At 40.3% G+C, this 126,756-nt stretch overlaps 2 protein-coding genes across 5 annotated transcripts; one reads left to right on the forward strand and one right to left on the reverse strand.

The window, feature by feature from the left end:
• Positions 1-1,361: 1,361 nt before the first annotated feature.
• LOC140714463 (solute carrier family 25 member 44-like) lies at positions 1,362-42,430 on the reverse strand. Of its 4 annotated transcripts, XM_073025758.1 has the most exons (4): positions 12,291-12,384; positions 10,199-10,564; positions 7,495-7,622; positions 1,362-2,206 (listed from the first exon to the last, which is right to left on the reverse strand). In XM_073025758.1, exons 2-4 carry the CDS (start codon positions 10,467-10,469, stop codon positions 2,015-2,017), a joined length of 591 nt encoding a protein of 196 aa, XP_072881859.1. In that variant the 5' UTR covers positions 10,470-10,564; positions 12,291-12,384; the 3' UTR covers positions 1,362-2,014. The 4 variants fall into 4 exon arrangements, with proteins under 4 accessions (XP_072881859.1, XP_072881860.1, XP_072881858.1 ...); XM_073025759.1 differs by lacking the exon at positions 10,199-10,564 and having other exon boundaries at positions 12,170-12,812; XM_073025757.1 differs by lacking the exon at positions 12,291-12,384 and having other exon boundaries at positions 10,199-11,066.
• An 84-nt stretch (positions 42,431-42,514) lies between these two features.
• ireb2 (iron-responsive element binding protein 2) lies at positions 42,515-114,557 on the forward strand. Its single transcript, XM_073024888.1, has 22 exons — positions 42,515-42,590; positions 73,092-73,184; positions 74,908-75,073; positions 82,016-82,153; positions 82,787-83,008; positions 84,573-84,642; positions 86,302-86,485; positions 88,068-88,207; positions 88,316-88,487; positions 88,575-88,675; positions 89,857-89,973; positions 91,396-91,555; positions 93,473-93,608; positions 95,721-95,805; positions 96,256-96,412; positions 96,515-96,639; positions 97,582-97,686; positions 106,564-106,706; positions 107,278-107,425; positions 107,524-107,646; positions 107,731-107,916; positions 113,663-114,557. Exons 1-22 carry the CDS (start codon positions 42,545-42,547, stop codon positions 113,771-113,773), a joined length of 2,928 nt encoding a protein of 975 aa, XP_072880989.1. The 5' UTR covers positions 42,515-42,544; the 3' UTR covers positions 113,774-114,557.
• Positions 114,558-126,756: the final 12,199 nt, after the last annotated feature.

Here is a 126,756-nt window from a genome sequence, read left to right on the forward strand (position 1 = left end):
TGGAAAGGGAATATGAGGGCATTAATTGACTGCGGCAGAGGAGTGGAGATGAGGATGTTGGTTTCAGATGAGGGAGATGTGGTAGTGCTGGTCTGGGGCTTTAGGACATGAGGGTGTTGGTTCATCAGCAGTCTGGGCAACGTGAGGGTGCTGGTCTATGGGGAGTGACCTAATGTAACAATTTTAGAACCAAATTGCAGGTAGACTAAATAGAATCATGAAAACTGGTTATATTAATGATTAAAAGATATCAGCTTAGGTGCACACACATGGTGGGGAATACATTTTCTATGTAAAAGATTCACAGGAAAATTACAAGAATGACTTGTAGATTCAAAGAATTTTCCTTAGATAAGTAAGCTAAAAGATATGAGTTGTTGGCAGTGGTTGGTAAATTAATTACCTCAATAGCCAAGAATGGATGAGTTTGAAAGAGTGATGAGGATAAAGGAACAAACAGACAAACAAATTTATTACAACTCACACAAAATGCTGGTGGAACACAGCAGGCCAGGCAGCATCTATAAGGAGAAGCACTGTTGACGTTTCGGGCCGAGATAAACACAAAATGCTGGTGGAACACAGCAGACCAGGCAGCATCTATAAGGAGAAGCACTGTCGACGTTTTGGGCTGAGATGAAGGGTCTCGGCCTGAAACGTCCACAGTGCTTCTCTTTATAGATGCTGCCTGGCCTGCTGTGTTCTACCAGCATTTTGTGTGTTGTTTGAATTTCCAGCATCTGCAGATTTCCTCGTGTTTGCACTATACAAATTTATTAGATGTTAGCCTGCTCTTTCCCCAGAGCAAGGAACATCTGGAATACATTTGAGCAGTTCCCAGTGTCACAGGCTTTTTTCTCTCAGTGATTGCACAGTAATAGGGTGGCATGCAGCTGCTGTTACCACAAATTTTACTCATAGATTTCCCCTTCTTCCTGGACCTATTAATACAGTTTGTCCCTATTCCACATTTAATCTTCGTGACAACAGCAAAAGGTAATTAGTTCATGAAAACGTGCCTATATTTGTAGATTAATTGTATGGATTTCTCAATATGCTGGTTATAATTATACTACCACCAAGTGGCTGTTGAATCTGTATTTGCATTACAACACATGGACAGCAGAATTTACAATGAAAATTTAAAAAATGACAAAATATCTCATTTTAAAATGGGAACTGAATTATATTCTGTGTTCTGATCTAATTATCCGCTGCTATCTGAGATTTCCAGTACCAGAATGTAAATCTTTATGAAATTTATGCACCCTTTGTTTCGATATCCATTATTAATCAATTGATGAAGTGCAAACAGGTATCCACTTAATGTGTAGAACTTAATATATGGTAGCTTTATTGAAAGAAGGATCAACAGTGTCATACTCGAGAAGTACATTTACTTCCCATTTTTACCTCATTAAACAGTCACATGAACTAAAAGATTAGACCAAATCTGAGTGGCTATTACAAAACTAGAACTCCAGGTTTGAAGTTTCTCTGATATTATTCACTTAGTTCACATGCTAGATAGTAAATGCAGAATTACAGATTTACATTAATACATTGGCAGGGCAACATGTAAAGGAATTTAACAAACCGAATGCTTGCATGAGGTAGCATTAAACTTTTTAAATTCACTAAATAATAGATTAATAAATATTAATGCTGTAGTCTTTAGTTAAAGAGCTTAATATTTTTTCAAACTCAACCCAACTTTTGAAGGTGAAAAACTGAAGCTGATCAAGCATTTCACCATTAGCTGAACAAAACATTCATAATGCTTTGATATCCTGCTTCTGCACACATTAAGCACCACATTTGAAATTAAGCTTACAACATACCTGAATGTATATAAATCTACACAGGTATAGCAATCCTGTAGAACTCCATTGCTGAAGTTTAGTTCTTCAATACAATGGAAGTGCATATAAAATATTCAAAGTTTTGCACATTGCAGGAAAAACACAATGGATTTTTGTGCAGTTCATTCCAATGAAATACTGGTACACATCGTCTACCAGTGTCTAATTGCCACTAATTCTTGCCGTAGACTGATCTTCTTCAATGTTTCATAACCAATGACTAGGACAAAAGCTGTTGGAGCTGCAGATAGGATGCGAGCAGACAGCCCCTTGGTGAAACCCCATGCACCTTCTTCTCTCAAAAGCTGACTGGAAGTTTCAATTATCGAGGATTTGCCCTCCAACTGAAAGAGAAAACATTAAATAAGTCTCAGTAAATTATAAAGATCAAGAAATTCCAGTACATTTCCAATTGATTGGGTGCCTCATCAATACCTTCTTTCCCACTCAACATCAAATATATACTATTCTATTCTTCAAATTTGGATAAGAACATCTTTGCAATGACATAGAGAAAACTGAGTTTTATCTTCTTCCTCAAAGACAGAAGAAAGATGTTGTTAAGCCAACATATAAAGACAGGAATCAAAAGGTTGAGAATTGTGGGAATAATGATCTGACGTGTTTACTTCAATGCAATGAGTATTCTGGGTAAAGCAGGTGAGCTTAGATTATCAATCAGCATGTGGAATTATGACATTGTAGCCATTTATAAGACTTGGTTGTAGGACTCAACTTGAGCCATGGGCGAGCTGTTGGATGATTAGAGGTAAGCTAATGTAGTTCCATTGTTTAAGAGAAGCTCTAAGAATAAGTCAGGAAATTATAGGCTGGTGAAGCTGATGTCAGTAGTGTACAAGTTATTGGAAGGTATTCTAAGGGACTGGATATATATGTATTTCGATAGACAGGCACTGATTAGAGATAGTCAACATGGCTTTGTGTGTGGTAGGGCATGTCTAACCAATCTCAGAGTTTTTTGAGGAGGTTACCAGAAAAGTTGATGAAGTATTGTTGTCTTCATGGATGCTAGCAAGGTCCTTGACAAGGTTCTGCACGGGAGGCTGGTCAAAAAGTTTAATTTGCTTCGTCATTCAGGATGAGGTCGTAAATTGGATTCAACTTTGTCTTCATAGGAGAAGCCAGAAAGTGGTAGTAGATGGATGTTTCTCTGATTGGAGGCCTTTGGTGGGCCACAGGGATTGGTGCTAGGTCATTGTTATTAGTCATCTATATCAATGATCTAGATGATAATGTGATAAACTGGATCAGCAAATTTATGTATAACACCAAGATTAGGGGGCATAGCAGACAGCAAGGAAAGCAATCAAAGCTTGCAGCAGAATTTGGACCAGTTAGCAAAATAGGCTGGGAAAAAAACCAATTTAATTTCAGGCAGACAAGTGTGAGGTATTGCACTTTAGGAGGACAAACCAGGGTATGACTTACACAATGAGTGGTAGAGCACTGAGCAATATGGTAGAATAGAGGGCTCTGGGGACACAGATCCATAATGGTTAGGACTTTATTCCCTGGAGTGTAGGAGAATGAGGGGAGATTTGATAAAGATGTACAAAATCATGAGGTTTGTAGCTAAGGTAAATGTCATAGGTTAAGGGTGAAAGGTGAAATGTTTAAAGGTGAGTTTGTAAAATGTGGTTTCAGGATACTTGGAGGCACATGATAAAGCAGGCTATATACAACATGGTTACCTCAAGGGAAAATCTTGCCTGACCTATCTGTTGGAATTCTTTGAAGAAATAACAAGCAGAATAGACAAAAGAGAATGGTTGATGTATATTTGGATTTTCAGAAGGCCTTTGACAAGGTACAAACTGCAAGCCCATGGTATGAAAAAGAAGATTCTAGCATGGATAAAACAGTGGCTGGCTAGCAAGAGGCAAAGAGTGGGAATAAAGGGAGCCTTTTCTGGTTGGCTGCCAGTGACTAGTAGTGTTTCACAGGGGGTCTGTGTTAGGACCAATTCTTTTTATGTTAAATGTTAATGATTTGTATGGTGGGATTAATGGCTTTGTTGCAAAGTTTGCAGACGATACAAGCATAGGTAGAGGGGCATGTAGTTTTGAGGAAGCAGAGAGGCTACAGAAGAACCTAGACAGATTAGGAGAATGGGCAAAGAATTGGCAGATGGAATACAATGTCAGGAAGTGTATGGCCATACACTTTGGTAGAAGAAATAAAAGTATTTACTATTTTCTAAATGGAGAAAAAATATTTTTTAAAAACTGAGACGCAATGGGACTTGGGAGTCTTTGTGCAGGATTCCATAAAGGTTAATTTGCAGGTTGAGCCTGCAGTGAGGAAATGCAATGTTAGCAGTAGGAGTGTAATATTGAGGCTTAAAAGGCACTAGTGAGGCCTCGGTTGGGGAGGAGTTTTGGGCCCTTATCTTAGGAAGGATGTGTTGAAACTGGAGAAACTTCACGAAAATGATTCCAGGTTTGAATAGCTTGTCATATGAAGAGCATTTAATGGCACAGGGCCTGTATTCACTGGATTTCAGAAGAATGAGGGGTGACCTCATAGAAACCAATCAATGGTGAAAGGCCTTGATAGAGTGGATGTGGAGAAAATGTTTTCTATGGTGTGAAAGTCTAAGACCAGAGGACACAGCCTCAGAATAGAGGGGCATTCTTTTAGAATGGAGATGTGGAGGCATTTCATTAGCTAGAGTGTGGTGAATCTGTGGAATTTGTTGCCACAAGCAGCTGTAGAGGACAAGTCTGCATGTATATTTAAGGCAGAGGTTGATAGATTTTTGGTTGGTCAGGACATGAAGGGATACAGGTCGAAGGTAGGACATTAGGTCTCATGATCATATGGAATTTGAAGGGAACTCCTTCACTCAGAATGTGGAACAGTTGCCAGTGGAAGGGGTGGGTGAGGGATTGATTTCAACTTTTAAGAGAAGTTTGAATAAATACATGAATGGGAGGGGTAAGGAAGTCTATGTTCAGCTGCAGGTCATTAGAACTAGGCAGAATAATAGTTCGACATGGACTAAATGGGCTGAAGAACTTTTTCCTGTGCTATAGTGCTCTATGACTCGATGACAGATGCTGAGTAATTGCTGTTAGAATATTGTGCCTTAAAGACTTTTTTTGCACTCTCCTTCCATGTTTTCATGTTTTCTTTGTTTAGATTTAATATCCAAATTTTACATTACTTCATTTACAAACCTGATATCAAATTTTATCATATGTTCATTCCTTCCCACAGACATCTTGACAACAAGGTTACCAAAATGACATCGAAAATAGCTTTGTCCCTAGTTGGTTTCTCAAACGTTGATCTTACAAGGGATCTATTTTATAATTTACAAATTCATCTTCCGTTATATCTAGGAAAATTTGTATCATCTAGGCTATATTTAAGTTAAATTCTCCCAAGATTACTACCTTTTCTCTGTCAGAAACACTCCTCTAATTTCCTGGTTTATTGCAACAATGTTTTTGACCTATAAATAGATCCTTTCACTGTTTCTTGCCATTTTCTATCTCTTAGCTTCATCTAAATTAATTCAAGTTTTGCATCGTGATTTGTCAAGCCTTTATCAGGTACAAAAGCCTGAAAGCACGTACCACCAAACACAAGAACAGCTTCTATTCCACTGTTATCAGACTCTTGAATGGACTGTAGGCGAATTTTAGATCCCTCAGTATACCTCTTCATGACACTTGCACTTTGTTTACCTGTACTGTAGTTTCTCTGCAGCAGAAACACTATATTTTACATTCTGTATTCTGCTTTCTATCTACTACGTTGATGTAGTTACTGTATGTACGGCATTATCTTCCAGGATGGCAAGCTGACTGAAGGTTTTCACTGTATCAGTACAAGTGATAAAAACAAAAATGATACCAATACCAGATCTCCTTTCTTACTAAGAGTATCTCGCCAACTCCTTTTCCTATTCATCTGTTCTTTCCAAATGTGGACCACCCTGGAATAGTCAGTGCAATGCACAAAAAGCTGGAGGGACTCAGCAGGTCAGGTCTATAGAGGGAAGTGGACAACTGATGCTTTGGGTCGAGACCCTTCATCTCAGACTCAGAATGTCACTTCAGAAGTTCCTGAGAGCAGTGCCCTATGAATTCTTATCACAGAACATTTCAGCCTATCAATGGCCCTCTTTCAAACAGTCTGACCCAGCATATTATCTGACTGCTCACAATTTGCAAAAAAAAACACTGAACAGCCCCTGCCTGATTCTTTGCATCAAATTTCAGATATAGGCTTATAAGTGGGAAGGAGCATTCATGTCATACAAGTACCAGAAAGTAGATGTCTCCAACAGAAAGCGAATTGAGTTACTTACCCTTGATGTACAGTACAATGGCATTACCGTCAGCAAGTCCAACGTCATCAACATCTTGGGGTCACCACTGACTGAAACCGCAAGTGGTACAACTACAGATATATATGGTTGCAAGAGCAAGAGGCTGGAAGTCCCAAGGGAGCCAAAGACTTTCCCCCATCTACAAGACACAGTTCAATAGTGTGATGGAATACTCTATATGTTTGAATGTGTGTAGCTCCAGCTATACTCAAGAAGCTTAACATCATCTGGTCAAAACAACCCACTTGAATGGTACGCCAACCTAAATCACAACATCACTAAGTTGTAGTGTGTATCACAGTGTATCAGCCATAAAAATGCTGCAGTTATTATCCTAGGCAGCTTCAAAAGCACCTTTAAAACCTGTGACCACCGCCACCATGCCAAAGGGCAGTAAACACATGGGACCACCATCAATGGGTCCCTTCTAAGCTCCCATACAATTGCACGCTCATTCCAACTTGGAAGTAGATCACCTTTTATCACCACAGGTCTAAATTCTAGAATGAATAATAGCTGGTGATCTTGTAAATAGTACCGACATCCTGAAAAATGAATACAAACAACTTTTCCCAAATTTGTCTCACAAGAACATACTCAAGATATCTGTTTGATAGCAAAGTACCATAGCAATAAACATGATGCACTGAAAATGTTATCTGAACATGCTGCTGCTACAGTAGGGAGACTATTTGAAGGAATTTTTAAAACTGATAAAACAGCTAAACTGCCTGGCGTTCTCTCACTCACACTAGACTGGTGACTCAGAAATATATAAAAGTATTATCCTCTGAACCTTAAGATAACAGCGTACCTGCTTTCACTTTGCTAGTGTTGTTTTATCTAACATTTTTTGTAGGCTTGGTTTAGTCATATTATAGGTCAAAGGATGAACTCGAGCAATCAGTCCCAGCGAGCTAATAACTATGAAGGACATTTCAATTAAAGATGATTCAGAACATGAAATGAAATCATCAATGAACTACAGAATATCCAATAATATCGCCAAACTCTACCGAATTCTTGGCCACCTAGAATGACAGAGAGACCAGACACATAGGAATGCTCTCATCTCCAAGTTCTCTTTGAAGTCTCACCTCCTTGACTTGGACTTAAATTGCAGAGTAAAAGTCCTGGTACCTTAAACGGGCAGCACCAGCAGTTTATGGATGGTAATGGGTTAAAGAGATTACTCAGTACATCTGGAATGGACATTAAATGTGCTGATATCTGCAAGTTAAGAATTAACTTTTTGAAAAAGGGAATCCTCACCTGAACCCTAGCTCTGATCACATCCATTGGGTTGATGAGTGTAGATGCTGTGACTGCTGCCATCGGTCCTGCTATTCCTTGAAGGACCAGATGAGGGCATTCACTAGGAGCCCATTTTGAAAGTTGCTCTGTATTATAGACAGAAATATAGGGTGTAAATTCATTCAACACACACAAAATACAGGAGGAGCTCAGCAAGTCAGGCAGCATGTATAGAAATGAATAAACAGTTGACATTTTGGGTGGAGAACCTTCTTCAGGACTGGAAAGGAAGGGGCGAAGAAGCCAGAATAAAATGGTGGGGGGAGGGAAAGGTGGTAGGTGAAGCTGGGTGGGTGGGAAAGGTGAAGGGCTGGAGAGGAAGGAATCTAATAGGAGAGGAGTGTGAACTATGCAAGGAAGGGAAAAAGGAGGAGCACCAGGAGGAAGTGATTGGCAGGTGAGAAAAGGTAAAAGGCCAGAGAGGGGAATAGAAAAGGAGGGAAGGGGGAGGGGAAAAAAAACGAGAAATTAATGTTCATGCTATCAAATTGGAGGCTACCCAGACGGAATATGAGGTGTTGCTTCTCCACCCAGAGTAGCCTCATCATGGGGGGCCATGGACTGACATGTCAGAACAGGAATGGGAATAGGAATTACAATGGTTAGCCACCAGGAAATTCCATTTTTGGTGAATGGAGTGGAGGTGCTTTACAAAGCGGCTCCCCAATTTACGACGGGTCTCGCCAATGGAGAGCACCAGATACAATAGACAACCCCAACAGATTCACAGGTGAAATATTGCCTCACTTAGGAGGACTGTTTAGGGCCCTGAATGGGGGTGAGGGAGGAGGTGAATGGGCAGGAGTAGCACTTTGGTCGCTTTCAGGAGAGAGATTAGTTGGAAAGCATGAATGGAAAGGGGAATCACGGAGGAAACAATCCCTCTAGAAAGCAGAGAGTGGGGGTGGGGGTGGAGGTAGAGATGTGTTTGGTGGCAAATTCATTCAACAGGATTTTTCTTCACCCATATACTTTTACCAATCTTGCAAACATGTGAGACTTGTCAACTGATAAATTGTTTCATTATCAGCTGTTTTACAAAATAAATGGTAACCTAGTATGACTGTACATCATTATTATGTTACTTACGTATTTCATTATCTTTTTGTAGGAACAATTATATCCAGAGATGGGGGTGATTATTTCTTCACAAGGTTATAGATTTTTGTACACTTTTATAATCCACATTTAGTGTACATATTTGGATATGGGTGAATAAGTATGTGGAATTCTGTAGCAACAGAAGTAAGTATGATAGGCTTTTGAGCTGCACCACACTAATTCAAACTTTGGTCTCAATACCATTTTCTAATTCTCAATTTCCCTACAGTACAAAAAAATCTCAGCATCCTTATTATTATTCAACATCCTTAATAGTTGAGACAGAAAATTCCAAAGATTCATATGCTCCAAAAACAGAAAACCTTCCTCATCACTTTGTTAAATGAACAACCCTTTACCCAATTGACCTGGTTGGTATTGTATTAATTTGCTATAGTTGGATGCATCAGCAAGGGAGATGAGGCGGAGTACAGGGCTATGGTGGGAAACTTTGTCACATGGTGCGAGCAGAATCATCTGCAGCTTAATGTGAAAAAGACTAAGGAGCTGGTGGTGGACCTGAGGAGGGCTAAGGCACCCATGACCCCTGTTTCCATCCAAGGGGTCAGTGTGGACATAGTGGAGGATTACAAATACCTGGGGATACGAATGGACAATAAACTGGACTGATCAAAGAACACTGAGGCTGTCTACAAGAAGGGTCAGAGCTGTCTGTATTTCCTGAGGAGACTGAGGTCCTTTAACATCTGCCGGACGATGCTGAGAATGCTCTATGAGGCTGGTGGTGGCCAGTGCTATCATGTTTGCTGTTGTGTTCTGGGGCAGCAGGCTGAGGGTAGCAGACACCAACAGAATCAACAAACTCATTCGTAAGGCCAGTGATGTTGTGGGGGTGGAACTGGACTCTCTGACGGTGGTGTCTGAAAAGAGGATGCTGTCCAAGTTGCATGCCATCTTGGACAATGACTTCCATCCACTCCATAATGTACTGGTTAGGCACAGGAGTACATTCAGCCAGAGACTCATTCCACCGAGATGTAACACTGAGCGTCATAGGAAGTCATTCCTACCTGTGGCCATCAAACTTTACAACTCCTCCCTAGGAGTGTCAGACACCCTGAGCCAATAGGTTGGTCCTGGACTTATTTCCACTGGGCATGATTAACTTATCATTATTTAATTATTTATGGTTTTATATTGCTATATTTCTTCTCTATTCTTGGTTGGTGCGGCTATAACAAAACCCAGTTTCCCTCGGGATCAATAAAGTATGTCTGTCTGTCTGTCTTAAAATCAACCCTAACCCAATCTGCCATTTATAATCCAAACCTTATCCAAGCCCAAGGAGATATGATCTTTTGAATCCTCAACCATGCTGTGTCCCTGGAATGGATGGATATCTCATCAATGTAGGCTGGACAGGCTAGATTTGTGTCTGCTTGAGTTTAGAAGAATGAATTGTCTTTAGCACTTGTAGGCTGGGGATACCTTCCTTCAGCACAGTGACATTCAGCTCGATCAGTGGTGGTGTACCAATCCATTCTTGCTGGTGGATACTGAAATCCCCACACAGAGAACATTCTGTGCCCTTGATACTTACCGTGCTTCTTCCAAGGATATTCCAATGCATCAGCTGAAGGAGAATAGTAGGTGGCAATTAGGAGGAGGCTTCTTTGGCAAAGTTTGGCTTGGTATAATGAGACTTCATAGAGCTTGGAATGAAAGTTGATATTTCCAAGGGCCACCCCCTCCTTCTCCTCTTCCACTATGATGAAGAAGTCTGGCACATTGTCAGTAGTGTATGATTCTGTTTTTGATTGTTGTTTAACTGGTCTGTGGGAGAGCTCTCCCAGTTTAAACACCAGTACCATCTGTTTGTGAGGAGGATTTTAAAGTTTGGTTAGGCTGGATGTGACTTTGGTGGTCCATCTGATTTCTCTATTTGCACTGGAAGACGGTGAAGTATCTGAAAGGAAATAATTTTTCAGGGCTTTGAAGAGCAAACATAAAATGGGACAAGATGGATTGTTCTTCTAAAGCCAATACAGATTGGTGGTCCAAATGGTCTTAATCCAAACTGTAACCATTCTGTGAATCTATTTGGCTGTAGTGATAATAGCACAATTGGGTGGATTGCTAGGTCAGAGTCAACCATGAGGTGGACCCATCGACATTTATGGGCCAGAAGAGTGATCCAACAACCCCGCAATTTCTGTAGTCGTCACTACTAACTTAAATTGTTGCTTTTCCAAATTCTAGGTTATCCACCAATTTTAATTCACAGCTACAATAATGGGATTTGAACTTGGGTCTCTGAATTTTTAGTCCAGTGGCCTAGAAAGATTTTCAGGTGTTTGGCAAAGTCCTACATATAGGCTGGTTAGCAAAATCGAAACCCTAAAAATAATAGGGTCAGTGGCAGCATAGATAACGGACTATTCAATAATTGTAAGGAAAGAGTTGACACCTCCTGTGAGAGTTTTTAAGAGAGTGAAGTTCCCCAAAAAAATCACTGTTTGGGCTATTTTTATTTTTGATATTTATTGATGTTTTCTTATGGTGTGTGGGATAAAAAATTTTAAAAAGTCAGAAAATATGCGGTAAATAATGAAAATGTAGTAAAAATCCAAAAGGATAAAGATAGAATAAACTGACAAGTAGCCGATGAAATTTAGTACAAAGAATAAAATGATACATTTTGTCAGCAAGAACAATAGTGAGAAAAAGACACAGCTCTAAAGGGTATGTAAGGACAGAGGGCCATGGAGGGAAATAGACAGTTGACATTTTGGGTCTCATCCTGATACGTTGATTGTTCATTTTCCTCTATAGAAGCCACCTGATTCACTAAATACCTCCAGGTTTTTGTTTATTGTTTTAGGTTTCCAATATCTGCAATTGTTTGTGTTTCCATGTCAATAAGATTAGTTATATGAGATTAAGTGCTTTACAAATGAGTTACAAAATACAAAAAAGAAAGGTTTTGCTGGACGTTGATACAATAGTGGTTAGACCACAATAGGATTCTAGTTTCTTTGCTTCAAAAAGGATGTGAAGATCTTAGAGAGAGTACAGAAAAGATTCACATGAATAATTCCAAGGATGAGGGATTTGAAGCTACAAGATTATAGGTGATAAAAATATGGGGCTGTTCTCCTCGGAGAAAATGTTTAAAGGAAATTTAACAGAGGTGAATAGGTCAAGATTCATTTAGACAGAGTAAATATCTCCGTTAGAATTTGGTTAAGGATCAGATAACATATATTTAATTTATAGGTCTAAAATACCTGGAAGATGTGAGGGAAACCTTTCTGGCTACACAGAGTGGTAATGATGTGGAACTGCAAAATCAGGAACTTATACCTTTAACAGTATCAAAAACAGAATTAATCAAGGCTTTCAAATGGCCATGGATTTGAAGACTGAATTGGCTCCTCAGCTCCAAGAATGGTGATTGTATGCAGCAGTTAAACATCCACTTATTTCAAAATTATTTGATTCCACGATCATTAATAAAAGGTTTATAATGTGAACTCATGATGATAAAGAGAATAACTGTAATGTTACATGCCTGCAAAGAAGAGATAAGAAGGCCACCATACTGCACTGTTAGGAACATACGTCAACAAGGCAGGCAAATATCCTCTGTAAAATCCTCTTGGGCCATCAATCCTAAAAATATGAATAATAACCTTCTTTGCTTGGCCAAAGCTTTGACTGATACCTCCTGTAGTTTGGGAGAGTTGTAATCGACCTCTGTAGCCTTTCTGGCCCATGATCATCAGGTGCTGAGAAATGACATCAAAGGGTACTATAAAGCTCTGCGCCACAAGTGATGCTGATCCTCCTGCTATAAACGACTTAACTGTATTATTGTTGCTATACTCTGATACATACATGCGTACTAGTTCATAAGTTGTAATATAACTTTGGCCTGTGATTAGGCCAAATGCATTCACAAGAAACCCCCTGTACAGTCCTCGTACACCCTCAGATTTTAAAATTTTACTGAATGCATCAAAAGTGCCGTTGTAGTGACTCCAGCCTCTTTGGACCTGAAGTCTTGTTCTAATCAGTATGACAGGATAAACTGCAAGGCGGATTGACAGAGTCATGAATATGCCAACAGAGAAGAACTTTCTCTTGTCCAGGTCCTCCCATTCTATTATCCGGATGTTTGGTTTCTCTTGCATTTTTATCACTCTTGTTTCTGATGTTCAGAAAGATCTGTAAAAAGTCAGGAAAGACGCAGAGTTTCAGAACCACTGTTATAAAGTGGAAAACAACTACTTAAAAAGTTGTAAGGTCCTTATTTTCACAAGATAAACATTAAATTATTGCAGCTGTATAACTTATGGCAGACTGAAGCTTCTCCCTCCAGTTCATGAAATTCTCCAATTCATGCTTATAATTTGAATGACTTCAGAAATTAATAAAAAGAATGTTACACCACGTTCATGAATCTCAGTCATATTATATTTTCTAATTTCCAGTCTATTTCTAGAGACTGCTGGAAAAAAAATTGCAAATTTCTTGGGTATCATTTGGTAGGAGAGAACATCTCTCAGTATTTCAGGTAAACCAGAGGCAAACGCAACATCTAGGTTGTGTGCATCTACTACAGGTACCGTAGGCAGAAATTTCATGTGAGAAAAGTGAGGGAATATGTTAGCTTGACATCAGAAGTTGGAAAAGGCTGAAATCTATTATAATGGGTGTGATATCAAATCACCTTGAAATATTATAATTGAGCTTATCATTAATCAAAGGGAAATCATGTTTGACTAACCCATTGAAGTTCTTGTCTTGCAGTTTTTAATCCAGCAGTTGTCTATAAGGAGTTTGCATGTTCTCCCTGTTTCCTCCGGGTGCTCTGGTTTCCTCCCACAGTCCAAAGTCATACCGGTTAATGGGTTGATTGGTCATTGTAATTGTCCCGTGATTAGGCTAGGGTTAAATCAGGAGTTGCTGGTCAGCGCGGCTTGAAGGGTCTACCCTGCACTGTATCTCAATATATAAATAAATGAAAAGGAACCAGCGAATATGGTATAGTGGGATTTCTAGGTTTTTGATAAGGGCCCACAGAGTAAGTTGGTGAAAGAGGTTAGGCCAATGGAATGTGGATAAAATATGTGGTGAATTATTAGTTGCTTAACAAATTGAAAATAAAGAGTAGGAATACACCGGTCTTTCTCAAGTTGGCAGCGGTGACCAGCATAGACTTATGCATCAATGATTAGGCTAAGGGGTCAAATGTAACATTTCCAAGTTAGCTGTTGACAAAAATTAAATGTGACTGTGATTAGTGATGAGGATACAAAGAGGTTGCCAGGGGTTATACACAAGCTTACTGAGTAGGCAACAACAGGCAAATGAAGAACAACGTGGATGGATGTTAAGGTTAGTTGCCTTGGTTAAAAAAGGTAGAAATGATGAGAGCAGGAAATTCTGGTGTTTAGTGGTACCTGCATATCCTTATTCACAAGTTACAGAAAGCTAACTTTGAGTTAGAAATATAAATACTATGTTGGCCTTTATTGCAAAAGGATTTGCATACCAGGATAACTCGCTACAATTTTATGGGATCTTAGTTAGACCACAGCAGGACCTTTATTGGTACCTCCTGTTCCTAATAAAGTGGTCACTGAATGTATGTTCTTGGTCTTCTGCTGCTATAGCCCATCCACTTCAAGGTTCAACATATTGTGCATTCTGAGATGCTCTTCTGCACACCACTGTTGTAATGTGTACTTATTTGAGCTACTGTTGTATTCCTGTCAAATTGAACTACTCTGGCCATTCTCCCCAGACCTCTCTTACTAACAATGCATTTTTGCCCACAGGACTGCTGCTCACAGGATTTATTTTGTTTGCTGCAGCATTCTCTGTGAACTAGTCTAGAGGATGTTATGTATTAAAATCATCAGCAGTTTCTGAGATATTCCAACTACCCTGTATGGCACCAACAACATTCCACAGTCAAAGTCACTTAGTTATTTCTTTTTATTCCAGACTTCCAGCATCTGCTTGTTTTTGATATTCATAGATTCAATACCATAAACTATAATAGCATTTTGTAACAATCACTAGTACTAAAAAAACACTCCTGAAACATTTGGTCCTTCTCTTAACATCAAAATAAATTTAATAATGACTACAGACATGAGGTTACAAAGGGACTATAGCCAGGTACTAATAACTTAGATAAAGAGGCAAAGAGAATATGAAATAATTCTGATAGTAAATGATGACACTTGGACAACCCGTAAAATCAAAGTTCAGAATCATTCTACATTTTCACAAACAGACAGACAGACATACTTTATTGATCCCGAGGGAAATTGGGTTTCGTTACAGCTGCACCAACCAAGAATAGTGAAGAAATATAGCAATATAAAACCATAAATAATTAAATAATAAGTTAATCATGCCCAGTGGAAATAAGTCCAGGACCAATCTATTGGCTCAGGGTGTCTGACACTCTGAGGGAGTAGTTGTAAAGTTTGATGGCCACAGGTAGGAATGATTTCCTATGACGCTCAGTGTTACATCTCGGTGGAATGAGTCTCTGGCTGAATGTACTCCTGTGCCTAACCAGTACATTATGGAGTGGATGGGAGTCATTGTCCAAGATGGCATGCAACTTGGACAGCATCCTCTTTTCAGACACCACCGTCAGAGAGTCCAGTTCCACCCCCACAACATCACTGGTCTTACGAATGAGTTTGTTGATTCTGTTGGTGTCTGCTACCCTCAGCCTGCTGCCCCAGCACACAACAGCAAACATGATAGCACTGGCCACCACAGCCTCGTAGAACATCCTCAGCATTGTCCGGCAGATGTTAAAGGACCTCAGTCTCCTCAGGAAATAGAGACGGCTCTGATCCTTCTTGTAGTGAGAAAGTTCTCTCTCATGTTCCTCTTAAATATTTCACCTTTTTTGATTGGCCTATGATCTCTAATTCTAGTCTCACGCAACCTCAGCGGGAAAAAGCCTGCTTGCATTTACCCTATTTATACCCGTTATCATCTTGTATACCTCTATCAAATCTCTTCTTATTCTTCTATGTTTCAGGGAATAAAGTCCTAATCTATTCAACCTACCCCTATAACTCAGGTACCTTGTTTGTATATCTTTCAGTTTGAATGCACATTCACAGCATGGATAATCACAGAATGATTTTTAATGTCTACATTTTACCACCATTCCTGAATTAACACTTTTCATCAAATTTGATAAATACAACATGCCAAAATTCTTGTCCAATATATACCTATTGACCTACTGAATAGTGCTAGTTTACTCTCATAATCTATTCTCGGTATGCAATTATTCCCGTCCTCTGGCATTGCACTAATTTTTGTGGCAGTATGTAACTTTTCTTTTAATTTGAAATCATTGTAAGCTTCCTCAGCTTTACTTCCCAGTCAAAGTTAGATTAGAACAGCCAACATATCGAAATGAACGTTGGAGGATAAATAACTAAATTAAGGGAAGAAGCCCATAAACATCCTTACTAATAGGAAGCATGAGTGCAAAGGACAAAATGAAGTTTGCAACCTTTGTCGACAATGTTTTTAAAATTTAATATAATGCAGTTTACTTTCCGGGTCCTCAGTATCATAGAAACCAGTACTGCTCACACCATACTTAATCAAGAACTGACTGAGCATTAAACAAAGTCTGTGGGATGAAGTCACATGTCCCAGAATACCCATCACCCTAGGACTGTACAGCTGCAATACTGATATCTACTTAACAATATAAAAACACAGCCCAGGTATGTCCTGACTACGAACAGCAGAAAAAAACCACAAATTCAATACAGCTAACTAATGCTAAGTTTGAATTCTGACAGAATGAGATGAGACACGAAGGTGGCATTTGACTAACCATGGCATCAAAAGCACTCATAAAAATGAAGTTAATTGGAATTGGGAGGAAGCTCTCCATTGGCTAAGGAAAACAGATTAACAAAAGAGACATTTTAGCAAATATTTAACAATTACCAACAAAAATACCAATAAGATATAACCATTCTACAGAATGGAGCTCCATTCCTCCTTATCTAAAGAAATTCAAATGTCATTGGACTGAATAAAGAGACCAATATCATTGTAAAGACTTATCAAAGGCCTGAATACTTGGAGGATCATTAGAAGCTGTAAAGAATTGATAGAAATGTAAAAATTAGAACATGAGAGTAATCCATCAAAGAACAGAAAAAGCATATTGGAAGAGCTTCTACAACTGTAAAGATTATGAGAAAAACTAATTGTTTCCTTCAATAGTTAAAACAAATGCAGAATTAATTATGATGATATGAAATGGCACCAACGGCGTACAAAAATAGTATGTAACATTTTTGCTACATAAGTGCTGGACAAGGACAATGTCCAACAAAGAGAATCCAGATGATATTAGTGGATATTCAGTAGCATTACAATCACTGCATCCCACAGTTCAATATCCTGAAGGTTACCATTACCAAAACAGGGAGTAGCTATATACATAGAGTGGCAACAAGGGCAGGAATCCCTTGGTATCTCACCAAATTCCCCAAAACCAGTCCGCCATCTACAAAGCATGATGGAATACTCTCCATCTGTCTGGATGACTGCAGCTCAGATTCAATTAGTTTATTTTCATATACACGTAGGTGCAATGAAAATCCTTGCTCACAGAGTAAACAGTGATAATAAATACAACAAAAAATCCAGCAGTGAGCACAAAAAGAACGAGATGGTGCAAAATGTCACAATGCAAGCTGAGGTAGTGCAAAAAAAACCTCAAGTGACAATAACAAAAGTAGTAGAATTAAGACTATGGGGAAAAGGCAGGTAGGTGGAGCTGAGTCCATAGCCAGATCAGCCATGATCTTATTGAATGGTGGAGCAGTCTCAACACACCAAATTTCTGAACCAAAATTATGTTCTTCTTGTTCTTAGATCTCTGAAGCAATCACCTGATTCACATCCCTTTCCTGGTGGTGCTGCTACAAGGAAGGGTCTGTGGAACAGGTGACTGGTTCAAATATCTAAGAACAGTAAGAACACAAGAAATAGGAGCAGAGTAGGCCATCTGGTCCATTGAGTCTGCTCCGCCATTCAATAAGATCATGGCTGGTCTTGCTATGTACTCAATTCCACTTACCTGCTATTTCCCCTTAACCCATAATTCTTCTCTACTATGCAAAAACTTAACTCTCTTAAATGTATATTTAATGAGGTAGCCTCCACTGCTTCCCTGGGTAGAAAATGGGTGGCATGGTAGCGTAGTAGTTAGTACAACAGTTTACATTATCAGCAACCCGGGTTCAACTTCCGCTGCTGTCCGTAAGGGGTTTGTACGTTCTCTCCATGATGGCATGGGTTTCTTCCTACAGTCCAAAGACATAGCGGTTAGTAGGTTAACTGATTACTGTAAATTGCCCAATGATTACGTTAGTGTTAAATCAGTGATTGCTGGGCAGTACACCACAAAGAATAAGAATTCCATCAATTCACTACTTCCTGGGAAAAGTAGTTTATCCTCATTTCCATCCTAAATATTCTTCCCCAAGTCTTGAGGCTATGTCACTAGTCTTAGTCTCATCTACCAGTGGATAACCTTCCTGCCTCTATCTTATCTATCCCCTTCATAATTTTAAGATCCTCCTTCATTCTTTTGAATTCCAGCAAGATGATTCAGTCTCTATCAGGATACTTCCTATAATGTATCCATAGAAGTTCAAGAGAATCCTCAGGGACATGCCAAATCCTCTCAGATGCCTGAGAAAGTACATAGGTTAATATGCCTTCTTGAATACCGTATCAGTATAGATGGACCAGGAGAGGTTGCTGGTGGTATGGATGCCTTGAAATTTGAAGATGTCAACCAGCTCTGAAGTTACTAGATTGATTCTTGGGATGAAATGTTGAATCTTAAAGAATGGTGGGACTGTATCTTTTCTTTTTGGTTTAAGAATCAGAAGATTTCAAAGTTGAAGTTGAGTTTACTGTCATTTGCACAAACCTACATATGCACAGGTGCAATGAAAAACTTGCAGTAGCATCACAGGTACATTGCATCATATAAGCAGCATTCAAAAGAAAAATATAATTGACATAATATTTACAAGAAAGAACATAAATAGAACAAAAAAAACTCAGTTTTAGTGCAAAGAGCTTACAGTGTTGCTGAGGTAGAGATTAGGGTTGTGCAGATTGGTTAAAGGGAAGTAGCTGTTCTTGAACCCGGTCGTGTAGGACTTTAGGCTCTTGTATCTCCTGCCTGATGGTAGCTGTGAGAAGATCGAGTACGCCAGATGGTGGGGATCCTTGATGATGGATGCTGCCTTCTTGAGGCAATGCCTCATAAATGTAACTGATTTAAACGGAGTTTGACAGGAGATGGTAGGAATTTGTTTCTCCCAAAAGGGAATCCAAAATAAGGGGTATAGGTGCAGCCAGTTAGGAAAGTGAAGGAGCGGTCAGAAGTCAGAGTAGCAATAATCTGTTTGAAGTACAGTGCACAATTAAGGCCTGTGGGCCTATTCCTACTTCCTATACATGTATTCCTAAATGAGCTAATACATAGATCATGCACTCATGGAGATGCATCAGATCAGATTCCCGTTATTCAGGGCACTTATCATGAGAATGCTGTGACAGGAACAACTCTGCTATTTCTTTACATCATAAAAATTGAGTATCCAGATCCTGCTGTTTACAGCATCTGAGGCAGCTTTCATATGAAACACTAATACAAGTAGACTAATAACATTTAGGTGTATCACATGATAAAATTTTTGCACAGTGCTGTACCACATGTTTTTGCCCTGTTACAATTAAGAAAAAGAATGCTCTGCCTAACTGCTCTTGCAAGCAGCATCACAGGAATCTAAAGATATTACACTGTTGATGGAGGTAGGATTTTGCTACTCAAAACCTTTTTAAATCAAGCAAGTGTGTGATCACAGTGAACAGATTGACAGACATGAGAACTCAGGAGAGAGGTTTTAGTACAGTCGACTTAATGTTTAAAGGAACATGTAGACCAGGGGTGTCAAACTCATTTTAGGTCACAGGCCGGATTGAGCAAAATGCAGCTTCATGCGGGCCAGATCAGTCGGACGCGTGCGAACGCAGCTTTCGTTGCCTCCGTTTTTTCAGCCTGCTCTCATGTGTCTCAGTCTCTGCTATAACTACAAAGTGTTTCACTTTACAAATTCCGTTTCTTATGAAGAAGACTGCCGAATAAACACTAAAAACCCTGAAAACCTGGTACCTGAATAAACTCAGCATTAGCCATATCATACGCCATAGGCGCTTCGATTACTGGGGCCAGCTTTAATAGTAATTAGATATTATCTCGCAGGCAAAAGATAATTCCACCGCGGGCCGGATTTGGCCCGTGGGCCTTGAGTTTGACATATATGATGTAGACCAACCACCACTTTGATAAGTTGGTGCATATTGGAGTTTAAGAAAAATAGATGCGCACATACGCAGGCAGAATACTTAGAATATATAAAAAGAACATGATCTTTGGCCCATGATGTTGTGTCAAACTAATTATGCCAATTACATCTAATTAAACTAATCCCTTCTGCCTGCATGTAAACTATGTCCCTTCAATACACAGAACTGTAAGAGGCTGCAGAGGGTTGTCCATCACAGGCACAACCCTTGCCATCATAGAGGACATTTTCAAGAGTCATGACCCAAGAAGGTGGTATCCTTCATTAAAGACCCTTACCATCCCGTATATGCCTTCTTCATGTTACTACTGTTGGAGAAGAATTACAGGAGTCTGAAGACCCACATTCAACAGCCTCTTTCCCTCAGCCATCATATTTATGAACTGTCTCTGAACCATGAACGCTACCTCATTATTCGTCTTTTTCACTATATTCATTTTTGTAGTAATTTTTACGCCTTGCACTCTACTGCCGCTGCCAAATAACACATTTTGCTGACATGTCGGTGGTAATGAACCCGATTCTTATTCATTCTCTTCATATTCACGCACCTATCTAAAAGCAGCTTAAGCACCTCTATCATATCTGCATCCACCACCACCATGACAGTGTGTTCCAGGAACCCATTACTATCTGTAAAAAAAAAAATGCCCAGTGCATCTCCTTTGAACTTCCCACCCCATTCCCCAATTGTAGGACATGCCCTGTAGTATTAGATATTTCTACCCTGGGAGAAAGACACTGGCTCTCTACTCTTTCAATGCCTCTCAGAAGTTTATAAAGTTCTATTAAGTCTCCCCAGCCTCGGTTACTCCTAAGAAAATAACCCTAGTTTGTGCCCTCAAATCCAGGCAGTATCCTGGCATACCTCTTCTGCACCCTCTCCAAAGGCTCCACAACTTTCCTAAAATGGGTGACCACAACTAAATGCAATATGCCATTTGTGGCCTAATCAGTGTTTTATAAACTGGCAACATAACTTCTAGACTTCTGACTCCTGAACTCAGTGCCTTGACCAATATAAGCAAGCATGCCATACAGGATGCTCTTCTTGGAGACTGGGGAAGATTGATATCCTTATTAAGTATGTGGGAACCTCAATCTGCAGCAGTGGACATTGCAGATGTCCTTGAACACTCCAGCTAGTTACTCTGCAGAGATTTTTACTACCTTGCCAGGTGTAATGTTGAGGCATGATACCTTGGCAGGATTCACCCTCTAGAAAGCTATTCTAACATCATTCTCCAAGACAAAGAGCACAGGGTTGCCAGATGCCATGGGGATTAACAGGTGTAGAGTTATTCTCATTTTCAAAGTTTGCATGAAAGGCATTGAGCTCTTTAGAGAATGAAGCATCACTGGCATTTATAGGTTTTGCCTTATAGGAAGTAAAGGTATGCAAAACCTGCCACAGCAGTCATGCACCTGATTTTGTCTTAAGTAGAATTGCCATTTCACTCTCACAATGACATTCCATAGGTCATACCTGGATTTCTTGAAGGGTTCTGGATCACTGGTCTTGAATGCCACAGATCGAGCCCTCAGTAGACTGTGAATCTTGTGGTTCATCCTGGAATTCTGGTCTGGATCTGTTCAGAGTGTTCTCAGAAGCACACACTCATCATTCAGGTCTTGATGAAGTCACATGATGAATGTCATATTCATTCAGATCAAAAGAACAATCCCTGAATATGGTCCATTCCACCAACTCAGAACATTCCTATATGTGTTCTTCCACCTCCATTGACCATAATTATGTGGCTCTCACCACAGGTGCTGTGGCCCTCAGTCTCTGTCTGCATGCCAGGAGTACAAGAACAGTCAGGATATTGGACTTGCCAAAGTGTAGTGTGGAATGGTACAGTAAGCTTTCTTGATGGTGTTGTAACAGTGATCAAGTGTGTTGGCTCCACTGGTTCTAGACGTGACAAATTGGTGGCAGTTTGTCAGACCTCAAACTGACCTGGTTAGAGTCGCCTGCAATGATCCAGAAGGCAGCAAAGCACACTGTCTCATGACTGTTGGTCACAGTGCTCAGCTTCTCCAGTACCAATTTGAAGTTTGCCAGTGCTGGAACAGACACTGCAACCAGAATAACGCAGAGAACTCCCTTGGCAGATAGAATATACAGTACTTAATTGCCAGGTATCCCACTTTGAGAAAGTATGACTGAGACAATCATCATGCCATCTGCAAAATTATGGGCCCATCCATCCACATTTTCATCTAAGTTATTTATTTATATCACAAGCAGCAGAGATACCAGTAAGGATCCCTGTGGAACACCATTTATCGAGCACCCCCAACCAGAATAAGTTCCATTAACCACTATCCTCTGTCTTCTATGGGCAAGCCAATTCTGGATTTCATTATCTTAATCTTCTGGGTGAACATTTTAAAATACCTTACTAAATGTAAGTAGGCAGCATCCTCTGCTCTAGCAATCACCTTAGTCACTTCCTCAAAACACTCAAACAAATATGTAAGACAGAACCTGCCCCGCACAAATCCATGCTGACTATGCCTAATAGGCCACACTTTTCCAAATGCCAATAAATACTATCCCTATAAATGTTCTCCATTAGATTCCCATCACTGGTGTGAGACTTGTTAGTCTGTAGTTCCCAGGATTGCTCTATTTCCTTCTTTGAATAATGGAACAACCTTAGCTACTCACCAGTCTTCTTGGACTTCACCAGTGGCTAAAGACACAAAGATCTTGGCCAAGGCCTTAACAATCTCATCTTTTGCCCTTCTCAATATCCTGTATATATCCCAACAGGCTCTAGGGATTTATCCACCTTAAAGTTCAATAAGATGTCCCAATCCACTTTATCTCCAATATCTTAACATATTATCATGCTTCATACCAATCAAACAATTCTCCTTGTCCTTCTCTACAGTAAAAACCAATGTAAAGTATTCATTTAGGACCTCACCTGCATCCTTAGTCTCCAAGTACATATTCCCTCCTTTACCCTTGAGTGGTTCTACCCTATCCCCTAGGTATCCTCTTGTTCAAAATATGTATCGAACGTCTGGGATCCTTTTTAATCTTACTTGCCAAGGACTTTTTATTGCTCTTGGTTTTCCTAATTCCCTTCCATTCTTGAGTTCTTTTCTGAACTGTTTATATTCCTCAAGGACCCTGTTCAACTTTGGTTTCCTCAACCTTGCCATCCTTGTCCTTCCTCATTACTGGAACTCAGTTAAAGGAAAGTGAATTATTAGAACATTAGAAGATACACATGGACTATTTGCTCATCATTGTAATGGGCTTGCAGTATGCACCAGCAATCACGGGAACAGACTTGGTCAAGTCTATCAGATTAAGGAATTATTTTTAAAAGGATCATAGCATTGAGCAGTAGGGAGTCACCCATACTAGAATGCCTCAGCTGTACCGAAGCAGAACCCAAAGGTGAATGATTCTGGGAACGAAAGGGTTAATGTATGAGGAGTGTTTGATGGCTCTGGGCCTGTACTCACTGGAGCTATGAAGAATGGGGAGGGGTGAATCTCATTGAAACCTATCAAATATGGAAAGGTCTTGAAAGAGTGGACTTGGACAGGATGTTTCCTATAGTGGGGGGGGGGGGGGGGGGGGTCCTCAGACCAGAAGGCACAGTTTTAGAACAGAGGATGCCCATTTAGAACAGAGATGAGGAGGAATTTCTTTAGTCAGAGGGTATAGAATCTATGGAATTCATTGCCACAGACGGCTGTGGAGGCCAAGTCATTGGGTATATTTAAAGAGGAATTTTATAGGTTCTTGATTAGTCAGGGTGTCAAAGGTTATGGGGAGAAGGCAGAAGAATAGGGTTGAGAGGATTAATAAATCTGACATGTTGGAATGGCAGAGCAGACTTGATGGGTTAAATGGCTTAATTTGCTCCTATGTTTTATGGGGGGGGGGGGGTGCCAAATAGTCTTTGATAGGTACAACCTGGTTAAGGATCTGTAGATTCAATCTGTAGATTGAATAAAAGTTACATAAATGGTAGATTACTCTCTAATGTGCAACTACTTATGCAGCAAAACTATAACCCAGGACAAGAGAGTAGTGATGCACCAACACAGGTGAAATTCCGTAATGCTCCTGCTGATGAGGAAAATAAAGCTTGGGCTGTAAGGTAAGCAGTTAAATATGAGGAGGTAAGACAGCAGTTTGGCTGAAGTATGTAGGTGCTGCTTCGTAATGAATGACAAAGAAAAGTATACACGGCAACTAAGCTGCATGTCGATGACTGGAATGTGTTATTTCCAGAGTGAATAATATCAAAGAGATAAAGAGCATACTGAGGCAATTTACATTGCTGACCTTACATGGGTCAATTGGTTAAAGAATGAATTTATTTTGTTGTAGCCCAATAAGTTAAGCAGGTGCTGCAACTCGAAGGCAATAAAATACTAGGACAGGAAATGCCAATTATTGAACATGCAGAGGCAACCATGAAACTGAGAAACAAACCTACAATTCAATAGGATAAGCTGGTCAGAGAATTACACCAGGGTGAGATATTGCAGAAGAATAAAATGCTCCAGGTCCAGGAGATGACAGTTCATTATGAGTAATTTATCACTTGGATGGTAACTTGCCAAATTTACAAACCTCAGTGGCAGAGTGTTCAGGGGAATAGTTGATTGAGTATGACCATATGAATAGCTGGTTCCTAGAAGTTTCAGGACAAAAGCTACATCACTGCAGTATGAAACAAAGCTTGAACAACAGTCTCAGTTGGTTTGGCTAAATTTTTTTAAAAAGCTAGACAAGTAGAAATTCTTCAAGTTCTGGTGAAAAGCTTAATGTCTACAAGACTCTTGACATACACAGGATTGCTGAATGATATGAAGCAAGCTAAATTTGAGTTGCAGTTTCAAATCTCTAAAAGTCCATTGAAAGGTAGAACAGCACCTATTGATTTAATATTGTCAGCCCAAAATAGTCAAGCAAAATACAGCAAGACAGACCAAAAACTGTTAAGTTAGATTTGAAATCCTCAGAACTGGTCCAAACACAAAAGGTCAGAGGTAACCTTGTGTCTCTGAAAGTGACAGTAAGGAACATCTGATGTTGTGGTGTTTGCCGAGCTTAGCAATTAGCTTGCAGACATTTCATCACCGTTTGAGGTGACATCCTCAGTGCACAGTTGTTGGTGTTTCTTTCTGGGACTGCTCGTGTTTATATATATATAGCCCCCCCCCCCCCCCCATTTGCATGCCTTGGTCCTGATTGACTACCCTTTCAGGTGACTTTTGAATTCTATCGGCTCATGTTTCTTCGGCTCTTATGGGTCCGTAGATGGCGTCTATTTCGATATGTTTGTTTACGGAGTCATCAGATGAGAACTATGCTTCTAAATATTCTTATGCCTGCTTCGTGTCACCTGCGCCAGAGCCTCTGTGGTGTCCCAGTTAAAGTGGTGTCCTTCTTGGTCTTCATGTACCAAGATCAGCGAAAGTGAATCATGTCTCCATACTGCTAGTTTGTGCTCCTGTAAACGAGTTGAGAGTCTGGCCAATTTAGTTCTTGTTGCAGTCTCCACAGGTGATCCTGTACACCACATTGCTTTTGGCGCTTGTCTTTAATGGTAAAGGAAGTAAGGAAAGTGGCTGTCAACAGTAGGTTATTATGGGAGTCAGGGTGGAAAGTTGTGTGAAGGCAGAAAAACAAAGAAAACTTTAACAAAAAAATCTAAGTAGAGTCTACTGAGTTTTTGGTATCTACTAATGCACCAAATAGAATGGATAATTTTAACTACAAGAGTTACTAGTTGGGGTTATTAGCTTTTGTTTTATGTGGATAATTTAGTGAATGCAGATGACACCAAGATCGAAAATATGCTTCAGAATTTATTACCTGTTATAAGGACAATTATGTTGAAGGCAGAACTGTAGAGCAGGATACAAGACCAGATATGTAAGAAACCTGGAAGCACAAGAGATTGCAAGTGTTTAAATAAAATAAACTGCTGGGAAAAACTCAATGGGTTAAGCAGCATCTGTGGAGGTGAAAGCAAAGGGATGTATTGATGTTTTAGGTTGAGACCCTGTTTCAGGACTCACAGATGTGTGTGTGTATGTGGGGATGTGGAGGGAGAGGAGTTGTTGTTGTGGGGGTTGAATTGGAAGAGTGTGGAGAAGAAAGATATAAGTGCAGTAGAAGAAAGCTGAGAAGGAGGACCTCCAGGGTAGTAATTTCTGGATTGCTGCCTTTGTCATGCACCAGTGAGGGTAGAAAAGGATGGTTTGGCAGATAAATGCATGGCTGAGAAGCTATTGCAGGGGACAGGGCTTCAGGCTCTTAGATCATTGGGATCTCTTCTGGGGGAGGTATTACCTGTATAAAAGTGCACACCTTTTCTACTTCCTGTTGTAATCCGTGGTCCACATCCCAGCTACTGTTGGGAGGCCTTTATATAACTGTCATCAGGGTCCTTTTATCCTTGCAGTTTTTAATGCAACCCTCAAGGATTCAACATCTTTCAATCTTATGTCACATCTTTCTTCTGATAGAACCACAGGCATGGTGGCAGAGGACAGGGAAATGGAAAATGTCACTCCATTCTTTAAGAAAGGAAGAAGGCAGCAGAAAGGAAATTATAGACCAGTTAGCCTGACCTCAGTGGTTGGGAAGATATTGGAGTCAATTGTTAAGGATGAGGTTATGGAGTACCTGGTGACACAGGACAAGATAGGACAAAGTCAGGATGGTTTCCTTAAGGGAAAATCTTGCCTGACAAACCTGTTGGAATTCTTTTAGGAGATTACAAATAGGTTAGATAAAGGGGATGCAGTGGAAGTTGTATATTTAGACTTTCAGAAGGCCTTTGACAAGGTGCCACATGAGGCTGTTTACCAAGTTAAGAGCCAATGGTATTACAGGAAAGATACTGGCATGGTTAGAGCATTGGCTGATTGGTAGGAGGCAGCGAGTGGGAATACAAGGATCCTTTACTGGTTGGCTGCCAGTGACTAGTGGTGTTCCACAGGGGTCAGTGTTGAGACCACTACTTTTTATGCTGTATATCAATGATTTAGATGATGGAATAGGTGGCTTTGTTGCCAAATTTGCAGATGATACAAAGATTGTTGGAGGGGCAGGTAGTGTTGAGGAAACAGCTAGATGCAGAAGGACTTAGATTTGGAGAATGGGCAAGAAAGTGGCAAATGAAATACAATGTTGAAAAATGCATGGTCATGCACTTTGGTAGAAGAATTATATGTGGAGAAAATCCAAAAATCTGAGATGCTAAGGGACTTGGGAGTCCTTGTGCAGAACACCTTAAAAGTTAACTTGCAGGTAGAGTTGTGGTGAGGAATGCATATACAATGTTAGCATTCATTTCAAGAGATCTTGCATACTAGAGCAGGGGTATGGTGCTGAGGCTTTAAGGCACTGGTGAGGCCTCACCTTGAGTAGTTTGAACAGTTCTAGGCTCCTTATCTAAGAAAAGATGTGCTGACATTGGAGAGGGTTCACAGGGATGATTCCGGGAACGAAAGGGCTATTATACGAGAAATGTTTGATGGCTCTTTGTCTGTACTCACTAGAATTTAGAAGGATGAAGGGTGGATCTCATGGAAACTTTTTGAATGTTGAAAGGCCTAGACAGAATAGGATGTTTCCCATGGTGGGGGAGTCTAGGACAAGAGGCCACAGCCTCAGAATAGAGGGGTGTCCATTTAAAACAGAGATGTGGAGTAATTTCTTTAGTCAAAGGGTGGTGAATTTGTGGAATTGTTGCCACGTGCAGCTGTGGAGGCCAGGTCGTTGGGTGCACTAAGGCAGAGATTGATAGGCTCTTGATTGGACATGGCATCAAAGGTTACGGGGAGAAGCCGGGAACTAGGGTTGAGGAGGAGAAAAAAAGGATCAGCCATGATTGAATGGCAGAGTAGACTCGATGCGCGAAATAGCCTAATTCTGCTCCTGTGTCTTATGGTTTCAGTAATAACTAGAAGATAGATTGAATCTGATGTTGAAGGCAGTAATGGGAAGTTGGGAGTCATTTTTTTTTAGGGGGCTGACATAAAGGAGAGGGATGGAAATGATGAGCAAAAAGGAGAGGGAACCTAGGTAGACAGAAGGAATGGAAAACAACTACAGGGAGTGTGGGTCACCTGAAGGTGGAAAATTCAATGTTCAATCCATTGGGCTGTAAGCTATCCTAGCAGATTATGAGATAGTACTCTGCCTGATTCAGAAAACTGTACCTCAGAAAACACTAACTACATGAAAGAAGTATGATGAAAAAGATTCAAATCAGAAATCCAATATTAATATTCTAAATGGTTAATATTATAAATAGAATATTTCCATTTTCTTTGAAGAAAATAATTTTAAATTATTATCCTGATGAGACGAATTATCTGAGAAGAATATATTTTCAGCTTATTATACATCAAAAAGATGAATAAAATTGACAATGTTGAAAAGGAGCATTAACTATAAATTAAACTAGCATATGGATTTTCTACTTCTAACATTGCACGTATACTCAAACTGACTGCATTCTAGTTGCCCTTTTAAAATTATATTATTATAATGATTTTGTTAATTTGAAAATATAATCCTGCAGCATTAAACCTTATTGACATAATCCAACCAAGAATTCTATATTGGTGCTTCTCAAAGTATTCTTGAATATTATCAGCCTCTCGTACGATCTACTCCCTTTGCTGACTTAAGTTTAAAACAGCAATTTCTCATTCAAATTAAGTAATTATTCAGTTACAAAAGTGAGCTAATTAATGAGCCAGTTGGAAGTTGCCATTAGCCTTGACATCACAAGTGTGAGGAAGGCCAGTCACATGACCTCCCTGGTGACTGGCAAATAGGGTAGAGTTGTCCATGACGTCAGTCTGCTACTAGCTGCACATTTAACAATTGATCTATCCAGTATAGCCCATTACAGGCCTTTCTGCCCACGATGTTTTGCCGGCCTTTTAACCTACCGGAATCATCAGCCCAGTGCAAGGTAAATGTTCTGTCCTTTCTATAGCTAAGAAGTAGTTTGAACTTGCCAAGCAGGTCCTTCAGGTCATATGGATATCTCTTCTGATATAAACTGCTTCTTCATCTATTCCAGATAAAGCCAATACAATTTTAAATATAATCAAAGCACGATCACACTAGCGTTATATTTTACCCTCCTATCCCTATCAAAGAATCCTGCAGTTCCTAATTTTGCTGATTCAGGCAATAGTTTGGCCACATTATGGATGAGCCAAGAAAGAATACTAAATTTAATGATTATAAATAGTTACTCATTTAATGAAAAATGAATGTATGGGTTTCTGCTGAGACAGTAGATCTTTACTGTTCAGCTTTCACAATGAATAAAAGAAAATCATTCAGAATTTCCTCCCACTTTACCCAAACAGAGAAAGAATTGTATTCTATTCACGTTTGGCCACCAACATTCTGTTGCTCTTTGACCTTATTAAATCTAACATAACGATAAAAAACAGTTTAAGGCAGTTCAAGGGAAGACTCTTCTTCATTATCATCCAAATAATTTATCTGATTCACTCTCCATTGAATTGTTCTCATTTTTATTCTAGTATTCACATGACACTCCAGTATATTTTATTTATTGCTCTTGTCAGGTTATTTTGAAAACAATCAAATTGCAGGAGTTGCCAGAAACTAGCTACCAAAAGAATGGATTAGTTTAAGTTGTCTACGAACTGCTGGAACTATAACAAATTTAAAGTCACACTTTAAAGAAAACATTTGACTGATGTATGATAGAGCAAAAGAAAGATGATAATTTTCTCATCTGTAAAACCCTGGCATTGAAGCTAATGGTAGCTGAAATATTCAGTAGACATTTCAGTCTTCTGTTCTATATGATTCTAACAGAATCTGTTGAACTTTCAAAGCTCATCTACTATTATAGACAAATACAAGAAAAACTTGTGGGAGCACTGACCATAATCTTTAACTTTTCTTGGGTACAGTTGTGGTGGAAAACCCTGGAGAGAGGTGAATATAAGTATAAGCCTAGAAACTACAGATTTATCAGTTTAGGATTATAGTTACACCATGGAAGAGGATCCTTCAGCTCTGTGCCAACCATCAACCACTGATCATTCTACATCAAACCCCCATTTCAATCAATTGTCGACAGATTCTACTCACCTACACAGCAGGGGCAAATTAACCTACCAACCCAGATGGCTTTGGGATGTAGGAGGAAACCAGAGTACCTTGAAGAAACAGGAACCTTGTCACAGGTTAAACATGCAAACTCCACAGAAACAACACTGAGAGCAAGACTGAACCTGGGTCTCTGGCACCACCATATCCATCATCATATCAGCCTCAAAGAACTGGCCCACGTGGGGTTTGAACCCATGTCCTTGTTATTAATACCACACTCTAACCAACTGAGCTAACCAGACATGTAGCTTCAAAAATTTTTAAAACATTAACCAAGTACAAAACAAACAGTCTGTTGAAAGAAAGTGGTTTAAGTAAGGCAAGCTAGCACAGATTTGTTAATGGCAAATCTTGTTAAAAGACCATAGCATTTTTGATGAGATAATGGGCAGAGATGATGAAGGCAGTTTATTGTGGACTTCAGATTTATATAAATGCTACATACCAGGCTTATCAATAAAGCTGAAACACATGGCACAAAAGGGATATTGATAGTATGGATATGGTTGGCTAGTAGTAGGTAACAGAGGGCCGTGATAAATTGTGTTTCTTAGACAGCAAGAATGGGAATGGTGGTATTTGTTTTGAGAGATCAGGGCTTATTTTATTTTTAAAATATTTTAGTGAGTTAGATTTGGGATGCAAGCCACAAGTTCTACATTTGTGAATAGCACACTACTTGGGAGAGTATTGTGAACAGCAAAGAGGATTTTGATGTATTGCACAATTATACAGTATAAATAGGTTGGTGGAAAGGGCAGGTAAAATTTAACATGGCAACATTTGGTAGGTAGAAAGAATAAGGATGGGCAATATAGAGTACACGATTCTGTTTTAGCAGGGGTGCAGGATCAAAAGGATCTAGAAGTATGAGTGTATATGTCATTGAAAGTGGTTGATAAGGCATACACAATTCTTGGCTATATCAAGAGATGTGCAGAGTATAGAAACAGGAGAATCTTTGGTGAAGATGAGACTGTTTTCTTTGGAGAGAAGGCTGAGGAGAGAATTGATAGAAGTGTATTGAATAATGAGGGTTCTGGATAGAGTGTATAATGAGAGGCTGTTGCTGTTGATCAAAGACTAGAGATCATGGATATAAAATAAAAGGAAAGAGAATTAATGGTGTAAGAAAATGTGTTTTACACAGTGTGTGGTTAGAATCTGAATTGCATTGATGACAGATGTGGCAGAAGCAGCTTCTATTGAGGCCTTCGAGAGTAAATTCATAAATATGCAGTGAGGAAAAGTTTGCAAAGTTACTGAGAAGAGAATACCGGAGAGTTGGCATGTATATAATGGGCCAAACAGCCTCCTTTTGTGTTATCTCTATTCTATTATCCTATAATAAATTTACAGTACAGAGGTGTAGCAAAGTGGGGGATAAAGAATCAGAGCTTGATATTTATACTGTGGATCACCAAAACATTAAAATATACAGATGGAGAAGCTTTTTCACTTAACTACTGGCACTGGGTTTGTAATGTAGAGAATTTCACATGTTGTAAAACAGTCTACTTTAATAATAAAGACTAACATTGCAAAATAACAGTGCCAGAATCTGTTAATGAATTATTTCAGCATCACCCTCATTCTAGTCCTCTGGGATATGATAACCTTTTCAAACTCATCAGACAAGATTTACCAATTAACAGCACTGGTGACCTGGGTTCTCTTCTGATGCTGTCTGTAAGGAGCTTTCACATTCTCTCCATGACTGGGTGGGCTTCCTCCAGGTATCGGCAACATTCAAAAGACATAGGGGTTAAGAGGTTAATTTATCACATGGGTTTAGGTTAGTGTATAAAGGTGGGTTGTTGAGCAGTCCAGGCTTATTGGGCAGGAAGGGTGTATTGCTGTATTGTTAAATAAAAATAACTAAAGCCATTTCTAAGAAATGCCTCAACCTTGTCAAGCACTTCCTCAGTAATTAGTCTTTATAAATCCAAATGCTTGCCCAGCCTTCCATACCCAAAAAGTTTCTTCCAATTTTTTTTCTAACATGGTCCTATATATAAATTTAGTTTCTAGCAACTTGCCCTCACCATCTCCTCTACAAGTCCCTTTCTAACCTCTCTGCTTTGTACTGCTGCAATAACACATTGACTTTTCACTCCACCCACAAATTTTGAATCCTAGGTTTTGTATATATTGGATAATTCAGGAGGGGACATGTGTTAACCACTGATTTCATGTTGGGTGGTATCACAAACCAGGAACCATAACATCAGCTACTTGCTATATTCCTGCAATATTCAGCTTACCAAAGCAGAACTAAATAGCATAATCCATGCAGCTAAACAATAATAACCTTGTTTTATATCTGGAGAATCCAATCCAAAGATGCAGTTATTATGATTTAGTTCTATATTCCCCTTTAGTTTTATTGAAGTCAGACAAAATTTCACTTCTTTTAGAACACTCACATGTAACCAGTGATGTATAATATATGGTGTTGATAGAGATTTCTACCTTTAGTTGAATATAATCTTGGAGATCCAAGTGCATTTATCCTCATTGCCCAACCAAATAACATCATCAACATAGAAAAGCTTGTAAACAAAACTTTGCTGTTATTCCTTCATCAATAATTCTCAGTGTAACAGTAATCAAAGAATTAATCTTCAATTCCTGAGGAGTCTCTTCCTCAGACTTAAGCAGATAATCCCAGAAGTCTCCAATGCAGGACTGATGAAGCATTGCAGTTTTTCCAATTTAAAGTGAACTTAAGGAATCCTCACAATAGAAGTAAAATAACAAATAATAATTCAAAAATAGCAAGGGTGGGGGAATAAACATCCATAATGTGCTGGACAATAAATGAGAAGAGAGCAATCACACTATTGGGAATACATATTCTAGAGACTACTCCAATAGCAGCAGAGACACCAAGGAGCAGGGTGGGAGGCAGGTTTTGAAAAGGTGCAAAAATTATAGGGTTGTTGTCAACTTCTCTAATATCAATCGGTATCTCCTTTGTGCAAAAGGTTTAGATGGGGCAAAATTTGTTAGGTGTGTCTAACAATTTTTTTTGACTTATGATATATATCTTCTTGTACTCTGTATTTTCTATGTAGAAATCAATAAAAATATTGAAAGAGAAAGAGGGTTCCAGACACAATATGTGGACAGGCTGACTAGAGCGAGGCCATACTGGATTTGATACTAGGCAATGAACCGGGCTACATGACACATCTCTCAGTAGGTGAGCATTTCAGAGACAGTGAACACAACTCCCTAACTTCTACCATAGCCTTGGACAGGGGAAGACCATATGGAAAAATATTTAATTGGCGGAGGGAAAATTATGATGCACTAAGCAGGAACTTGAGAGCATAAATTGGGAAAAGATGCACTCAGGAAAATGCACAGTGGAAATGTGGAGGTTGTTTAGGGTGCACTAGTATGGGTTCTGGATAGGTTTGTCCTATTGAGGCAGGGAAAGAATGATAGGGTAAGGGAACAGCGGTTTACAAGAGATGTGTACCATCTAGTTGAGAAAGAAGTATTGTGAACGTTTAGGAAGCAAGGATCGGAAGGCTATTGAGGGTTATAAGGTATCCAGGAAGGAGTTTAAGAAGGGACTTAAAAGAGCTAGAAGGAAACATGAGAAGGCCTTAGTGAGTAAGATTAAGGAAAACCAAGGTGTTTTACATGCACTTGAAGACCAGGAGTTTGAGTAGAGTGAGGGTAGGACCAATCAGGGATAAAAGAGGAAAACATGCCAATAGTCAGAGGAGTAGGGGAAGACCTTAATGAATACTTTGCTTTGATATTCACCAGTAAGAAGGACCTTGATGACTGTGAGGTCAGTGTAGAACAGGCTAATATGCTGAAATATCTTCATATTAAGAAAGAGGATTTGCTGGAACTTTCAAAGAACATTAGGATAGATAAGGCTATAAGACCATAAGATACAAGAGCAAAATTCAGCCATTCAGCCCATTGAGTCTGCTCTCCCATTCCATCATGGCTAATCACTATCCCTTGCAACATCATTCACCTGGCTTTTCCCCATAGCCTTTGACACCCTTACTAATCAAGAATTCATTTTAAATACCGCATACTCAGTTACTAAGCCTCCACAGTTGTCTGTGACAATGAGTTCCACATATTCACCACCCTCTGGCTAAAGAAATTCTTTCTCACTTCTGTTCTAAAGGGACATCCATCCCTCTTATCTAAGGCTGTGCCCTCTGGTCCTAGACTCCTACACTATCGGAAACATCCCCTCCACATCCATTCTATCTAGGCTTTTCAATATTTGGTAGGTTTCAATGAGATATCCCTTCATTCTTCTAAACTCCAGCGCATACAGGGCCAGCATCATCAAAATTTCCTCATAAGTTAATTCTTTCATTCCTGGAATCATTCTCGTGGACCTCTGCTGGACTCTCTCCAATGCCACCACATCTTTTCTTAGATAAGGGGCCCAAAACATGCTCACAATACAAGTGCAGTCTGACCAACGCCTTATAAAGCCTCAGTGTTACATACTTGTTTTTATATTCTAGTCCTTGGGAAATGAATGCTAACATTGCATTTGCCTTCCTTACCTCCGACTAAATGTGCAATTTACCTTTCAGAGAATTCTGCACAGACTCCCAAGGCCCTTTGCACCTCTGATTCCTGAATTTTCTCTCCATTTTGAAAAAAGTCTACATCTTTATTCTTTCTAGATAAACAGATATTATTGATCCCAAAGGAAATTACAGTGTCACAGTAGCATTATAAGTGCACAGATATACAAATATTAGAAGAGAAGTAAGAAAGAATAAAAAAAGTAAAGTTACCTCAAACAGTCTAACAGGAGCAGGTCATCACTTCCCTGGCTATAGGTTGACACATTCTCGAGCCAAAGTAGTCTCTACCAAAGTGCCTGACACCTCCCTACACTATATTCCATTGGCCACTTCTTTGCCCGTTCTTCCTCTGTAAATCCTTGCAGCATCTGGTGACCCTGTAAACTCTGTTTTGGAGGCTGATGTTGAAAATCTTTCAAGAGGGTGAACCCCCGCAAGTCATCAGGCCCTGTTGGTGTAGCTGGTAGGTCCCTGCCTAAACAAGGATCTGGACCTACAGCAATTTGCCTACAGCAAATACACTCTCACTAGCTATCCACTTAGCCATGGATCACCTGGACAATAGCATTACCTATGTACAGCTGCTGTTTATAGATTACAGCTCAGCGTTCAACACAATCATGCACTCAGTACTTAATCAACAACCTTCAAAACCTGTGCCTCTGTTCCTCCCTCTGCATCTGCATCCTTCACTTCCTCACTCATTGGGTGACCAGTCAGTGCGGATTGAAAATAACATCTTCTCTTCACCGACAATCAACACTGGTGCACCTCAAAGATGTACGCTTCACCCACTGCTTTTCTTTCTCTACACTCATTACTGTGTGGCTAGGCACAGCTCAAACACCATCTATAAATTTGCCGATGACACAGCTATTGTTGGCAGTTTCTCAAATGGTGATGAGGAGGCATACATGATCAGCTGGTTGAGTGGTGTTGCAACAACAACCTTGCAATCAATGTCAGTAAGACCAAGGAATTGATTGTGGACTACAGTAAGGGAAGTTGAGGGATCACACACCAGTTGTCATCAAGGGATCAGCAGGGGAAAGGGTGAATATTTTCAAGCTCCTAGGTGTCAACATCTCTGAAGATCTATCCTGGGCCCAACATATTGATGTAATTACAAAGAAGACACAACAGTGACTATATTTCATTATGAGTTTGAGGAGATTTGATATATCACCAAATACACTAGCAAATTTCTACAAGTGTTCCATGGACAGCATTCAAACTGGTTGCATCACCACCAGTATGGAGGGGCACAGGATCTGAAAAATCTGCAGGAAGTTATAAACTCGGGCAGCTACATCATGAGCACTTGCCTCCCCAGCTTCAAGAATATATTCAAAAAGGCGGCATCCAAATTAACGACCCACGTCACCCAGGACATGCCCTCTTTTCATTGCTACCATCAAGGAGGAGGTAATGTTTTAGGGAAAAGCCTCTTCCCCTCCAACATCAGATTTCAGAATAGATAATGAACCCATGTACACTGCCTCACAATTTTTTCATCTTTTGCTCTCTTTTTCCATTATTTAATATATATATATTTCTTACTGTAATTCATAGACATATTTTATTATTATGTATTGCGGTTTACTACTGCTCCAAAATATTGAATTTCATGACATATACCAATGATATTAAACCTGATTCTAATTCTGATTCTCCTAATCTGTCTAAGTGCCTAGGGCCGGATAGGATATACCCCAGGTTACTATGGCAAGCGAGGGAAGAGACTGCTGCATCTTTGCATCCTCACTGGCCAAAGGGGTAGTTATGTAAGATTGGATGGTAGCAAATATTATTCCCTTGTGTAGTGTTTACTTGAAAAAAAAGCAAAACCACTCAGAGACTAAGCATGGGATTTGAGACTATATAACGTGCTCCAAAATAACAAAGTTCCAAAGTTCAAAGTTCAAAAGAGTATGTTTGATCCTTTATTAAGAAGTCAGCAAAGATGAACAATCTTGAAATGATAAAAAACTTTTGAAACTAAAATTAGTGATATAACCATACAGGTGGTCTAAACATTAGTATTAGTGATCTTAGCATATTTATGTATATTTAAATGGTCAACGAAAAAAAATCACACAGCTGCCTCCTTGCTCTACCTAGACTAAATTGAACATAGACAAAGCGTGAGTATGTAACTATACTCATTCTCTTCTACCACACCCAATGCACATAACAGATTACCCATAATAAATGCATAACACAAAATACAATATAGAGAGACAAAAATCAATTCATAGTGTTTACATTTTATTTGAGAAAGGTAATAGGGATAATTCTGGGAATTATAGACCTGTGAATCTTAACTCATGATGGTGGGCAAACTATTGGAAAAGACTCTTAAAGAAAGGACTTACAAGCATAGTCTGACTAGGGACAGTCAGTATAGCTTAATGAGGGAAAGACCATGCCTCACAAGCCTGATTGCATTCTTTGAGGACATGAAATACAAATTGATTTGTGGTGGATGCAGTGATTATGGTTTTTAGTAAGGCATTTGACAATATTCCCCATGATAGACTCATTCAGAAAGTCAGGGTGCATGGTAACTTGGCTGTATGGATTCAGAATTGCCTTGCCCACAGAAGATGGAGTGTATTTTGTCTGGGATTCTGTGACCAGTGGTGTTCCGCAGGAATCTTTTTGAGGATCCCTGCTCTTAGTGATTTATATAAATGTGTTGTAATGTAAGTATTATTAAAAGTAAGTTAATACTAATCGGGAAGCTGTGGTAGCAAGAGGCGGGATCCGGGGTTGGCGGGGTTTTTACTTCCGCTCTTTTTACTCCCAGAATGCTTTGTATATAGTTCCTCCACCCATGCCATACAAGGTACCTGGAAGCCTCTGTATTGTAAATATCATTTGCCATCCCAGATAAAGATGCTCTTTTGGCCACCAAGTTGTCGAGTGGTCTTTTTGTAAAGTAGAAGTTACCACAAAATGACAAATAAATGGAAGAGTGAGTCAGTAAGTTTGCAGATGACATGAAGATTGGTGGTGTTGTGGATAGTGTAGAAGTTTGTCATAGGTTACAATGGGACATTGATTGGATGCAGAATTGGCCTCAGAAGTAGCAGATACGTAGAGTTTTACCCTTTATAAGGTTGAACATAAAGGCAGAGTACAAGGTTAATGGCAGCATTCTTAGCAGTGTGGAGGAACAGAGGGATCTTGGAGTCCATTTTCACAGATACTTCAAGATTGCCACAGATGTTGATAGGGTGGTTAAGAAGGTGTTTGGTGTATTGGCCTTCAGTAGTTGAGGAACTGAGTTTAAGAGCCATGAGGTAATGTTGCAGCTCTACAAAACTCTGGTTTCTCAGAAAGGGCTAATATCAAAACTTTACAATATAATTATGAAGATACGTTCAGAGCCCTTCTATAAGATTAAAAATGATTGGGAAAGAGAACTTAACCTTACTATCCCTATTGAGAATTGGGATAAAATTCTTCAATTAGTTAATACATCATCTATATATGCTAAACATTCATTAATACAGTTTAAGGTTGTGCATAGGGCTCATATGTCCAAGGATAAATTGGCTCATTTTTATTCCTATATAAATCCTATTTGTGACAGATGTCATTCTGAGATAGCGTCTTTAACACATATGTTCTGGTCGTGTCCGCTTTTGAAAAGATATTGGAAAGACATTTTTGATATTATTTCTACGGTATTGAACATTGATTTACAACCTCATCCTATTACTGCAATTTTTGGTTTACCAATGATGGACTCACTCCATTTATCCTCTTCTGCTTGTTGAATGATTGCATTTCTTACATTAATGGCTAGAAGATCTATTTTGTTGAATTGGAAAGAAATTAATCCTCCTACCGTATTTCATTGGTTTTCTCAAACTATGTTATGTCTAAATTTAGAAAAAATTATAAGTGTTGTATTTGATACTTCTATTAAATTTGAAAAGATATGGAGACCATTTATTCAATATTTTCATATGATGTAATATGACCCTGTTCCAAGCCTATTTGTTTTTCCAGTTTCAATTTTATATATGTTGAGAGGATCGGAGTTGATGACACTGATGATTTTGTATTTTTGTGAGATATTATAAACAGCCCTTTTTTTTCCATTTTTCTTTTTCTCTTTTTTGTTTTTTTTTCTCCTTATTAGATTATTAGTTTTTTTTTTGCATAATTTTTTTTTCTTTTTCTTTTTTCTGTTTTTTTAAAATATATATTATGATATACCTAGGTTTGCCTTGTTTATTTGTTACTTGTATCGTCCATGATTTGGGAAGACTCATTTATACTGTAACTATTGCTTATGTATTCTTTCATGTTCAGTTGAAATGTGTATGTTTGTAATCCCATTATCTATGTATCAATTTTATTTTGTTGATATTAATAATAATAATAACAAAAAGATTGAAAAAGAAAAAAAAAACTCTGGTTAGACCACACTTGAAGTATTGAGTTCAGTCTGGTCACCTCATTACAGGAAGGACGTGGACACTTCAGAGTGGGTGCAGAGGAGATTTATCAGGATGCTACCTTGATTAGAGAACAAGTCTTATAAGGAAAGGTTGAGTGTGCTACAGCTTTTCTCTTTGGAGAGAAGGAGGAGGAGAGATGACTTGATAGAGGTGTATAGATGATAAGAGGAAACGATAGAATGGAGAGCCAGCGCCTTTTATCCAGAAATGGCTAATACAAGACGGCATAATTTTAAGGTGCTTGGCGGAATGTATAGGGGGTGTGACAGAGGTAGGTGTTTTTACACCAGGGTGGTGGTCATGGAACACCCTGCTGGGGTGGTGGTAGCAGCAGATACATTAGGGACATTAAACAGACATGGATCAAAGAAAAATGAAAAGCTATGCAGAAGGGAAGGGTTAGATTGATCTTGGAGCAGGCTAAAAGGTCGGCACAATATTGTAGGCCGAGGAGCCTGTCCCGTACTGTTCTGTACTCTACGTTTTAATACTAATGAAACAAATTATTTTGTTAATATTATGTTGCTTAATGTGAAATCTTGCTGTGTGTAAACAGACCCTTCATTTCCAATATTAGTCAATGGGTGTAAGTCACCAACAAATACAGAAATGTAAACTATGACAAATAAACTGAAGTGCTTCCTTCAGATAACATACAGCGGCAGATGGAATACAATGTAAGGAAGTGTATGGTCATACATTTTGGAAGAAGAAATGAAAGCATAGACTGTTTTCCAAACAGGGAATGAATTCGCAAATTGGAGGAGCAAAGGAAATTGGGAGTCCTCATGCAGGTTTCCCTAAAGGTTAACTTACAGGTTGAGACACTAGTAAGGAAGGCAAATGCAACATTAGCATTCATTTCCCAAGAACTACAATATAAAAGCAAGGATGTAATGCTGAGGCTTTATAAGGCAATGGTCAAGTACATTTGAGGTACTGTGAGCAGTTTTAGGCTCCATATCTAAGAAAGGGTGTGCCAGAATTGGAGAAGATCCAAAGAAATTTTGCAAGACTGATCCCAGAATTGAAAGGATTAACACGAGGTGCATTTGAAGCTTCTGTGCTGGTGCTTACTGGAGTTTAAAAGAATGAGGGGAAATAATTGAAACCTATCAAATATTGTAAGGCCTAGATAGAGTGAACATGGGAAGAGTGTTCCAGAGAGTGAAACTAGAAAGCACAGCCTTAGAATAGAAGGATGCCCCTTTAGAACAGGGATGAGGAGGAATTTCTTTCACCAGAGCGTAGTGAATCTGTGGAACCAATTGCCACATGATTGAATGGCACAGCAGATTCAATGGGCTGAATGACCTAATTCTTATCGATTTCTGTTGAAGAGCTTCTAGGGCAACCTTTGACAATACCAACCCTATTTATGCCTGATGATGCTGGTGCATATCACGGCCATATCTAGAGGAGGCATGATATAGTATTGAACATTATCTGCTGTCTTGAGGACTCCCTGATTTCTCACAAGGTCAGCAATGGAGGGGCACAAGTCAGGATTGTAATGGAATAGTCTCCACTTACTTGGATGAACACAGATGAAACAACAATTGGAGTAGTTCAACTAAATTTAGGAACAAACAGTTATCTTGGTTGGTATTCCACCCACTAGAAAAAAAATGAATTGTCCCACCACCACAGTGAGACAATGAGCAAGTTGTGAGGACATAAAGTGTCAGCAAAGGGATAGGCTAATTGAATGAGACAGAAGTTGTCAGATAGAGTACAATTTGCCACTTTAAGAGGAAGAATGGGAAACAATTAAGTGGAATGAGACTGCAAAGCATTGCTATACAAAAGGATCTGGAGATCCTAGTACATGAAACACAAGAAGTTAGTATTCAGGTACAGCATGGCATGAGGAAGGTAATAAATTGTTGGCCTTTGTGGAGTATAAAATGGAATATTTTTAATGCGCTTTTACAGGGCACTGGTAGTGAAACTGCACTTGGAGTCCTGCATACCATTTTAGACCACAAGAGCAGAATTTGGACATTCGGCCCATCGAGGGAAAAGGCATTTCTAGATTGGGTGTAATGTAATGAATCTGATTTGATTAAGAAGTCTATGGTGAAGGAACCCTGAGGAGATGGTAATCACAATATGATAGAATTCACCCTGCAGCTTGAGAGAGAGAAGCTAAAATCAGATGCATCAGTATATAAAGGGAATTGCCAATCCGATCTACACATTTAAGGTTCACTTGGTTAATTCTTAGAATGTTTGGATTGACATTTGAAGAATCTATGAGCAGATTGGGTCTATACTCTTGGAACTTAGGAAAATAAACAGTGATCTTACAGAAAGATAAAATTCTTAAGGGGACTTAAGGGGTAGATATTGAGATGATTCCCCCCCCCCCCCCCCCCCAATGGAGTTATCTAGTGGTCACAGGTTTAAAATAAGAAATCTCCTATTTCAGAAAATCTTTGAAAGTCTGTCCCAGAGTATGGGAACCAAAAGAGCAGTGCAGAGACCTGAAAGTACCTGCCCTGGTAGATAAGTTGGTTATGATGGCACATGGGATACTTGCTTTTATTAGACAGGGTACAGAGTACATGAACAGGGTTACTTCAGAGTGCAAATCGTTTCACCACATTATAGGCTGAGAACAGAAAAGTGGAATCGAGGCCAAGACAGGTCAGTCACATCACCTGAAGCAGCAGGTTCATGGAGCCGACTGGCCTACTCCTACTTCTCGTGTACTGTAATATGGTTGTACTACCTACCAAATACAACGCCGAAATTGTTGCACTCCTCTAGTAGCCTGGGAGGCGTATCTTGCAGATAGGAGGACAGTCGGACTAGAGAATTTCGCCAACAGGCTCCCTCTCCAAATCGGGCACCATCTTGATCGAATTCCTTTCTCGTCGCTGGATCTAAGTCCCGGAATTCCCTTCCCAACAGCACAGGGACTGAAACAGTTGAAGGTGACGAGAGCAGACGGCTGCTGAGAAGGGCGAAGATACACCAAGCCTCACCAGGCTTGTCACCACCAGCCTCCTTACCTATAGGACGAGTATCAGACGTCAAAATCCTGTCAGACGAAAGTTCCTCCACTCAGAGCATTTTAAAAAAAAGTCATACCAGAGATTTTCTCCAGCAGACATTTCCATGTTTAAAGCCCGTGGCGTCCGTTCATTACGCTGAATATTTGACGCTCGGCGGGTTGCTAGGCGGGCTCGGATATCACACTGCGATTGGCTGGTGCTGAGCTCCAATGGGAATGCTGGGTGTTGGGAGGTGCGGATGTCCGTGCTTTGCTTGGATGGAACGATGGCGGCTGCTACGGCAGGTAGGGACTGCTGCTGGTGGTAGGGGTCGGGTTGGGGGTGATGGTGGTATCGTCAACGTACTCCACCTCACCTCGAGTGCCTCAGAGCTTGGGAATTGATCGCGAGGGCGCGGGGGTGTCGCGCTCTTCCCTTCGGGTGCCGTTTGACCGGACGGTGCTTTGGGCTGAATTGAATGCAGGCGGTGATGTCGGGACGGGGCGAGCCAAGGGCAGGGGCAGCGGGGCAGGAACAGGAGCAGGGCCGGTGCCGGGCCCGTGGGAGGGGGACCGACGGTCAGTGCGATCTGATGGACTTAAGAGGCCGACGGTAGTCTAATCCGGCCACACTCTGTTCATTCTCACAACATCCGCTGAGCTGCAATGTGCAGGCTTGCCTACTTGAATAAGACAGGCCTTTTCTTCTCTGTTCTAATCGAAGTTAAATCCACTTTATGTAATCCCAAATGCGACCATTTTCCACCTGCATTGGCGATTGTTTGTGGATCTTTGACAGTCCCCTAACTGAACCAGATAAGACATTATGGACATTACCAAGGCTAGGACTTGGAAATGACCATGATAATGTCCCACAAGTACATAGGGCACAAAAATCAAGATAACATTTGAAAGGGCACAGGAGCTGGGGCTGGAAGGTGCTTCACCGAGAACTGGCATGATGTACCTTCTGTGATATGCTGAAAAATAATACATTTAAAATGCTTTACTTGGAGCAAGAAATGCTGCTCTTACCATTATTTTTTATAACCATCATAGCTAATTTCTCTCTTGTGCTGATCCTGAATTGTTTTTAATAAGTTGCTTGGTTTTCTGAATAGAATTACTCACTGAGGATAGCAGCTACCATTGTGGTAGAGTTAATTCTGCACTATGAGCAATGTGGCATGAAATCACAAAAGTATGAAAGAAATCCAACTGAGGTCTTTTATTCTTTATGTTCTTGAATGAAAGCACAGAAATCATATTTATAATTCATATCTAACCTATTAAAAAATTGGGAAGGTACAACTCTTCTGTACAAATGATGGACATTTTGTCTTTTCTGGATGCTTGAACATCGAGGTAGATTGCTTTAAACTTTCTGACTGTTATTGTGTAGAAGAACACAGATCAATGTAAAATTGAGACCCAGTCCAGCAACTATTGCTTCTCTTGGTTTTAGGTAGAATGTCTCTAAAGCTTGGAATTTGTAAACCTTTTGGCTAGATCTTTACAACTTACTAACGGCCAGTTACACAGCTGGCACTTAGGGGAGAAATGAAGGTCCTCCATCTCTGGCATTGTTAAGGATTTCCTTCATCATGAGCTTCTCTCTCTTTTCACTACTGGCAGTCATGCAAATCCTGGGTGAAGCTTCAGGAATACCAACACACTCAGGTGTAGATGGATTCTTTATTGCTGTTATTGTAACAATTTTGTTTTACCATTCAGTGTTGTTAGCCCTGATCTGAAACACTCTTAGGACCAGTGGACCACTCTTAGTCTGGCCTCTCTCTTTTGATACAATTTTCACTTTAATAGTCAAATATCAGTATTTTATAATTCATAATTTTTTTTTTAAGGACCTGGGTGTTTCTGGTAAATGAGCATTCATTGCGTTTCACTAACTGCTGCTGTAAAGGTGGTGCTGAGTTGCTTTTTAGAATTTTCTGTTCGATGAAGATTCAACCACAGTGTTGGCAGCTTATTCCAAAATTTATATACAGTGACAGTGAAAGAATGGCACTATATTTCCAAATGACGTGTTATTTGGTGGGGAACCTTGTGTTTTCTTTGTGTGTCTAAGCCTGTGCTCCTTGATGTTGGAGGTCACAGGTTGGGAGGTGCTGTTAAAGTAGCGTAGGAAGGTAATTACTTTGCACTTTATAGATGTTCAAAGATCAAAGTAAATTTATTATCAAAATGCATATATATCACCCTGTACAATCCTGAGATTCATTTTCTTGCAGGTATACTCAATAAATCCATAATAGATCCATAATAAATCCATAATGAATATCTGCACCAATTTGGGCGTTCAACCAGCGTGCAAAAGACCACAAACTGAAAATATAAAAAGAAAGAAACAACAACAATAAATAAATAAATAAACAACAAGTATTGAGAATGTGAGATAAAGAGTCCTTGTAATTGAGTCCATAGGTTGTGGGAGTATTTCAGTAACAGGGCAAGTGAAGTTATGCCCTCTGACCCAAGAGCCTGATGTTTAAGGGAAAATAACTGTTCCTGAGAGTGGTGGTGTGAGTCCTGAGGCTTCTATACCTTTTGATGGGAACGGCGAGAAGAGAGCATGTCCTGGGTGGTGGCGGTCCCTGATGATGGATGCCGTCTTCCTGCAACAACGTTTCAGTGGTGGGGAGGGCTTTACCATGATGGACTGGGCCGTATCCACCACTTTTTGTAGGATTTTCCATTCAAGGGCATTGGTATTTCCATACCAGTCAATATAATCTCCACCACACATCTATAGAAGTTTGTCAAAATTTTAGATGACATGCAGAATCTTCGCAAACTCCTATGATGTTGCCTTGCAACCACTGTGTGTTGGTGGAAGAAATGAATATTTTGGATCTGGGCTACAAAAGCAGGTATTCTGTCCTGGATGGTTTCAAGGTTCTGGAGAGCTGCTGGATCTGAGCTCAAACAGGGAGTTGGGGCGAATTCCAATGCAATCCTGACTTAGAAACATAGAAAACCTACAGTACAATACAGGTCTGAACATGTCCTTACCTTGGAAATTACCTAGGATTACCCATAGCCCTCTATTTTTCTAAGCTCCAGGAGTTTCTTAAAAGATCCTATTGTATCCTCCTCCACCACCATCACCGGCAGCCCATTCCACGCACTCACCACTCTCTGCGTAAAAAAAAAAACTTACCCCTGACATCTCCTCTGTACCTACTTCCAAGCACCTTAAACCTGTGTCCTCTGGTGATAGCCATTTCAGCCCTGGGAAATCGCTTCTGACTATCCACACGATCAATGCCTCTCATCATCTTATACACCTTCATCAGGTCACCTCTCATCCTCCGTTGCTCCAAGGAGAAAAAAGCCGACCGAGTTCACTCAACCTATTCTCGTAAGGCATGCCCCCCAATCCAGGCAACATCCTTATAAATCTCTTCTGCACCCTTATCTATGGTTTCCACATCCTTCCTGTAGTGAGGTGACCTGTGCCTTGTAGATACCTGCTGGAACAATTCTGGGGTATCAGAAGGTGAATCAGTGGCTATAGGATACCTAGCCTCTTATCTGCTTTCATATCCACTAGTGTTGCTGGTACAGTTGAGTTTCTTTCAGTACTGACACCCCCACTTCCTCCCAAGATGATGGTGAGCGATACTCGAGTGGTAATACCATTGAACGCTGAGGTCAGTGTTTGACTCTGAAGATTAAAAAAGGTTTAGTTAAAGTAGATAAACCTTTTCCTTGATTGAAGAGTTAAGATCAAGGGGAGGTGGAGGCACAATAAAAGGAAAATTTATTTGACACAATGCACTGTCTTTAAGTCCAGTACTGGTTTAGTCATGCCTTTCAAAAAGGAACTGGAGAAATTGAAAATCTGAGTGTTTTTAGAGAACAGAAGCACAAGACTAATGCACTAGATTTCAAACAGATTCTTATGGGTATTGTGTGTGTCAGAGGAGGAAGTATAGTAGATTCCATTTAATTGGGCCATCAATTAATTAGGACAGCCACTTATTTGGGACAACTCATAAAAACAGAAACTAATCAAGCAAACTGCTGAGAATCCCTTTGTTTATTTGGGACACTATGCTGTTTTATTGGGACAGGAGACTGACTAAACGGTTTCTAACTAGCATCAGTTGCATGCATTTCTGTGTTCATTAAGCACTAGGCAAACAGATTTTAAACAGCGTCAGTTGCATGAGTTTGTGTTCAAAAGCAATGAGTTTTGTCAGTAATAATTGGCAAGAAATAAGAAGTAAGACAATTCAGAATTGTTTTCCTCACTGCGGTTTCAATCCTTCAGGCTGGAGATGCCAGAAATAGCCAGGAGTGGAAATGGAATTATTTAATTACTTCCAACAAGTTAGGAACTACGAAGGATTTGAAAGTACCAGCAATCAGCTTGAATGTTACAATGAAAATTCAGATTTGGAGGACGCAGTGGTTGAAAACATTGTATGAAGGCAGTCCATTATCTGCACTTGGTGGCTACGCTGATTTTGTACATTTACAGTCAATTAAAAGAGCACGACAGTGTACACTGAATGAATTCCTCCATCAATCACTAATGCACAATTTTATAGTACCATACTAGTATTTGCAGTTTTATAATTTGTTCTGTATTTCATTTAAATGCATAATTTGTTACTCAGTTAAATGGTAGTTTGCCTTCTTTTTAATACCTTTTTAACTACTTCCATGGAGCTTTGGCTAATTGGGTCAGTTGCTTAATTGAGCCAAAATATACTGATCCCAATGTCTTGCAAATTGCAAATCCATTGTATTTGAATAAATATATTTGAATATAATGGAAATTGTTTCATCAAGCATCCTAGTAATGTTGCAAAAGCAAAACAAATAGATTTGTAATGACAAATAAAAAGGAGAAAAGAAAAGTTGAAACAATTGTAGAAGTATTTAAAAATTATATTGGGTATTTTGACTACTGAGTGCTTGTTAGTAGAATTATATAGACCATTCTACACCACTAAATCATCTATCAAAATCATCCTAACAGTTTGCACATTTCTCTGTTTTATTTTCTGTTGACTATGAAGTGCATAAGCAGTCCACTAGAGCCAGCAGTTTAATGTAAATGCAGTTGATTCTAGTTATTTGGGCCATCGGTTGATCGGGGTGGACGCTTATTAGGGACAACTCTTAAAGAACAAAAACTAACCAAGAAAACTTCAGAATTCCCTTTGTTTATTTGGGACACTGCTGCTTAATTGAGGCAGGAGACTGTTTCAGAACAGGTTCTAACTAGCATCAGTTGTGCATACTTGTGTAGCCGTTAGATGCTACACTGTGCTTAGAGCGATCAGTTTTAAACAGTATCAGTTGTGTTTGCATTCAAAGCAGTGATTTTTGTCAGTGACATTTGGGAGGAATAAGCAGTAAGACAATTCAGAATTGTTTTCCTCACTGTAGTTTCATGCATTCAGGTTTGAATTTGCCAGAAATGGCTAGAACTGAAAGTAAAATGTTTTCATTACTTTAAGTTAGGAACTTCAAAGAATTTGAAGGTATCAGCAATCATCTTAAATGTTATAATGAAAATGAAGATTTGGAGGATGCAATCATTGATAACATTGTATGAAGGCATGCAATTACCTACACTGGACGTCCACACTAATTTTGTTCATTGTGTACAGTGGATAAATTCCTCTGCCCATAACTATTAGGAACTAATACAGTTTTATAGTACTGTAGTACTATTGTTAGTGTCTAATTTGTTCTTTCATTTAAATATATAATTTATTAACCAGTATGTGTTAATATACTTGAGCTAATTGGGGCAGCCACTTGATTGGGCCAAAATGTACTGGTCCCAGTATGTCCCACTGCATTCATAAAAGGAGTGGTTATAGAGTAGTGGTTGCCAACACGTCGATCTCGATCAACTGGTTGATCTTTGAGACTTTCCCAGTAGATCCTGAAAAAAGGTGAAAAATAAATACACAAATACTGTTGAGAGATTGTTTCCGGGTTGTGAGGTTTTCGTTCCGTTCTTTCTGCCCAGTGCGCATGCGCGTAGGTCCCCCGCACTACACAGTGTACTTCAGTGGTCCCCAACCACCGGGCCGTGAGGAAAAAATATGAGTCAGTTGAACCTTTCCTCATTCCCTGTCACAGCCACTGTTGAACTTGAACTCATGTGAGGTCATCAGATGCCTAAACGCGCGGCTGACAGGAAGACCCGATGCTACAGGGCCGGAGCGCGGACAGATGGGCGCCGCCTCTGAACCTGTTTAGCACACTGAATGTTCGTGGGGAATCTGGTGCTAAAATATTCGCAGACGACCTAATTCGGGCTCAAAGTTTCGTAAGTAGCAGAGCAGCTACCTCGCTGCGATCTACTGAAACAAACTTTTGTCGGTTGATAGATCCTACAGGGGGGGCGGGCACGGGCCTCTCGCTCTCCTTGCTCAGTTGGTCGCTCTGTCCGGACTGCAACCGCCACGGCCCTGGCACGGGGACCTCCAGCTCTGACCTTGTCCTCTCACCCCACGCATGACCAGCCGCACCTGGCCAGGGTGTCTGGCGGCGGGCGGGCAGAGGATGAAATTCGGGCCTGGAGGCTGTCTAATGCGGCAATGAAGCCCTCAAAACTGCTTCGGTACCTTGAGTCCAAGCACCCTGCACTTAAAGACGAACCCGTTGAGTTTTTTCGGCGGAAAAAACGTGAGCAGGGCAGGACAGCAGCTAAGTGCCGAGAGCTGCGAAGGTCGTGTTTAAACCCCCCCCCGTCGGCCGGTCTGCAAGAATATTGTCAATACTGTGCAAAAAAGGGTGGGTACCCCTGGTGCTTATGCATTATTTCTACTTCCTGGTTGCGGGGTTTTACATCCGGTCTTTTCTGCTCCGGTACTAATCAATTTGGAGTCGATCTCACCTTTCACTAAGGCCAAGGTAGTGGATCTTGGGCTTAAAAAGGTTTGTGACCACTGTTATAGAGTTTAGCAGGAAAGGCGATACAATGGTAATTTAAAGGATACTGTGTTGAATTTGTTCTTCATTGGAGATTTTTGAAGTTGTAGATTGGCTCTGTGTTCCTGTGCCTTAGACAAGATTCCCATCCTTAGCAGCTGTCCACACAGTGCTGCTGAAAAGTAAACATGTCATGGATACTGAGTATGGGCTAGCTATCAGCATTTCCATCAATCCCACTCCCCCAGCTGCAAGCCCAATCCCTTGATGCTCCATTCTCCCTCCTTCAGCTGGGGTAATTTGCAATTGACTAATGAACCTAGGATGTGGAAGGAAACTAGTGTAACTGTCAGAGGGCCATGCAGTTACAGGGAAAATGTGCATTTCTCCATTTAGGCCAAGCTTGAGCTGTGAGGCAGCCTGCCCCACACCACTGTGCTACCCAGAGTTTGTGTTTAGGCTTATACCTAAAGATCAGTTTATGGTATCTGTTTCTTGAGCAATAAGCGCAAAATTCATTGCCTATTCAAAGTTAGTTGTGGGCTGTCTGTAGCCTATGCAAGTAACGTGGTACGGTTACTTTCATAACACTGGTATGAAATTCTACAGCATAGTCACAGGACTGCTGAAGAAATGGGTGCACGTGTTCACAGGATATTGTGCAGCTTGTAGAGCAACTTTGCCTATGGAGCTGAAGGTATTTTCTTCTGGATACTGGAGGCTGTGGATTTGGGAGGTGCTGTAAGGAGAAGTCTTACAGTATTTTCATATACTGCCTGCAGTTGATAGATGATGTTTAAGGCAGTGGGTGGATTCCCAACCATTATCTATATGCTGTTGCTGCTGCTGCTCACCAGATAAGTGGTGAGCGTTGTAGGAGACTGTTAAGTTAGATGTAGCCCACCAGGCTTGCCACTCACGTTCGTCTAGGGGAATCCGCTTTCGGCCCCGCCAAACAGGGTATTCAAGTTTGCGTGGATGCTGTGTAATGTACCCCAGTATAAACCCACAACGCAAAATATCAGACAGTACACAATATGCGATTAAATGATTACACTTTATAACTCTTACTTTGGCTATGTGGTTAGTAGAGAAGCAAAATATAAAAGAAAAAGGCGCCACTTTTATTAAATAGTTCATGCACAAAATTGTTGGAGCTCACGCCTCAGGTATTCCTCCATAAGTGACCTTTGCCGAAACGTCGCTGACCCCTAGACCTTTGGATTCCAGTCTCTGCTGTCCGGTGGTCTACCAGCGCTCTCCACACACACCCTTCCTCTTCCTTCTCCTCGAACAAAAGCCAGCAAAGAAACCCCGGTTTCCAGACACACAAGAAAGAATAGCATTTCTCCCCATTGGATAGCCCTGAATACCAAAAGTCTTGTTATCTCTAGTCATAACCCAAACATCGCAACTACAGAGAAACCATTACCTCAGCAGTTAACATTAATGAACAGCTATTACATTAGCCTTAAGGCTGATTTATAGTTGTGCGTACGGGCTACACTGTAGCCCTGATTTTCACTTCTGCGTCACTCTATGCCGTAGCGAGCATGCACTGGTGTGCGCCAAAACGCTAGTTTTGCATTTCAAACATTTTCACATGTCGGCAGGTAGATTTGATGATTTGGTTCATCTATTTCTCATGGCGGACATGGCGGAGAAGAAGCAACCGGAAATGCGTAGGAGGAAATGCAATGCTACCAAGCGGACCAGTCACAGTTGTTGCGGTTTGCGTCGCTGCGACGCGTGAGTTACTTTTTTGGGGAGGTGCGCGTCACCCTATGGTGTAGGCTGTGGCATAGGTACGGTGTACTTGTGCGATGCACAAGTATAAATCAGCCTTCAGCATCTATCATTACAGAGAAGCCATTACATTGACTTTTCTAAGTGGGGGAAAAGCTTTGGAAATACAGGTGACTAACTTGTCACAGACTGCCCATTTGTTTTACTAATAGTGAACGTTGCTCTGTTTCCAGTAAGGAGCAAGGAAGATTGCAAGACATTATACCCCTGATTTTACGTGGATAAAATTGGATGGTTGAAGGTGCATTTGACATCATCAATCCAAAAAGTTGGGTCATTTCATGGAGGACTGCTCGCTTTCTTCAAACTCTTAAATTACAGGATTTTGTGATTCTAAGGGATGGGTAGGGAATGTAATACATATTAACCTTAACATTACAGTTCTGGATAGAATGAAAAGAATGTAGCTAAATAAAGGGATCACATCTAATTTAAATATACACATTTGCAAAAGCTCCAAGTCTTCAATAGTGTATGGCGGGGGCTGTGGTGGCAGTCTATTAATGATATAAAAGCATGAACACACTTTCAAGCAAATGATTCCAAGCTAGAAAAACAAATTTATACCGAGTAGGTTGGGCAGACTCTGGAAATATATTTGTTTAACAATCCAGAAATAGTTGATGTTCATTTCTCTACAGATATTTGAGGATTTTAATGTTTTTAGTTTTTCTGATCTCTCAAATCTTAGTTTTGTTACTCGAAAACAGGACAAACTTTTTTTGTTTTGCTTTGCAGTGTTAGTCTTGTTTATAAAATGCCTTTTGTACAGTATTTGAGTAATTGGCTTTTAAGGGATTTCAAGCTGAGGTGAAAGTCCTTGGCTGTGAGTTCAATGACCTGGTTCAATCTCCAGTGATGGAGGAGGATAGAATGGCCCATCTGCAGTATTGTAACAGCAACAACCTGAATTTGGACCTTGAGCCTCTATTTGTAAATGACTTTCCAGAGTGAATCAATTTAGAATGACGTTATATTGTAGAACAAGGTTGCAATATTTAGCCACTCAGTATTGAAGCTGTTGTTTAAGGTCAAGGGCAGCGCAATTGTTTATCAAGATAGAAAATCTAACTGCTAGGTTGATCAAACTGCTACATATATTGGATTTCCCTCTTTCCCTCCCCTCCCCCCTTTCTGCATTCCGCAGGGATCGCTCCCTACGCGACTCCCTTGTCCATTCATCCCCCCCCCCCAGTTCCTTCCCACCAATCTCTCTCCTGGCACTTATCCTTGTAAGCGGAACAAGTGCTACACCTGCCCTTACACTTCCTCCCTCACCACCATTCAGGGCCCCAGACAGTCCTTCCAGGTGAGGCGACACTTCACCTGTGAGTCGGCTGGTGTGATATACTGTGTCCGGTGCTCCTGGTGTGGCCTTTTGTATATTGGTGAGACTCGACGCAGACTGGGAGACCTACGCTCTGTCCACCAGAGAAAGCAAGATCTCCCAGTGGCCACACATTTTAATTCCACGTCCCATTCCCATTCTGATATGTCTATCCATGGCCTCCTCTACTGTCAAGATGAAGCTACACTCAGGTTGGAGGAACAACACCTTATATACTGTCTGGGTAGCCTCCAACCTGATGGCATGAACATTGACTTCTCTAACTTCCGTTATTGCCCCTCCCCTTCTTATCCCATCCCTGATATATTTAGTTTTTTTTGCTCTCTCTCTGCCCATCACTCTGCCTGTTCTCCATCTCCCTCTGGTGCTCCCCTCCCCCTTTTTTCCTCCCTAGGCCTCCTGTCCCATGATCCTTTCCCTTTTCTAGCTCTGTGTCCCTTTCGCCAATCACCTTTCCAGCTCTCAGCTTCACACCACCCCCTCCGGTCTTCTCCTATCATTTCGCATTTTTCCCTCCCCCTCCTACTTTCAAATCCCTTACTATCTTTCCTTTCAGTTAGTCCTGACGAAGGGGCTCGGCCCGAAACGTCGACAGCGCTTCTCCCTATAGATGCTGCCTGGCCTGCTGTGTTCCACCAGCATTTTGTGTGTGTTACATATATTGGATATTCATTTTTAATTATCTGTTTTTCAGATAGAGTGGAGTTTCATGAAGCCTCAAACTGTGTTTTTACAGTGTTTGAGGAAATATGTGTGTTACTGCATTCATTTGACCATAAACTTTGGAAGGTACTAAAATGTGTAGGTAATCTTCATTTGACTGTTCTGATTTCAAAATCTCCTGGGCTTGGCTTTGCAGCCAAATTGTTCATTCATCTGTTATCTTCGCTTCCAAAATTAAAGATAATTATTATAAGCAATATACTGAAAATATTTTTATGTTGCAAGTATAAAAACAATGGTGGTCTCTTTTTCATCATGGATCAACCTGTCCACAGATAGTATGAACCAAATAAGTCCTAAAGCGTTCTGCTAGTCTTGTGGTGTGTGTTAAAGAGAAATGTGATGGACTACAGGTTAACAAAGCAGAAGAGGAATTCTACCTTCAGATTTCAATGCAGTGAACAGGTACAGCAGAAGCAGAATAGGATTTTGTGGTGTCTATGGATACAAATAGTTGAGGGATGTAGCAGTGTGAGCAATCAAAATTAAGCATTCGTACTCAAGTGAAACATGATCCTCCCTGGATAGGGTGCAATGTGTATTTAGTAGAGTTGACAAATTTTACTCTTTTGCCAAGTTTTGCTTTGGCAAGTGGATGCAAAATTAGGAAGGTTGTGTTTCTTTTGATCTTTTGAGTATGGATGGCTGAGCCCACATCTGGAGTATTGTACGAATTGGTTTCCTTTCTTAAGGAACAATGTTAATATGTTGGATACAGTTAACAAAAGATTGTTAAACTAATCTCTGGACTGAGGGTATTGATATAAAAGGCTGGGCAGACTTGGTTTGTATCCATTTAAGAGTTTAGAAGAGTGAGTCCAGATTTCTTTGAAACATAAGATTGAGAAATCTTGACAGGGTAGATGTGGGAAGTGTGTTTCTTATTGTGGGAGAATGTAGAGCTATTTTAAAATAGGTTATTGCCCGTTTAAGGTGATAATTTTGTTTCTCAGACTCGTGAATCTAGAATTTTCTTTCTCATGTTTTCACATGACATAGAAGCTTCTGGGCCATTATGCCTATGCTTGCTCTGAGTATTTCCATCAATCCCATCCCCATCCTATTTACCTATTCTCTCTTCCCACCCTGATTCTCTCACATCTTACCTACACTGGGTAATTACTGTAACACAGTAGCCGACCACTCAACATGTCTTTGGGATGTGGGAGGAAACTGAAACACCAGAGAGAAGCTTGTGCCATCTCAAGGAGAGCTTTCAAACTCCACATAGGCAGCAGTAAATTGAACCTTGGTTACTGAAACTTCAGTGGCAGCACTAGGCCACTGTGCACCTAATAAGGAGAATCATTCGCTCTCCATCTGCTTCATCAAAGCATGATTGAAACAGACTCCTTAAAGCACATTCTTGATGTATAAGACAAAAGGGGATAAAGATGGCACTTTTTAAAAAAAGAATCTAGGCTTTGCTGCCAAGACCATCGTTCATCTCCTTCCTTGAATAATTATGATCCTATTGAGGGTCCCTCCCAGTGTTGTTGGGTCAGAATTTAGAATCAGTTATTTATTTTCAAATCAGGATGGTGTGTGACTTGGTATGTAGCCTGCAAATGGTGATGTTCCCATGCAGCTGCTGCTCTTTTGTCCTCAGGTTGTGGGATAGGGAGGTGCTGTGGGAAACAGTTAACTAGATGAAATGTAGAGATACAGTTGGATCATGTGTAATCTTATCAAATAGCACAGGAGGCTTGAGAGACCTCCTAGTTCTTAATCTGTTCTGGTGAAGAATTGAAGAGCTGAAATGTTGACTATTTCTCTTTCTACAGATGACACCTAACTTTCTGATATTTTTTCCAGTATTTTCTGTGTGCTTTTATTTCAGACTTCCAGCACCTGCCACTGTTTTGTTTATTTTCTGCTTCAAGAGCCATTTTCTAGGCTGTGTAGTTTTTCTAAGCTGGGTGGGAATGTAATCATGCAGAGCCACTCTCCTCATTCTGCAGCCCTGCCCTCTTTATCACAACCACCAAAATCGACTTGACTTCTGGAGACATGAGTCTGCAAATGCGAAAAGAAATCTGCTGCGGGTACTCAGTGGATCAGGCAGCCTCTGCAGAGGTAGAGAGATGGTTGACATTTCGGGTTGAAATGCTGCAACAGACTCGTTTAGGGTCACATAGAATAATCATGGGTGATGTATTTAATTTGGGCCATTTATAGCTGTTTACAGTTTTATTCTGAACATTGACCTGAAAATTAAAGATAAAAGCAGCAAAAGGACCATGCAGATTATGATAAAGAAAATAGGTCAATAACAAAGTGAAGAAAGAGGTATAGCAAAATGCAGACCCAGTCCAGGTAGTCAAAATGAAATATTAAATGTTATGCTTCATTGCCGCATACACAATAGCATTCTTGTTTCTGAGTTAGAGGGTTGTGAGGCAGAAGCACAAAAATCCAAGCTGATGTTCCATTGCTGGATTTGGGGATTGTATGCACTACTAGAGGTGTCCTTTATAGAAGAAGTATTTTTTAAAATATTATTTATTTATTGAATTTTAGAAATTACAAGAATAAATGTAATAATAAAATAGTAAGAAAAGTGATATTAACCCTCCCCCCTCCCCTTAACCCTCCCCCCCTTAACCCTTATCTAAAGAAAAAGTAAAAAAAAGAAAGAAAAGAGAAGAAAGATTGCCTGGATGTCGGAGGATCCCCACATGTTCCATGGAGTTCAAAATAATTTTGATATTTATTTTCACTTTCCCCAATTACTATAATTTTATCTTCAAAGGACCTATGTATCTAATCCTATCTTTCGTAAGTATGGTGACCAAATTTTCAAAAATATCTCATATTCTTAAAACCCCCCCCCCCCCAAAAATAATAAAATATATTATATTAAATAGAAGAAGTATTGAACTGGTGGCCAATCTGTTCATGAAGATTAATATAAATATCCCCTGGAACTACTGTAAAGAAGACTAGGCAAACTATTCAACACATATTGGTGAATATTTACTTCTGAATTAATGAGCACACTAGCCACTTATTTCCGAGGTTTTTAAACATCAGCAAGAACCATTTCAGTGGCCGTGATGGGCTTTAGAATGCTCTGGGATTGTGTGAGGTATGAAAGCAAGTCTTTTTTTAAATCTGAGAATTTGCCAAAAGGAATTTAAAAAAATAGTGCAGTGGATCGTAGTTCTTCTGTGCATTTGTGATGAATAAATTACACAACACAGAATTTGATACAGCATTAATTTGGAATAATTCACACTTTTTATTGCTAATAATTCACTAAGCATAATTAGTGACTTTGTTGAAGTACCTAATCATGATCAGGATTAGTTTGAGAAGAATGAAAAGAATCTGGAATTGTGGTAAAATTGATTTCAGCAAAAGAGCTCAGGTGATAGTGGGGGTGGTGTTCTAATTGTTCCTTGTTCCTGTGCTGTGTTTCTGCATTCCTGTTAACCACTCTGATTTGCGAGTTGGTCATTGGAGCAGAACTTCTGTTCATTCACTGCAGTTTGTGACTTAGAGCATCAGGAGGTTGATGCTGATTTTACCTGCACTGCTTTCAACTTCCAGTGTTTAGGCATATCATTAGCATATTGAGGGTAATGACCACTTTTTTTACCCTAGTACAGTCGGCCCTCCTTATCCGGGGATTCCGTATGCGCGGATTCAGCCAACCGCGAATCGGGAAAACCCGGAAGTTCTCTCTCCAGCACTCGTTGCTTGAGCATGTACAGGCTATTTTTTTCTTGTCATTTTTCCCTAAACAATACGGTATAACAACTATTTACATAGCATTTACATTGTATTAGGTATTATAAATAATCTAGAAATGACTTGAAAGTACAGGCAGTCCCCCGGTTATGAATGAGTTCCATTCCTGAGTCCGTCTTTAAGTCGGATTTGAAGTCGGAACAGGTACGTTGGTATTATTTAGCATCAGTTAGTCAAACGTTCTTAGTATATAGTACATATTTTACCTTTCTATGCATATAAAACACTTAAGAAACATATATATTTCAATAATTAAACCACTGCGTTGCTTAGTAATAATTGTAGCTTTCATTGGGGCAGGGCCTTTCACATTCTCCATTAAAATTGTTCCGATCATTGACCAACTGTAGTCTAATGCTTTTCCAATGACCGATGGTGTTTCACCTTTTTCTGATCACTTTATTACTTCCACCTTATTTTTCAATCGTGATTATTTTTGTGAACAGAAACACTGCGGATTCAGAGTTGCGCCGCCAGATCCTAATGTCCACCGCACGGAGACATGTTAAATAAAGTCTGGGGTTCCGCTGGGTCCTAAAGACCACCGCACTGAGACACGTTAAATAAGGAGCATTCGCGAATTTTGGTATCCGCGATGGGTCCTGGAACCAATCCCCCACGGATAAGGAGGGCCGACTGTACACTCGAAGTTGTTTTAGTCTGTACAGCTAATAATGGAAGGCAACAGGAGTAAGATGGGTTAGGGGTATTTTAATATGCATTAAATTTGGGTGGCAGCCATGTGTAGTGGGAACACATTTGCTTCTGGGTGAGTTGTGTGTACGTAAGAAGTGGGAGCAGAATTAGGCCATTTGGCCCATCAAGTCTGCTCCACCATTTCGTCTTGGCTGATCTATTTCCCCTCGGCTCCAACCTCATGCCTTGCCCTCCTCCTTTCATGCCCTGACCAATTAAGAATCCATCAATGCCTGCCTTAAATGAACATAAAGACTTGCAGTAAGATATAATCAGAGCTCTGAAATGTTCTTGACACCAAGGTATTTCTGCATTTGTGTCTTTTTTGTTGGTGTTGATGAAAGACCTGATAAATGATTAAAGAAATATTTCTCTGAATTTCAAAACTTGACAGTAACTTAGTATAAATGTTACTTGCAACTTCAGCCCATATCTAATAGATGAATTTAAAATGTTAATATGATAAGAATTATAAAAAAAGACTTTCTGAACTGCTGTAAATACATATCTGGGGTACAGATCTTCCTCGAGATCAGAATGCTGCTGCCCCATCAAGGCAGGCCTATATGTGACCACAGATCTGGCAACTCTCAACTTCTCTCTAAAATAGTCTAACAAGCAAGCCACAGCTGTTATCCCACTGCCACATTATTGCAGATTTTTTCCACCACCTTTCAAGGGTAATTAGGGGAAATACATACTGGCTTTGCCATGTACACTATGTACACTGTCGTGGTTTCTCGTGCCCCACAAATGACCAGGAGACGCAGAAGATTCTTCAAGAAGGGTTAAACTTTAATTTGCAAATCAAAGCTGAGACAGTCATTGAGCTAGTCGCTGATGCCCACCGATCCTTGGACACAGCATTTTTTATAGCAATCTCCTGGTTTAGTTGCATTAGCATATGCAATCGGTCTATAGTTGCGTATCACACGTACATCCGCCACTATTGTTTCTACCCATTGACTTAATCATGTTCTAATCTACATCTCTTAGCTACCTCTCATTAACACACCATTGTCTTCTACATTCTTAAGATTTCGTTCTCCTACAGAATTGGATACATGCGTAGCAAATAGCAAGTTTCAAAACTGACTACATAGTTTTGGTTACACAGCAAAATTTCAACTTTTATACTCCAGTAACACCATGTCCTGGAAAATGTCAGAAACCGAGTCTGGACCAGTGCTTGATTGTGGTTTGGATATGATCCGAGCTGATGTGAGCTTCTTTCTGCTCAAAGTAGATTACTTCTCTGTGTGAGACCTTGCTATCCATAATTTGGCATCAGCTTTGGCTCACCAAACCGGCTTGAAAGGAACCTTTAACAATGTCTTTTGATCTAAAACAAAGAAAGCAAATAGCAGAACATTTTTATTCAGGTTCAGTTGCCTGTCATATTAATTCTTCAAACTGCTCTAGCTCTGATGTCTGCCTTTGGCCGCTTACGTTGTTCCAACACAACAGAAGCAGGAGAAACATTATCTCTCTTTCACATCACATCCTTCAAGCCTCAAAGTAGAATTGGGCTTTTTCAGATAAGTAAACTTTCGAGTTTGTCAGAACTGGCCAGTTCTGATGAGGATTATCAGCTTGTAATCTTTAATCAGTTTTAGTTTCTCCATTTATATTTTTGACTTGCAAAGTGTTTCCAACATTGATCTTTTCATATCTCCAGCTACTCTAGTTTTGTATAGCATAACTCCAGCAAAATTTCTTCTCTCTTCTCATATTTATCACTTCCTGTTTGCATCTCTTCCATAGAGCTCAACTGATTTCATTCCACCCTTTCTTGGCTGGTACCACTATCTTTGGTGTTATTTTGGTCTCCAAACAAACATTACCTTTTTCGTCTGCACCTCTCATCCTTTTCTGCAACTCAGAAGATGCTAAATTTCTAACTTTTCCCCTAGTTACCATGGTCTCATCTTGAAATGTTAACTTTACATCTTTCTCCGCAGAAGCTGACAGAGTTGTTGATTATTTACTGCTTTCATTATAGTGGGAATAATTGGAGGAGATGAGAAGAATCACATGATTTAGAATTTGAGTCGTACATCCCATACAGACACATTGTAATTATGTCAAATTTGAATGGCTGTAAATTTAAAGGACATCAGTTTGGGATTGGTCATACCCTATTTTCTTTGTATAATTTTTGTTTTAAGTAAAGAGAGCAACATAAGGAAAGAAAAGATCATTATCAGGAATGAGAAACAAGCTGCTGATGGAAAGATTTTTCAAGATTAGCTTTATTTCTCAATCTACAATAATACATACAATGAAGAGTTATTTGTGTTATATCAAATCAGCAAAAATTGTGCTGGGGGCAGCCCCCAAGTGTCACCATGCTTCCAGCGCCAACTACTAACCCTAACATTTGCCTTTAGAATGCAGCATGAGGAGAAGATACAAGCTCCTTACAGATAGCAGCAGGAATCACTCAGTGGGTGGGGCAGCTTGTGTGGAGGGAAATGAGCAACTGATGGTTCAGGATGAGACCCTTCATCAGACCAGATGAAGGTTCTTGATCGCCGTGGTATCCATTTCCTTCCACAGATGCTGCCTGACCTCCTGAGTTCCTCCAGTAGCTTATATTTTGTTATTTTGTTCCAGGTTCCAGCATATGCAGTCTCTTCTACCTCCATTACACTGGAGAACAAATTTTTTCATAAGTGTTGCTTCTTCAGAATTTTTTTTGTTTATGATAGACCGCTTGAAACTAAACATAAATATAATTTCAGACTACTTGTATCATGTAGGAATTCAGAGAAACAAGAAATTAACTTTTATTGAATATAATGTGTTTAATTGCATAACTGTGCTAACATTTTGTAATAATTCGACTAAGCTAAAAATGTTTTGTTGATAATTCTCATTTGTGCTCAGTGTCTGAGGCTTCCTGTGTTAATGGATTCCAGTTCTCCATGACCGCAAAGTTCTGGTGAAATCTTTTCACCATGCTTGTCACTGAGAGTACCAGGATTTGCAGTGAGGAAGTCTAAATGGGAACATAGAAAATGAATCTTTAGTGCTTTGCTGCACTTCATGGTTTGTATGCTATGTTGTCAACCAGCTTAGTGCTCTGTAGTTGCCATGAAAATTTTTGACAGCATTGTTGAATGCCTTGCATGTAATTTTCTCCAGTGCCACTGGAAGTTCTTTGAATTGCCTGTCATGACCCGTTTGATTTGTGGACCAACAAAACCACTTCCTTAATCTTGGCATCTGTTATTCTGACTTGAATTATGAGTTGAAATAACAGATATAGGCGATTTTGAAAAATGACAGGAAAATTTCATGGTGATTTTCATGACCAGCAGCCCAAAATCCATAAGATACACCCAGAAGTATTTCGAAAGCAAAATCTTTGGTGTCCAGTGTTATCGGCAGTGATTTGAGGATGAACTTGTGTTTCATTGATGGATCCTGATCTGATTACAGGCATTTCCAAAGAAATCAATTCAAGTTTTGTCACTTAATCATATATGAATATCCATGAATACAGCCAAATGAGACAGTGTTCAAGGTGCAAACACATTTGTCTTTATAAAGTGTATGTCCCAATGTAAGAGAAAGAATTCTGTTTTTTTTTTGAGTGAGCTGTTAACCACTAGGAACTCTACAATGTTTAGCAAGTGGAGTTTATGAAAATTTATATTTAAAAGTTGATTTTTTTTCCGCTGGAGATTTCCATGTTAATATTACTTTCAGTGATACTGAAATTGAGATTTGGGTTGGGCCTTGAACTCTGAACAGTGGGCAAAGTTGTTCAACCCTGAAACAGTGGTCAAATGTAAACTTGTTTACAGGAAACAATGTCATCAGAGAGAAAGAAAATACTTGAATAGATAGATTGATGGACAGATAATGTAGCATGCCTCAAAAAGGAACCTTTCTTTGGATTCTTTCTATTTGCTCAGAACTACCTTCTGGAGTAGGTTGCAGCACTTTTATATTATCTTTGCCAGTGGCTTAGAAAGTATGCTTAAACTAGCAAGTAGAAAGTTCAGCTGAATTTCTTGCTTCGTCTGACCTTCACCCAGAAAGTGTTCTTTTTATTTTAAATTTTCATCAAGATTCTACATACATAATGGTCAAACAAGAGACTTAAAGTATAAAAAGGTCCTTTTCAATTCATTATTTGATTTGAGTACACTGCAGTTTCTGTGAGAAAGGTCAACATGAAATGTTAATGCTGTAGCTCTCTCCACAAATGTTGCCTGATTTCCTGAGTATCTCCAGCACTTTTTGTTCTTGTTTCCGCTTTCCAGTATTTGCAGATTTAAAAAATTTTGCTTTTTGACCTCAGTCTTTTTTAAGTCTTCAACAGCAAAGCCACCAGTATTTCTTAATTTCTAAATTCTATCCCTCTGATCTAGTACCCATTTTCATTGTGTTCCAAAATCTTTTGTTTGCTCCCTGTTAAATATTTGTATCTGATTCAGCTACAGTCACAAAGAATGAACAGTTATTTTCCCCTTACTCTAATGTATTCACCCCTGTTATGAACTGCTCGCTTGGGAAATGTGGTCACAAACCATGTTCCGACCCAGCAGAAGTTGCCTGCGGACCTGCATCAACCCGAAAATCCATCTCAATGGCCTCAAATTCACATTCATTTGTACAGACTGTGCATAAGTGGGGACTTTGTAAGCTGGGCAGTAGCTTTTGATGACTTCTGCTTTTCCCTATAGGAAGTTAATTAGTGGGCAAAAAAGTAAATTCATCTAGAGAAATATGAATAATTTTTTTTTTCAGAGAGCAAAGCAAGGGGTTCTTGATTTATGGTAAAATGCTAAGAGGTGTAGGTGAACAGAGGAATATTGGTAACACGTATATGTTAATATATTCTTGTATTTTCCTGACAATAAAGAAAATATGGATAAGGTGATTAACTGGGCATGGAATAGAAGAACAGGATGTTTGAACCATATAAAATGCCAGTTAGACAGATGCCAAAGTAACAGTACAGTTCAGCTCAGCTCATTACTGGGAGGATGTGCAAATATTAGAGAGGGTGAGGATTTGAGTGAGGTCAGGGCTGGAGAATAATGTATATAAAGAGGGGGAATGTTTTGGCTGTGGTTGTTTCCTTTGGAATAAATCAGAATTAAGAAATATCCAAAATGGTAATATTGTGGCGACCCACTTCCTAGCACACTCGAACCGGCTCACAAATAGCCAGCGCGCCGGCACAAAGGCCAGGTCTGCTTCACCAACAAAGGGAAAGCCTGTGGGGGTTTGTGAGTACGTGCCCCTTACAGCATCCACGCCCGGGGAGGGCGGGATGAGGGAGGCTTTAAAGCAAGGCTGTGAAGTTCGAATAAAATCTCCTTTAATTGCAGTTTACCGACTCAGTGTCGTTATTTTAGCGCTGCGTGTAGCACACCGCTACAATATAATTTTTATTTTGTACATTTAACTTGTTTTTTTAGGCAGGGCTGCAAATTCAGGATAAAAGTAAACAGGTTGAGGCATGAGTATGGTAAACATTGAAATCTTACACTAGAGCAGGGGTTTCCAACCTTTTTTTTATGCCATGGATCTCCATCAATTACATTGGGTATATGTAACTTCTCTTGTAAGGGCTTGTTTTGGAGCCAGGTGTCAATACCAGGTGATTGAAAATAGCATGAGTAGCCCTTTTCAGGATGCTTACAAAAAGACAAAATAGATTATGTGCTGCTTAAATTTCTTGCTTAAAGAGCTTGGTAGCATTGTAAAGGAATCACAAGATTTGTACTTGAAGGATTCAAGGATGATATTTTGACATTACATCACAGCATTTGTAGAGAATTAAACTTTTCATTAACCATCTTTCATAGAACTAACAGCAGTTCAAGATCAAAGATGTTTCAGCATGTGTACAGCTTAGTAAAATTGAGGTTTTAAAAAATCAAGAAGGGTAAGGCGGATGAAGTAATTAAATGACTTCTGATAGACAATCAATATCCATTAATGATCCTGATACCCTGAGTCCCTACTCCTCCCTTTCACAGCCACTCCAATGCCATCATTTCACCCACTTCGCATTCACCTTATATAGTTTCCTCCTCCTCTTGTTCCCTCCCTCCATCCCACCCAATACTTTCTGTGAAGTAGAAATTTGCAAACCATTCAGAAAGCTGCAGACCCTGATGGTGTCTCACCTAGTACTCTAAGGCACAGTGCTGATCAGCTGGCACCTGTCTTCTCTGAGATATTTAATGCCTCCGGTAATTATGCAAGGTTCTGGACTGCTTTAAAGTTGCTACAGTCATTCCAGTTCCCAAGAAAGACAAGTTCACTGGACGTACTGATTATAGGTCAGTCACTGTGACTTCAGTAGTTATGAAAACCTTTGAACATCTGAGGTTGGCCTTCCTTAGGTCCAGTACTGATTCTCTTCTTGACCCACTACAGTTTGCTAATAGAGTAAATCGCGCAGTTGAGGGTGCAATCAACTTGTGTCTTCGTTACATTCTTCAGCATTTGGTCTTCTCCAACACCTGTGTGGCAGTCTTGTTTCTGGATTTTAGCTCCACTTTCAACACAGTTGTTCCTGAGTTGTTCCACAGCAAACTGACCTTGCTAGCTGTACCCTACATTAGTGGGTTGTGAACTTCCTGATGAACAAATGACTGTACCTCCACAGAAAAATCCATTACAATCCTGAAGTTTGCAGATGACACAACTGTAGTTGGTCTCATCCCTTATAATGATGTGACGTGTTATTAAAGAGAGGTAGACTGCCTGGCAGCATGGTGTGCTCGTAACAACTTGGAGCTTAATGCTGTTAAGACAGTGGAAATGAGTATTATCTGCCTCCGACAAATGTCAGAGAAATGTATACAATATACATCCTGAAATGCTTTTTCTTTGCAACTATCCACAAAAACAGAGGAGTGCTGCCAAAGAATAAATGAGTTAAATGTTTGAACCCCAGAGCCCCCAGCTCCCCCCTCCCACGTGTAAGCAGCAGCAAAGCGATGATGCTCCTCCCCCCAACAGCCAAAAAAAGTATCAGCGCCCCCTACTGAGCACACAAGTGTGTAGCAAAGCAACAGCAAAGATACAGACTTGCAGTAACCCAAAGACTACTCGTTCACCCAGTATTGGACATACCACAGGCTCTCACTCTCCCTAATAAGGGAGGAAGAGGTGTCGCCGTTTCACAGTGAGAGGGGAGACATAACAAACAACTCACTGATTTAAAAGTCTGTTGCGTCGCTTTTCCTGAGCTCTGTGCCCAAAGATCTTGGGTCTCTGGGCAGACAGCCTGAGATCTTCCGTCTCCCATGACACACCGATTTCCTGCTGGGACACTGACCTTCGGTCCGTCTGTCTCCAGAGCCACGAGATTCTGGAACGCCGAAGGCGACCTAATCTTTAAGGCCGCATCCTTGGCATATCGAATAATGGCCAGTCGTGAAACCCTGAGAGTTGGTCCCATTCCTGCAAAGAACCGAAGTCAGTGTGTAACTCCAGGTCAGGGTCTTCAAAAGAACCCAGAAAGGGGAAAATAGAGAGATTAAAGATGAAAATAGAGCGTTTATTGCCAGAGTGAAGAAAAGAGCTGATAAAATTACAGCTGACCCCACCCACCCTCGTAGTCACTTTTTCACCAAATTGTCATCAGGGAGACGTTACAAATCCATCATCAGCAGGACAACAAGTTATCTGTGAAGCTTCTTTCCTGTAGGTATTCAGCTTCTCAACAGAACTCACTCAGGTGCAATAGCCTAACTGTCCCTGTACATAACATCCATTAAGTGGTCTTTCCTGCTCTCCTTGTTCTGTTAATATTTATTGACCCTGTTCATACAGTAGCAAGAAAAAGTTAGTGAACCCTTTGCAATTACCTGATTTCTGCATTAATTACAGGTTTCCCCCGCAATCTGAAGGTAGAGTGTTCCTATGAAATGGTTCGTTAAGCCAAAATGTCGTAGTGAATAAGCAATTGCCATTTATATGGGAAAAATTTGTGAGCGTTCCCAGACCCCCAAAAAACTTACAAAATCATACCAAATAACATATAAAACCTAAAATAACAGTAACATATAGTAAAAACAGGAATGATATAAATACACAGCCTATATAAAGTAGAAATACTTTTCTGCAATCATTGCAGCACTGTAGCATAGCGAAAATCTCACTACGTAGCGGAATCAGTCTCACCAGAAGCAATCTCCAGTAACTTTTAAGCTATGAAGCTGCCAAATCATACTAAATAACACATAAAAATACACAGCATATAAAGTAGAAATAATGTATGTAAGTAATAGTTTCACTTACCAGAATCGGGAAGACAGTGAGCACACTGATGATGGCGTGTTAGGCTGAGTCGTCGGAGGTTGGGGTGCTCGGCAATTTTTTCCAATAAATAACCACTTTCAGTTCTGCTGGGAACTTTTCGGCAGCTTCAGTATCAGCCGAAGCACTCTCTCCAGTAAACTTTAAGCTATGAAGCTGCCCTCGCCTCAGAAACTGATCAAACCACCCATGACTGCCTTTAAATTCCACTTTCGCAATACTTTCATCACCATCGTCCAGTGGTGTGCCTTAGGGATCTGTTCTGGGACCCCTACTCTTTGTGATTTTTATAATTCATATGGATGAGGAAGTGGAGGGGTGGGTTAGTAAATTTGTTGATGACACAAAGGTTAGGGGTGTTGTGGATAGTGTGGAGGGCTGTCAGAGGTTACAGCGGGACACTGATAGGATGCAAAACTGGGCTGAGAAGTGGCAGATGGAGTTCATCCCAGATAAGTGTGAGGTGGTTCATTTTGATAGGTCAGATATGATGGCAGAATATAGTATTAATGGTAAAGCTCTTGGTAGTGTGGAGGGTCAGAGGGATCTTGGGGTCCGAGTCCATAGGACACACAAAACTGCTGCGCAGGTTGACTCTGTGATTAAGAAGGCATACAGTGCATTGGCTTTCATCAATCGTGGGATTGAGTTTAAGAGCCGAGAGGTAATGTTGCTGCTTATAGGACCCTGGTCAGACCCCACTTGGAGTACTGTGCTCAGTTCTGGTTGCCTCACTACAGGAAGGATGTGGAAACCATAGAAAGGGTGTAGAGGAGATTTACAAGGATGTTGCCTGGATTGGGGAGCATGCCTTATGAGTGTAGCCTCCGTGCCCCCAGTTGACCCCCGTCGCCTAGGGTAAACCGCCATCGCCCGGCCAATAGTGCAATACTTCTGTGCAAATACGGTGTAATGCCCCTCCCCCCAGTACACGCTCACAAGACAAATACCAGACAATACCCAAAAGTGAGTAAATAATTGCAACTTTATGGTGATTTCTTAGTGATGGGTTAGTAGAAACAGATAACCTAAAGGCGCCAAAGTAATAGTCAGTTTGTCAGTTTGTGCATATATTTTAATACGTTGGAGCTCACGCCTCCAGTTCTCTTCCACAATGACATTCCGAGCCTTCGGCCACTGTCCGAACCGTCGATGTCCAGTATCCGTTGCTCTGGAACCGCTGGCCGCTCCACACACATACGTCCTCCTCGCTCTCCTCTTGAAAAAGACCGCGAACTCCCGCTCAGCTTACACAGACGGGATAGCATAACAATTCTCCATTGGTTAGTTTTCCCCTTGTCAGCACCCATAACCCAAACATATGAGACATAGGATCCCATTACAGCATTACAGAGAAGCCATTTCATTATAAAATACAGAGAAGCCATTTTGTTAGCCTAAACAGTTAACACCACTGCTACTGGTACTGAGAGCCCTACATGAGAATAGGTTGAGTGAGCTTGGCATTTTGTCCTTGGCGAGATGGAGGATGAGAGGTGACTTGGTAAAGGTGTATAAGATGGTGAGAGGCATTGATCGTGTGGATAGTCAGAGGCTTTTTCCCAGGGCTGAAATGGCTATCATGAGAGGGCACAGTTTTAAGGTGCTTGGAAGTAGGTACAGAGGAGATGTCAGGGGTAAGTTTTTTTTTATACAGAGAGTGGTGAGTGCATGGAATGGGCTGTTGGCAACTGTGGTGGAGGTGGATACGATAAGGTCTTTTAAGAGACTCCTCGATAGGTATGTGGAGCTTAGAAAAATAGAGGGTAATGGGTAACCCTAGGTAATTTTTAAAGGTAAGGACATGATCAGCACAGCTTTGTGGGCCGAAGGGCCTGTGTTGTGCTGTAGGTTTTCTGTGTTTCTAAGTAAATCAATTACAGTATATGTATATTGAATAGATTAAAAAACATGCAAAAAACAAATACTGTTAAAAAAATATTTTTTTAAAAGTGAGATGGTGTCCAAAGGTTCAATGTCCATTTGGGAAACGGATGGCAGAGGGTAAGAAGTTGTTCCTGAATCACTGAGTGTGTGCCTTCAGGCTTCTGTACCTCTGCTGGAGGTCCTTAATAATGGATGCTGCCTTTCTGAGACACCGCTCCCTGAAGATGTTCTGGGTACTTAGTAGGCTAGTACCCAAGATGGAGCTGACTAGATTTATAACCCTCTGCAGCTTCTTTCGGTCCTGTGCAGTAGCCCTCCCATACCAGACAGTAATGCAGCCTGTAAGAATGCTCTCTACAGTACAACTATAGAAGTTTTAGAGTGTATTTGTTGACATACTAAATCTCTTCAAACTCCTAATGAAGTATAGTTGCTGTCTTGCCTTCTTTATAACTACATCGATATATGTTGGGACCAGGTTAGATCCTCTGAGATCTTGACACCCCCAGGAACTTGAAACTGCTCACTCTCTCTGCTTCTGATCCCTCTGTGAGGATTGGTATGTGTTCCTTTATCTTACCCTTCGAAGTCCATAATCTGCTCTTTTGTCTTACTAACGTTGAGTGCCAGGTTGTTGCTGTGACACCACTTCACTAGTTGGCATATGTCACTCCTATACGCCCTCCTGTCATCACCTGAGATGCTACCAACAATGGTTGTATTGCCAGCAAATTTATAGATGTTATTTGAGCTATGCCTAGCCACACAGTCGTGTATAAAGTGAGTACAGCAGTGGGGTGCACCAGTGTTGATAGTCAGCGAGAAGAATATGTTATCACCAATCCGCACCATAGGAATGGTTGCGACTGTAGTAGTTGTCTACAGTGAATCAATTAACCAAAATATGATAGGCACACTTGATGGGATAGTTGTTTTGCTGGGTGTATCTGGCCGTATGTTTTGCTCTGTCTCAGAGAGGAGGATGGTTATGTTTGTCAGTCTGTCTATTGTTAGGATCTTGCCGTAGGAGATCCTCAGGACAATAGAGAATGACCAGCCACCTTCAGCTGTTTTATTCTTGACCCATCTTCCATTATAAGGTAAACAGTGGACATATGTAGAACATCAGTGCAGCCCATGATCAGACCTTTCTGCTCATGGTGTTGTGTCAAACTAATTAAGCTGATGACACCTTATCTCTTATGCCTGCACGTGGTCCATATTCCTCCATTCTCTTCACATTTGGTGTGTCTATCTAAGAACTTTTTAAATATCTCTGTTGTATACGTCACCTGCCTGGAACCATGCTTCAGCCACCCACTATTCTGCATAATATAAAAATTGCTTGTCCCACACATCTCTTTTGAGCTTCCATCCCCCTACCTTAAATGCATGCCCTTTAAGTTTAGACATTTCTACTCCAGGAGAAATGGATGTCTACTCTATCTATCTCTGCCTCTTATAATTTTATGAAAGTCTATCAGGTCGCCCCTCAGCCTCTTCTGCTCCAGAGAAAGCAAACCTAGTTTCTCCATCTTCTACACACAACACATCTCTTCCAACACAGACAGAATCTTGATAGAGTCATGGAGCAACTCGGCACAGATACAGGCCCTTCATCTCAACTGATCCCTACTAAGCACATGTCCTAATTTCCTCATTTAACAATTTTTGGCTCATATCCCTCAAGCTCCACCCCTCTATATATGTATCCAAGTGGTTTTTGAATGATATTGTACCTGTCTCATCCACTTCCTCTGGTAGCTCATTCCTTATACTGTATTCATCACCCTCTGCATGGGAAAAATTGCTTGTCCCCCACTTCCCTTTTAAATACTTTCCCCATTCACTGTAAACCTATGCTCCCTTGCCTACCGTGGGGGAAAAAACATTACCATCCATCTTTTCTATTCCTCTCATAATTCTAAACTTTTCTATAAGTTTGCCTTTAATTTGCCTATGTTCCAAGGAATAAAGACATAGCTTGGCCAATCTCCACTTATAACTCAGGCCCTCTATAGTCCTAGCAACATACTTCTAAATCTTCAACATGAGGTTCTGCAGATGCTGAAAATCATGAGCAACACAAACTAAATGCTGGAGGTACTCAGCAAGTCAGGCAGCATCTATGGAAGAGAATGCACAGTCAACATTTTGGACCAAGACACAATCTTTGTAAATCTTACTGCACTCTTTCCAGTTTAATACCATGTCTTCCTATAAGAAGGTGAACAAAACTGTATACAGTATTCCAAGTGTGGCCTCACCAATGACTTGTACTGCAACATAATGTCCAACTCCCATGCTCAGTGCCTTGACTGATGAAGGCCAGCATGTTAAAACATTTTTTCACTACCTTGTCTCGCAGTTAACTAAGCACTTCTACTTGTTACTCCCTCTGTTCCGTTACATTCCGCAGTGCCCTACCATTCACAGTACCAGTCCTATGTTGGTTTGACTTTCTAGAATGCATAATCTGTATTAGAATCAATTTTCCACTCCTTAGGCAATTTCTCTAATTGATCAGTACCCCTCGTAATCTACAATAACCTCTATCACCAACACCACCTAATTCTATGTTACCAAAACTTACATGTAAAGCCTTCTGTGTTCTCATAGAATTAATTTGTATAAAAAACAAGTGTGCTAACACCTAGTCAATGGCCTCTTTTTCTATCGCTATTTTAAAACTATTTGAATTATGGTTACTAGAGCTAAAGTGCTCTTTGCCACCTAGTTCCCTAAGACGAGGTTCAGTGTTGCACACTCCTGAGTAGGTCCCTCTATATATTGACTCCTAAAACTTTTCTGGACTCATTTCAAAAATTCCTCTCCATCCTTGCTCTTAAAGCTCTATATGGCCCAGTTGATACTAGGAAAATTAAGATTTCCCCCTAATATAACTCTATTACAACTCTGAGCAACTTCTCTACACACCTACTTAGAAACATAGGAAATCTGCAGCACAATACAGGCCCTTCGGCCTACAATGCTGTGCCAAACATGTTCTTACTACTTAAGTTCTGCATAGTATTGGCTCCACTAGGGCGATCCTCCCTTTCTTGTTTCTAATTTCTACTCATAAGGCTTCACTGGATGACCCCTCCAAAAAAGTAATCTCTAATCAGTGTTACATCAACCCATATCAAAAAGCAACACTCATTCCTTGCTTAGCACTTCTGCATCCTCTATTGCTACCACATCCTTCCCCTAATGGGGCCACTGAAACAGCACACTATACTCCAGTTGCAGCCTGACCAGAAGTTTATAAAGCTGCAATTTAACTCTTGAATTCAGTGCCTCAATTAATAAAGGCAAGCATGCCGTAAGTTGCGTTTGCCCTGTTGATTCCGTGGAAGCTTACAAATGCTCATTTATGTTTGCAACACATTCAGTAAGGGCTGGTGAGCAGTAAGTAACATCCACAGCACAGAAGTGGATACTGTTGGGCGGTGGTTGGGGTGGATGACCTAGCAGAGAAAAGTCACACTTCCTTCATCTTTACAATACGTACTTTACAACTTGAGACAGTAATACTAGCTTACATCTTAAATTGCTAATCTTAGTTTAATCACCTACATTTGACATTTAGTGCCATTACTGTTATTGAATATACCTCTATTAACTGAAGGGGCATTGTCAAGAAACTCAACTGCACCAGCCATGTAAATACTAGAGCAGGTTAGAGGATGGACATACTGCAGCAAGTGACTCCCCTCTTGACTTTCTACATTCTGCAAAGCACAAGTGAGGACTGTGACAGAATTCTCTCCACTTGCCTGGATGATTGCAGCTCTAACACTACCCAGGAAGCTCAATACCACCTGGAGCACAGTTTCCTGCTTGAAAGGGACCACATCCCAGATAATTCCCCTGCACCATTGGCGCCATCTACAGAATGTACAGTCGGCCCTCCTTATCCGCGGGTTCCGCAGGCACGGATTCAACCAACCGCGGATCAGGAAAACCCGGAATTTCTCTCTCCAGCACTCGTTGTTTGAGCATGTACAGACTATTTTTTCTTGTCGTTTTTCCCTAAACAATACAGTATAACAACTATTTACATAGCGTTTTCATTGTATTAGGTACTAAAAGTAATCTACAGATGACTTAAAAGTACAGGCAGTCCCGGGTTATGAATGAGTTCCGTTCCTGAGTCCGTCTTTAAGTCGGATTTGAAGTCGGAACAGGTACATCCGGTATTATGTAGCCTCAATTGTCTTAGTATATATATAGTACATATTTTACCTTTCTATGCATATAAAACACTTAAGAAACATACGTATTTCAATAATTAAACCATTGCGTTGCTTAGTAATAATCGTAGCTTTCATCAGGTCAGGGCCTTTCACATGCTCCATTAAAATTGTTCCGATCGTTGACCGACTGTAGTCTAACGCTTTTCCAATGACCAATGGTGTTTCACCTCTTTTTGATCGCTTTATTACTTCCACTTTATTTTCAATCATGATCGTGATTATTTTCGTGAACAGAAGCACTGCGGATTCAGAGCTGCGCCAGGTCCTAAAGGCCACTATATTGAGACCGGTTAAAGAAGGGATTTGAAGATCCATGAATTTTGGTATCTGTGGGGGGTCCTGGAACCAATCCCCCGCGGATAAGGAGGGCCGACTGTACTGCAGTTACTTACCTTCATGATGTGTCTTAGCAGATATGGAGAGAACTTTCATCACCAGGGCAGCAGCAGCACCACCACCCGATGCGTTCGCCTCTCCTTTACAGTTCTGACCAGTAACCCTATTGCTGTTCTTCACTGCTAAAGGCTCTAAACCCTCTTGTCAGTGTTATGGATATGATTGCAGTGAGTCAAGGTAGCAGCCTACCACCTTTAGTGAAGTGTGATTAGGGATGGGCAATCAATGCTGGCCTTGCCTTCGGGACCCTGACAAATGAATATCAGGGAAATCTCTGAATTGAGAGCTGACGATGCTCCTAGATGGCAGCAATTGTATACACAAGTATTAACTGTAGAAGGATGTGGTTTAAGAAATCCATTGTTCCACTAAACACTTTTAAATCCTTCTAGACTTTTGAAGATCACTAACCTTCATTCCATACCTTTTTGTAGCAAGGTTACTGATGTTCTTGTAACAGCCCGGTTGCATGATGTTTCCAAAACTTATCTCGGCCATTCACCTCCCTGCTTTTATTTACTAAGTAGTTCAGTCATTCTGCTGTGTAGAAACCAGGAATGCCAAAACTCTGCCAGCCTTTGTTCTTTATCTGATTAAACAATCATTCAGAGGTATCAGGTTTGTGAAAGTTCAGAAGAGTTGTAGATTTTTATTATCAAATATATTTATTATTTCAAATATATTTGACTATGATTATAATGTTATTTCTCTCCATTTTAGGACATCCCTTTCATCACTTAATTGAGCCATTATCTGCAGATCATCCTGGTAAAAAGTACTTCAACATCCTTAAACTCGGTGACCCAAGATATGGTGAGATTTTTCCATTCATGTATTGACCAATATTTTCATTGGAAATGAAGGGGTGGACAAGGTCTTTGTGAATTGTCAGTGAACAATTTCTGAGAGTCGAACAACACGGAAGTGAATCTCACTGACAATTTACTATTCATTTACACTGTTCCATCGTTATGTGTCATGTGGTATGACATGGGCAATCATGGTCTTTCCATAACCATGATTGTTCTTGGCAATTTTTTCTTCAGCAGTAGTTTGCTATTGTACCAATCCTATATTATTCCCATTTATAAATTCTGCCCCACATTCTCATCAGCTCCTCTCTGATTCTACCATTCACTCATATGTGAGGAGAAATTTACCATGACCAATTACATGTCTTTGGGATGTGGGAGGAAACCAGATTTCTGATTAAAGCATATGGTCATGAGGAGAACATGCAAACTTCATCAGGCAACGCCTGGAGTCAAGATTGCACCTGGGTCTCCAGCATTGTGAAGCAACAGCTCTACTAACTGCGCCACTATGCAGCTTAATTTCATAAATACTAATCAAATTTAAGTTTGCAAATTAGATGACATTAATTATCTGGGCTCTTTCATGCCTAATTCATCACCTTTATTGATTGACATCTCTACAACAACATGTGGGTTCTGCTACTGAGAACTATCCCATAAACTAAATTTTTCCTTAAGTCAAAATCAAACAATTTATCCAATACCAAGATTTAAAAACTCATTGCTTGAAATAGTTAAATCTCTTCTCCCCATATACTACTTGTTTTTTCAGCGCAACATCACTACCCATATTGTGTTGTTTCACAGATGCTTCTGATAATTTCATTTCTTCAAATAATTCTGATGCTTACCCTAACACTACCTGTAATTAACCCAGTGAAACATATATTGTGTTCAGTTGTTAATGACTGTTGCAGAACATATTACCGTTAGGCTATTAAAGCATATAAGGGAAAATTTGCATAAAGGTGGATTTATGTTAAGTCAGGACTTTTGAAAGCCAGGAAAGCCTTGTATTTCAATCTACCTGCTCAATTTAATTTTCTAAAAATGGCCTGTTATTAAGATGAGCAGGAAGTTACCAAAAACTGAGTTGGTGTAATGCTATCAAACATTCCTGGAGATTCCAAGTTTGATTAAGCTTTGCTACAATTGTAGTGGAATCCCAGAGGCAAGCAAGGTGTTCGTTGGCCAGCATTACTCATGATCTGAATTTTCTTGTGGAACAGTGGCCAATAGATTGATTTATTATGAGCTCCTAAACAGGTGTTGACTCCTGGGGAATTGCATGAGTCATTGTCTTAATAAAGGAAAAGGCAATGGATGAGAACAAGAACACGGCAAGTTGCAAAGTTAATGTGGCTGTGACCTTGTGCTTTTCTGCTGCAGTGACCTATTGTCAGCCTTACTTAAAAACACAGTAAGAATAAGGTGCAAGCAAGGTAGGATTCCTAAAATCAGTGAATGATAATAAACATTTGGCAAAATAACTACATGCTTTGAATGTTCTAATTTTGCTCAACATATTTCATATGCCATTGTTAAACTTGTGTATTTAATTTTGGGATGTATTGTATTTAGAAAAAAAAAGCCTAATATGGCATTTTCTGGCTAATGTGATGAAAGCATAATTGAGTTCTCATGTTCTCATAATTGTTTTTTAAAATTTTCTTTAAAGTGGTTTATTTCTTTTTAATCGATTTGACTGTTGTTTCCAAAAGGTGGACTGCCATACTCCATCCGTGTAATACTTGAGGCAGCTATTCGAAATTGTGATGGACTTCATGTGAAAAGAGAAGATGCTTTAACTATTCTTGATTGGAAAAATCAGCAAAACCAAACAGATGTTCCCTTCTGGCCTGCCCGGGTTCTCCTTCAGGATTTCACGTGAGTCTAGCTTGGGATCAGAATTGAGCTTGCTATTTAGTTACTGATTTACTAAACTTGGCTTTATTTGAAAAGCTGGTTCTAGCAGTAAATATACTCTTGTTCTTTAAAAGACTATTCTCAGTAAGCATGAGACTTAAGCTGATGTGTAGTGTGTGTGTGTGTGTATATGTATGTATGTATGTATATATATATATGTGTGTATACACACACACACACACACACACACACACACACACACACACACACACACACACACACACACACACACACACACACACACACACACACACACACACATATATATATATATCCCAGATTACATTCAATTAACTCTTGGATGTAATGAGGTCTGACTCCCAAATTAGCCTTCATCCTGAGGTCTGTCATATGATCTTCCCATAATGGAGGAAACAATTCAATCTGCTCAAAGTCTTCCTGACTATGACTCTTGTGAGTCCCTAGTCTGCAGCTACTCAAAGTGGAGAAGGAGCATTTGGGATGGTATTGAGAAACTCAAGGTCATCCATTAGGCGCAGGCAAGGCCTCATAATGCCACCTTCCTCAAGATGGTACTGTGTACGGCAGCCATGTTGTGTACTCCAAATTGGCATGGTAATTTTCTGCATGTCTCTCTACTTCTTTCTGTAATTCTCTTACAAGAAGCTGAAAGTCACATCAGGTATTGATTGATTGACTCTTTTGAACATTGGAAAGCCATAACGTGCTGCCTTACTTGCACTGGAACCCTCTGCTTGCATAAACTGGGGAAATCCTTTCACCACACTGGTATTACTGAGAAAGTGTCGCCAGAGGCGAGGAAAAAGAACCAGCATCTTGGTTAGGTTAAGACAGCACATAAATCGGCTGCTGCTCCCTAGCATACTCCTGGCCCATGTACAGTCCCTGGACAGCAAGCTGTGTGAGTTGAGAGCCAGAATCTCCTACCAACAGAAAACAAAGCACTGTAACATCCTATGCTTTACTGAAACCTGGTTGTCGGAGGAGTTACCAGACCAAACCCTCGAACCCATCGTGTTCTCTGTGTTCCGAGCGGACAGATCTAAAGATCTCTCTGGGAAAAGTAAAAGTGGGGGAGTGTGTTCCATGGTGAACGATGCTTGGTGTGAACCAGGTAGCGTGCACACCCTCAAATCCTTTTGCTCTGGAGTATCTTATGCTGCTGTGGCTGCCTAGAAAATTCATGTTTGTTATTATTATAACCGTGTACATCCCATCACAGACCGATACCAACCTGGCTCTCAAAGAACTTTGCAAAACCATCAATATCCATGAAACCACGCACCCAGATGCTGCTTTCATCATCGCTGGGGATTTTAACCAAATGTCACTGACTAGAGCTTACCCTAAGTTCTGCCAACACATCGAGGTGAGCACACGGGGAAGAAGCATACTCAACTATTGCTACCCTCCCTTCTGCAGCACCTACAAAGCAACTCTCTGCCCTCCGTTTGGAAAGTCTGACCATTCCTCCATCTTGCTCCTACTCGCCTACAGGCAGAAACTGAAACAGGAAGTGGCCATAGTGAAAACCATCCACTGCTGCTCCAACCGGTCAGACGCAATGTTACAAGACTGCTTTGATAACATCATCTGGGAGGTATTTCGAGCCATGAACATCTTCATCTCACAAGCTTCATTTCGAGGTGTATCGAAGATATTGTTCCCCAAAAATCGGTCCATTTCTACCCAAACCAGAAGCCTTGGATAAATGGTTCAGTGCGTGTTGTTCTCAGTGCAAGGGATAAAGCCTTCACCCCCTGGAGACCAACAGGAACTCAAGAGATGCCACTATGATTTACATAGAGCCATCAAGGTGGCAAAACGGCAACATGGACAAAATCCAGTCACAACTCTACAATGACACGCAGTGTATGGCAAGAACTGCACACCATTGCGGACTTCAAGATGAAACGCAGCAGTCCAGCCAACGTTGCCACCTTATTTCCAGACGGGCAAAATGTTTTTTATGCTCGATCTGAGGTTGATAAGACTGAACCCCAAGGAGAGCCGTCCGACAAGACCTGCTCCTTGGTTATCTCCAAGGCTGAGGTATATAAGACATTCCAACGTGTCAACAACTGCATGGCATCCTAGGGTGGGTCCTCAAAGTGTGTGTGGAACAGCTGGCTAGTATGTTTACAGACATTTTTAATCTCTCCCTCCCACTGTTTAGTGCCCTCCTGTTTCAAATCGTCCATCATTGTCCCTGTACCTAAGAAAAAACAAGGAAGGATGCCTGAACAATTGGCACCATGTCGTACTCACCTCAATTATAAGCAAATGCTTTGAGAGGCTGGTTAAAGACTACATCTGCGGCATGCTACACACACACACTGCACCCCCTACAATTTGCCTACCGATGGAACCGATCTAATGATGATGCCATAACCACAGCACTACACACTGTCCTCCCTCACCTGGAGAAGAGGGATACATATGTTAGAATGCTGTTCAGCATCCAACACTATAATTCCCTCCAGACTTGACAGGAAGCTCAGAGACCTTGGTCTTCACACTGCCGTGTGCAGCATTCTGGACTTTCTATCAGATCGCCAACTGATAATAAGGATGGGCTGCCTCACTTCTGCCCCTCAACACAGGTGCCCCCCTCCCCGGGGTTGTGTCCTGAGTCGCCGCCTCTGCTGCCTTTATACCCACGACTGTGCTGCCACAAGCAGCTCCAATCTGCTCATCAAATTTGTGGAATACACAACATTGATCAGCCTTTTTTTAGCGGTGATGAGACGGCCTAAAGAGAAGAGGTTAACACCCTGACGCAGTGTGGTGCCAAAATGACAACCTCTCCCTCAATGTACAGAAAACAAAAGGTGGCTCTTCCACCTCAGGTGACTGAATAAGTTTGGCATGAGTCCCCAAATGCTCAAAACCTTCCACAGGGGCACCATTGAGAGCATCCTGACAGGCTATATCACCAACCTTGATTGCTGGGCACTGCAGAGAGTGGAACGGACAGTCCAATGCATCTGTGGATGTGAACTTCCCTCCATTGAAGACACTTACAGCAGCAGGTACTTAAAGAAGGCTTGGAAAGTCATCGGGGACTCCAGTCACCCCAACCATAAACTGTTTGAGCTGCTTCCGGCTGGAAAACAGTACTGCAGCATTAAAGCCAGTACCAACAGACTACGGGGACAACTACTTTCTACAAGCCATTAGACTTATAAATTCACGTGTCTACATTGTGATGGAGATTTTAACTCCCTTATGTTGTGGGACAGATGTAAGATTTAAATAAATTCAAATTCAAACTAACCTGCTCAGCTTGAAGTTAGCTCCTGTCCCACCTATACAACTTGGACCCTGCCAGACTAGAGTGGGAACTACTCACCCTTGATCCTGAAAGACTGCTTTTGCCACACTGTCACTTCTAAGTTCCATTGTTCCTATTTGTATCAAACTTTCCGTATAAAATTAGTGATATTGTAATTGCACTCTCTTGACATTGGTGGCGCTCTTTCCTCATCTCCCAGTGCTCAACCCTGTTCAACAGAAAAGTTCAAGGCTCTAACTCAAATTTGGCTAGTTACCTCACTTAGTCTTTTTATGATGAATGATAACAAATCTGAAATATAACTTTAAAAGTGGCACATGAATTGTATGCCTGACATGTTCTGATTGTATTTTTACCTTGTGAAGACAATGCTTGGTCTTGATTTTCTATGTGCAAGGTCACAGGAAGCAGATTAACACGATTTGTTGAGAAAAGTTATTTTACCATTTAGATGTGCCATCCTCTCTTTGCAATTGTTTTTGAAAACATTTTCCCTCATTGGAATGTCTTTGAAGGTTGAAGACCAGATTGGACTGCACTCTTTGTCTCCTTGCTTCAACAGAGCACTAGTATTAAGTGCCTGTTGAAACCTCACAATCAAATATAATACTTTGATTTTTAGAGTTTTATAATAGTGTATTGTATTTATTTTCCCAATGTGCTTTAATCATAGCATGATGAGAAGTAACTCCCTTGTAGTGTAGTCTGATAAATAAAACCCATCCTTTTATATTTTTGATTCCGTTATTTACTTCCTGTTCCCTCCAGCCTTACTTTACCTTTTATTTCTGCTCACCTTGGTAAAGTGCTCAACTAGCATTTAATTAAAATTCCTGAGCTTCGGGAATGCATGATAATTTTTTTTAAGATCAAGTTTTCAATCAATTAACTTAATTGTTCCCAACGTCCATATTGAACAATATAAAGCAGGGATTTCTTCAGGAATATTGGTTGAGAGTTTTAAAAGAGTAGCAGAATTTCTCATTTGAAAATAGAATTAAAATAGACCAAACAAATGCTGAACAGAAGTAAAAACATTGTCGTGGTGTCATTTAAAAAAAACACGCTAGATTGGAATTTACAAATCCCTTGGAAGTCCAGAGCTGTGACTTGGTGGTGTCAATTTTTCCTGTATTACTGACAGAAACAAAAGTAGAATGTGGCATTTGTTATCATGTTAAGAAATATGGGTTCGCCTATTTATAACCAACTGACCTACTTCCCCTTTTGCTTCCTTAGTGGCTGAAGTGTTTGTCCTGAAAAGAGACTGTAGTTAAAAGGTCCATTTGGAGTTGTATCATGTTGGTCCCTTGATAATTTGGTTTCATATTTGTATTGTTTTGGTGTGACTATCAAAGTTTGCAGCAGGATCTGGACTAGCTGGAAAAATGGCCTGAAAAATGGCAGATGGAATTTAATGTAGACAAGTGTGAAGTGTTGCACTTTGGGATGACCAACCAGGGTAGTCGTACACAGTGAACGGTAGAGCACTGAGGAGTGCAGTAGAACAAAGGGATCTGAGAATGCAGTTCCATAATTCATTGAAAGTGGTGTTACAGGTAGATAGGGTCCGATAGAAGGCTTTTGGTACATTGGCCCTTATAGATCAAAGTATCGAGTACAGGAGTTGGAGTGGTATGTTGAAGTTGTATAAAATGTTGCTGAGGTCTAATTTGGAGAATTGTGTACAGTTCGTGTGACCTACCTACAAGAAAAATGCAAATAAGATTGAAAGATACAGAGAAAATCTACAAGGATGTTGCTGCTACTGGAGGACCAGAGTTTTTAAAAAAAAGATTAGAATTTTATTCCCTAGTATGTAGAAGACTGAGGGGAAATTTGATAGAGGCAGACAAAATAATGAGGGTATAGATAGGAATGCAAGTAGGCTTTTTCCACTGAGGTTTGGTGAGACTATAACGAGAGATCATGGGTTAAAGTTGAAAGGTGAACTGTTTAGGGAAATGAGGGGAAACTTCTTCACTCAGAAGATGGTGAGAGTGTAGACCGAGCTGCCTGTGCAAGTAGTGGATGTGAATTTGATTTCATCGTTTAAGAGAAGTTTGGATAGGCACATGGATGGGAGAGGTGTGGAGTGCTGTGGTCTGGGTGCAGGTTGATGGGGCTAGGCAGTTTAAATGGTTTGGCATGGACTAGAGGGGCTGAAGAGCCTGTTTCTGTGCCTGCATCCCAACATTATGGAAGTTTCTCACCTGATTTTCCTCCTGTGTTACCACCGTGACTTACTGTGATTTCCTCATTATTGTGCCAACATCCTGGGTCCTACCTAACACTCCTCTAGAAATTGAGTACACAAGGAGTGAAGAGAAGACCTATCACCACTGCCTCCTGGGCAATGGTAGTTTGCTGTGAATAAGATTAAAAACAAAATGCCATGTGTTTTGAAAATGCTGGAAACACTTGGGTGGAGCTGTGCAGAGTGAAGTGCTCGGGCTGAGGACATTTCAGCAGATAGTAGATAGCCTTTATTGCTAGGGGACTGGAGTATAAGATCCAAGAAGTCTTTCTGCTACCATATAGCACTTGGGTGAGACCTAAATGTTGGATATAGCCCTTGGTGGTAGAAGTGTCTGGATAAGGGGTTAGAAAAGGGTCTCAGGATGAGGCATCCATCGCCTCAGACTGAGGTGAGGAGGAATTTCATACTGAATCTGGAATTTTCTCAGATACTGAACCTTTAAATACATTTAGGGCTGTGGTAGACTTTTGCACTGCAGGTAATGTAGAGTTCTAGGATCGTATAAGAAAATAGGGTAGAGGCCAAAGATCAAATTCACTATAGTCATACAGCATGGAAACTTCCCTTCATCTCAACTAATCAACATTCCCATCCAAACTAGTCGCATTTGACTGGAATTGGCCCATATCCCTCCTTTCCAAGGTCTTTTTAAATGCCATTAATGTACCTGCCTCAAACACTTGCTCTAGTAGCCTAATCTGTATTCTGACCACCCTCTTGAGTGGAAAAATTTGCCCCTCAGCTTCCTATTAAATCTCCCCCATTTACCTTCAAACTATGCCTTCTAGTTCTTGATTCCCCAACCCTGGTAAAAGACTGTACAATTACTCAATCATACTGAATATAGCAGGTTTGAAGAATTTGGTGGCCCACTGTTCCTATTTTTTCTCTCTTTAGGAATGAAATGTTAATTCTATTTCTCTTTTTGATGTTGTCTACTTATCTGCAGAGTAGCTTCAGTAATTGTTTCTGTTTGATGGTAGTAAAGGACTGGCAGTTCAACATTTATCTTTAGTATAATCCCAAAGTGGAAAAAAGAACTCCAATATAACGCCACTGTATAAAGTTTGAATTATTTAGAAGCTTTCAATGTGCACTTTGTGATGCAATTTCCTTTCACAACACAAACACAAAAGAAAAATGTACTTTCAGTCACTTTGCCGTATAACCATTGATATTATAACAAATTTCTCTGCTAGTTTGGACGTGGCAAGCTTCCACAAGTGATAATGTAACAATGAATGGGTAATTTGGTTTGTTCGTTGAGTGGTAAATGTTGGTTAAGCCACCAGGTGGAATACTAGTCAATATATGATGGGTTCCTTGAAAGACTGTTCTTTCAGCTTGTTTATTTGATTTATTTCAGAGGGATTCCTGCAGTGGTGGATTTTGCTGCTATGAGAGAAGCAGTGAAGAAAATTGGAGGAGACCCTGCCAAGGTTGGCCCAGTCTGTCCCACTGATCTGATTGTGGACCATTCGCTGCAGATTGATTACAGCAAAAGGCAAGCAAGCTAAAAATGAGTAGTTCTTGTTTGTAATGCCAGGAATTTAACTTGCCTAGTAATGTATTTTTCCCAATGTATATATTTTGTACAGTGCAAATATAACTAAAGTGAAGATGTTTGTCAGAGATTTTATTATTCAAATAGCTACTATAAAGTAGCATGCACAATCAGTTTGGTTATTAACATAGAGCTAGACATGAGTTGAATATTTTTCTTATGCCGTGAATTATTTGACGTGCCATGTGTTATAGAGTGGGTGGCAACAGTGACTTTTAAAGGAGAATTGATTAGCTACTTAAAGAGAAGCAGTTATCTGGTAGCAAAGCAGAGGAAAGGCAGCCAGTGCAGGCATGATGTCATTGTGGTCTCTTACAATGTTTGATTCTGTTCTGATGTGTAAATTTTCATTCTGATGCTGTTGGATGATAAGTTATAAAAGATATCTTTGTAGATCATGCTATCATAGATCTTCATTTGCTATGTGTTACTCCTTTTGTTGGTTCATGTTAAACGATGCCTTGCGATGATAGCCTTTTTTCAGAAAATAAAATGCAAAAGCAAAAAGAAAACTTGGAATTATTACCCATCTTGAATATGATTATAATTGTACTTCTGACTTTTGTTGAACAGTGCCATACAAAATGCCCCAAACCCTGGTGGAGGTGACGGTTCTGCATCAGCAACTAAAACTTGCGGTGCCAAGTTGCAGTCGAAGGCATCTCCGTGTCGAAGCTTCCGCGGCTGTTTCAGTTCATGTCACAGCGATGCAGGCTCGATATCCTCAGGAACACGCAACGCAGAAATAGAGAGCACCCCCTTGCTCTGCCCTTTCCACCTGCAGCCTGTGGCTGAGTATGACACTTACTTCTTCTTCTTCACTTTTTTACTTTTTTAGAAGTTAAGACAGGCTTTGAGGTCTACTTTATTGAAATGGTGCCAAACTATAACCTGTTATCTTGGTTAAGATACACTTAAGAAAAAACAATTTTGAGTATGAAATACTTGAATTTGTATCTAGAGGGCTAGAGAACAAGCTAAATGCTTAGCTTAGAAATCATGCTAAGTGCTCCAAAAAGTTTCATTTAGGCCTTATTTGGTATACAGTCGGCCCTCCTTATCCGTGGATTCAAACCAACTGCAGATCGGGAAAACCCGGAAGTTCTCTTTCCAGCACTCGTTGTTTGAGCATGTACAGACTATTTTTTTCTTGTCATTATTCCCTAAACAATACAGTATAACAACTATTTACATAGCATTTACATTGTATTTCGTACTATAAGTAATCTAGAGATGATTTTAAAGTACAAGCTTTAAACGTTCCTGAGTCCGTCTTTAAGTCGGATTTGAAGTCGGAACAGGTACATCCGGTATTATTTAACATCAGTTAGTCAAAACGTTTGTCTTAGTATATATTTTACCTTTCTATGCATATAAAACACTTAAGAAATGTATGTAATTCAATAATTAAACCGCTGCGTTGCTTAGTAATAATTGTAGCTTTCATCGGGGCAGCGCCTTTCACATGCTCCATTAAAATTTTTTGGATCGTTGACCGACTGTAGCCTAACGCTTTTCCAGTGACTGATGGCATTTCACCTCTTTCTGATCGCTTTATTACTTCCACTTTATTTTCAATCGTGATTGTCATTATTTTCATGAACATAAACACTGCAGATTCAGAGATGCACCGTCAGGTCGTAATGACCACCACACTGAAGCAGGTTAAATAAGGTCCGGGGTTCCGCTGGGTCCTAAAGACCACTGTACTGGGACAGGTTAAATAAGGGATTTGAGCATTTGCATTTTCTGGTATCCACGGGGAAACAATCCCCCGCGGATAAGAAGGGCCGACTGTACTTTATTCTGTTATAGGTGCTATTCTTGTGAAGAATGTGTTTACCTTGTAGAGGACCAGCACAGATTTACTAGAATGATATGAATTCAAGATTAAATCATGACAGCCTTTTATTCAGTTTGAATTGTATTCCCTGCAATTTAGAAAATTGAAGGGTGATATGTAGTTTTTAGAATGTACATGGCTTGCTTTAAAAATTAGAGCCAACTGTTTGAGATGTGGAACTAGATGGTGCCTACATGCAGAGAATGGTAAGAGTGCAGAACTCTGTTCCACATTTAGCTGTTGAAACTGGGTCTGTTAATAATTGGTACATTTTCTTTAATCAGAGGTTTTAAGAAACACGAGCAAAGGTGGGTGTATGATACGAGGTTAACATTGAATGTTGCAGCGGCCATGATGGACTAAATACTGCTGTTGTATATTCTAATCTGTAAATAAATGTAAATCGGTATATTTAGTTTGTGTCCAATTAATAATATTTACTCTGCACTATTCTTGAAGTTTGGTGTCAAAAGAGAGTGAAAGTTGTGTTTTCATTTATTGTGTTCTTTTTTCTAGACCAGAAACATTATTAAGGGGGCAGGAAATGGAATTCAACAGAAATAAGGAACGGCTACAGTTTCTTAAGGTATACCATTATGATAAACAGCTTGAAGTTCCTAAATATCTTTTTCATTGTAAATTCCTTTGTCCTTACGTAGGTACTCACCACCCCACCAGATTGGTCAGGGGCATGTGGTGCCCTGTTAAGTAGAGTATTCAGTAGTGTGCATTTGTACACTAGAATAAACCATTTTTAAAAAAAATCACTGTCATGGGACAGACCTGTACACAACATCAGGAACAGCAAGTGCGGAGTTGTGCAGAATGGGGTTAGTGACAAAAGATCAGAAGCCATAGATAAATCTTTATGGGGAACCGTACACAGTTCACGAACCAGAGAATACTGGCTCCACTGTTAGTGACTTATTAAAACTGGAACATGTATGCATTGCTGCATTTACACCTACCCGGCACTAGCTCGTAACAGCAAATTGAGAAGTGTTAGCGTACACTCAGAATTGACATATGACTAAAGAAAAACTATACAAAAGCACAGAACATTAAAACGAATATTTTTTCTTTATCAATCTTTTTGTTAAAAAAGTACATATATGTATAAATAAACAAGAGAATTATCACAAATATCTATATCAATAACAGTTCAAATAAAAGGAAAAATAAACATTATCAAGATCAAACATAGTATAAATCTAATAGTATATAATAAAGAGAAAGGTAATTGATTATCCTCTTATCCATAAAAAGAAAAAAAGATGAAGAAACTTTTATAATTGAAATGTACAAAAAAAACCCAAAACACAAAAAAAAAGAAAAAAGAACTGGGCAATCAAACTGAGAGTGAAAGCAAAAAAAACCAAGGAAAAATTTTCTGATCAAATACAAAACTTCAAAAAGGTAACTGGAAAGGCCATTAATCAGAGCGTATGAAAATATTGAACAAAAGTCGCCAAGTTTCCTCAAATTTAGAGGATGTATCAAATGTCCGACGACTTATTTTCTGTAAACTTAAACAGGACATAATGGAGGTAAGCCAGTAAATAACAGTAGGTGGATTAGAGTCCTTCCATTTAAGCAAAATGGCTGTCCTGGCCGATAAAGTTGTAAAAGCTATCATCCATTGAGCAGAAACAAGAATATCTCTTGCTTCTGATGGAATGATCACAAAAATTGCTGTAAGTAAATTTGGTTGTAGATCCAAAATCAGAACCTTTGATAAAGTTTTAAAGACTACTTTCCAAACATTATCTAACTTGATACAAGATCAGAACATATGTGTTAAAGTAGTCACCTCAATATTATATCTATCACAAATAGGATTAATAGTAGAAAAAATACGGGCTAATTTGTTCTTTGACATGTGCACCCGGTATAAAATGAATATTAAAAGAAGGAAAATAATTGTTACCTTAAAAATACAATGTATTGCTGGTTTAATTATTTTAAATAAAAACACAAAATGCTGGTAGAACTCAGCAGGCCAGACAGCATCTATGGGAAGAGGTAGTGACGACATTTCGGGCCAAAACCCTTCATCATCAACTCTTGATGAAGGGTTTTGGCCCGAAACGTCGTCACTACCTCCTCTTATAGATGCTGTCTGGCCTGCTGAGTTCTGCCAGCATTTTGTGTTTTTATTTATTTCCAGCATCTGCAGATTCACTCTAATTATTTTAAATGCCTTTTTTTACTCTTTTCTTACCCATGGTCTACCTTTTTGATTCAGTGGGCTTCCAGAGTCTTTCAGAATGTTACTGTGGTACCGCCAGGGAGTGGAATAGTTCACCAGGTTAACCTGGAATACCTGTCCCGTGTGGTGTTTGACCTAGGAGGGGTTTTCTATCCCGACAGTGTGGTGGGAACAGATTCGCATACAACAATGGCAAATGGTCTTGGCATTCTGGGATGGGGTAAGTAGTTCCTTGTACCTTGATGTCTTTAATCAATAAGATAATGAAGCTGGAAACTTGTTTACCTGAAGTGGCTATGAGAACATTATAGTTTAGTAATGTAATGTTTTGGGTTCGTTTGATTAAATCTTTCAGTATGCAGTCTGTTTTAGTAAAAGATTACTGCAGTTGGTAGTTTTGATTCTGGCTTGTTCTACAGCTTTTTTAAATGAAAATGGGTTTTGGAATATTTTGCATGAAGTATGGTTTGGAAACCAATCATGAGGGAGCTGAACCAACTCAACAGTAGAATGCTGTGCTTGAATGCTAAAATTAATTTACTTCTGTCATGTGTTACAAATGGTCACTAATTTAACATAGTCTCCAGGAAAAGTCAGAATAACATGAAAGGCTATTACTACCTTTTATTAAAAAAAACTACATCTTCAGTAACTAATTCACATTATTTATATAGATTTGTGTGCATTACCTCCAGATTAAATTTTCAAGTGTTTGTTGCTAAAATGGGAGTAATCAATAATACTGTTGTAAGAGATTTAAAGAAAAATTCTTATGTCTTTATGCATGTGAGGCAGACAGACAAGGTATTCATTGTCAAATCTTTCTGTTATCCAACTCAAAAAAAAATTGCTGCTGGAGGAAGATGGTATTTATGTTGCCTGTATAGCACTGGATGGTCATCCATCATTCAATGTTCAGTCCCACCTTCCTTTACTTCCTCAGGTATAAGTGGGTAAGATTGAATTTACAGTGCATTTATAAACATTCTTTGTCTGTCCTGCATTCCAACTTCAAAAGTACTTTGTTAGCTTAAGGCTCATCGGATCATCCTGAGGTAATAAAAGATGCTATATAATTTGGAAGGCTTTTATTTTTATTGAATACCCTGAGGACATTTGGATATATAATGAAAACTTTCCAGCAGGTATTATATTTTCATCTCTGTCAATAATTGCAATTAGTTCTTCTGGCTTTTTGAACAAAAGAAATGCAGGATGCTTTGGACTTCTGCCTTATGACCAGAGCATTATTTATGACCGATTTTGTTTAGATAGATACTTTATTCATCCCCATGGGGAAATTCAACTTTTTTTCCAATGTCCCATACACTTGTTGTAGCAAAACTAATTACATACAATACTTAACTCAGTAAAAAAAAATATGATATGCATCTAAATCACTATCTCAAAAAGCATTAATAATAGCTTTTAAAAAGTTCTTAAGTCCTGGCGGTAGAATTGTAAAGCCTAATGGCATTGGGGAGTATTGACCTCTTCATCCTGTCTGAGGAGCATTGCATCGATAGTAACCTGTCGCTGAAACTGCTCCTCTGTCTCTGGATGGTGCTATGTAGAGGATGTTCAGAGTTATCCATAATTGACCGTAGCCTACTCAGCGTCCTTCGCTCAGCTACCGATGTTAAACCCTCCAGTACTTTGCCCACGACAGAGCCCGCCTTCCTTACCAGCTTATTAAGACTATAATCTGTTCATTTTTACTGTTAGTGGGATAATGAAGTTTCTTTCTGCTCATCAAGCAACTGCCTGCATTTGCTGCTAATATATTTTGGTTTGTTTTCTAGGGGTTGGTGGGATAGAGAGTGAAGCAGTTATGCTGGGCCAGCCAGTTATCCTGACCTTACCTGAGGTAGTTGGATGTAAGCTGGTAGGAACCACCAACCCTTTAGCTACATCCATTGATGTTGTTTTAAGTGTTACCAAGGTAAGGAGAAACTTTGATAACATTTCTTGAAATATTCTTCATAATGTTTACCAGATTTCAGACAAAGAGAAAAGTATGTATTAATTTTTCCCAATTCATTTCTTGCAGCAACTTCGACAGGTTGGAGTTTCTGGAAAGTTTGTAGAGTTTTTTGGTCCAGGAGTGTCCCAGCTGTCTGTGGCAGATAGAACAACAATAGCAAACATGTGTCCTGAGTACGGTGCTACTGTGAGCTTTTTCCCAGTTGATGATATTACTTTAAGCCACTTAAAGCAGACGGGTGAGGCAAACTGGAGAATTGTGGAATTATTCAAGTTGCATGTAATTTATTTCCCTTCAACTTCTTAAGACTTTTCTAATTTAATAGGTTATGATGAAAAGAAACTTGAAGCTGTGAAAACTTATTTAAAAGCTGTGAAACTATTTAGAGACTATCAGAATTCCTCAGAAGACCCAGAGTATTCACAGGTAATTAATTTTAATAGGATGAGTGAGATCATAAGTGGTATAATGCTAATGAGCTGAAGTACAGAAGCCTGAGGCAAATTATGTTGATTTCTTTTGTACTTGGTTATTTATCTGACATCAGAAGCCATTCAGTTCATTGGGATCATACTGGCTTCCAACGGTGTCATTCACTGTTCTATTTCTGTCTGTCCTGCATATTATTCTTTCATTTATGTTCTTTTTTTGCTTATTTAACTACATCAGGGTATAGTTTATACTTGGCTTCCCACATCTACCCAACTGTTTGGAAACAGGATAAGTACAAGGAAATATGCTGCTCTTTCATTCACTAAAATCATGGCTTAATTTCTACAGCAACACATCCTTGAGCTACCCCCATATTTCTTGATACCTATAATCCAAAACTTTTGTTAGCCTGAAGTTTGCAGCAGCATAGTTACCAACAGCAGTAGACACTCCTCCAAACTCCAGAGGGAAAAAAATAGGCTTATTCAGTTTCCTATCCCCCCTTGACATTCAATCTAGTATCTTTCCTTCGGCAAGGAGACAACCTCAATGCAATCTCAGTAAATCCCTTTTCAATAAATGTATGTTTTACGTACCTAATTGCCTGCTGTTCGTGCATGTAGGCTTTCCCTGTTCGTACACTCTTATATCTACCTGTCTGACCAAGCTTTTGGTTGCATCATAACATTTTTTGTGAAGTTTGATAGCATTACTGTAGCATTCCTTGCAATGTTTTGTCATGTGGAAAAGTCCATATATAAAAGTCCAATATAACTTCTAGTTGTATGACATTCATTATATTGCTGTTTTGTCAGATTGCTTTAATGATGCTGATTTGGGTTAATGACTCTAGATATTATCATACACTTAATTGACTTCTATGCCATATCTTTTGTGAAGTTATATGATCCTAAGATGTTTGGTATGTTCCCTCTGAGTATAAAGGAGGTAAGCACCACGTCTTATGTGGGACAAAAATTTTTTTAATGAGTATTCCAATCAGCATTCTAAAGTGTGAAACACTAGTAAGTGGCACTTGAGAATTAAGTTATTTGTCTAGAATTGCTGATTTTGGAGCAAAAAAACTTTGGACACATTTGTATTTTATTGTTGATTAGCTGATCTATTTAAAGGCTGTTCAGTATTTGCTGATTATCTCCTGACTCTGTCCTCAGGTTATAGAATTAAACCTGTCAGCTATTGTCCCGTATGTGAGCGGTCCAAAGCGGCCACAAGACAGAGTAGCAGTCACTGATATGAAGAAAGATTTCCAAAACAGCTTGAATGAAAAGGTACGTCCTGTTGGAATTACTTGAAAATCTACATGTAATTGTTGAAAGTCCATTGAGTTTGTTACCATAGAGACCGCTTGGGGCTGTGGAGAATGAGCGGCCAAAAAGTGTCGAGGCAATAACAGCCTCCATCACATCTAATGAGAGGCAGAGGGAAAGACCATACAATGCAGGTGCTCTATCAGGGTATGGAGCGGTTGGCACGAGACTACATTAACAACCCATACTCGTTGTGCCCTCTAGGTTTCCACCTTTAGCCTTCCCATCCCACTGCTGACTGGCTGCCCAGTGCTGCCTCGACTCACTGAGTCGTGGCAATCTCACTGCTGGGTGTCAGCTCAGTTCCTGACACAGATACGTGTTGCAGTGGGTCGATGGACAAGATTTAGGCCTGATTCCTGTCACAGTATCACTCTCAGGAACGTCGTGTTGTCATTCTCAGTGCTTATTCCATTAGTGCTCCCATTCTTGGCAGCCAGAATCTAAGCAACATACCTGAGTAAATAGAAGGAAAATGTGATTGAATTTTGCAAACTCTCATGCATGTTATTACAAAATAATTAAATTTGTAATTCATTATTTCAAGGAACTGAAGGGTACAGGTAAACTCTAATGATCCTGCATGATCAGAACATGGGTAGTGCTGAAATGGCAGATTTTCCAGATTGTTCGAAGCTATGTTAATAATATCCCAATATGGTTTCAATTCACTTTCCACCCCAATGTCATGTAGATTTATAGTAAGGTTTCCTGTGAACCCTGTAAGTTTAAAGAAAGTGATGAAATAGAGGTCCTGGTGAGTGGAAAGTAAGCACACAGAATATCATCTTGTGAGCCAGACACCAAACCATCAGGATTTCCAGTGGTTAGATGATGGGTTAAATGATACATTAGTTCTGTAGATCATTCAAACTCCCTGTGACTGATGTGTATAATAATTACACATATTATAATACAGTAAGGGGGAACTGAAATTCCGTGACTAGGTAAAAATCCAACTCCATCACCAGTCCATGCTTGGTTAGCTGTTCTCAGCTGTGCCTTCCTTTGCAGTATTGTCCTTTATCTCAGCACCTTGAGTTAGATGTGGTATCCGATCACAAGATTTTGCTTAGTAATGTGCCATTTCCCTGCCCCATTTATTGTTGAATAATATTAAGGCCTGCACATGGTTAATTTGCTCATTGAGGAATTTCTGGCAGTGAGTTGAGCCCTAAACCTGGGCAAATATCAACAATTTGGGGCAGTGGGGGGTGGTGGGGTGGGGGGTGGTGGGAGTGATTGAGTGAGTCGTGACTGGAGCATGTTTATTTTACAGTCATTAAAATTTGATTGTGTACTTTGTACTGGATGTTTGTTTTTTCCAACCCATAGCTTCCCAAATTGGGTTTGTAACTGCATTCTATATTTCATTTTGTGCAGATTGGTTTTAAGGGTTTTCAGATTCTTCCAGAAAAACAGAAAGAAATTGTCGCCATTGAGTTTGAAGGAAAAGATTATAATCTTGCTCATGGGTCTGTTGTCATCGCTGCTGTAATAAGCTGCACAAATAATTGTAATCCAGCCGTCATGCTTGGGGCAGGTAAAGTATCTCTTTATGATCATTTTATTATAAAGTTACTATTTTGCATTTGAAAATTCGTTGTCATAGAAAATTGGTGTAGCCAAAGATGAATACATGTTGCATTTACATAGAAACATAGAAAACCTACAGCACAATACGGGACCTTTGGCCCACAAAGTTGTGCCGAACATGTCCCTACCTTAGAAATTACTAGGTTTACCTATAGGCCTCTATTTTTCTAAGCTCCATGTACCTATCCAAAAATCTCTTAAAAGACCTTATCGTAAATGCCTCCACCGCCATTGCCGGCAGCCCATTCCACGCACTCACCACTCTCTGAGTAAAAAAACTTACCCCTGACATCACCTCTGTACCTACTCCCCAGCACCTTAAACCGGTGTCCTCTTGTGGCAACGATTTCAGCCCTGGGAAAAAGTCTCTGACTATCCACACTATCAATGCCTCTCATCATCTTATACAGTGAGCTTGGATCTTCTAACTGTAAAATGCCAATAAAATGAGTGTGGCTAATAGATCCTAATTCCCAGAAAAGCAACAGCTTAGAGCTTGCAAACCTAGCAGGGTTGACTTTCCAAGATGGTTTGGGGTTTTGGTGTAGATGGAGAAGGGATAAATGGGAAATGGGAGCTGTACCTGAGGCAGTGGCAAGATATTTTTGAGGTGAAGATGAGCTTTGTCATTGAGACCAGTAGTCTGATTGCCTTTTTACCTACTCTTGCCCAAACCCCATGCCCTCACAGATGTCACAGTTTCAGGGGGATTCTGAGCATTCCAGCTTTCTGCCCAGCCAGGACAATTGGAATTAGTGGATTTGCCACCCTGGGGACAGAAATACTGTGGAGCTTTTCCACAGTTTTAATTAATACAAATGGCAGGAGCCAAGTTGGTTCCATTCGGATGCTGGACACTAGTAGCCAAAATGTTGGATTCTGAAAGATGACTAATCAAAATGTTGCGAGCTTGTTCTGACCAATCTGGAACAATGAATAACAAAGCCTTTACTGTTATTTCATTTTTATACTGAAGGAGTGCTATGCCATTGAGGTTATGTTTCAAATGAACCACTAAATTGAAACTCCATCCAACCCCTCAGATGGGGTTCAAGGATTTCCTGACCAATTAAAGGTGGTGGGAACCAATATTCAGCCTTCATCCAACTCCCAGTGTCAAGCAGTGTATTAACTGGTATTTGTGGGGATTTGCTATGAGCAAAGATTAGATGATGCTTCTACAGTAGAAAGAGACAAAAGAGAGGGGTGATGTACTATATGCTAAGGAATGAATAAAACAATGCAAGCTAAATCTTACAATTTTTTAAATTGTGAAAGAACAGAGACCTGGGAGTATTTGGTAGCAGCCCTGGTTGACTGAGTACATGAGATCCTGTGCCTTTAACTAGGTACAGCAGTCTGCAAGTTCTAGTAACTGGTTAAATCACTAGTATCCTATTCCAGTTACTGCACATTGGGAGTGATGTGAAAGATGCAGAAGTGAAAAATAGTTTTGTGGATGAAGGATTATGAACTGACCATTGACGCTGTCGTCTGCTCCTTAGTAAAGATAAAACAAGGGGTGTAGTGATTGGTGAAAAGATCTGAACTGATGTGACAATTTCATTGAAGCAAATAAGTGGTTTGTATTTGGAATGTGCCACCAGGTGGCAGAGAGGATATAAATTCTGTTGGAACCTGTGAAGTATTGCAGATCTCACTGGCTTGCTCTTCAGGAAGGCAGGTGCAGACTCAGTGGGCTGAAAGACTTGTATCTGCAGTTGCAACTCTTCAGGACATGCTTAATGGGCAGAGCATTTAGCTTTTTAAAAGTTACAATCCCCCTTTCACATGGATTTGAGGTTTCCGTTAATTCTTCTGATTTCATGAAAGGTCCTAATGTGTGTTTAAATATTTTCTCCAGGTTTGCTGGCCAAGAAAGCCGTTGAAGTGGGCTTGTCTGTAAAACCTTACATTAAAACCAGCTTGTCTCCTGGAAGTGGGATGGTGACGTATTACTTGAATGCCAGCGGTGTGCTCCCTTATCTGCATAGCCTTGGGTAGGTGTTTTCATGTGTGTGGCTCTCCTCACTAATGGGGTTAAGCTAGCTCCAATATAATTTCCACTGAGGGTGAGATACCAGGAGAGAGAATTTTCTCGGTGGATTTGGCACTTCTGGTTTAAGATGGTGCTGGTGAAACGCAGTGACGCCTCACTGATGGCAAACAAATCTAACTACTCTACTTTCTCTTCCCAACAATCACCGCAATCAGTAGCCTGTAACTTTCCTTTTGGAGCTGAGCTTCTGAACTGCCTGTGCGACCTGTCATTTTTGTTATGGGAACTGAAGTCTTGAAGGTGCGGGAAGGTTGTGATTGACTTGTATGGGCCAAATTGAGGCTGTGGAGCCCAGGCCGGAGAGCATATTGAAGCAGCAAAGCCCAGGTCTGAGAGCAAGAAATTAGCTGATGTTTGGCCGATTTGAGTGCTGGGCAGATTGAAAGGGTGATGGTGTTGGGGCCGGTGTACAGCTCTCTGCTTGGCGAGGTTTACTCGTGTGTCTGCTGAAACTAATGGGCTCCTGGATCAGTTGCAGTGATGACTGGCTTCACAGCTGTGGACTGACTGTCATAAACTTTAGTTCTGAATGTTTTACTTTTGAAATTGCTTACTTTTTATTGTTTGCACGATTTTTTTTGTTGCACATTGTGTGTTTTTTGACGGTCTTTTTAAAATAGGTTTCTTTGTTTTGTGGCTGCCTGTAAGGAGACAAATCTCAAGGGTGTATATAGTATATGTGCTTTAAAATGTAGTTTGAAATTTTGAAGATTCTGTAACAGATTGTATTTGTTATTCATGGTCAGAAGATTGTCAGGTAGCAAGCACTTCCTCTGTCAGTATCCAGTAGGTTACTCTGCACACTTTTCTAATTTAAAACATGTAGCAAGTGAGACCTACAGCAGCTTTACCAACCTTGCAAGTAAAAGTTATTTCTAATTTGTGTGTGAAGGGTTGGGTGGTTGAGTAGCTGAAAAACAACAGAATTAAGTTGTTCCTGAGTTGTGAGTTATTATTTAAGGATGCAGACTTTAAGCAGGGTGTCCTGGTAATCTGGTTGTTACTCTAGGAAGTTGCGTTCTCATTTTCAGTACAAATGTTTGGCATTCATTTCAAGGGGAACAGAATGTAAAAACAAAGAGATAATGCTGAGGCTTTATAAGACACGAGTCAGGCCTCACTTGGAGTATTGTCAACAGTTTTGGGCCCATATCTCAGAAAGAATGTGTTGTCATTGGAGAGAGTCCACAGGAGGTTCATGAGGATAATTCCAAGAATGAAGGGGTTAATGTTTGAGGACCGTTTGGCAGCTTTGGGCCTGTACTCACTGGAACTTAGAAGAATGTGGGGCATCTCATTGAAACCTACCAAATGTTGAAAGGACTAGAGAAGGTGGATGTGGAGAGGATGTTTCCTGTGGTGGGGTATTCAGAACTAAAGGGCACAGCCTCAAAATTGAGGGGCAACCTTTTAGAACAGAGGTAAGGAGAAATGTTTTTAGCCAGAGAGTAGTGAATCTGTGGAATCTGTTTAAGCCAAGTCTGTGGGTATATTTAAAGCAAAAATTGATAGTTTCCTGATTGGTCAGGCATCAAATGTTATGGTGAGAAGGTGGTTGAGTGGGATCCAGGGTCAGCCTTGATGGAATGGTGGAGCAGACTCGATGAGCTGAATGGCCTAATTTTATTCCTATGTCTTATGATCTTATGGTCTAAGTATAAACAAGAAAAAAAATCACGTCCATGTATTAAGAAGTAGTGCTGAAGCCTACAGGTAGGTTCAACAGGTGGGTGAGCTACCCCCTGACCTGGAAAATGGGTTGTGAATTGAAGAAATAATCACTCATGACTCAGCAATAGAAAAGATAAAATAACAACAAAGTGCAGGAAGTATTCAGGAGGTCAGGCAGCATCTGTAGGAGAGGGTCAGAGTTAATGTTACCCTTTAGCAGACTCCGCAACTTGAAATATTAGCTCTGTTTGTCTTTCTTACTCACTGAGCGTTTCCAGCATTTTTTGATTTTGTTTTAGATTTCCAGAATCTCTAGTTTTATATTTTCATTGATAAATGTAGTTAAAGGGAATAACAACACTTGTCTGTCTTTTTGAAACAGGTTTGAAGTCATTGGTTATGGGTGTGCAACCTGTGTTGGGAACACTGCCCCTTTACCGGACTCCGTGATCACAGGGATCAAACAGGTAAAACCAGGTGTTTATGGTATGACTCTATGGTGGAGTTTTATTTCCTTCATGACAGCAGATGAATGTGCACTAAGAGTGTTACCAACAGTTTCCAAATGATTTTACCATTTAGATATAGAATATGCAACATTATTGTGGAACATATTATGAGGCATATTCTCTGGGGACGGGTGAATATATACCAAGTAAATCTTGGATTTCAGCATTTTGTAATGAAAGTGTACACTATTTGGCCAAAACCTTTAGGATCTGAGTATTTCTTATGCATGCTTTCTGTCTCTCCCTCCACTCCCACCCCTCTTTGTGCCTGTCTCCCTTTCCCCCTCCTGTTTTTTCTTTAAGATGTTCCTAAGTCATTGCTATATTCCTATTTATAGTAATCCTCTGCCTTATATTGTAGATCTGATCAATGCAGACTGATTTGCTCTTTTTCCCTCTTTGGTACAGGGTGACTTAGTTGCATGTGGAATTTTATCAGGAAATAAAAACTTTGAAGGTCGCCTCTGTGACTGTGTTCGTGCCAACTACCTCGCCTCTCCTCCTTTAGTGGTAGCGTATGCCATTGCTGGCACAGTTAATATAGACTTTGAAAAGGAGCCTTTAGGTAAGCATTCAGTCTGTCAATGAACGTTTACATATTGAAAGCTTCATTTTGATTAATTTGAAAAAAAAAACATGGAAGTAATATTTTGCCATTGCTTGTAAGGTGTGAATTCTGAAGGGAGAGAAATCTACCTGCGTGATATTTGGCCCAGCAGGGAAGAAATCCAGCAGGTAGAGGAGCAGCAGGTGATCCCGTCCATGTTCAGAGAACTGAGAGACAAATTAGAGGTTGGTAATTGTTTGGTTTTGAAGCTGAAGGGAGTAAAACTAAGGTGCAGCAGTTATCTTGCTGTCTGTGATATTTCTACAGTTAGTGTAGGCCAGACTGGATTGGTGTCAATGTATCCTGTAACCTAATTCTGTTCCTATTCCTACCATACCTGCCCTGGTGTAAATATGACAGGGGTTGAGGAGTCATACAGAGGACCCATGCCAACCAGAACATTTTGCATACTGCCATATTTTTGATGCAGAAGACTACACTCTCCATGACTCCAGCAATGAATTATTTATTAAATATTAAACAATAGTTTTGAGCAGAAGGGGAAATTTAAAACGGACCTGAGGGCCAACTTGGTGCAGAAGTCGGTGCATAAATGGAATGAGCTGCCAGAGAAAGTACTTATAGCACGTACAATAACAACAGTTAAAAGACATATGGATAAGTACATGGTTAGAAGGATATGGGCTAAACACAGACAAATGTCACAGGCTAGTTGAGGTGGGCACCTTGGCTGGCATGGACGAGTGAGGCCTGCTCTCATGCTGTACAACTCTGTCATTTACTGATAGCCGGTGCAAGAGACGTGTGGTAAAAGCAAAATTTTGTCAATGTCAAAACAACAAATGTGATTTTGTGTCACAAGCCATGATGTAAGAAATGTACCCGGATGAAAGATGAGGTGCCATTATTTGAGCTAATGTTGGACATCATTGGAGCAATGTAGGAAGTCAAAGACAGATCAAAATGGGAGGTGGAGATGGAAAATGAAAGCACAGGAGCTTAAGGTTGCAGACTGGAAGTGTCCTGCGAAAGAGTCATTTCAGATCGCATCATTCCACTCCCCTCTAATCAGATAATAAGAAATCACAAGTAACCTTTTTATTGCTTTACTTAAAGGAATCTGAACATGTCAGTAGTATTCAGCAGTATCTTCTTTTCCTTCCTAGAAAGGAAACAGTCGCTGGAATGCCTTGGAAGCTCCAGAGTCACTTCTCTATCCTTGGGATTCAAAGTCAACTTATATCAGATGTCCTTCATTTTTTGATAAACTTGTAAGTGATATTTTAATAATCAGGAATGCTGTCCCTCTATCTGCCACTCTATCCATCCTCATTTTGTTACTCTTTGATCTTGAGACTTAGCAATGGTTGCATTGTTTTAATAAATGAGCAGAGCGCTGCAAAAGTGCAAAATGGTTCAAACCAACAAGTGGTACAAATCTATCCAAATAACCCTTTGGGAGGGGCAATTATGGAGTCACTACCATTGCCTTCCTCCCCATTACGGGAAGTACTTGAAGAATTAAGTGCACGATGGCCATTTGGGTAGCTTTTTAAGATGTATATAGGTGGAGATGGTAAAGGACAGCAATGAGTGGGAAACGGACACAAGGAACTGCAGGTATAGAATCTGCCACAACAGTGGGTTCAGCCAGCATCTGTGAGAGGCATGGAATTGTCATCGTTGTGACAAGGTGAGCAGCAAAGACTTAGCAAATCCTGGCTTCATCTGTGGAAGAGCTTCACCATGCTCTCTGCACAAGGTGCTTTATGCCAGCTTTTGTTTCCTGTTTAGAGAAATGCAGCTTGATAATTGAGAGCTTTCATCGTGAACCCAAACAATTTAAAACTTAAGTCTGTGTCAGGCCATAGCTGAAGTAGAATTTCATCACTGACTGGAAAATAGCTGCAATGTGTTGTGCCCAGCTAATTGAATTTGGTTCCATTAACTTCAGCCGTTGCCGTTTTGCTCAAGCTATGAGGTTCCCATTCTCCTCCTATATGAATTTATGCATTCAATTTCTCCCCAGTGAATACGTAGAAAAGGATAGCTGGAAATTTTACACTCAATAAATTCTGCTTTTCTTTACAGTTGAACTTTCTTTTCTTTCTTTCTTTCTTTCCTTCTTTCCTTCCTTCCTTTCTTTCCTTCTTTCCTTCCTTCTTTTCTTTCCTTTCTTTCTGTTCCAGAATATTAGACTGTGATTTAGTAGCTAATATGAAACCATCCTTTAATAGAGTATAATGAACCAGCTGAATATTTTTTCATTTAACAATGATTTAGGTGATTTTAGACTGTAGCATGGTGTAGTTAGATTGCTAGAATCATATTTCAAATGTCAGCAGTCAAAATATTTAAATCAACTCACACAAAATGCTTGAGGAATTCAGCTGGTCAGGTAGCATCTTTGAAAATGAATAAACATTGACATTTTGGGCCAGGACTCTTTATCAAGACTAGAAAGAAAGGGGGGGGGGGGGGGGAGAGAGAGAGGTCAGCAGGAGACGCTCATGGAGTGAACACTGTTTCAGATTCGCTCCATAACCTTTACTTTTAACCCTTATTTAACTTATTTTTACCTACACCAAAAGATTCTTGCTACTTTTTTGGACTTAGCTTTAAGAGTTTATTGTGAATTTTTGAAGAAATACAGAAATGGCTCTTAGATCTAAAGGGCGAGAACCTGGGAAGGATCCTAACGGGAACGGGAAAAAGACTGATCCTAAGCGCACTGAATTGACATGAAATGTTATTGGAGGTTTTAAATCAAAAATTTGAAGAACAACGACAAATTTTTAAACAAGATATAAAGGCTTTTCAAGATTATATGGATAAGATGGATTCAGTAGTTAACCAGCAGCAAGTTCTAATCGCAACTCTGCAAGAAGATGCTCGGAAGCAAGACTTGATAATTGAAAAACTGCAGCAGAACTTACTTTCGACGATTAAACAGGTCGAAACACTTAAAGCCAAGAGTGTGGACTTTGAGAATCGGTCCAGAAGACAGAACCTACGCATACTTGGTCTCCCGGAAGGTATTGAACAAGGGGACCCCTCAAAGTACTTTGCTCAACTTTTAAAGGATACGTTCCCTTCTTTATTCCCAGACAGTCCTCCGTTACTCGATTGCGCTCACAGAATTATGCGTCGATCACCAAGTGCTTCAGCTAAACCACCGGTTGTAATTGTCGGATTTCACTATGTGCATGTTAAAGAGCAACTTATTCGTGTGGCTCAGCGTGTAGGGATGGTCAAATTTCAAGATCACAATTTTCGATTAGTAGAAGATTTTAGTCCAGAAGTAATGAAGGCAAGGCTTCTTTTTAAACCTCTGATGTCCGAATGTTATGAGAAAAATCTAAAACCTGCGCTCTTATACCCTGCGAAGCTCAGAATTTCGCCTCCGAATGCACCACGGCGTGTTTTTTTTTCTACATCTGAAGCGAGAAGCTTTCTGAATGAGAACTTCCCTACTGCTACGGATTCTCATCTCTAATAAATGAGTGATTTTGATCGTGCAAGATGGTTTTTATTTCCAAAACCAGATTTTGTTTCTGGCTATTGGTGTAGGTTTACTCTATATTTTATACTCTAGTTAAAGTTTTTTTCTGACATACTAATCTTTTTATTCAACTTACTTCAACCACTGTACTTTATCTTTGGTCATTATTATTAATCCTTCGAAGGTGAATTTTTTTTTTACTAAGATGGCGGTTTCTTCTCTAAAATATTTTTGGTTTTTTTTGATTTTGCCATTTTTTTCTCTCCTTCCTATAATGCATCTCTTATCACAGTTTAAATTTTTTTGGTTTGTTTGGGTTTTAACCCGATTTATAAGTTACTAGTGATTATAATTTTGTTTTTTTTTACTACCAATTATATTAAGAAGTTTGGTTTTAGTATAGTGATTATTTTTTTTTAGAGTTTGGGTGGATCTTTTTTTTATCCTTTATATATGGAGTTGTCTTCTGCTGATATGGGGGTAGATTTAGTTTCATCTTTCCTTTTTCCCAGCCTATCCCTGGCTGGGGTGGTCTTTTTTTTTCCTCTTGGGTGGGGGGTGGGAGCTCTTTTTCTAAATCTTATGTTTCTTACATTAGTTTTTTTTAGTTTTTTCATTTGGGCTGATTTTAAACTACTAAAATGTCCGCGATGTCGTCACTTCCGGGTCCGCCCCTTATTTTTGTTCCTCTTCCGGGTGCATGAGTTCATAATTTGGTTAACCCTTTATATACCAAAGGGTTGATTTAGAAATATGGCTCAGACCATTAATTTTGTCTCTTGGAATACTAATGACTTAAACCATCCGATTAAACGGAAAAAGATTTTCAAAGTATTCCAAAGACTTAATGCTCATGTTATTTTTGTACAAGAAACTCATGTGAGGAAAGAGGACAATTGTCGCTTTTTTTAGGTTTTGGAGGGGTCAACAGTATCATTCGAATTCGAATGCCAAAGTAAAGGGAGTTTCAATTTTTATTGACTCCTCTATTGCATTTGTCCAACATGATATCTTTTCGGATCCGAATGGTAGATTTGTGTTAATTACTGGCTTACTTTTTAACAAAAAGGTTGCTATGGTTAATGTTTATACTCCAAATGTGGATTGTCCCGATTTTTTAAAGTTCTTATTTGCTTCTCTACCTAATCTAAATGAATATAAGTTAATAATGGGTGGTGACTTTAATTGTTGTTTAAATCCTTTGATGGACAAATCTATATCTACTCAGACTTTACCTAATAAGTCGGCCACTTGTATTAACTCTTTTTTGACTGATAATGGAATTTCGATATTTGGAGATTTCGGTATTCTAAGGACAAAGAGTTTTCATTTTTCTCACATGTTTATCATTCCTACTCGAGAATTGATTACTTTTTTATTGACTCTTGTTTTATTCCATCGGTAATTGGTTGTAATTATGATATTATAGCCATCTCTGACCATACTCCATTAAAACTTTCTATTAAATTTACGGATACAGCTTCTAGTGCTAGACAATGGCGATTTGATTCTACCTTACTGCAAGATCTGGATTTTATTAAATTTATGAAGGAACAGATCGATTTCTTCTTTTCAACTAATTCCACGAAGGATATTTCTTGCGGAACACTTTGGGACACTTTTAAAGCATATATACGTGGGCAGATTATCTCCTACTCTGTTGGTCTGAGAAGATGCATTAAGAAGGAAACTCTTTTATTGGTTGATAAAATTAAAGAGATTGACAAGAAATATTCGATTACTCCTAGTCAGGAGCTTTACAAACAAAGGGTTGAACTTCAAACGGAACATAGTTTATTACTTATATCTTCGATTGAAAATCAATTAATGAAAACCAGATCTGATTTTTATATACATAGTGATAAATCGGGTAAACTGTTAGCTAGTCAATTGAAGAATGCTTTGGTTAAACGTCAAATTACTAAGATCCGTCAGCAGAATGGGGATCTGACAGTTAACCATGATGAGATAAATAAATAATTTCAAGATTTTTATACCTCCCTGTATCATTCCGAATTCCCTCATGATCGTAATACCAGGTGTGATTTTCTTGGGAAATTGAATTTTCCAAAATTATCATCAGATGATCTTTCAATATTAGAAACTCCTATTACGGATGCAGAAATTAAAGGGGTTATTTCCCCTATGAATTCTGGGAAAGCACCAGGTCCAGATGGGTATACAGTAGAATTTTTAAAATGTTTTTCCGCTACTCTTTCTCCTTGGTTATGCAGGGTTTTTGAAGAAGCAATTAGATTGGGTAATTTGCCACAATCTTTTTATAGAGCTTCCATTTCTTTAATATTGAAGAAAGATAAAGACCCTACTGACTGTGCATCCTATAGACCAATATCTTTATTGAATGTAGATTCCAAGATCTTTTCCAAGTTACTGGCATCCAGGCTGGAGAAGGTATTACCCCAAATTATTTCGGAAGATCAAACTGGTTTTATTAAAAATCGCTATTCTTTTTTCAATGTTAGGAGATTATTGAATATTGTTTATACTCCTTCACATAGCACTTCAGAATGTGTCATTTCATTAGATGCGGAGAAAGCATTTGATAGAGTTGAATGGCCATACTTATTTAATGTGCTTGAGAAGTTTAATTTTAGTCCGACATTCATTTCCTGGATTAAACTGATATATCATACTCCAGTAGCCTCGGTGCTTACTAACAATCAAAGATCTCCCTTTTTTCGTTTATTTCGGGGTACTAGACAAGGCTGTCCTCTTAGTCCATTATTATTTGATATTGCTTTAGAACACTTGGCAATTGCTACCAGAGAATCACAGAACATTTTTGGCATTAATCGTGGGACAGATATACATAAGTTATCATTATATGCAGATGATTTATTATTATTTATTTCTGATCCTGAGAAATCCATTCCTGCAGTTTTATCATTGTTGGCTCAATTTAGTGATTTTTCCGGGTATAAATTAAATCTTAATAAGAGTGAATTGTTTCCTTTAAATAGACAGGTTCCAATTTATGGAAATTTACCTTTTAAATTAGTTAATGACTCTTTTATTTACTTAGGGATTAAAATCACAAAAAACTATAAAGACTTATTTAAGGTTATTTTTTACCCTTAATCGATCAGATTAAATGTTTGTTTACTAAGTGGTCACCACTATCTTTATCTCTGATAGGTCGGATTAATGCTATTAAGATGGTTATTTTACCCAAGTTTTTATATATATTTCATGCGGTACCAATTTTTATTCTGAAATCTTTTTTTGCTAATGTTGATTCAAAAATTTCCTCATATATATGACAGAATAAAAATCATAGGTAAAATATATTTACAGAAGGCAAGGAAGGAAGGTGGATTGGCTTTGCCTAATTTTAGATTTTATTATTGGGCAGTTAATATCCGATATTTGATATATTGGTTAAAGGATTGGGATATATCTTTTAGCCCTCATTGGGTGAACCTGGAAATTAAATCTGTACAAGGATTTGCATTGGGTTCTATTTTAGGGACTTCTCTTCCCTTTGCTCTTTCTAAATTGCCGAAACGAATTGACAACCCGATAGTTAAACATACTTTACGTATATGGTTTCAATTTCAGAAATATTTTGGGTTGACACAGTTTGTTTTAAATATTCCTATTGTATCCAATTGCTTTTTTTATCCTTCTATTATAGACCAAGCTTATTCAGCTTAGAAGACTAAAGGATTACTACGATTTTCCGATTTATTTTTGGATAATTGTTTTATGTCTTTTGAGCAATTATCTAATAAATATAATTTGCCTAGATTTCATTTTTTTTGATATTTACAGATTAGGAATTTCTTAAATACTGTACTTCCTACTTTTCCAAATTTTGTGTCTTCAGGTATTTTGGAGAATTTGTTTGAACTAACTCCTTTTCAGAAAGGGCTAATATCAAAACTTTACTATATAATTATGAAGATACGTTCAGAGCCCTTTTATAAGGCTAAAAATGATTGGGAAAGAGAACGTAACCTTACTATCCCTATTGAGAATTGGGATAAAATTCTTCAATTAGTTAATACATCATCTATATGTGCTAAACATTCATTAATACAGTTTAAATTTGTGCACAGGGCTCATATGTCCAAGGATAAGTTGGCTCATTTTTACTCCTATATAAATCCTATTTGTGACAGATGTCATTCTGAGATAGCGTCTTTAACTCATATGTTCTGGTCGTGTTCGCTTTTGAAAAAATATTGGAAAGATATTTTTGATATTATTTCTGCGGTATTGAACATTGATTTACAACCTCATCCTATTACTGCAATTTTTGGTTTACCAATGATGGACTCACTCCATTTATCCTCTTCTGCTTGTTGAATGATTGCATTTCTTACATTAATGGCTAGAAGATCTATTTTGTTGAATTGGAAAGAAATTAATCCTCCTACCGTATTTCATTGGTTTTCTCAAACTATGTTATGTCTAAATTTAGAAAAAATTAGAAGTGGTGTATTTGATACTTCTATTAAATTTGAAAAGATATGGAGACCATTTATTCAATATTTTCATATGATGTAATATGACCCTGTTCCAAGCCTATTTGTTTTTCCAGTTTCGATTTTATATATGTTGAGAGGATCGGAGTTGACGACACTGATGATTTTGTATTTTTGTGAGATATTATAAACAGCCTTTTTTTTCCATTTTTTCTTTTTCTCTTTTTTCTTTTTTTGTTTTTTTTCCTCCTTATTAGATTATTAGATTAGTTTTTTTGCATAATTTTTTTTTCTTTTTCTTTTTTCTGTTTTTTTAAATATATATTATGATATACCTAGGTTTGCCTTGTTTATCTGTATATTGTATCGTCCATGATTTGGGAATACTCATTTATACTGTAATCATTGCTTATGTATTCTTTCATGTTCAGTTGAAATGTGTATGTTTGTAATCCCATTATCTATGTATCAATTTTATTTTGTTGATATTAATAATAATAATAAAAAGATTGAAAAAGAAAGAAAGAAAGGGGGGGGAATGCCAGAATAAAAAGGTGGGAGTAAGGGAAGGAGGACAAGCAAGAAGGTTGTAGGTGAAGTCAGGTGGATGGTAAAATTAAAGAGTTGGAGAAGAAGGAATCTGATAGAGGAGAGTGGGTGATGGGAGAACGGGAAGAAGGAGAGGAACCAACCAAGTGAGATGATAGGCAGGTGAGGAGAAGAGTAAGAGGCCAAGGTGGGGAATAGAAGAAAAGGAGAGGCGTAAAGAAAAAAAAAATTACCAGAAGGAGAAATTGATGTTCATGTCATCAGATCGGAGGCTACCCAGATGGAATATGAGCTGTTGCTCCTCCAACCTAAGAGTGGCAGAAGAGGAAGTCATGGACTGACTTGCAGAACTGCTATGGGGATAGGAATAAAAATGGTTGGCCACTGGAAATTCCGCTTTTGGCGGGTGAAGCACAGTGCTCGACAAAGCAGCCCCCCAATTTGCGTTGGATCTCTCCAATGTAAAGGAGGCCGCACCTGGAGCACCAAATACAATGGACTACCCCGACAGATTCACAGGTGAAGTGTTGCCTCATCTGGAAGGAATGTTCGGGCTTCTGAATGGAGGTGTGGCATCGCTTGCAGGGATATGTACCATGAGGGAGGTTAGTAGGAGCGATGAATGGACAAGGGAATCATGAAGGGAGCAATCCCTGCGGAAAGCGGAGAGGTCGAGAATGGGCGAGGGTAGGGAGTAAAGATAATTTTGGTGGTAGGGTCCCTTTGAAGATGGCGAAAGTTGTAAAGAATGATGTGTTGGATGCAGAGGCTCATGGGGTGGTAGGTAAGGATCTCTATCCCTGTTAAGGCGTTGGGAACATGGGGTGAGCGTGGGTGTCTGGGAATTGGAGGCAATGCGGGTGAAGGCAGCTTCAATGGTGGAAAGGCCCAATCCTGGGAACATATGTGGTAGAGACAAAGGAACTGAGGAAAGGGAATATCATTTTTACAGAAGGTAGGTTGGGAATCAGTAGGTTTAGGAAATGTATTGGTAGACAACTTGCCTCCAAATACGGAGATTAACAGATTAAAAGAGGGGAGAGAGGTCCATTTCTGAATGGACCTAGTGAATTTAAGGGCAGGGTGAACTGTTTGATGTAGCCAATGAAAAGGCAGGAATAGCTGGAACCCATGCGAGTGCCCATGTCTACCTCTTGAGTTTGGAGAAAGTGGGAGGAGCCAAAGGAGAAAATGCTGAGAGTGAGGACCAGTTCTGTCTGATGGAGGAGGGGACCTGGTTGGGTCTTTTGTAAAGAAAGAAGTGGAGAGCTTTAAGACCTTCTTGATGGGGGAATAGACGTGTATAGGGGCCGGACAATCATGGTGACAATGATTTGCTCAGGGCCAAAGAATTGAAAGTTGTTGAGGAAATTGAGAGCATGTGAAACGTCGCAGATGTGGATGGAAAGGGACAGGATCAAGTGGAATAGAATGGAGTTGAGGTCTTTAGATCTGTTGGTGGCTGAAATCATTTCCTATTCCCCAGCCTCTCACTTTTATCCCCTATTTGGAAGACAGTGGGCACATACTAGTCTTAGGAATGTTACCGTATACAAATTAAATGCAATCTTTACTGTAATTGTGAATGTGGTCTCAATCATTTATGTGTTGTCTTCATTTCAATTCATCTTTCCTTTTTCTTTCTTTAGACCAAAGAGCCCAGCTGCCCTCAGTCCATTGAAAATGCCCATGTCTTGCTACACCTGGGAGATTCTGTTACCACTGACCACATCTCCCCAGCTGGCAGTATAGCCCGTAACAGTGCTGCAGCTAGATATCTGACCTCCAGAGGGTAAGTTTGGGGCAGCATTTTCACTCTATTACTGTTCATTATGGTGTTTAAAGTGAGAATGTTAAATTTCTTATTAAAAGTATGCAAACTAAATAAACCAATTCAACTGAGTTGATTTAAAAAGAAAATATGATTATAAAAATCTGAAATAGAACTAAGTCTCTATTCTCTTTGAAAATAATGTTATTGATACAGTGTTGTTGTTAGAAAGGTTAAGCAGGAGTTGAAGATATTGTCAGCCATAAGTTGGAATCATTTTGGAGCTTACTAACTGAGAGGTTGTTTGAAGCAGTGACTCTCAGTGATATACTGAAACCTGCATTCGTCTGGACGAGTGGCTCCGACAATGCTTAGTGACTCTTTTTACAACCGGCAAGGATACAATATGTCAAATTTGGACTTTCTATGCTAAGTCCCATTTGCAATGCAGCTCATTAATTTATTCCTATGCTGTTCACTTTGCGTTGGATTAAATATTATAATTATAATTCTTTCTCTTTGTGAATTCACTTAAAACAATAACCCAGTTTACAAAGAGAAATTGTATGTAAATTCTTGTTTTTACCTTTAGCCTCACTCCCCGTGAGTTTAATTCTTATGGAGCCCGAAGGGGTAACGATGCTGTGATGACCCGAGGGACCTTTGCCAATATTAGGCTCCTGAACAAATTTATTGGCAAAACTGCACCTAAAACATTACACATACCTTCTGGTCAAACAGTAAGTACTTGGGATCATTTATACTTTAACAGAAGAATAAAATTGTTTGCATATTTCTCTTTATGCTCATGCTGTGTCCCTTTATTTTACCTTTGCAGCTCGATGTGTTTGATGCAGCAGAGCGATACCAGAGGGAAGGATTTTCATTAATCATCTTAGCTGGGAAAAAATATGGCTTGGGTAGTTCGAGGGATTGGGCTGCCAAAGGACCATATTTGCTGGTACAGTTCCTTTCTGTTGACTATAAGAACCACCATTAACTTCTGCTTTAATTTGCTAGTTTAATCCTCTTATATCCTCTGCAGGGCGTGAAAGCCATTCTAGCTGAGAGCTATGAGAAAATGCACAAGAATCACTTGATTGGAATGGGTGTCATTCCCCTTCAGTTTCTTCCAGATGAAAATGTAGATAAGCTAGGACTCACCGGAAAGGAGCGGTATACGATAATAATTCCTAAAGATTTGTCTCCAGGGATAACAGTGGATATAACGGTATGTGCAAAACTTTTAGTGTAGATTACTTTTTAAGCATTGCATGCTCTCTTTGGTTCTGCAAGTATAAATCAGAACTAAAGACAACCAAACCAAGGCAGCAACATCACAAATGGCTAGTGATATACGATGAAGTTTTGCAAGTAGCTCACAAAACTTCTAGATATATTTCTGAACTATTATCACTGCAATCTGAAGCTTATAATTTCACATTAAGAAACATACTTTTGAACAGTATAAACAAACTAGTGATTTTACAATCTCCTGAAAGACTTGGCAAACTTTACTCTTCAGAATGCAGACAGGACACCTTCAGGCAAATGAAGTTCGTTCATCACCCGAAGAGAGGAAAGAGGGGAGATCTTTAAGCATCAGGGTGTGAAACTTCTCTACCCATTATCTTGTGAACTCATGTACAGTTGCTAGAAAACAGTCTTTCCTCGAAAGGGATGATTGATATATGGGAGGGAAATGAGGGTTTACTATGTTCTCTGTTCCACTGATACATGGCTTACTCAAGCAATGCACCCTGAGTGTTCTCGATCTACTGGAAGGACTGAACTGCAGAATACTTGATGAAGACAAAGGGTAGGGGTTTGTGTTTCATGATAAGCTCTTAGTGGTGTTCGGACATAGTGGTCTTATGACACTCTTGTTCTCCTGACCTGGGACATCTAATGGTTAAGTGCCGTCATGTTACTTACTGAGAGAGTTCTCCTCCATGATGCTGACAGGAGTTTACATACACCCCAAAGGCAGATGTTAAGCAAACACTTTTACTGAGTATCGCATTTAGCAAAGAAGAAGCACCCTACCCTGACACCTTTCAAGTAATTGCCAGAGACTTCAATTAGGCTTACTTAAAGAAATCAATGCTCAATTTTCACATGCAGCACCAGGGGGTCTCAACACCCATGTCCACTGTTACACTATGAGCAGGAATTCTACCATTCCAACCCTAGACCACAGTTCAGGAAATCTGATCATCTGGCCGCCCTCCTCCTTCCGGCTAAAGAGCAAGGCACCCAAGGTAAGGACAACAAAGAGAGGCTACGGATTGGTGGACTGGGCCATTTTCAAGGACTCATCAGTGGATCTGAATGAATACGCCACGATTGTCACAGACTTTATAAAGGCACTTGTGGATAAGTATGTCCCACAAAATTATTCAGATTTCCCCAACCAAGCAATCCTCAATCTGCTGAAGACCAGATCAGAGGCGTTCAGGTCTGGCAATCCATGAAAGTACAAGAGGTCCAGTTACATTCTTCAGGAAGGCATCGCACATGCGAAGTAGCAATTCCGGACTAAACTTGAAGCACAGAAGGATGCTGGACTGTTGGGGCAGTGCTTGAATGCTATCACCTCCTACAAAATAAAACCAAGCAACATATGTGACAACAAGGGTTTGCCCCCAGCTGAGCTCAATACCTTTTATTCTTCCTGTGACCAACAGAATGGAGACACCTTCACGGTCTCACAAAGACCCTATGACTTAATTCGCTGAGGCGGATGTGAGAGCATCCCCCAGGAGGGTGAGCTCATGAAAAGCATCTGCCCAATCGATGTACTGACGACCTGTGCTAATCAACTGGCCGGAGTGTTTAACCTCTCAATTTGACAGTCTGAGGTACCCACCTGCTTCAAGCAGGCTTCAGTTATACTGGTGCCCAAGAACACTGCCTGAATGACCATTGTCCAGTAGAACTTTAATCCACTGTGATGAAGTGCTTTGAGAGGTCGGCGATGAAACATATCAACTCCTGCCTGAGGAGTGATTTGGATCCACTCCAATTTGCCTGCTGTAACAAGAGATCAACAGCAGATACCATTTCATTGGCTCTTCACTCAGCCCTGGAACATCTGCACAGTGATGCTGCTCATTGGCTATGGCTCTGCCTTCAACACTATCAACCCCTCAAAACTAAATCAATAAGCTGGAACATTCCTTGTGCATCTGGATCCTTGATTTCCTCGCTTACAGACCCCACAGCATCTCCTCCACTGTCACCATCAGCATAGATGCATCACAAAGGCTCTGTGTTTAGCTCCCTGTTCTACTCACATGGAGAGCTAGTAATGGAAGAACAAAGAAATATCAGTCTTCACCTGTCGTATGCCAGAAGTCCAAGAGTGTCAAGGGGCAGAAATGAGTATAGTTGCTATTACTAAAGAGAAGGTAGTTGGGGAGCCACACATACAAAATGTTGGAGGAACTCAGCAGGCCAGGCGGTATCTATGGAAAAGAGTACAGTCGATGTTTCAGGCTGAGACCCTTCAGCGGGGGTGGGGGGGGGAAGATGAGTAGAGTTAAAAGGTGGGAGGTGATAGCTGAAACTGAGAGGGGAGGGGTGAAGTAAAGTGCTGGGAAGTTGATTGGTGAAAGAGATACAGGGCTGGAGAAGGGGGAATCTTAAAAGGAGAGAGGACAGGAAGCCATGGAAGAAAGAAAAAGGGGGAGGAGTGCCGGGAGAGGTGATGGGCAGGCAAGGAGATAAGATGAGAGTGGGAAAGGGGGATGGGAATGGTGAAGTGGGGGAAGGGTTATTACCGGAAGTTCGAGAAATCTATATTCATGCCATCAGGTTGGAGGCTACCCAGACAGAATATAAGCTCCAACCTCAGTGTGGCCTCATCTCAGCAGCGGAGGAAGCCATGGATATCAGAATGGGAATGGGAAGTGGAATTAAAATGGGTGGCCACTGGGAAATCCTGCTTTTTCTGTCAAACAGAGTGTAGGTGGTCAGAGAAGTAGTCTCCCAATCTACATCTGGTCTCATCGATTTCAGGAGGCCACACCGGGAGCACCAATCATAGTAAGTGACCCTACCCTACTCACAGGTGAAGTGTCACCTCACTTGGAAGGACTGTCTGGGGCCCTGAATGGTAGTGAGGGAGGAGGTGTAGGGGCAGATGTAGCACTTGTTTCGCTTGCAAGGATAAGTGCCAGGAAGGAGATCAGTGGGGAGGTGATCCCTGTGGAAAGCAGAAAGTGGGGGTGGGGGGGGAGGGGAAGATATGCTTAGTGGTGGGATCCCATTGGAAATGGCAGAAGTTCCGGAGAATTATGTGCTGGATGCAGAGCCTGATGGGGTGGTAGGTGAGAAAAAGAGGAACCTTATCCCTGGTAGGGTGGCGGGAGGATGGGTTGAAAGCAGATGTGTGCAAAATGGAAGAGATGCAGTTGAGGACAGCATTGATGGTGGAGGAAGGGAAGCCCCTTTTTGAAGAAAGAGGATATTTCCTTCATTCTGGAATGAAAAGCCTCATCCTGAGAACAGATGTGGCGGAGACGGAGAAATTAAGAGAAAGGGATGGTTGGGTGAGGGACCTGAAAGGTCTGAAGGTGGACAAGTCACTTGGACCAGAGACTACACCAGAGGGTTCTGAAAGAAGGAGCTGAAGAGATTGTGGTGGCATACTTCCACAATCTCTAAGAATCAGTCGGTTCTGCAATGATTTTGGAGGACTGGAAAATTGCAAATGCCACTCTATTCTTTAAGAAGAGAGGGAGGCAAAAGGCAGTTAGCCTGACTTCAGTGGTTGGGTAGATGTTGGAGTCTGTTATTAACGATGGGTTTTGGGGTTCTCGGAAGAGGCACGTGATAAAATAGGTCAAAGTCAGCATGATTTCCTTGAGGGGAAACCTTGTTTGACATCTGTTGGAATTCTTTGAGGAAATAACAGACAAGTGAGACAAAGGGGGTGTTGTTTACTTGGATTTTCAGAAGGTCTTTCACAATGTGTCATGCATGAGGCTGCTGAACAAAATAAGAGCCCATGGTATTACAAGAAAGTTACTAGCATGGATAGAAGATTTGCTGATTGGCAGGGAGTAAAGAGTTGGAATAAAGGAGTCTTACTGTTTGGTGAACAGTACGAAGATGGGTAGTAAGGCAGGTAGTGTTGAGGAAGCAGTGAGTCTACAGAAGGAATAAGACAGATTAGGAGAAAGGACCAAGAAGTGGCAGATGGAATATAGTATAGGGAAGTGTATGGTCATGCACTTTAGTGGAAGGAGTAAAGGTGTAGACTGTTTGTTAAGTGGGGAGAAAATTCTGGAATCAGAGGTGCAAAGGGACTTGGGAGTCCTCATGCAGGATTGCCTAAAGGTTAACTTGCTTAAGTCAGTGGTAAGGAAGACAATGTTAGCATTGAATATAAAAGCAAGGATGTAATGCTGAGGTTTTATAAAGTAAGTAAATTTGTTATCAGAGTACATGTATGTCACCATAAACTGCCTGAGATTCTTTTTCTTGTGGGCATTCACATTATATACAAAGAAACACCGTAGAATCAATGAAAAACTACACACAAGGTGGACAACCAGTGAGCTAAAGTCAATAAAATGTGCAAGTACAAAAAGAATAAAACAATCATAATAATAAATAGGCGATAAATAGCAAGAACATGAGATAAAGTCCATGAAAGTGAATCCATAGATGTGTGGACAGTTCAGTTTTGGAGTGAGTGAAGCTGTATGAAGTTATCCCCACTGTTTCAAGAGCTTCTGGTTGAGAGGTAATAACTATTCCTGAACCTGATAGTTATAAGGCATTGGCCAAACCATGCTTGGAGTATTGTGAGCAGCTTCGGGCTCCTTATCTAAGAAAGGATGTGCTGGCATTGGAGAGGGTCCAGAGGAGATTCACAAGAATGATCCTGAGAATGAAAGGGTTAATGTACGAGGAGCATTTGATTGTTCAGGGCCTGTACTCTCTCGGGTTTAGAAGAATGAGGGAGGATCTCATTGAAGCCTATTGAATATTGTGAGGCCTAAATAGAGTGGACATTGGGAGGATGTTTCCTATAGTGGGGGGAGTCTTGGACCAGAGGGCACAGCCTCAGAATAGAAGGATATCCTTTTAGAAAGGCGATGAGGAATTTCTTTAGCCAGAGGATGGTGAATTCATTGCCACAGATGGCTGTAGGGGCCAAATCATTGGGTATATTTAAAGTCAAGTTCATCCATATAGGTGTACATCATCAAATGAGACAATGTTTCTCTGAACTGGAGTATAAAGCACTGTAGTATACATAGCACATAATAACTTAGGAAAGTAAGGATGAAATCTACGGATGGATTACACATAAATAAACTAAAGTGCATAAATTATGTATTGTCAAGTACAGAACTGGTACTGTGAATGTGATGTGGCAGGGAGTTCAGAAGCCTAATGTCCTGATGGAAGAAACTGGTTTCCATATTGACCAATCTTGTTTTTATGCATTGGAGTCTCCTGCCCGATGGTAGAAAGTCAAAAAGAGGAGGTTGGTACACTTAACCCTGTCTATGGAGGAGCCATGTTCATCTGCACCTTCCCCAAGTCCGCAATGATTTCCTTAGTCTTCTCCACACTCTCCACGTTCAGTCTTGGGTTGTTCTTCTCACACCTTATCACAAAGCATAGGTTCTTGATTAGTAAGGCCATCAAAGGTTACAGGGTGAAAACAGGAGAATGGGGTTGAGATGGTTAATAAATCAGCCACAATGGAATGTGCAGAATGGCCTAATTGTGCTCCTATGTCTTATGGTTTATTGTCCTCTATTGCTGCTGTCCGTTATACCCTAAGACATACAGTAAGAGCAGAATCAAGTTGTTCTGCCGTAAACACCCTTTGGTGCAGCTAATAAAGTACCAGAGAAATTTCACTATCCGCCCTGACTAATCAGAAGAAAACAGGAAAAATAAACTGTCATTGTGTGTCTGCATTATATAAATTTATCAAATATTCTCTCTTGCAGACAAACACAGGAAAAGCATTCAGTGCTGTGGCAAAGTTCGACAATCAAATGGAAGTCACCTTTTACAAGCAAGGTGGTATTTTGAACTATGTCGCTAGAAAGATGTTATAACAACTGTTCCATCATTTGACTTTATCTGCACCATGTTTTGGATCCCGTCCATGGATAACGTTATTGCATCCATCTCTGCTGGAGCGCTGGATTAACTGTTGACATCCTTCCTGCCAGGTGTATTGTATATTTCAGAAACTGTCTACTTGCACCTTGCAACTGGCTGTGAATAGATTTCTTGCCTTCAAGTATATTTGTTTCTTCATCTTAAGTTTATAATCACTGTATTAATTTTTCGTACCTGTTTTGTAACTTAATCTCCTGTACATGAAGCGTGTGCCACAAAATGGACCCTTTCAGTTCAGACGCCAATCCACTGACATCATTGTTCATTTAATTCACTAATGCCTTCTTCCTGTAAAAGTTTTTTTTATATCATGGGGTTATTCTGGTTTTGTTTCTGCAAGCCCTTTATGTCTGTAAACTCCCAGTTTTTTTCCCAACCGTGCTTTTCCCTGATTTGGCCTTGGCTCAGCCTTCTACTCTAAGTGGGTCTCCCAAATGGAAAAGAGAAAACTGACATGCCTATTGAGAATACTGTGAAGTGAAGCTTTTTGAGGGAAGGAAGCCACAATGCTTGGACCTTGGACCAGAAGCAGTGTGGCTGATGATTTGAGATTTTACTGGACAGGCAAGAACTACATCACAGTGAAGCATTCAAATATTTGGTATTATATAATAAGTATCCAACACAAGTGTATTTTAGTGACAATACCGTACAAAATGCTACTGATGAATTGTACATTTTTAATAGATTGTAAGAATAAACTATCAGAGCCATAAATTGCTGTTTGGTAATTTGTGAAAAGTCCAACACAAAGCTTTTTGAATATTATGATCAAGATTCCATGTGGTGACACTAAAGTTGCATGAGTATATTTGTTAACAGGGATAACCCATTAGCAAAAGAAGTCCAATATTGGAATGGTATCTGCCTCAGTTTCATTTCCTACATTTCTTCAGACAGTTAGCTTATTCTTTCAGGAGAAATTTAATGGAAATTAAATGTTTACTTTGCAAGAAATTTCATTAATCCATTGGTACAGAACACACAGTCTTGCAGCCACGAACTGGCTTCATTGATGAGCACCCACACAGGCTTGTTACTTTTTTGCTGGGAGAAAATTTACAAAGCTATTTTGTCTTTGGGTTGGGCCTGCCCTCAGTGACGCTGTGATAGTTGGTGTGAAACCATGCCTCTCCCCAAGCCTTTACTTTTGAAATGAAAAATCTGTGCAATTGCTGCAGGGTTACTGGCCAGATTTCCCAAGGTAACAATTGAAAAACTAAGTCTTTGAGGCCTCCAGCACTTGAGCCCAGATGGAATGACAGCGTGGAGTATTCTGCAGGCCACAGATCATTCGGAGCCTTTGGATTGTGCATAGCAGGAGCGAGAATTGAAAAGAAACGAGCTGGTTCAGTTGGGACATGCCGTGCGCCACAGATCACTAGGATACATTGGATTGTGTGTAGTGGAAGCGAGAATTGACAAGAAAGGAGCAGGTGCTATCAGGACATCTTGCGTGCCACAGATCGTGCAGTAATTAGGTACTTGACAAGGGCCTATTAAAAAGAAGTTTCAGGAGCTGAGGCTTTGGCTAATATATAGAGGCCCCAGAGAGGAGAGGCAGAGGTTCTAGGTGGATTTTGTAGCTGGTTAACTTCTTTCTTATTGCATAGTTAGAGTTGTGGGAATGCCAGGCAGGATAGTGGAATGCACCTCTTGTGGGATGTGGGGAAGCAGGGAGACCCTCCAATGTCGCTGCTGATAACATCTGCCAGAAACGCTTCTAGCTGTAGCTTCTACAGACTGTTAAGTAATTAGCACTGGGTCTGGATGAACTCTGGGTGATTTTGGATGCTGAGGGGCCAGTTGACAGGTGATCCAGGGAAGTAGTTACACCCAAGGCGCAGGACACAGGCAACTGGGTGACTATCAGGAGGACAAAGGGGATAGCAGCCAGTGTAGGGTACTCTTGTAGGTGTTCCCATCAACAACAGGTACTGTTGGGGAGATGACCTGGAAGAGGAAAACCACAACAGTCAGGTCTCTGGCACTGAGTTTGGCTCTGTTCTCAGAAGAGAAGGGGGAGAAGAGGTGAGTTCTAGGGTAGGGTATTCAATGGTTAGGGGAACAGAAAGGGGATTCCTGTCCGAGAACGAGATTCCCAGATGGCAAGTTGCCTCCTAGGTACCAAAGTCAGGGAACTCTGATTTGGTGCATAGCAATGGGAAAATGAGCAATAGAAGGTCATGGTCCACGTCAGTACCAATGACATGAATAGGATGGTTAATGGGGTCCTGCAAACTGAGTTCAGAGAGTTGGGTGCTGACAGGATTGTGATCTCATGATTGTTGACTCTGCTAGTAAGGCCAGAACTAGGAAGATAAATGTGGCTAAAGACATGGTGCAGGAGGGAGGACTTCACACTTTTGGATCATTGGACACTTTTTCAGGGAAGGTGGGTTCTGCATAGAAGGGACAGTTTGCAAGATATCCGTGTGGGAACGTTTGCGTGTGCTGCACATGGGGGGGAGGGGAAAGGGGGTGCGGTTTAAACTCGAGTTGCAGGGGATAGAAACAAGAGCACCAGAGCAGATAGTGGAATGGTTATGGGAAAATATATTGTTAACCCTATATACAAAGACAAGAATGTAAAGATTGAGCGTGATGGGAGTAATGTTCTGAATTGTGTCTTGTTTCAATGCACAGAGCATTGTAGGAAAGGCAGATAAGCATGGAGCATAGACCAGGATGTTGAATTATGATACTGTAACTAATAGCAAAACTTGGCTACAGAAGGGGCAGGTCTGGCATCTTAGTGGTCCAAGTATCTTTGATTTAGACATGATAGAGCTGGAGGGATTAAAGGTGGAAGGGTGGCACTACTAGTGGAAAAAATCAAGGCAATGCTCATACAGGATGGACTGGTGAGCTCGCCAGTTGAGGCTATATGGGTGGAACTAAGGAGTAAGAAAAGAGTGATCAGATTAATGGGATTATATTACAGACCACCCAGTAGTGGGATTTAAAGGAGCAAATTTGTAGAGAGATCGCAGACAGTTGCAAGAAACAAAGTTGTTATAGTAATTGATTTCCACATACTGATGACTGCAAATCCTATACAATAAAAGGGCTAGATGGATGGAGTTTGTTAAATGTGTTCGGGAATGTTTCCTTAAGCAATAAATAGAGGTCCCAAGTAGAGAGACTGTAATACTGGATCTCCTATTGAGGAATGAGACAGGGCAGAAGTGTGTGTAGGGGAGCACTGGATCTAGTGATCATAATTGCCTTTAGTTTCAAGATAATTATGGAGAAGGATAGGTCTGGTCCCCAGGCTGAAATCCTAAATTGGAGAATGGCCTTTTATGATAGTATCAGAAATGAACTAAATGTGAATTAGGACAGGTTTTCTGGCAACGGTATGCTTGATAAGTTTGTGAGGGTCTTTTTACCCTTGCTAAGAAATTGCATGGGTAAAAATACAGACCTCTGAACAGTAGTAAAGATGTGGGCTACAAATTACAATGGGACCTGGAAAATACTTGTTAAAAGAGCAATGTTATGATGGTCATGGGGGATTTCAATATGCAGGGAGACTGGAAAAATGTGGATGCTGGATTCCAAGAGGAGGAATTTGTAGTACGTAGCTCAGGTTGAGCCCACTAGGGGATCAGCTATTCTGGAATTGATTAGATAGTTTAAGGTAAAGCAATCCTTGGGGCAGGGATCATAATATATCAGAATTCACCTTGCAATTTGAGGAGAAGCTAAAGTCAGATGCGCCATTGTTAGAGTGGAGTAAAGGGAATTACAGAGGCATGAGAGAGGAGCTGGCCAAAACTGATTGGAAGGGGACACAAGCAGGAATGATGGTAGAACAGCAATGGTTAGAATTTGGAAGGCACAGGATAGATACATCTCAAAGAAATATTCTAAAGGAAGGATGGCACAAAAGTGGCTGACAGGGAATTCAACATAAAAGTGAGAGAGAGGGCATAAAATAGAGTACAAAAATATTGGGGGACAAAGATATGGTAGACGGACTAAATAAGTATTTTGCATCAGTCTTCACTCTAGCAGTATGCTGGAAGTTTGAGAGTGCAGGGGGAGAAGTAAGTGAAGTTGCCATTACTAGAATGGTCTACACCCCAGGGTTCTGAAGAGATCTGGAGGCATTTACAATGATCTTTCAAGAATTTATAGATCCTTTCATAGTTCCAGAGGAATGGATATTTTCAAATGTAAGTCCACTCTTCAAAAAAGGGAGGGAGGCAGAAGAAAGGTAATTAGAGGCCGATTAGTCTGACTTCAGTGGTTGGGAAGATAGTGGTATCCATTATTAATAATGTACTTGGAGGCACATGATAAAATAGGCCAAAGTCAGCATGGACAAGTCTGTTGGAATTGCCTGTCAAGTCTATTGGAATTCTTTGAAGAAATAACAAGCAGGATAGGCAAAAGGAGGATCAGTGGATGCTGCGCATTTAGATTTTCAGAAGGGCTTTGACAAAATACTACACATGAAGCTGCTTAACAAGAGCCCATGGTATTACTGCAAAGGTACTAGCATGGACAGAGCATTAGCTGATGGGCAGGAGCAAAGTGTGGGAATAACGGGAGCCTTTTCATGTTGGCTGCTGGTGACTAGTGGTGTTCTATAAAGGTATGTGTCGGGACCGTTTTTACATTATATGTCAATGATTTGGATGGTGGTATTGGTGGCTTTGCAGTCAAGTTTGAGGATGATACAAAGATAGGTGGAGGGGCAGTGTTGAGGAAACATAAAGGCTACAGAGGACTTGGACAAATTTAGGAGAATGGGCAAAGTCATAGCAGATAGATAGAATACTGTGTCAGGAAGTGTGTGGTCATGCACTTTGGTAGAGGAAATAAAGGCATAGACTTTTCTAAATGGAGAAAAAGATACAAAAAAACTGAGATGGAAAGGGATTTGGGAGTCCTTGTGCAGGATTCCTAAAGGTTAGTTTGCAGTTTGAATCACTGGTGAGGAAGGCAAATGTGGATACCAGTAGTTAGAAGCAGAAGGGCACTCCACATTAGGAGAGGGAGAGATTAAGAACGTTTGTAAACACACCTGCCAGTTGTGCCATGCACATCCTGAGTACTCGCCCTGGGAAGCCGTCCAGTCCTGCAGATTTGTGACTGTCCACTCGGAAACATCTGGTAACAGCCTCAGAGATGACCAGCTTGCAGGTTGTAGCGGTGGCTTTCCTCAACATGTCAGAATTAGCGACATCAAACCGAGCGTAAAAGTGATTGAGCTCATCTGGGAGAGAGGCCGTGAATTTGGCGGCATCGCTACGTTTTGTGAAAATATATTGTTGTTTCAAGGGCAACTAAAGAGTAGCCAGAGATGGACGCCTTACTGCTGTGTTTGCTCCAAATTAACCCACAGAGGAAATGAGGTAAATAAACAGCTTATGAATAGGAAGTGATGTTTGTACAAAACAAACTGCACCTCTAGAGGCAGAACACTCAGCATTATATTTGTGCTTTTATTTATTTATTTGTTTGTTTATTGATTGATTGATTGTTTGTTCGATTGACATATGGAATAGGCCATCCCGGCCCTTCGAAGCACTGCCCAGCAATCTTCTGATTTCATCCTAGCCTAATCATGGGACAATCTAAATGACCAACTAACCTACCAACCAGCATATCTTTGGAATGTGAGAGGAAACCAGAGCACTTAGAGGAAGCCCATGCAGTCACAGGGAGAATGTACAAACTCCTTACTGGCAGCAGCGGGAATTGAACCCAGGTCGCTGGTACTGGTACATTGTGCCCATGTATATTTTCATCCTCTCAAAATGAATGCTGAGTTTGTATTAGCTCTCCTTACCAATCTGCAAGTTAAACTTTAGGGAACCCTGCACTAGGACTCTCAACGCCCTTTGCATCTCTGTCTTCTGAATTTGCACCCTGTTTAGAAAATTGTCTATACCTTTATTCCTTCCACCAGAGTACATGAGCATACACTTCCCTACACTGTATTCCATCTGCAACTTCTTTACCCATTTTCCTAATTTCTCTGAACTCTTCTGCAGATTCCCTGCTTGTACAACACTACCTGCCCCTCCACCTAACTTTGTATCATCTGCAAACTTGGCCACAAAGCTGTCAGTTCCATCATTCCATCATTCAGACCATTGACATACAGTTTAACATGAAAGGAAGCAGTCCCAACACCCAACACCTGCAGAACATCATTGGCAGCTTTCATTCCCATTTTGTCTTGTTATTCAGCCAATCTTCTGACCATGCTTCCTGTAATACCATGGACTTTTGTTTAGCAGCCGTATGTGCAGTACCTTGTTGAAAGGCTTTTGAAAATTCAAGTAAACAATATCCACTGAGTCCCCTTTGATAATCCTGCCTGTTATTTGCTCAAAATATTTTCAACAGTTTAGTCAGGCAAGATTTGCCCTTAAGAAAACCATGCTGACTTTAGCCTATTTTATCATTTGCCTCTAAGTACCCTGATTCATCATCCTTAGTAATAGGCTTTAACATTTAGCCAACCACTGGAGTCAGGCTAACTAGCCTATGATTTCCTGTCTTTTGCCTCCCTCTCTTCTGGAAGAGTGGAGTAATACAACCCTGTCCTTATTTGGGGATCAGTGATGGATAGGGGCAATAGCTTTTAATTCCTTGGTATTAACATATCAGAGGATCTTTCCTGACAAGCACATAAATACCATCACAAGAAGGTACAAGAGTGCCTCTACTTTCTTAGAAGTTTTCATAGATTTGGCTTGTCTCTAAAAACTTCGACAAACTTATATGGTGGAGAGTATCATAACTGGTTGCATCGACAAGTATAGAAACATCGATGCCCCAGAACAAAAATGCTACAGAAAGTGATGGATACAGCTGTGTCAGTCAGAAGCAACACCATTGAGTACATTTATATGGAGCACTGTTACAAGAAGGCTGGCATCCATTATCAAAACCTCTCATCATCCATACCATGCTCTATTCCTGCTACTACCATGGGGCACAGTGTACAGGAGCCTTAGGTCCCACACTACCAGGTCAGGAACAGTTATTACCCTACAAGCACCAGATTCCTAAACTGCTGTGGAGAACTTCACTCACCTCAACTCTGAACTGATTCTATGAACTACAACCTCACCTTCAAGGACTCTTACAAACCATGTTCTCTCTATATTTTTTATCTGCACAGGTTTGCACCTTTGTTGTTTATCGGTCTTTGTTTATGTATGTCCATTGTACTTATTTTTCTTGCAGATGCTCGCATGAAAATGAATCTCAAGGTAGTATTTGGCAACATATATGTACTTTGATAATGAATTTGCTTTGAACTTTGAACAAGAGCTGGCCAGCGATAGATGGATTTATGTGAAGGGGGTGATAGGCATATGGGGGAGGGGAGCGGGTGGGAATGGCTTAAAGAGCATGTATGAGGCAATGGGTGGATTGACAGAGGACTGAAGATGGTGGAATCTGTAGAAGAGGAAGGTGGAGCATGGAATTCAGCTGTTGAATGCTTGCTGCTCTCCCTTGGTCCCCCCTTACATAGGGCACCCCGACCAGGCCGGTTTGGATGAGCTTTATATTGTATTTGGGCTTCTGAAACAATGTACAAGGACATTCAGGAATAACAAGAGCCTAGCAAACTCTGCTTTAAGTATACCCAATGACTTGTTCTCCACATCCATCAGTGGCAATAAATTCTACAGATTCACCACCCTCTGGTTAAAGAAATCCCTCCACCTCTGATCTAAAGGTACGTCCATCTATTCTGAGGCTGTGCCCGCTAGTCCTAGATTTTCCCACTATTGGAAACATTTTCCCAATCTCCATTCTATCTAGGCCTTTCAATATCTGGTAGATTTAAGCCCAAGAAAGTGGAGCTCCCTGTCCTGCCCTCTCACCATAATCTCTCTGCGCCAGCTGCATCTGAACTGGAATAGGTCTAACTTTGCTGTGAGGGTATCGGACCTTGTCCAGGTGAGACGTAGTCCATCTAAGGTGAGCAGGTTTCCACAAACAATCTGGGATGGGCAATCGCGTGATGCCCGTATCCCAAAGATAAGCCAGCGAAAGAAGAGCTGGTCAGGGTCTGAGGCAACATGGAAGGTGTGTTTCTACATGGTAATGGACATTTGGCCCATTGCGCTGCTAATCAATATAGATTTACACAGTCTAATCACACCAGTGGTGGGCCGGAGATACGTTTCTATCAAAGAAGGTGTACACCACTCCAACCCTCTGCTAACCTGCAGGTCACCCTTGGGCAAGGTGTAGCAGCTGCTTAGCCCCTAATCACAGTCACATGAAGCCGTGGAAGCAGGTGAAGGATGGTCAGCTGGTGCACATCACAAGTCCTGGTTATATGACCACTGACGCCAGGCAGACAATCTCTGAAGAGTATTGATAATGGCTGGGGTCACCCATCTTGTCAAGACACTGCCCAGAAGAAGGCATGGCAAACCACTTCTGTAGAGGAATTTGCCAAGAACATCATGGTCATGGATAGAGAAAAGAATAAGAACAACAGCGTGAAGACCATGATTCAGATTCAGTTTATTGTCATTTAGAAACCACAAATGCAATGCAGTTAAAAAATGAGACAACGTTCCTCCAGAATGATCACAAAAGCATACAACAAAACAGACTACACCAGAAAATCCACATAACGTTTGGCAATCCCCAATCCAGAGTCCGGAGAGGCTGCTGCGTATTAATATCACACTACTATCTTAGCGTGTTCCCCGGAAAGGAACTCCAAATCCACCAGACAAACAAGACCAAAAACTAAAGCTACAAGACCTGCACAAAACCACATAGTTACAACAGTGCAAACAATAGCATAATTGAAAAAAAACAGACCATGGGCACAGTAATAATAGTCCAAAGATGTTAAAGGACTATAAGTTCAAAGAAATCACCACACAGTTTCCACAAGTCCCCAGGGTCCTGACAGACTCGCCATCCCATGCTGGCGGCAGAAGGGAATACCCCCGCTATGGACTTGCACGGCGCCGCCTGACTCAGCCTCGCAGACGCAGCACACACCGAAAGCTCCGTTGAACCCAGCCTCACAGACGCAGCACACAATGAAAGCTCCGTTGAACCCAGCCTCGCAGACGCAGCACACACCGAAAGCGACCTGACCACAGTGGACTCCGAGTCTGTCGAACCTTCGAGCCAATGACCATCCTCTCCGAGCACCATCCTCTGCCGAGCGTATTAAGACAGCCCCACCAACGGCCATCAGCAATGCGACCCCGAGGACTGGGGGCCTGTTCTTCCCAGCAGAGACCCGGACCACGCAGCAGCAGCAACGAAGAAGGTCTTCCTGGAGATTTCCCGATGTTCCTCCGTGCTCCCATGTCCGTTTTCAATCGATTATGATTGCGCATGGCACCCCACTTCACAAATAACAGATAATCAGCTCTGGAGTGGCCGCTGCAAGCTGCGTCGCGCTGCCATCTTGGATATAAGCGCCGCCATCTTGGATATAATGATGGCCCATATCAAACGACATGGCACACAATGGTGATGATCAGTTACACCGAGCTGGACTCAGTCCATGAAACTGTAGATTACATCTCCAATAGGACATGCCCAAGTCCTGTCTAATTGTGCAGAGGGCTCCAGCATCTTTCAGGCTTGCAGTCAATGAGCTCCTGTCCCCATTAACTCTCTGGTTGAAACCATCTTGCTCTATGAATTACTCCTGAACTATGTGGCCTGGATTTTGACAAAGGTTCAAAAGGTTCTAAGGTTCTCTTTCAATATTTTTATTAATATTACATTAATTGCATGAATACAAATACAAAATTCACCAGGATGCAAGTAATACGAATTACATTACATTTAAATCAGTGATATGATCAGAGTATCCCGTATTCGAAATCAATCATGTAGAAAATAAGATTGAATTATGAAATGAAATTAAATAAAATAATTGTATTTTATAAAAAAAAATCTACCCCCACTACCAAAATGATCTGTTTCAGATCATTTTATTTTCACCTGGTTGGTGAAAAAAAGAGAAAGAAATACCTTACCATATAATATTCTATTAATAATAGCTCAGATCCATACTTTAATAACAGTTCAAAGATTATGAAAATAACTCAGAAAGGGTCCCCATAACATTAGAAAATCATGTTTAGAATTAGAAATCGAGCAACGAATCTTCTCTAGATCAAGGCACAACATAACCTCAGATGGCCATTGAACATGAGTGGGCGGGGCAGCCTCCTTCCACTTGAGCAAGATCGCCCTCCTGGCCAGAAGAGACATAAAAGCCAATACCCGCAATTTAGGTGGGGTTCTAAGGTTCAAAGGTCCATTTATTAAGGCAGCATGTATCCGTATACAGCTGTGAGATTCATCTTCTCCAGATAGCCATGAAGCAAAGAAAGAACATGGAAGTTGTTCAGAGAGAAACTTCAAATCCCACCCCACCCCTACCACGCAAAAAAGAACAGCATCCCTATCATCAACTGTGCCCCCCTCCCCACGAATGGAAGTAGACCCCTTCCTATTTAGAGTCACAGAGTGGAACAGCACAGTAAAAAGCCATTCAGCCCACCAGGTCAATGCCAACCCTTTTGCTCCTGTACACTAGTCTTACTTAACCACGTTTGGACTTTACCCTTCTCTGTCTTGCCTACTGATGTGTGTATCTAAGTCCTCTGACTCCACTACCTCCTCTGGCAGTGAGTTCCAGATATCGCCAACTCTCTGTATGAAAAACTTTCCCCTCAGGTCCCCTTTAAAATTCCTTCCCCTCACCTTAAACCTATGCCCCATTGTTCTTGATACACCAACTATGGGAAAAGATTTTACCTTAGCTACTTGTCTCTGTTCTTTTCCCTTATCTACACTTAGAATGTTATAAGCCTCTATCAGGTCACCCCTCAGCCTCCTTCACTCCAGCAAAAGCAAGCACAGCCCATCCAATTAACCCCAGACCTAAAGTCCTTCAATCCAGGTCACATCCTGATTACTCTCTGCACTCTCCAGCACTCAAAAATGTGGTCTAAAGAGTGCTTTGTAAACTTTGTAATGTCCAAACTCTTAATTCCTACGAAGACAAGCATGCCTACCTTACACCTTCTTCACCACCCCATCCACCTGTGTTACTACTAACAGGGAACTGTGGACTAGGACATCGAGGTCTCTCTGTTCATGGACATTCCTTCGTGTTGTACGACCTATTGTAAATCCCTTTTGTTTTCACAAATGCATCACCTTGTACTCTAAAATCAGACTCAGTTTTACTATCTCTGACATAGGTAAGTCTAACACTTTGATCTTTTGTGGTAGGAGTATAGAACCAAGACATAAAAATCACTAGATAGATAGACAGGTAGACAGATGGACAGACTGACAGACCGCCCAAAAGAGAGCTTGGGGGGAAGAATGGTGCCAAATGGTGACTCCTTTGCTTGCATCTTCGGAAACAGCGCTATTTCCATCTTTAATCTCTCTATTTTTCCCTTTCAAGACCCTGACCTGGAGTTACACTCTGACTTTGGAATGGGACCCACTCTTGGGGTTTCATGACTGGCCATTATTCGATGTTCCAAGGATACAGCCTAAGAGATCAGCTCGCCTTCGGAGTTCCGGGATCTCGTGGCTCTGGAGACTGGCAGACGGAAGATCTCTGGCTGTGTGCCCAGAGACTCGAGTCCTTTGGGCACAGAACTCAGAAAAAGTGATGCAACGGACATTTAGCAAATTGTAAATCAGTGAGTTGTTTGTTATGTCTCCCCTCTCACTGTGAAACGGAGACACTCCTTTCTCCCTTATTAGGGAGAGAGACGGAGCCTGTGGTATGTCGAATACCAGGTGAACGAGTAGTCTTTGTGGTTCTGCAAGTCTGTGTCTTTGCTGTTGTTTTGCTGCACACTTTTTTTTGCTGGTGGGGGAGTGGGGTATCATTACTTGGCTGCTGCTTACATGTGGGAGGGGGGAGCTGCGGAGGCCTTGGGGTTCTAACATTTAACTGTCATTCATTCTTTGGAGGCACTGCTCTGTTTTTCCTGGATGGTTGTGAAGATAAAGCATTTCAGGATGTATATTGTATACATTTCTCTGACATTAAATGTAGCTTTGAAACCTTTGAAATGGAGAGGTACTGTTCACGGGTTCGCGGAGCAAGCAAAGGAGAAGAAGCTGTTCCTAAAACTCTGAGTGTTTGTCTTCAGGCTCCTGTTTAGTTTCAGGGTGAAAGGTGAAATATTTAAGGGTAACCTAAGAAGGAACTTCTCCTCTCAGAGTGTGGAATGAGCTGCCAGAAGAAGTGGTGAATGTCAATTCAGTTGTAAAATTGAAGAGAAGTTTGAATTGTTCATTGATTCATTGTCCATTCAGAGCTCTGATGATAGATGGGAAGATGCTGTTCCTGAAACGTTGAGTGTGTTTCTTCAGGCCCCTTGATGGTAGCAATGAGAAGAGGCCACATCCTAGGCAATAGGCGTCCATAATGATGGATCCCACTTTTTGAGGTATCACCTTTTGAAGCTGTCCTTGATTCTGGGGAGGGGGCACTCATCATGATGGAGCTGGTGAAGTTTATAACTTACCACAGCTTTTTCTGATCCTGTGCTGTGGACCTTACATGCCAGACAGTGATGCAACCAGTTAGAATGCTGTCCATGGTACATCTGTAGAAATTTATGAGCGTCTTTTGGTGATCAAACTCCTAATGAACTATAGCTGCTGTTTTGCCTTCTTCGTAATTGCATCATTATATTGAGCCCAGGATAGAGCCTCAGAGATGTTGACACCCAAGAAATTGCTCACCATTTCCACTTCTGATCCATTGATGAGTGCTGGTGTGTGTTCCCTTGTCTTCCCCTTCTGGTCCACTATCAACTCCTTGGTCTTACTGACGTTGAGTGCAAGCTTGTTGCCACAACGCCACTCAACCAGTTGATCTATCTTGCTCTGGTACACCTCCTCATCACCA

Source organism: Hemitrygon akajei, chromosome 21, assembly GCF_048418815.1.
Source record: "Hemitrygon akajei chromosome 21, sHemAka1.3, whole genome shotgun sequence".
NCBI classification, from domain to species: Eukaryota; Metazoa; Chordata; class Chondrichthyes; order Myliobatiformes; family Dasyatidae; genus Hemitrygon; species Hemitrygon akajei.

What these genes read in the sequence shown, in the direction of transcription:
- LOC140714463 (XM_073025759.1), bottom strand. Translation starts at nt 12,791, where the DNA reads ATGCAAGAGAAACCAAACATCCGGATAATAGAATGGGAGGACCTGGAC. An exon ending in TTCTTATCTCTTCTTTGCAG is followed by an intron (nt 7,623 to 12,169) that starts GCATGTAACATT and finishes TCTATAATACAG; the next exon opens with AGCAACTTTCAAAATGGGCT. An exon ending in TGATCAGAGCTAGGGTTCAG is followed by an intron (nt 2,207 to 7,494) that starts GTGAGGATTCCC and finishes TTTCTCTTTCAG; the next exon opens with TTGGAGGGCAAATCCTCGAT.
- ireb2 (XM_073024888.1), top strand. Translation starts at nt 42,545, where the DNA reads ATGTCCGTGCTTTGCTTGGATGGAACGATGGCGGCTGCTACGGCAG. An exon ending in GTTCTCCTTCAGGATTTCAC is followed by an intron (nt 75,074 to 82,015) that starts GTGAGTCTAGCT and finishes GATTTATTTCAG; the next exon opens with AGGGATTCCTGCAGTGGTGG. An exon ending in AGATATCTGACCTCCAGAGG is followed by an intron (nt 106,707 to 107,277) that starts GTAAGTTTGGGG and finishes TTTTACCTTTAG; the next exon opens with CCTCACTCCCCGTGAGTTTA.